Source organism: Rhododendron vialii, chromosome 13a (assembly GCF_030253575.1).
Source record: "Rhododendron vialii isolate Sample 1 chromosome 13a, ASM3025357v1".
In the NCBI taxonomy this organism is placed as follows: domain Eukaryota; kingdom Viridiplantae; phylum Streptophyta; class Magnoliopsida; order Ericales; family Ericaceae; genus Rhododendron; species Rhododendron vialii.
In genome coordinates this window covers 992,485-1,101,948 of record NC_080569.1, presented here as the reverse complement: position 1 = coordinate 1,101,948, position 109,464 = coordinate 992,485, and the positions used below count along the sequence as shown (strand labels likewise).

The 109,464-nt window shown below is 38.4% G+C and overlaps 13 protein-coding genes and 1 long non-coding RNA gene across 23 annotated transcripts; 7 read left to right on the top strand and 7 right to left on the bottom strand.

The window, feature by feature from the left end:
* Positions 1-1,704: 1,704 nt before the first annotated feature.
* LOC131315070 (serine/arginine-rich-splicing factor SR34-like) lies at positions 1,705-10,253 on the bottom strand. Of its 6 annotated transcripts, XR_009196591.1 has the most exons (15): positions 10,153-10,253; positions 9,676-9,764; positions 9,216-9,281; positions 9,058-9,132; positions 8,820-8,952; positions 6,721-6,767; positions 6,532-6,589; positions 5,533-5,582; positions 5,380-5,436; positions 5,149-5,270; positions 4,964-5,068; positions 2,780-3,195; positions 2,536-2,569; positions 2,112-2,188; positions 1,705-1,981 (listed from the first exon to the last, which is right to left on the bottom strand). XR_009196591.1 is itself a non-coding variant. In XM_058344127.1 (14 exons), the coding sequence occupies exons 2-14, from the start codon at positions 9,757-9,759 to the stop codon at positions 1,978-1,980; spliced, it is 912 nt and encodes a 303-aa protein (XP_058200110.1). In that variant the 5' UTR covers positions 9,760-9,764; positions 10,153-10,253; the 3' UTR covers positions 1,705-1,977. The 6 variants fall into 6 exon arrangements, 3 of the variants coding, with proteins under 3 accessions (XP_058200110.1, XP_058200111.1, XP_058200112.1); XM_058344127.1 differs by lacking the exon at positions 2,780-3,195; XM_058344128.1 differs by lacking the exon at positions 2,780-3,195 and having other exon boundaries at positions 10,097-10,246.
* A 1,137-nt stretch (positions 10,254-11,390) lies between these two features.
* On the top strand, positions 11,391-14,350 carry LOC131315072 (mitochondrial zinc maintenance protein 1, mitochondrial). The gene is made up of 2 exons (XM_058344131.1): positions 11,391-11,721; positions 14,096-14,350. The coding sequence occupies exons 1-2, from the start codon at positions 11,472-11,474 to the stop codon at positions 14,170-14,172; spliced, it is 327 nt and encodes a 108-aa protein (XP_058200114.1). The 5' UTR covers positions 11,391-11,471; the 3' UTR covers positions 14,173-14,350.
* Positions 14,351-15,429: 1,079 nt separating this feature from the next.
* Positions 15,430-16,350, top strand: LOC131315069 (pectinesterase inhibitor 6). The gene has a single exon (XM_058344126.1). It carries the CDS (start codon positions 15,568-15,570, stop codon positions 16,153-16,155), a length of 588 nt encoding a protein of 195 aa, XP_058200109.1. The 5' UTR covers positions 15,430-15,567; the 3' UTR covers positions 16,156-16,350.
* A 6,910-nt stretch (positions 16,351-23,260) lies between these two features.
* Positions 23,261-28,455, top strand: LOC131315067 (UDP-glucuronic acid decarboxylase 2-like). The gene is made up of 7 exons (XM_058344124.1): positions 23,261-24,226; positions 24,349-24,495; positions 25,426-25,505; positions 26,012-26,095; positions 26,214-26,288; positions 27,401-27,493; positions 27,854-28,455. Exons 1-7 carry the CDS (start codon positions 23,617-23,619, stop codon positions 28,085-28,087), a joined length of 1,323 nt encoding a protein of 440 aa, XP_058200107.1. The 5' UTR covers positions 23,261-23,616; the 3' UTR covers positions 28,088-28,455.
* A 656-nt stretch (positions 28,456-29,111) lies between these two features.
* LOC131315068 (uncharacterized) lies at positions 29,112-33,334 on the bottom strand. The gene is made up of 7 exons (XM_058344125.1): positions 33,199-33,334; positions 32,975-33,024; positions 31,305-31,329; positions 30,223-30,297; positions 29,890-29,994; positions 29,677-29,796; positions 29,112-29,339 (listed from the first exon to the last, which is right to left on the bottom strand). Exons 2-6 carry the CDS (start codon positions 32,977-32,979, stop codon positions 29,680-29,682), a joined length of 327 nt encoding a protein of 108 aa, XP_058200108.1. The 5' UTR covers positions 32,980-33,024; positions 33,199-33,334; the 3' UTR covers positions 29,112-29,339; positions 29,677-29,679.
* LOC131313044 (pentatricopeptide repeat-containing protein At3g62890) lies at positions 33,266-37,541 on the top strand. The gene is given in 9 exon segments (XM_058341106.1): positions 33,266-33,325; positions 35,453-35,549; positions 35,552-36,015; positions 36,018-36,102; positions 36,105-36,263; positions 36,266-36,631; positions 37,006-37,200; positions 37,203-37,371; positions 37,373-37,541. Coding segments are annotated over 9 exon segments (1,764 nt in total).
* Positions 37,542-44,156: 6,615 nt separating this feature from the next.
* LOC131315065 (O-methyltransferase 1, chloroplastic) lies at positions 44,157-46,897 on the top strand. Its single transcript, XM_058344123.1, has 7 exons — positions 44,157-44,416; positions 45,054-45,205; positions 45,287-45,407; positions 45,750-45,874; positions 45,987-46,115; positions 46,209-46,373; positions 46,518-46,897. The coding sequence occupies exons 1-7, from the start codon at positions 44,233-44,235 to the stop codon at positions 46,587-46,589; spliced, it is 948 nt and encodes a 315-aa protein (XP_058200106.1). The 5' UTR covers positions 44,157-44,232; the 3' UTR covers positions 46,590-46,897.
* On the bottom strand, positions 44,977-45,874 carry LOC131315066 (uncharacterized). The gene is made up of 2 exons (XR_009196588.1): positions 45,640-45,874; positions 44,977-45,416 (listed from the first exon to the last, which is right to left on the bottom strand). It is a non-coding gene; the product is annotated as an uncharacterized LOC131315066 (long non-coding RNA).
* Positions 46,898-47,452: 555 nt separating the features above from the next.
* Positions 47,453-58,997, bottom strand: LOC131315064 (gamma-tubulin complex component 4). The gene is made up of 17 exons (XM_058344122.1): positions 58,638-58,997; positions 57,446-57,737; positions 56,170-56,306; positions 55,213-55,311; positions 54,009-54,129; positions 52,900-53,169; positions 52,631-52,711; positions 52,473-52,556; positions 51,553-51,639; positions 50,976-51,031; positions 50,650-50,841; positions 50,311-50,536; positions 49,835-49,923; positions 49,419-49,572; positions 48,644-48,766; positions 47,777-48,517; positions 47,453-47,481 (listed from the first exon to the last, which is right to left on the bottom strand). The coding sequence occupies exons 1-16, from the start codon at positions 58,805-58,807 to the stop codon at positions 48,455-48,457; spliced, it is 2,244 nt and encodes a 747-aa protein (XP_058200105.1). The 5' UTR covers positions 58,808-58,997; the 3' UTR covers positions 47,453-47,481; positions 47,777-48,454.
* Positions 58,998-68,984: 9,987 nt separating this feature from the next.
* Positions 68,985-75,944, top strand: LOC131315062 (poly [ADP-ribose] polymerase 2). The gene is made up of 18 exons (XM_058344121.1): positions 68,985-69,224; positions 69,360-69,639; positions 70,135-70,259; positions 70,358-70,439; positions 70,698-70,933; positions 71,160-71,286; positions 71,495-71,550; positions 72,519-72,592; positions 72,820-72,866; positions 73,088-73,137; positions 73,384-73,446; positions 73,605-73,685; positions 73,900-74,010; positions 74,307-74,382; positions 74,473-74,615; positions 74,869-74,942; positions 75,227-75,332; positions 75,475-75,944. The coding sequence occupies exons 1-18, from the start codon at positions 69,141-69,143 to the stop codon at positions 75,565-75,567; spliced, it is 1,908 nt and encodes a 635-aa protein (XP_058200104.1). The 5' UTR covers positions 68,985-69,140; the 3' UTR covers positions 75,568-75,944.
* A 370-nt stretch (positions 75,945-76,314) lies between these two features.
* LOC131315061 (uncharacterized) lies at positions 76,315-80,496 on the bottom strand. Of its 2 annotated transcripts, XR_009196586.1 has the most exons (8): positions 80,271-80,496; positions 78,384-78,527; positions 78,101-78,168; positions 77,927-77,977; positions 77,742-77,801; positions 77,186-77,611; positions 76,965-77,084; positions 76,315-76,507 (listed from the first exon to the last, which is right to left on the bottom strand). XR_009196586.1 is itself a non-coding variant. In XM_058344120.1 (7 exons), exons 1-7 carry the CDS (start codon positions 80,395-80,397, stop codon positions 76,469-76,471), a joined length of 915 nt encoding a protein of 304 aa, XP_058200103.1. In that variant the 5' UTR covers positions 80,398-80,495; the 3' UTR covers positions 76,315-76,468. The 2 variants fall into 2 exon arrangements, 1 of the variants encoding a protein (XP_058200103.1); XM_058344120.1 differs by lacking the exon at positions 76,965-77,084 and having other exon boundaries at positions 80,271-80,495.
* A 9,170-nt stretch (positions 80,497-89,666) lies between these two features.
* LOC131315060 (late embryogenesis abundant protein Lea5-like) lies at positions 89,667-91,079 on the top strand. Its single transcript, XM_058344119.1, has 2 exons — positions 89,667-90,070; positions 90,555-91,079. The coding sequence occupies exons 1-2, from the start codon at positions 89,997-89,999 to the stop codon at positions 90,775-90,777; spliced, it is 297 nt and encodes a 98-aa protein (XP_058200102.1). The 5' UTR covers positions 89,667-89,996; the 3' UTR covers positions 90,778-91,079.
* Positions 91,080-96,748: 5,669 nt separating this feature from the next.
* Positions 96,749-97,949, bottom strand: LOC131315058 (uncharacterized). The gene has a single exon (XM_058344118.1). The coding sequence runs from the start codon at positions 97,864-97,866 to the stop codon at positions 97,084-97,086; it is 783 nt and encodes a 260-aa protein (XP_058200101.1). The 5' UTR covers positions 97,867-97,949; the 3' UTR covers positions 96,749-97,083.
* Positions 97,950-99,415: 1,466 nt separating this feature from the next.
* On the bottom strand, positions 99,416-108,926 carry LOC131315057 (glyoxysomal fatty acid beta-oxidation multifunctional protein MFP-a-like). Of its 4 annotated transcripts, none has more exons than XM_058344115.1 (18): positions 108,912-108,926; positions 108,765-108,873; positions 106,578-106,643; positions 106,441-106,494; positions 106,281-106,348; positions 106,119-106,200; positions 105,518-105,573; positions 105,114-105,416; positions 104,956-105,042; positions 103,796-103,970; positions 103,586-103,707; positions 102,887-103,050; positions 102,560-102,814; positions 102,084-102,205; positions 101,766-101,875; positions 101,128-101,276; positions 100,916-101,054; positions 99,416-99,946 (listed from the first exon to the last, which is right to left on the bottom strand). In XM_058344115.1, the coding sequence occupies exons 2-18, from the start codon at positions 108,853-108,855 to the stop codon at positions 99,911-99,913; spliced, it is 2,079 nt and encodes a 692-aa protein (XP_058200098.1). In that variant the 5' UTR covers positions 108,856-108,873; positions 108,912-108,926; the 3' UTR covers positions 99,416-99,910. The 4 variants fall into 4 exon arrangements, with proteins under 4 accessions (XP_058200098.1, XP_058200097.1, XP_058200099.1 ...); XM_058344114.1 differs by lacking the exon at positions 108,912-108,926 and adding an exon at positions 106,710-106,781 and having other exon boundaries at positions 108,765-108,885; XM_058344116.1 differs by lacking the exon at positions 108,912-108,926 and adding an exon at positions 106,717-106,781 and having other exon boundaries at positions 108,765-108,839.
* Between the last annotated feature and the right edge of the window lie 538 nt (positions 108,927-109,464).

The following is a 109,464-nucleotide window of genomic DNA, read 5'->3' as shown; positions in this document are numbered from 1 at the left end:
GATAAAGTATTTTCAGCAGTTGAGTCGTCATCAACTTATTTTTTTTGGTAAACCATCATCATCAACTTACTAATTTATCCCCAGCACCGGAGATCCTCTGTACCGAGAAATCTCCTTACCCATGTACCGAGGAATTTCTGATCGTTAGATTGTGTGAGAATTTTTTTGTTTTTAAAGATTTGTATGCAATCCAACGGACCGGGATTCCTTAGTACAAAGGTACGAAGGATTCTCAATACAAAAGATTCTCAGTGCAAAAAATCAGTGTCATCCCTGAAGCCGAGTTGAGAAATTAGCAAACGAAAGTATTAAAACGCTCCTCAAACACCCCCAAAATATTCACTAAATTTGTTAACCAAATAATCACTCCAACCCACGCTTCAAACTTTTATTATTCACATTAATTTTTAATGAAAGGACCAACTATTTAAAGAGTGGTGTTCAAGTTTAATAAATTTATTAGTTTTTTAATGGTAGTCACCACCATTTGTAGAGTCACTATATTCGAAGAGAGGAAATTGCCATTGATTTTGGTGTGGGTTAGAGCACTTTTTCAACCTTACTCTAAAAACCTTTAGAAATTAGTATCCGGCGTGTGGATTGGAGATGATTTTACTCTCTTTAAGACTTTTAAGTGACTTATAAATGGTAAAAATTCATTTATTCCCATTATTTCACAAAAATCAAAGGAGGAAAACCAAGGATTTGGGATCTAAACCTCATTAACAAGAAGACTTTCTCGAGGGAAAAAAAAAAAAAACAAATTTCTTAGACCCTCGAGAAAGTAAGACCAATAGCCACTGCCTCTCACCAAAGTGTCATAATTTACAACCAATTATTTACGAGAAAAGATAAAACGAAAAACCATTTACATTCGCTTATCAAGACTCTTCCTTCCTATCCCTACGAACCAGTCTACCCACACAGACAAAAGTGCACAGATTGTGCACAGATTTTTTTATGGAATCTACCACGGGTCTCACATAAATGATCTGAGCCGTTCATTAAATGTAAAACATTTTTTCAAAGGTCCCTACGAAAAATCAACTCAATCCGATACCTATAAGTTCTCAACCCAATCATCTAACTTTTCATTAAGATTTCAAGAAAATGAAAAGTTAAATAATTGAATCTAACACCTATAAGTATCGTATTGAGATGATTTTTCACGGTGAATCTTGAAAAAATGTTTTACATTTAATGAACGGCTTGGATCATTTGTATGAGACCCGTGGTGGGCTCCACAAAAAAAATATGTACACAATCTATGCATATAAATATTTGTGTGAACAGATTTTCTGTTTCCCTACCCACTCAGTCAGTCCTACAGTTCCGGACTTGAGCTCTCCCCTCTGCTCTCTCAATTTATTAAGAATGCAATATGTTTGTGCTTCCTCAACAACAACATAACATAACCCATCTAGTTCCCAATCATTGAGGGTATGGGCATGTTTGTGCTTCCTCCCAAAAAAAAACCCATTTACATTCGCTTATCATAACCTAACCCAACCAAACATAAGAAATTTTGTTTAGCATTTTCGCCCTATAATCTGATTTTCCAAAACACAGCCTCTGCCTGGATCGCTAACATTCACCATACATCATTGCTTTATACCAATGTGTGATGAGAAAAGATCTTGGAGCTCCAGCACTGAACATAACTTAATAAATAACATCACAACAGCAATCAAGCTGGGACCCATATAACTCTGAGCAATCCACACCAATAACCGAAATGAATATCTGTGCCTTAAGGCAAAATCAAGCAAAACTCACAACAAACAATGTAATATTTGTGTTCTAGTTTCAACAAGCACTTAACAAGAAAATAGACTTCCGAAATGATAACAAATGTTCGCTATCCCAAGTCCAACCAAACTCGATCAAACTGTCAACCCAAATACATAACTATAAGGTGTGAAGCAACAGTCCCTTGTAACTGCAACTGGAGTCAACAGATACAACCTTGACCAAATCTCACCTGACATTTGCAAAGCGGAAACATGATGCATTTGAGGAAAACAAATCAGGAAAATGGATGATAACACAAATTCGGCCACAGGGAATGATATGCCCAAAAGGAAAAGAAACATGTTGCAAAACTACAAGACCTGGATAAAGTCTTGCTCCTGCTGCGGCTCCGGCTAGCACTGCGCTTTTTGAGGGTTTTATTATCATGCTTCTGGCGCTGAAGGAACGACATTCAAAATGAAATGCAATTCATAGCACAAATGGCAGATGCATATAACAAAACAATGTTGCTACTGTAAGAAGTTTATTAAGTACTTCCCCAGGGAAGGACAGGTGTTCAACAGGTAAACCCTATTTCAAGCAATTTATAGATAGTAAAGAGTTCAACATGATTAACAAACCCTAAAACTTCAGATCCCCATCTTTAAAACAAATTGTATAAAATTCGGGTTCATAATTGATAGACAAGAACGTGGTAAGTTAGGAACATTTTGCCAGCAAGTCCAGTAGTCCATTCCAGGTTCAAAAATATATTGCTTAAAGGCAGTACGGGTTTTCACTTACAGATGGTACAGGAGATCTGGATCTTGATGGAGATCTGCAAAAGTTCCAGAAACAACCGATTTCAATACCCAGAAGTTCCTTTTAACAAATGTGATCCAAGAGCCTTGATGCCTCTTCCGAGTCATAGTTACCAGTTACCATGATTAAAACGGACAGGAAGAAAAAACCATTAACAATTAAGAAGCACAACTGGGAAATGTAAACATACCATCGAATTAAAAAAAAAAAAACCTAATAAACTTACAGTGCAATCGTTAATGGAAGCCACACAATGGTTGTCTAAGACAGCAGTAAGCAGGATGCCCAAATGGCCAACAAAGAGTCCATACACCTGCCCTATTAGCATATGACTTTGTTGAATAGCAATGACAGTAAAATGGTTTCTACCGCAGATGGTGGTTTCCAAATGCCAATGCACTTGGTTCAAATTCCAGCTTTACCAGAGCAATCCATGATCTTTGTTCCCAATCTAGCACCCACGGACATTTGTGATGCTTAACGTATTAGAACATACATACCATGAAGATTTCTAAAGCTGCCCATCTAGAAAACGCCATACCTCCACAACCGAAAGAGTTGCAGGCAGCAGGCATTTGAACCATATCCAACCAAGATGCAAGATCCTAATATGCAATCCCCAGATCGCCGCAAAATCCATATCTAAAAAACAAACCAGGTAATTTCACATCTTTTAAAGGACAAAATGGAATTGGCATAGTTATCTCGCAGTTTTCTCAATACCACATCTGCTAATCAAACCATGAAATGTAGCAAGGATAGCAAACAAGGGACAAAAAAGCAGAGTAAGCCACAAGCCATAGTCATTTCCAGCTTGAAGTTGGGATAGAAGCAATTTACTTATATAGTGAGTATAGAAGAATCTGCTCACCACGTCTCCATTTAATTGGACCCCAAACAAAACTCAAAACTTATCAACTAGAGTTAAGGTACTATATGCTATTGCAATAACAGAGAGTACTAGAGTAGACATACAGATCCATCAAATTTTTTATTTGTTGAGCATGAAGATGTATCTCGTATGACCACACCACACGTAGGGAAATTAAATTCAAATTGAAAGGTGAGATGAGAGAGTTGTTAAGTTACTGATTGCTCCGAAAGCTTTAAGTTGTTAGTAAATAGGCCCAACAATAATTACCAAGTTATTCCACACCCTCCACAACAAGCAACCCCATCTTGCACCGTTGTCCATAGAGATGCAAATAACCGAGCAAAAAAGAATATGAAGGAGAGAAGCGGAACGCAAGCAGGTAACAAATGCAAACAGAGAGACATGAACTCAAGACCTATTCCACCCTCAGCTCTCATGCCAAGTATAAGTTGTATAACTGATTGTACCAAAAGCTTAAACTGTTAAGAAATAGGCTCGACAACCTATATATCAAGCTATTTAACAAGAGTAAGCTGCATAATTAGCCGGAACAAAGGCCACCATAATTTCAACTTGCGAATAAGAATCTATAACCAACAAAGGTAACAACGATATCATCTTATCGACTCTCTTCATGCTGGAATCCACCTTTTGATCGTCCAAAAACAGCCAGTGTTTGTTCAATTAGCTTTCGTACATTGCGTTCCCCCTCTCATGCCATGTAGTATTGGATGATAGGAGCTCCACTCACCCAGGAAACCATTTGAACATATTTCAGTGTTTTGAGAAGGATTCCTATGAGCCCTAGATGATTGCAGCCATTACAAAAGCTCCCACTCCACTTAAAAGAGCAGTACATGTCCTCTCACCAACATATGTAGTTACATTAACAAATGATATATACAGGGAGATCCGTCCAAAATTATCCACAGGTACAGATGGAGCCAATTGTGACATCAGAAACTCAAAAGCATGAATCAAAATCAACACATAGCCTTTCTTGTTAACGATGTCCAAGACAAAGTTGGACTCCAAACTACTTTATGGTAAATTCAAATTCCATTCAAATTGTTTTCTCAACTCCGACATGATGTATATTGCCGAAATGATTGTCCTCTTAATAAGTTCAGGTGTTCCTGTGTGTATACTAGGGTGTGGTATTTGTACTACTAGTTTGTTATAATAGCAGTGATGTTATCAAGTAACGGGTAGAGATGTGTATATTTGATTAGCTAACATAGCTTGATTACAGAATATAGAACTGGGAGGATCAAAAATGGGTCTGGGTGTTATGAAAATATGGTTTGAAGGAGCACAAATAGTCAGCATAATTCCATGAAGTTACAGTTAGCCAACAACTGACACTCTGACAGTGTCACTGTAATATTTCAGAAATCACATGGAGTTTCAGAGTTTTATCAGAAACCTTAGGAAAGGTCCATGTAAATGTATACCTAAATATACCAATAACCATTTAAAATGATAGACTAGAGTTCAGAATTCTTATGCTTTGACTTCTCAAAGTGATATGTATACCTCGACTGAGAGCGCAGCTTTGATCCAGAACGAGCGTGAGGAGAAGCAGATCGTGAACGAGATCTAGAAGGCGAGCGACGAGAAGATTTGGCTTTGGGAGACTTGCTGCATGACGATTCCACATGTTAAGAAATAAAAAACACGCCATACATGAGAACAAAAAATACAAATAGGCATCAACCAACCTCCTGCTCCTACTCCTGCTTCGACTGTAGCTCCTGCCTTTCGAGTCAGAAGGACTACGGCTCCTAGAATAGCTCCGGCTCTGGCTCCGGCTTCGACTTCGACTTGATTTATATTCTCTCACCTGATGGAACGCCAAACAAAATAAGGTATGGTGAGTAACACATTGACATTGAAGTATCTAAGTAAAAAACCGTACTCATCAAATACACAATAGAAGGCTAAAATCATACACGAACTATTCCATCAGAAAAAGCATTCCGAAACTCAGAGTCGTCGAGTTTCCTAATCTGCAGATAGGAAAATAAAAGGTCCCTTCAACATATCTAGCTAACGATTGGCATTTCATGGTAACTGAGACATATTAACTTGAAATGTGAACTTACTGCATATTTCATGTCATCATAGCTAGTATAGTCCACAATCCCCTTTGTGCCTGCAAGACAGCCATAACATACAATATAAGACTCTGTTCGCAGAGATAGAAGACAGACAGGCCAATCTGTAATGTTCAAATATTCTTAGGAAAAAGAATCCCCGGACAACAAGAATCATGTAGAAATGGAAACAACCTTCAACAGAGAAGAAGTTTTAATTCTTTAGAGAAACGAGAAATACAATTGTCACATTACTTCAACCGCTTGTAGAGCAAATACATACTCGTCTGAACATCATTATCAATACGGTTGCATCACAAATATCCACAATTCCACATCTTAGCATTAATATCTGTTTTGGAAATTTGAATGACGCACATCAATATTCACTAGTTTCTGAATACACATGATGCATATGCAAAAGGAGAAGAAGTCGATTATAAGATGAGACTGAAACAGAGAAAAAAGAAGAAGAGAAGAAAAAGAACCCGGAGCACTGGAAAAGAGGGGGAAAGAGAAGGGGGGAGGGGGTGTTTGGCATGTTTGCTAAGATCCAACAAGCTGAACAAGAAGAAGATGGGAATAGAAAAGAAGAGGATGCAGAAGAATAGCAAACATCCAAAATCTTTCACTAGCTCTCCAAGCCTCAAGATACTAGCTGTTTCACTAGCAAACTAATACTGTTTCTTTAACTACAGAGCACAGCAGACAATCCATTAGAACCCTCAACTTGGTGCTTTCTTCTATTCTTTCTGGTTTGGCTAACATATTTAAGGAACAACAAAACAACATATTTCAAGCAATTCATAATCAATACTATCTTAGAACTTCCAACGAACACAATTCCTTTTAACAAATTTTATTTGACAGGCTTGTCCTACACAAATCCTCCAAAAGTAAGACTCCTAGAGCACATGACAGACTCCTTCTAGAGAACATGACCTCTAACTACCATTATAATGTGAGTACATAACATAAACAGAACAATTTGACTTGAACACATCATACCAGTTGCATCACGAAAAACTTGGGAGAAGCAGACATCCCCTGCCCGACGCATGTGATCCTGCATGAAAACACATCACATAAGAGTTTATTAAAGCAGACCTAAGTATTATAGACTTCAAAAAATGAGAAGAGTGCGCTATTTTCTGTCTGTATGCACATAAATAGGGCATTCTTAAAGATCATGCTAACCTTAAGGTCTTGCCATGAAGCAGAGCTAGGCAATCCGGTGACTAACACTGGTCAACCAAAAAAATGAATTTGGTGATAGTTCAAATGAAACCAAAATATCAATTTGCTGCAACGTTGTCAAAGTCGCACATCATGTGATTATCTGTCCTATGGAAAAAACATGTACAGCATAACGTTTAAATAACTCAAATCGTATGACATTTCAGCATTGGACAGTCTGCAATTCAACCTGTATAGCATGTTCAATGAATTTCTCCCTTCGACTCCGCCTTTGGCAGTATTAACAACTTTCTTCATTGTTAATCGCCATGGTTGAAACTCATCGAATGGACACTAACCATGTTTCGAGAAAATAATCACATGGAGACTAAAATTCAAGACCTGTTGAATATTTTCAATACTGAATCAACCAAATATAAATAAGAGTGGCCTGTCATGCTTTTTCTAATTTCCAACATTGGCATGGAAGCTATATAGCTTCAAACATTATAATGTTTTCTTCCCAATTTCTTATTTGTTAGATACTTGGCTGTGTCATTTGCTTCAACTCTCTGGACAGGCATTTGCCTCAGATTTCTGAGGGCTGCACACGGAAGTGCTCTGGTTTGAGCTGCTCCCTTAAGAACAAGTAGCTTCTTACAGCTGGCTAAAATATCCATTTCTCAATCCACGAATATGCCTAAACCAGTGATTTAAAAAGCGCGAGAAGCACGCACTATAACGCGAGGCGCAGCGCAAGGATTGCGCTTCGGAACTATGGGCTATAGTGCAGAACACAAAGGCGCAAGAAAGGCGCTGAATCGCGCGCTATAGCGCAAGGCGCTGAATCGCGCGCTATAGCTGAGGCGCGCGCCTTTTGCTATGAGGTAAAAATCAGTCTTACGTTCGCGATGCACTGAATAATTTCTTCCTTTAAATCGATGGGAACCCTATTTGATCGACAAACCAGATCGAGCAACAACCTCTTCGACGATTCAGAGTCTCGGACGATCGGACCCAGCTTCTTCTTCTCTGGTCTCCCTCTCCCTCTCTGATTGTCGACTCCAAGTAACAACTTCTTCTTCCTCCTCCTCTTCCTCCTCCTCTTCTCACCATCTCACGTTTGCTTCCTCCTCCTCCTCCTCCTCTCACCTTCTTCTTCCTCCTCATTTTCTTTCTATTTTCACCGATTGTCCAGGACCCCCCTTTTCTTTTTTCTTTTTTTTCCAGTCACAACCCCCAATTTCTTTTTCTTTTTCTTTTTCTTTTTTTCTAGTAGTAGGACCCCCTTTGCTTTTTTTTTCTTTTTTTTTCACCTGTTTTTTTTTTTTTCATTTCCAGCTTTGTTTAAAGTATTTGCTCAGTTTGTTGTATTTATTTGTACTTGTTATTTGTAGATGACATCTGAAAATTCTAGTAATGCCTATGCATGCCTCTAGATTTTATTGTCTTTAATCCTTTTGTTATGTCTCTAAGGCTAAACATTATTATGTTAGCTTTTCATGGATGATATGTTATGTTTAGTGTTTGGTACTTTCGTTTAACCATTGACATATTATGTTTTATGACATTTGAAAGTTTTACAAGTGTTTATTTGTATTGAAAACTTGTTCTAATAAAATTTGCCTTGCGTAGAATTTTTTTTTTTTTTTTGCACTTCGCGTCAATAAAGCGCGCGCCGCGCTAAAGCCCCAAGGGATCGTTGCGCCTCGGTGCGCCTTTCTCCATTTAAAACACTGGCCTAAACCAAACAGCAAATATGAGGCGTTTCCTATTCCAATTCGCAATCCACGTGCCAACTTGCCTCCTTAGACGGATTGTGCAACCGAAGTTGCTAATGCCCAATGCACGTTAGATTCTTTGCCATTGGGTATATGATTTAGTACTTTGGGTGTCTGATGTAGTACTCTACAGTTGCAAGTCATTGAATCTCTGATTGTAACTTCTCACCCATAGACATTTTCACTAATATATCTGACAATAACCAACATTATACAGGATAAAAAAGGAATGATACACGATACATGTTACAATTCAAGAACACGTGCGTTTTGATATAGAAAATGAAGCTGCAAAAAAAAAAAAAAAAAGCATCCAGGCATGCAAAACAAAATGCAAACCTCGATATTCAGAGCGCCTAGACACTCCACCACGCCCACCACCTCCTCCTCCTCCTCCTCCTCCTCCTTTCTTATAACCACTGTAACGATCGACAGCTGACGAATTTCCGCGCCCTCCATGTGCAAGCTCTACCTTTATGAACATCAAGAGATCTGTGTAAGTCTCTCAGCCACTAACAAGTAAGCAGAACCTACATAGAAAAAGGAAATAGAAAGATATGTAGGATGCATGAGAAACCCGCAGCCGATGCCCCTCAAAATCATAACCATCACGACCACGAATAGCATCTTCAGCATCACGAGCCTCTTCAAACTGTAATTAAAAAAAATTTAAAACTTAGTAGAAAATTGTATAAATTGAAAAATAGAGTGCGCTGAAAGAGGCAACAATCTCACCTCGACAAAGGCATAACCAGGGGGCCTTGGCGGGATCTTCAAATCAATGTGGGCAATTGGTCCATACTGCAACACGAACACAAGTTATACACTGAACGTCATCCACATAAAGGCGTGATTCAAAATAAAAAACTCAAGTTATCTGCAACCCTTAAACATAGTATTGCAAACGAAACCAACCTTGCTAAAGCGTTGACTTCACCTTTAAATATACAAGTTCTTAACTAATGAATATTCTAAGTACGCCAAAAGTTAAAGATCAGATACTAATAATTTTGTGCACCGCAGCTAAATTGACATACCAAAATAAGCTAAGGCATTATACTCGTTTAGCATGACTAGTATCCTTGCAGTGCTAATAGTAATATGTTCTCGTCGTGAGATTAAAGGAGAACCAAAAATAAACCATGCCATAATCCCTTCAAATTGCATAAGTATTGCAGCGGAAAGGGGACATTACCTTGTAAAAGATATCTTCTACTTCCCTTTCGCGAATATCACCGGGAAGATTGCCAACATAGAGTGTTCTACTCGAGCGACTCATTGTTCCTGAAAGCCAATACCACTAATTATCAAAACATAACTGAACCAGGGGAATGTAAGAACGGAGAAAATAAAAGTGAGGTCTAGTACTACCAAGCGATGAAAACAAAACCCCTAAAAACAACCCAGTGACGGAAGTAGTCTCGAGAAAGAAATATTGAACGCCTGACAATAAATCCTTTGAAAGAGAACCCTTTTACAGGAAAGCTATCACGATTGCCGAAATACTAGGGTAAAAGATTGGAAAAACATAACAAGGACTCCACCTTAGGATATTCAACAGGGATAGATATATACACAAATAAAACACAGCTACAAGCGTCGAGCGAGAATATGACCAACAAAGTTCTGCTCTTGATGGATTTTAGCGTGCAGAGAGAGAGAGAGAAATTACCCTAGAATTATCTGAAATCGGGCAGAATGCACAGAGACGGAGACTTGTAGCAAAGATTAGGGTTTTGAGATTGGTGAGAGGGCACGGTGGTAAATAACTAATGCCCGGTTCTCTTTGGATTCAAAAAGCATTTTTTTTAAAATTCCCTTTAGATTCCTCCTACTCCCAACATTTCTCTCTCTATCTCTCTTCACTTATTACCCCTACTATTTTTCAAAAAAAATTTCAAACATCAATCCAAACAAAGCATAAATATGACAGGGTAAGAGAGCGTGTAATACGTCGTACTTATCTTGTATTCACTCTCCCTCCCGCTTCACATTTGATACAAATTGTCCGTACTGATATGAACGATCGAATCTCGCTTGGCACTCTACTTGACAATGGGTGTCTGGCAGCCTTCTCGGAATCCCTGCTAATGCACTGCGAGTCCGTATGCTCCGTATAAATTTAAATAAGGGGTATTATTGTCAAAAAATGAATTACTGATATTTTTTAACTAGAAGTTACTCCTACTATATCAATTAATGTTCTTAATTTAAAAAATTATATCGTATAGTTATTATTAAAAATATATTTTATGAGTCCTCGTTTGCAAATTTAACAAATAGAGAAATAATCACAGACTAAGCGTTCTTTTCTCAAACTTCTACAAAATCAGTTCTTATTCAAACTCTACAAAATCAGTTCTTATTCAAACTCCTTTGCTACTCATCTAGTTCATTCATGGAAAGGAAATAAAATACTTGAAAAAATTAGATAAGATTGCACTTTTCTTTCTCTTTATGTACTATTAACATGTGCAAGAGATCTATAACTATAATTTTCGATTATTACTGTAAAAATAGAAACTGTATTAGAATATAAAAATGGGTGAGCACTTTGTCGGGAAAATTATATATTACTTCTCTTTCCCACAATAAATGACAATTTTTACATTTGTACCTGCAAAAAAATCTTGTGTTTTACAATTTATAGATATTTTTATGATTTTTTAAATTTTAATTAATAAAACTAATCGAATATATTAGTAAGATATACTATATTTCATGGAGTATTATATTAGAAAAGACTAATAATTAATTTTTTGAGAGAGGTTGAAGTAATAAAACTGTAGGGAGTAAAATTGGTGCATAACTGAAATTAAGGGGCTTAACTGGTGCATAACTGAAATTAAGGGGCTTAACTGGAAGAGAGAGTAACTGGTTGACTTTAGAACGACGTCGTGAGGATGCGGAAAGCAGATGCACCGCAGTTGAAGAAAGCACTGCCCCTTCGGAGCTGCTGTGAAGACTGAAGAGTGGCACAGAGAGAGAGAGATGGGGGGAAGGGGAGCAGGGGAGGCGTTGATGGCGTACAGAGCGGTGCTAAGAGCGACTCGAAAAACGTTCGCAGGGGACCACTTGATGTTGAGGGAGTCGGCGGCGGAGGTGAGGAAGAAATTCGAGGAGAACCGCCACGTCAGCTCCGAAACCGAGATCCAGAGACTCCTCGCTGAGGCTCGTGAGGCTTCTGATTTCATTTCCACCACCATTGTCCAGGCCAAACTCAACCCCTCCGGCGGTTACGGTTAGTTTACAATCCACTTCTCTCACAGTTGTTACTAGTTCTGCACACCTTGTGTTTGTGTAAATGTGCAAATTCTTAGGTTCTTGGATATCGTCTTGTTTTCTAGACATAAGAATGCAATTATTTTGGTAGGTGTTTTTTGTTTAAAGGAATGGGTGTTGGTCTACAGGAATTCTTAAATTGAGAGAAACGGAGGGAAGAGAGAGAGAGAGAAATACATCCAATGGGCATACAAGACTTCCAATGGTGATTTCACCCTCTACATGTGACATGTCGATGATGGTGAATGTATAAGAAACTGTAATGAATGGTCACATTGCATAGTTTAGGTGTACTGTGTGGTACAGTATGTGACCTGGAATGTTTGAAAATTCTGAAAGAAGCGTGATGATCACTTTGCAGAACGCTTCTTTAATGAACTCTCTCAACTTATAGGTAGTTGCAACAGTACTTATGCTTAGTAACTATCAACTTATGCTTACTAAATTCCTGGATGCATACATCCATACGTATGTGAGTGTATTGAGAGAGAAATAAAAGATCAATAACTCTTGCTTCGTTTCTTTGCTGACTCAAATTTGTTTTTATGGGTTGTATGACTCTGAATATTTGATCTTGTGACCAGCCTTTGTCAAATCTAACTACCAGAAGTAGGGATTGATTGGTGTAAGCTGAGACGGGTTGAGGGTGGGGAGGAGGGACAGGAGGGTTCACAAACTGTGCAAGGCAACCAAGGGAGACAGAGTCGTGTGTGAAACTTTGATCAAGGTTTTGGATGGTGAGGAGTGGGTGGGAAGTACAAAAGTTAGTAGTTATCTGAAGGAGAATAGCAAACCCCTTCTCGGGAGAGAAATCTCAGAGTATGATCACCCAAAGGAGAAGAAAGAGGGCATTTTTATCCAAGTTTGCTCTGTGCTGGCTCCTCCTATATTTACACATCTTTGAGGGCTTTCAAATGAAGAATCCTTTGTCAATCACAGACACTGAGCTCTTCAAGAGATATCATGGAGAAGACGGGTTTCACTCCTTATAGGGTAGACAAAACGAAACATTAAAAAGCTTGTAGAGAATATTCCTCACTTAAAATCTAGAAGACACAAATGTAATTACTGTTCTTTCTTTCAAACTAAGGATGGGACAAGTTAAGCCTTGAGGGTTGAGATCTTTTCCCAAGATGTAAGAGTCTAACCTCTACCCTCGAGATCATAATTGGTTTCCTGCTTTTGTTAAGCTGAATGTATGGATAACTGCATCCTGCACTACAAATAGTTCATGGTCTCTTTTGCTTGGTGTTTTAGAGACAAGACCAACAGCGTCAAGTTATGAACCTAAGAGTGTGTTTGGATCATTGTTTATGTAAGAGATTTACTAAAGTAAAAGAAAATGATAGGAGATCAAAGAATAAATTTAACATCTGCATGAGTTCCCAACATTGAGGACGAGGTGATGGACTTAGTGTTATGTTCTGTGCTCCCTTCATCTTAGATGGTATCTTCTTGGTTAAGTATTTGCAACTCAAGTTGCATGTTATAGGTGTGCACGTATTATGTATCTTCATGTAGGAAACTGAACCAACTTTCCATGAGAAGAACTTTGTTGTGTATTCCCTAGGGCTACAAACGAGCCGAGCCAAGTTGAGCTTTGAACTGCTCAAGCTTCGCTCGCAAGAAATAGGGTCAGCTCGAGGTCGGCTCGCAGATTTTTATCGTGGCTCGGGCTCGGCTCGTTAGAGCTCAAATTCACACGAAATGTACTTGTGAAACTACAATGTGTGGTGGTTGGGTCCTTTAATTACAACTTACAAGGGATTCTCATTTGTGTACTAGTTGTGAATTTTTCTATGTGGGACTGATGCAAAACTTCGTTGGGGAACCTTACCTTCATTGGGAAACCTTGCTTCTGACTTATCCCACATCGACTAGGAAGAGCTCAGCACCCGTCTTTTGTTATAAAGCCTAACACTATCTTGTCTTTTTGTCTCAAATGCGTGCGCACCCAGCGTTGACACATGGCCTATGACAATTGTGTTTGATAGTTCACAAAGTAAACATTTATTGTGAAAATATTTTACAGTGTATGCCTAAGGTTGGCTCGCAGGCTTATCTGAGCCGAGCTGTTGGTAGCTTGGGCTCTGGTCGTTTACAAATCAAGATCACGAATATAGCTCAAGCTCAATTGTTTAGCTTCTGAGTCGAGTTCAAAAGAGCTTTTTTCGAGCCGCTCGCGAGTGGCTCGGCACATTTGCAGCCCTAATTTTCCCCATCCGTCATCTCCCATTTTGTATAGCTAGTTTACTTCTTGTATAATGTTGTTCGAATCCAGTATACCCTATTGGTTTAGTACTTACTACTGCTTTTGCTCACCTTGTGCGCAGAGGTGAAGCCAGGTAAAGAGCATGCAGGAGCGATGCTTGAGATTCCTTCCGAAGAGATTCTTAACAAGGCTGCATGAGGAGAGGAGGGAGTTAATTGGCATCCAATTGGCAAATTCTCCGTGTGCTCTATTGACACTGTTGAACTTAACAATACTGTAATAAGCTATTATTTTGGGTTTCATTTTGTTCTATTGAATCAACAATTAGATGTGAGCGAATCTAACCCTTCTTTAACAACAATGGTTTGTTTTTCTAGGCTGCTGATAAATTTTTAAGTGTTGGGTGGTAATATCTGAAAGTTACTCAAAATTAACTACATGGTGCTACTCAGGAACATTAGAGGAAAGATACTCAAGCTGACTGATAACCTGATACATAATACAAGGTTCCATCGTTCGATAAAAGCCCACCAAAGTGTGGCAGGCCCAGCATCTGCAACTCGAACCAAAAGCCTCAAACTCCAGAGACTCCACACACCAGAACTCACGGGCATGAAACATAAACCAAACCAAGTAGTCATTTGTCTCAGTTAATTGAGGTTGATTGCATGAATTCGTTTTTTGCTATTAAACTCAGGCGAGAGTATCGTGTTCCAAATATTTAGAAAATCAAGATCATTTTTGAACTACTGCCTACAAGCATGAATCATATTCGAGAAAATCCACCCAATTCATGTGCTTGTACATGACAAGAGAGTAAAGCCAACATAGCTTTGTTTGTTGGCCGTTTGAAAGGATTAACTGTACAAAAGGTTAGGAAAGTAGGATGTATTTATCAATCGAATAAGAGACCCGTGGAGCATCTCATAGGGTGTCATGTCAAAGGCATTAAGAGATTTATGTAGGTTGTAACCAAATTTTAGAGCAAAGAATTTTTCTTGTCTTCACTTCGTATGTGTATCTGCGCGATTAACGTCATGTAGCACTTTGACACCTCTTTGTTAGTAATTCAAATACTCGAGTCGATTCGGAAAGGGTCCCTTTTGGAATCAACTAATGACTATTGTAAGGTGAAGATTTAAGATAAAGGATTTAGATGATGTTTAGTAATTTATGTATATGCATGAGACTTGAAGCACCCATTTAATCCAACACACAAAGAAGAATCCTAGGAGAACTCTCTTTTCCTGAAAACTCATGAAAACCCAACTGCCCATTCACATGATCGATCATCACTATCCCCAGCCTTCTTTCAGCTCACCAATATACTACTCTCTCCTTTTCCTTTATTGCACTCACCACCCTCTTGCTCTTTCTGTAACAAACTCCTACGCAAAAAGCTCCAAATCCTTTTTGCCACCCTCACTTGAAATCCCTTCTTTAAAGGCTCTTTCTAACGAACTCCTACTACGCAAAAAGCTCCAAATCCTTTTGCCACCTCACTTGAAATCCCTTCTTTAAAGGCTCACCCCTCGACCCATTTTCTTCACAAAAAACACTTCTCTCCAATCCTCTTGTAGTACCAAAATAAAAATGCCACGAAATAGCCTTTTTCTACGCCTCATATGGCTCCTTGTTTGGCTACCACTCATATGCCAATCGGTATCTGGTCACGACGCTTATGTTCGAGTCGCGTGTAGCGTGACCCGGTACAAAGACCTTTGCATCCACTCGCTCGCTCCGTTTTCACTCGCAGCCAAACGGAGCCCTAGCAAATGGGCCCGGGCCGGGGTGGCCGTCACAATAACAGAAGCCAAGATTGTCTCCCAATTCTTAGTGGACTTAAACAGGAACAGGACTATGAGGGGAAGAAACAGGGGGGCCCTGTTGGATTGCGTCGAGTGCTTGTCGGACGCGATCGACAACCTTCACGGGGCGCTTGGGGTACTTAGGAATCTGAGCGGAACGACGTTTGAGGATCAGATGGAGGATCTGACAACGTGGTTAAGCGCCGCAATGACCGACCAAGGGACTTGCTTGGACGGGTTCGAAGGGGGAAAAGGAACACAAGTTGAGTTGCTGAGGAATAAGGTTTCGGTTGTGACTTGCGTTACGAGTAATGCTCTGGCTCTTGTTATCAAACTCGCAACCGCTGGTCCGGAAAGCCTAATGGAACCGTAACCCGAATGTGACTTTTGTCTCTCTTTCTTTTCATTTCTGCCTTTCTAATTGCAGTTCTCTACTAAATAAGACTTCGTATGTGAAAGCTGGGAGAAACTAGTAAAGCATAGTTGTTCCCTCCGAATGTGATTGATTGTGTGTAATAGTTAAGCCCATAACAACTTGGAACTATTCAGTATCCTTTTTCTGCTTGCACTAGCTGATAAAATGCTGGACGGGTTTGCCTTCGACAGGACCGGAAAAGAGATTGGTTGTAGTGAGCGTAACTTGCCTAGATAACCTTAACGGTCGAACAACAAAAAAAAAAAAAAACTAGCTATTAAATGCAACTAGCTTTGGTTTATACTTCGTTTATTGAACGCGTTTAGCATACAGACGATGGGTGTCAAATGAGTTTGTGGTGGATGAAATATTATCGAGATGAAATGTGCTAAACATTTATTATAGTGAGTGAATATTAATGAACATTGTCCACTTTATATGGAATCCATACTGATTTTTCCTATACTACTATCTTTTACACAACTATGTCTGGAACTGTTTGATACACGTGGATCCGTGTGTGTGCATCGAAAGACCCCGGAAGCAGTTGTGTTTGTAGATTTTTTTGGTATCATTAAAGCGATCTATTTTGTACGACTTGGTCGGAAAAATCAATTCAAACCCCAGGATAGTTTACATCTCATAAGTGGGTTTTGGATCACCAGCCCAAAGTCTTGCAATTCTTGACCCACGTAACAGCACGGGTCCAAAAAACCCGTGCCCGAAAGGCCTAATTTTGCTTTGATGGAGAGAGAAGATGCACGTTTAGGATTTTTTTTTTTTTTTCAAGTTAGTAGATTTTTAAACTGCCTCAATTCCTATCCAACCCATCAACAAGGGTATCATTTTTTTTTCTCTACAAAAATTGAAACCATCTCATTCGCCACTATGCAGCTTTAAGTCACATAATTTACGAGCGCATGCGAAAGCAGAAAAGCATCCTTGAATTACATCTCAAACTATTAAAATCTGTGAGAATGAGAATTGAGAACGCGAGCATAATGCGTGGATGGAGAACATAAGTACATAACATTTTGAAGTATTATACTATGATTAAGATGGAGCTACATAACCGCCGGAACAAGTGCCCTAATCCTACAAGTTTAGGATTCAGAGTTATGTAATGAAAGTGTAATTTTCAAAGCTAGTCAATTTCCACAATGGAGGAGGCACTGTTTAGAGACAGTATAAAGTGGAAAAAGCAAAAGTAAAGTAAAACCACCTAATCATAAAGGTTCCCATCCATGAATGGTCTAATATCTAGAAGGCCCATCATTCCTCCATTGGTCCTTTTTTGTTTCTTGCGCTTTCCTGAATTTACCCATTAATTAATTTAATCAAAAGTTTACTTGTTTTCTCCCCTTTGTCAAAACTTGTGTTCTAAAAACAGTACTCGCTTTATTTAAATCCAGCTAACAAGACCAAATTCTTTTGGAATATTTTGACTTGTACTAGTGTTTTGTTGCCACATTTCGGAAGGTTAAATTTCAACAAAATGATTCTTGAGTCTAGTTAGTTTTTTTCAACATCACAGCACCCGGCCCATATTGTTACTTGGGTCACCATAACCGTTTCCATCAATTTATCTCAAGTTGGGTCCCATTTGAGATATTCTCAAAAAATCCAAGAACTCTTGGGATAAACTAAAGCATATTAGAAGTTGGATTGTGTAGAAACTTGAGTCTCACATAGTAAAAGTTTTTCTTATGATTTATCATCCTTCAATGTGCCAAATAAAAAGGGGAAATGGGAGCAAATAAGTGAAGTTAGACTTGAGAAGAAAATACAATTAGAACTGTCGCGATTGTTGTGACAAAAGAATGATAATTACTTATTTTATTACTACTATAGAGATGTAAACAAAAGTTTGTATCCAAATTGTCTTTTTATGGAGGGATGATGGGCAAGGAAGGAGCTATGTCGAGACCACGAGACGTCCAAATCCCTAATTTTTCTACAATATTTAGTACGACATGTACACATAATAGTTGTGTTGTCTATGAAAATTTGGACTCCAGAATTGTAGAACATTAAAATTTGCTTCTCAATATAAAAAATTTATCTTTGCTATCTGAATTTTGATATTTTCAATGTACATAGAGTGTAATAAAAGTGCATTGTTTTATAAAAGGAAATAATACCGTAATAGGAGTATGCTTTTGTCAATAGTAGAAATTAATCCTTCTTGAATGAAGATCCTTACTCTTACCGTAGTACTGGGAGTATCAAAATCGTACTAACCACACAGAAGAAAAAGAAAAAAAATGAAAAGGGGAAAAGAAAAAAAATCCCAACTTGATAGTCGGCCGTGTTTGATTAGAAATGGTCGTCCTTGTGGGTGTTCTCCGCCGGTAGTACGAGATCCTTATCCGGTGAGATTTTGGATGTTGATTTTAACGTTTTATTTTTGTACTCAAACGTTTTACTTTTAACATTAAGTTACTAATATTTTTATGTGCAAAATGAAGCGCCTGCGTATAAAAGTGAAGCGCAAAATTCAATTTTCTTGTAGTAAAACTAGACATTTAGAGTTTGAAATTGAGTAAATTTTGGTGAATTCTCTAGTCCCACCGTAAATGGTCTGTTGTCATTGCTATTGACACCGGACAAGAAAGAAAATAATCAATGTGCGCGTTAGCTGATCCAAACGCGTCTTGACCGTAGGGGGAAAAAATAAAAGTAAAATCCCAAGTTGATAATCGTGTGTGTTGGATTACTAATGGTCAACTCGTTCCCGGAGAGGGTGGCTGAAACAACGGTGGGAGAAACATGGGAAGTCATGAGTCGTCACGTGTATTACTCCATAGTTGAGTGGTCACCGTTGATTGACAACGAATCCACTGCGACGACGTGCTAACAAAGTCCCTCTCTTTTGTCGGTGGAGTTGGGGGCTGCTGTGCCTTGAGAGACAGCAGCCTACTGTCCCAGGGAAAAACGATATCGTCTAGAGCTTGAAAACTTGATCCGAAACGTTCACTTGAAAGATCTTAGCGCTTACTATGGCCCTTTAAAAAATTAATTCAATTGAATATCAATAACTTAGTGAAAGAATCATCTATTTTAAGTGCTGTTAGCAATGTCTAAAATATTTAGCCAAAAATTCAGTCAAAAAAGTGATTTGTTCACAAGGTTATCGATGTTTGATCAATTTTATTTTTTGTAAGACCATAGTACGTGATGAGATCTTTAAAGCGAACGTTTCGAATTAATTTTTTGGGCTCGGGACGATATTGTTTTGCCCCGGGACAGTAAGCTGCTGTCCCTCAAGGCACAACAGCCCCCCTAAGTCCCTCTTTTGTTCTCATGTGGGCCCACCCAGATAGATCCGCCTTCCCCAGGCGCACTTCCAATCCAACGGTCTCCGTCGCTTTCCTCCCCCAAAAAAAAATTTTGCACGGCAAACAAAAAAATAAAAAAAACTTCCAATCCGACGGTCTCCGTCTTAAACTTATGTTCACACCATATTGTAAATGATAATATGCACAAAATGATGATTTGTTACTCTCTCCGTTCCAAAATGACTGACATTTTTTGAAAAATTTGCTATTTTCAATTGCTTATTTTTTTTAATATGAATGTCAAAAAATATGCAATATGAATCCTGTTTGATAGATTATAATTAGTTCTATTAAACAAAGTTTTCAAAATCCCATAAAATTTCATAAATCGAAAAATATAAGCATTTGAAAATGATACGAAGTCCCAAAAAGGTCACTCATTTTGAAACGGAGGGAGTATAAGACAACATCTCATTCGATAGTCAATGAAGAAGTGACAACACTAGACCACATTGTGCACATTATTGTTCAAGATGTTGTGTGATTAACAAACCTTGTACTTAATTCAACATTCATTTTCTGCAACATAATATTAGAAAATGATATTCACATTCACATAATAGAAATATTGGAAAATGATTGTACAATTTGATCAAAATTTAATAATAAAGGGAACTTTCCATTCACACTATGTAGTAATTGTAATATGCACAGCATCATGATCTGTAATTATTTTATAAATTGTTATGAAATAGCATCTCATTCGAGAGTCAAGGAACAATGACGCATGAGTGTATTGCGTACATTGTTGTTTAAGATGTTGAGTTAGGAATCAATACCCTCCCATAGCGATGGTAATTTATGTGATTTTTCTTGAGACGCAAAACGAAACTCATCACGATCTTGATTCATGATTTGAACCGTTAAATGAAACTCATCACGATCCTAATTTATTTAAAATATATTTGAAATTTAAAAAAGTAATTAGTCTTGCATTTCCTAGCAAAAAAATGTGTCATTTACCGACAAAATCTCATTTTCTCGCCAAAAGGTATTCCGTATCATTTGGTGATGTATTTTAGATTTCATTGATAAAAGTGTCTTTTTTTTTTCTTTTTTTTTGTACTTTGGTCTCAAAAGTTGTGTCACCTTTTAGATTAACCAAAAACTTGTGTACGTATTTATTTGCTTTTTATACTACCAATTTAAAAATCTCAAATAACCCAATTTGTTGGCATTTTTATGATCTGAAAAGTAAGACAATGTTTTAAGCAAATAATATGAAACTGACGCACGTATATAAATACAGTAATATGAACTGGCGGATCTTGTTTTATTCTAAGGGAATGTACGATTGGTGACCCAATGTCTTAATTAATTTAAGAAACAGTCGAAAAACCTCTCATCTCATCATAACGAACCACTATGCATTGTTTGGTTCATGATTTGAAAATTTTTAGATTTGGTTTTTGGGTAATGAGTGAAGAGAAAAATTAGAGTAATAATTGAATTAGAAGTAATGAGTGGAGAGAGATAATGAGAGTAATGATTGAAAATAAAAGTAATGAGTGGGAAGAGAAATGAAAGTAATGATTGAAAGTAAGAGTAATGAGTGTTTTTTGAGTTGAATTTTTTTTCCCAAATCGTGTTCCAAACAAGGCATTAAACGCTAAAAGCAAGTTGGGTGTAGTAGTAATTTTTAATACTACAATGTTGTTCCGAGGATTCGGATCCATCTCATTCGACAATCATTTAAGTATGCAAACCCATCATACATTCTGGCATTCATTATTCATTCATTAGTTCTGAAGCAATTGGCCGGCATGGAAAGGGATTCCCATGTGACTCAGTCCTTTTAGTCCTTGTTAGCTAAGCTAGCCTTACGTTCAAAGGACCGGTTGACTAAATATGTCTTGCCCGTCCTACTTAGGTGGACGTTGTATGGCTATCAAGACATGTGACCAACATAATTTGTGGGACTTCTACACAGGTCCGGTTCTGAAATTTTGGAGGCCTAAAACGATCTTCAAAAGTGAGGCCCTTAATAATTGTAAACGAAAATAATAATAATAAGTCGAACACACTGAATTTTTTGATTTGGATATAGTATTTGTTTGCAATAAGAACTACCGGAGTAGTAGCATTTAAGGGGGAAAAAAGATGCATCCATACATCTACCACACTAAATAATTTTGAAGGGCCCAGAGATTTTTGGCGATTCCGCGTTTTTTTTACTCCTCCTTTTTGTTTTTTTCTTTTGTTTATTCCTGCATTCTGTGTTCCATTTTTCTGGGCTATTGGGGCTTAGGTATAAAATGTCTTCTTGGCTTTAAAATTGGGCCCTAAAACAACACATATATACTAGGTCTTAAAAATAGGTGGAAGCCCTATTTTTTGACATTTTTTGGGGGCTTAAGGCTCACGCCTCTTGGGCCTTAGCCCAGAGCCGACAATGTTTCTATAGAGGATTGGCTCGCTTCGGCCAACCCTCTTTAAAAAAAATAAAATATTGTGCATGCATCTTTGAATCCATTTGTTTGTAAGTTAAAAATAAAGAACACTTTGATAGTATTTTGTTCCAATTGCGTTTCTCTCTTAATCTCCTCCTCCTCCTCCTCCTTCGACGTACATATATTTTCAACAAATTAAAAATTCAAGTGCAGGCTGGAAGTCCAAAAAGTCTGGATCTCTTGTACATGCAGTTTGTACTGTCGTTTTTTTAATACTATATATATACTAGTAGTATTAATAAATGACATTTCTGGGCAACTAGGACACTCTCAAGTAATCTGGAGATAAAAATATCGCATGTTGTGATTCTGTCGTGTTCGGAGTTTTTCAGACGCGATCGATCACCTTTCGCTATGCCTATGGTCTTGATTGTGCGTCGTATGTAAATCCGCGGGAGTTTGGTTCAATAAAATTTCTCTTCACTTAGTAGTTAGTACATTTACATAATCTCTTTCCAAACTTTTACCAAACAAACCCGTGTCTCTTCTCATCGAATAGTTTTCTGCCTAGCCTACATCGGTTAATCCATGTCTCTGTTCGGCTCATTTCCCCCTTCGCCAACTTGCGTTCCAAGTTTCGAAACTACTTTTCGGTCATGTGTGATCTTGCTCTGGTTAGTGGAGGCCTAGGCCTAGCCTAAAATGTTTGATACATAGTCATGTCTGCCCTAAAATGTTTGGTTCATTATTCCCACACAACGCATAAGGAAATTTTTTTACCAAATCAAACAAAAATTGACTGTTGGAAAAACACTCAATTTGAAAAACACTTTGACACAGTACATTCAAAGACAATCGATCAAAACAAACATACTCGATCACTTGTCGCCTAATTTATGATTAACGTATCAAATTTTTTTAAAAAGGCTTGACAATATGAACAGTTTCGTTGATCAAAATAGATATAGATGAGGGGGGGAAAATTGAAAATTTGCTCCGAAGTGGAAAGGATCTAGTTCCCCTTCTTTTCCCAGTACGAATTCCTTCTCTTTTTTTGATTGACGGATTCCTTCTCTTTGTTAGTACTCTTTTCACTCGACAAATAAGGGAAACAAAAAGTTTAGGCATGCATTTTTTCTTAAATCTCAACTCGGGACACAAGTATACTCGGAACCTTTTTTAATCTCAACTCGGAACACAAGTATATCTGGAATCGTTTGAAACCTATGGAACAATGTACGTCAAAACGGACCTGAACACGATTGTATCCGGAGTTACGTTTTACAATTGTGTCCATAGCATTCTATTGGAAAACGTAGGAAAAATGCCGTGAATGGACTGATACTTTGGGCCTTTTATTTTCACTGTAGTTTTGGATCTACATTTTCCAATCCCGTAATAACAAATCCCCATCGTTTACTTTTCAAATCAATCTTGCGGGACAATATCGTAACTCCAAAGTACCAAAAAAAATAAAAAAATAAATAAAACAATAAAAGGACACTATTTAAACCCACCTCACAAATCCAATTCAATTGCACCCAAGAATCAGACACACCAGGTGCCGGAGAAGACGACCACTCCAATCCCCGGCTAAGCCGCTTTCAAACACCATCGATCCAATTATCCGTACTGGATACATACGCTATCAACTACATATATAGAGAGAGAGGAGGAGGAGAGAGAGTAACATGGGGGCGGAGTTGATCTACAGAGGCCACGAGACCCAACCCACATCAGCCTCGTACACGCCGAAGCCCCACAAGCCATGGATTCACCCGATTCGCTACATCCTCCGAGAGCAACGGCTCCTCTTCGTCCTAATCGGCATTGCTATCGCCACCGTCTTTTTCTCTCTCTTCCCCGCCTCCTCTCCTGACAATCCTCACCACGGGGGACGACTCATCCACCACAACCCGATCTCCGACTCGCACTTCCCCGCCGAGTCAACTCAGCTAACCCACCACCACCGGTTCTTCTACCAGGACCACTTCCACGCGGGCGGGAAGGTGCCGCTGGGGCTGAAGACGAAGGGGCTGAGGATCGTGGTCACGGGTGGGGCAGGGTTCGTGGGGAGCCACCTCGTGGACCGCCTGATTGCGAGGGGAGACAGCGTGATCGTAGTGGACAATTTCTTCACGGGTCAGAAGGAAAACGTGATGCACCATTTCGGGAACCCGAGGTTCGAGCTGATCCGACACGACGTCGTGGAGCCTTTGCTGCTGGAGGTGGACCAGATCTACCACCTGGCTTGCCCTGCTTCCCCTGTCCATTACAAGTTCAACCCCGTCAAGACCATCATATCCTTTTGAAAAATGTTAATTTTCTGAAATCTGTGTTTTGGGTTTTTGGTTTTTGGTTTTTGGTTTTGGGAATTTATTTGTTTGTTGTTAATTTTTTGAGTTCTTTAATTCGGGTTTACAAGACAAATGTGGTGGGGACACTGAATATGCTTGGGTTGGCGAAGCGGGTCGGAGCGAGGTTCTTGCTAACGAGCACCAGTGAGGTGTACGGTGATCCTCTGCAGCATCCTCAGGTCGAGACCTACTGGGGCAACGTCAATCCCATAGGTGGCTCTCTCTCTCTCTCTCTCTCTCTCTCTCTCATAATAGGACACCACGTGATGGTATCCAAATTCTTCTCGATTCAATTCCACAGTTGTGTGAACTCCACACAGTTTGTGGTGGGACCACACAAAGTGACTGCACTGTACGATGAGTTGTCACTACCCACCGGTCGGCCTGTACCGGCTGAAGTTAGTAATGCAAGGAACCTCGCGCTAACATGCATCGCATGATTTTCTGGTTTTTCGTTCTGTTTTCTTTTGCAAGTGTCGAGCCAGTGTAGAGACATGGTTTTGCGTTACGTTTTTTGTGGTCAACGAGCAGCCCGTGATGAGCGAGTCTACTAATCGTGTACTTTTTGGTGATTTAATTGGGGAATATTTCTTTTCTCCCTTTAACTTGTGGTCCAATGTTTAGAAGTGTGAAAGTGTCGTCCCAGGTCCGAAAATCGCGTTGTTTTCATTCAGTTTGTAAGTTTCTGGAACTTCACAAGAATTGCGTTGATCGGATATTGATAGTGACACGATTATAACATTTTTACCTTTTTAAGTTTATTCTCCAAATCATACTACTAGCTCTTAATCATTTTTAAGACAAGCGCATTTTGTTCATATTGATATCGATGTTTGATCAGTGAAATGTTTTGTTGACATGACGAATGCGATGGCCTGAGCAAAAGAAACAGTTTGTGATAATTTTTTTGAGGCCGGAAAAAGCACTGAGGCTGCCGTGCTCCCCAGTCCGAAGTGGACTTGTGAGTCCATGGATGTAATGGTAAATAGTGGAAATGTAGGCTTCCAACGTGAACTTTGAGATCTGGAATTAACCGGAGTTAGTTCGTCCGTAAAATGGTTTTTTTAGTAGTCGTAGCAGTGGTTATTTTTGGGTCTCAGAATCTGACATTGGTTTGGCGTGGTCATGGTGGGTGACTGACAGGTGTCCGAAGTTGCTACGACGAGGGAAAACGCACTGCTGAGACACTCACCATGGACTACCACCGAGGTGCTGGTGTTGAGGTTAGTTCATTCCTTGATCCTCCTAGTTCACACATATGTTGTATCATTATTGCACTAATCTTGTATTACAAAAATACTCGTTGAAAATGTCGTGGGACAGCAGCATTTTGGGGTTATAATGTTTAAAAGACTATTGTCCTCATTTTAGGTGAGTTCTGCTTACAAAAACCATGTTTCGTGTAATATTTTCCAATATAGAAAGTTATAGTATTCATCCACGAATTTTTACATGAAAAATATTGGCCAGGAAGGATGACATGCCTTTTGGAACTTTGATACTGTGGGCCATGATGGTCTTAGTTGTCTTGTTTTTGATGTATTTTTTTTTTCCCGCAAAAATACGATAAGTTTTTAGTCATGACATGAGAGGACTATAAAGGGCCATACAATTTCGTTTGAAACTTTTCTGCAAACCTAAAATCTTGGATAGCTTTATATGTATGATATGTGATATACTTCTGCGAAATGCCTAGTATGAACATGTTGTATTGTATGGTTGAAATCAGGCGAGGATTGCCAGGATTTTCAACACATATGGGCCTCGTATGTGCATCGATGATGGTCGTGTTGTTAGTAACTTTGTTGCTCAGGTACATCTCCACACAATTATGGCTTCTGATAAAAAGTAAAGATGTACGAACTGTTTATTAGGAATTTGAGATTAGATATGCATTGTGACAAGTAATTGTTATGATAATGCCTGCTCAGGCCCTAAGGAAGGAGCCATTGACGGTTTATGGTGATGGCCAGCAGACAAGAAGCTTCCAATATGTCTCCGATTTGGTAAGAGTTCTTCAATTTTCATTACTATATTACCTTCTCTTAATCAGAAAGTTAATCATTCTTGAGGGATATACTTTGGTTGGTGTATCTACCTTTTATCTTTTTGATCTTTGAGTTGTTTGTGAGAATGTTTAATTTAACTAATCTCTTAATCTATACCTAAATGTCAACGAAGTAGATCTTTTTTGGTAGAAAGCTTTTGGAAAAAGTTAGAACTTCACCAGTGCATGTGCTATGCTAAGGATTCGAAGCTGTAATGAAGATTTTGGTCCTTTGTCGCTCTATTAACTCTTTTGTTTTCTCCACGTGCACGGCTCCTTTGTGAAGTCTTGGCCTTCTTAAACTGTGACTCATTTCCATGTGCATGGCTCATATAGGATATAGCTATGTTAGGATATCGAATCCATAAAGGGAAAGATAGAAAGAAAGTGAAGAAAAAACTATCTGATCCTCCTTTTGATAGGGTTTGAAAGTTGAGGAGAAAATGCGTACATATTATTCAAAATTTTGTTTTCCTTTTGGTCTGTCTTAGCTGGTTGTAGAACACTAAATAGGGATTAGTAACTCCAATTCCCTCATATTTGTCTTTTCCTTGAAAAAAATAAGATCCAACTGTACTGTTATGCTGATAAAAAAACCCGGTACTGTTATGACAACTCATCTCTTACTTACTTTGCCAATTTTGGTATATATGAAAAAGCTCTAGTTGGAATTGTAACCTTCAAGTTGCATACCGAGCCTCTTTCCTTTTTGCCAGCTTTTAACCTAGGAGCATTGACCATGGATACAGGAATTGTAAGGTAGAAATGGACCTAGCAATCTTAACCAAACTGATTCAAGGAAAAGGAGGAACAAATCCATGTGGTGCTAGTTTTGGGTGGGAACTGTGGGATAAGATTTAAGGGGTTGAATTGTGTCAGATGGATGGATGAGTCTTCTGCTGAAAATAGTGTGTTTTAGTGGGTGGGTTGATTGTAGCTTTTCACGAGGATTCATATATAGTGTCATTTTCGCATAAAATTTGAATTTGGAGATTCCACATCTAATGATCTAATCAAAGAAAGGGCTGATGGGGTTGCCTCTTCTTGATATTGTTTTTGTTATTTTGCAAGGTGGAGGGTCTGATGCGGCTGATGGAAGGAGAGCATGTTGGCCCTTTCAATCTTGGAAACCCCGGTGAATTTACCATGATCGAACTTGCTCAGGTACGAAATTTTTCACTATTTTTGTCTAATTATTGTAACTATGGAAAGAAGAAGGTGAATACTGATGCATAAATCGACAGCATTTATGAAGTTAATTCGTTCGTATAAACAGCATTTATGAAAAATATTGTTGTCATGTTCTTCGTATAAGCCAAATTGGCAAAGGCAAAATGTTCTAAAAAACGAAAAAGACTAGGAAGAAAGAAAAGGAAAAAACTCGCACATTCCATCCATCAAGTACTTGTCAGTGACAGGAACTTCTTGCATCTGACACATAAAAGCTAATGATAAAATGAAAGATGCTAATTTTGCAGTACATCGTTCTGCACATATTTAATTAAACCATTTATGTTGGTGTAGGTGGTCCAAGAGACAATTGACCCAAATGCGAAGATAGAATTCAGGCCAAACACAGAGGATGATCCACACAAAAGAAAGCCAGATATCACAAAGGCCAAAGATTTGCTGGGTTGGGAGCCCAAGGTGTCCCTCCGCCAGGGCCTTCCCCTAATGGTCTCAGATTTCAGGCAACGGATCTTTGGTGATCAAAAAGAGGACAGTGCCACCACCAACACCAAAACGTCTTCCGGTTAAGTACGGAGGGTGTGTTTCGTGAGACAAGCAAAAAAGAAGGTTCAGGCAACTGCCCATTCCGTTCCTTCACATGGATACGATAGGGGCCAAAGCTGCAGTAGGACCCCCATTCGTTGTTCTCTTATTAAGTAGTTTTGATCTCTCTCTCTCTCTCTCTCTCTCTCTCTCTTAGCATTTACATGTCATTTGTATTTTTGTATTTTGCGACCAGAAAAGAAAGAAGTGTCTTCCCCCCACCCATCCAATGTGGTCATAGTCTCTTCGACAGTATCCAGGAATAATTATAGGCCGGTCTGAAGTACATAAACAGTATGACTGGCTGGCAGTAGAAAATTCATTATGGTAATTCAAAAGTTTTAGCAGGCTTAGTTTTTGGCTTTGGTGCTTTTGTTCTAGACTTTTTTACCCTTTTCCTGTGGGAGTGATTTTCACTTCCTTTCTGATATCCACACTTTTTTTTTTGGTGTCAAAAGTTGTAAGATTTTTTTTTGCTAAAAGACAATGTGGATATAAAAAAAAGATTTGTAAAATTCGATTCTCTTTTTTCTGTTTGTTGCTTTTACAGCTTTGGTTCTTCTAGACTGGGCCCTTGGTTTAGTTTTCCCGAATAAAGGAACCAAATTTTAAATACGCCACATGAAACCTGATAAAATCAAAAGGTGGACAAATTGCCATATAAGATTCAAGGCAGCATTGTTAGCAGTTGACCAGGCCAGTAGCTCTTGCATTCGTGATGATCTTAATGTTTATGCATCTCAACTAAGTTCCAGATTCTGAAATTGCCATAAAAATCTTGTCATAAGCTCATTAACGAAATAGCATTCGTAAAAAATGAATGTCTTCAAAGGAAAGAGAAGCAAAAGCTAAAACAGCAATAAGCTCCCATGTGATGTTTAGACTTCTGGTGAAAAAACAAAGTGATTTTGTGAGCAGCACCCATAGCCTACTAGTGCCAGAATAGTTAACATCAAATCAACGAGATATGGCATATCGGAAAAACCATGCAATAGACAACACAAACCAAGAAAATGAAAGTCAAGTTTCATTGAAACCATCCATTAGTTGTTGCATTAGAAGAACTCATCAGAAGAGAAGCAGGAAGGAAACCGATCATCAAGTCCTACAATAACAATTGATTTTTTAAGTACAATAACCATGATTTGAAGTACGATAAGGGCACGTAATTGTCGACTACAAGGAACTGAATCTCTCCACTAAGCTGCTCAGAATCTGGTCCAACACCTCAGAGTACCTACAACAAACAAGTATGATTTTAGCCTCACCACTGTGTACAGAAATTCAAAATATAATTACTTCATCGTAACTAGTTTATTATCCACAGCATGAAGAAAAAATTGGCACAGAAGCACTGCAAAAAGCAACTAAGCAATAACTAAACAACTTACCCTGCAATGCATGACAAACCCGCAACTTTGTAATCCCCATGAATATCAAACAAATACAAATACAAATACAAAAAAAAATCCCAACATCACAGCTAATTCAAACAATGTAATATACACGCATCCAAATTTGAATTCAGCAAATTGCTCTGCTCATCAATCAGATTCCATAGTGAGTGAACATACCTCTCATTTAGGGTTCCTAAGAACAATAATCACTGAATCTCCCCGGAGAAACATCTTGCTGATGAACCGATCTTTGTTAACTGGTTGGGCTTTCTTCTTGCCTTTCCCAGTCTTCGGTACCTAAGCAAAGAACCCAAATTTGAGATGTGGAACTTGTATGGTTTTAGAAATGCAGCCAAAAAAGAGTTCATTTATCAATGATATAGAACTAACCTCTGTCCACATCTCTCTTACATTTTCCAACACCATATTGCAGTGCCGATCAAATGCTCTCACGCGACCCAGAAGCTTTCTGTTGTTCCTGCAGTTGATAAGCACCTATTTGGTGCAAAGAGCATCAACATGAATAAGCAAATAATAAAAGACACCATAATCCAGTAACGAAAAGTAGTCAAAGTAAGATAACCAAAAGAATTCCATCTACGTTACACAACAAATGACAATAAAAATGAGACGTCCAAGGCAAGACCTAAAAAGTTCTGAACTCAAACTACCACATGGACAAAAACATTAAACTCAATTTGTAACTATGCGGTCTTTCCATACCTGTGTGTTATTTTTAACACTCATCATCAGAACAGAAAGAGGCCCAGTGCTGAATTCTTCTTCCTCGTTCTTGGTCTGCAAAAACAATTTCAATGAGCAATTTGAACTCTATACCATAAAAAATGGGACAAGTAGCTAGAGAGTGTGGCAAATAGAAATGTAACTGATGCGTAAGACGGTAAAAGTATATTTTGGTGGAAACTGAAAAAAGATAGCTGGAAATTACACATGAATGACCCTATATGGCCTTCAAAAACTTCGTATGGCAGTTAAAAGAAATTGGCTGATGCAAATAAAGTTGGAAAAGATTTTAAGAAAACACTTCACAATGAAGGTAACTCAACACATGAGTGAAGTCAATGACACATATGCCCTTCTGCATTTTCTGCTAGAAACCAGTGAATAGCTATCAATTCAGTAAATGGTAATTTTGACTAACCAATAGCTTATTAGTACAAGGAAATGGTTTGGAGATGCCTAAGTTGTTCGATGCTGTGATTCGCAACATAACAGGAGAGCTAGCCAAGACAAACTATGCAATTTCATCAATATTGCCCCGCGCCCCTGCAGGCCTAACCAAATTTGACCTCCAACCTAAACTTACTCAATCTCAACTACTCAAACAAAAGGTCCCACTAAGGGATGGGGGAAATTATCTACCTCCTAACACTTGCAAAGAAATGGATACACAGCAATCAGCATATACAGGAACTTGAATCAAATATTAAGAACAACTTCAAAACATACTTTCAATGGGTCACGGAAACATAAAAAGCCCGCAAGGAGCAACACACACAAAAAAGGGCGAGCAGAGAATGAATAACAGGGCATCATTGGGAGAGCAAGAAACATACTAGCAGTAATATGTTTATCTTTGTTGAGAGAAACTAGCATACAATAAGCAATAATGTATCACCATATCTATAATCAGGTTGATAAATTACTATTCTCAATCCCCCCGAAATATTTGATAGCTAGCATAAACAAAGATGATGAAACTACTAAGCAAAGAGCAGCAAAAACAAGGGAAGAATAATTAAAGTGGTGCAATTGCAGATAAAGTGTTAAGAAGGATAACTTACAGGGGCATCCTCCTCCATCGGGCGACTGCCAAAAAAACGTAATTAGCATATCCTTTACCCAAGTTAATCAGAGAGGCATGACAATCTTAATACAAATAAGCACTAAAAAGTGATACATCATGGTAAAGGCAATTAGTGTCGAGAAACCTAAGGCTATACAATTCTCAGCTCTCACGCAAAGCATATCAAAAAAGAAAAGCACCCCGTAGTAATATCCGTGTTATGGTCTTTCATGCTACATCAATTAGGCATAACGAACATAACCATTGCCCTTCCTATCACACAAATCAAACAGAGGTAAACCAAACCACACTAAGCTTCGTTTCGTATTCAATTGCGGTCGGCTACAGACATTTTTCATCGTTCTGTTCTGTCAAGGATTACATCATATGCAATTTATCTGTCCTTGCTAATAATTGAACCTAGATAACAAAATTGCACTATTTGGTGTCTCAACTCTCACGGTTTTGAGTCTTCACTAATTAACATCCATGTGTGGTCACTTCTTCTGGTAGCCAGCATAGTTATGCTGCTTATATGCATTTAAATGCAGTAGGAGAATTCCACTGCCTTGAAAAATTCCAGAGCATTGCAATAGCAAACTACATATTCAAGAGATGGTATAGGAATGTTGCGCATGATGAAAACACAAGATTTTGACGAAAAAGAATGAACATGAAACTGTGCTATATTTTGCAAGGTAAGAAGCACGTGTATAGGTACTGGTACAATATAGGTACGGCAAAACCTACAAATTTAGGATAAGGATATGACTGGAGTACGGCTATAGCAAATGTATTTTTATAATAGAGACCATTGTATTACACGTAATAACTACATGTCAAATACAAGAAAATTGCAAAATGAATTGGACAATGAAGAATCCAACATCAATCAATTGTTTAATGTCAACTTTAAGGTGCAAATCAAAGTTTAATGTCATAATACTAGACAATCTATGCACCAAAATCTTTATTTCAGAATCATCATGAGAATAGAAATATGAAGTCTTATCTACTTAGCTTCTCCTCTGTATTGGAAACAACTTATGGTACTTCCGGGGTACGGCAAAAATCAGAGAAAAAAATCTCTGCAAGTGTTTTGTATACCTGGTACATATATAGAAGTACCATGTCAAATACCGGTACCCAGTCAGTTATGGTACGACTTACTAGCATGGCGGGGTTTAAAAAGTACCCATGCTTCATAGATGGCAAGAGTGCAAGTGCACGATCATTAAGGGAGAAGGGGGGCATGCAATGGCAGAGTTCATGAAATGGTTTCAAACAAGGTGAACATCAAAACAGGAAACTAACGACATAAATAAAGCAAACGCCAAAGAGATTCACTCGATGAAATTTTTGTAATCCTGAACCCGGTAGGCTACGAAATTAAGTTTTGAAGTTCCAAAAGGCAGATATAGCTCGTTGGCTACCACCGACAGCGCCGTCATGGACTCCAAGTGATGCTTGCTTACAACCTAAATCACAAATCAATAACCTAATTCCTTGCAAATCACAAGTCTATGTCACATAATCAGATCAGATGTTACGTAGGCGTTCAGTTTCGGGGCAAAACAACTTGTCAATCCAAAAAGTGAAACCTTTGTAGAGGTATTCAGTAAATTAAAGCCTCAACAATAGACAGAGAGTAGGAGAGGTTGACGATACCTCATACTGAATCAAAAGCAAAGAATGCTACGCAAAAACCTTACGTGCACCTGAACAAGAACTCAAAACAGCAAAATTAGGGTTAGTCCTATACCGCAAACCCTAGAAAAACAGTAAAATAGGCTAAAACAAATTCAAAAAACAGTGAAAACCTCAGCGTACTCCGTCTCCCAAAGAAATTAGGAGATAGTACGAATCAGTAAATCATAGAAAGAGATCATCACCTTACGTTACGCAGTTAGGGCTCAGTCGTGCTATCGCCTAGGCTAGAACAGGACAGACGCTGGTATTATGGCGGCCTGGAAAACTCGCTCCAATGGAAAAGCCGGGAAAGTGCATTTTATGCTTTGGGTTAATTACAACGACGACCCTTTTATAACTTGGAGATAACATTGTTATCCTCTATCTTCTTTGAAATACCAATCCGTCCCCTTTCTTTGAATAGTGTAGTACTTTGCAACAAATAAAAATTACACACCTTCTTGTTAAGAGACCGTAAAAAATTCAGCGTAATCAGATATCAATAAGACCTCGTTTCGTTAAGAAAAATAAGTACTTATTTTTTTAATTAAATGTGATGTATGTGATGTATTATGAGATAAATGACATGTATTGTAAAATGAAAAATAAATACTTAAAAAAAACCTTATTTCTTATGATGAACAAAGTGAACGAGGTCTAAGTGTTTAATCTAATGATCACTTTTTCGGGTTAAAATTAAAACACCCTCCCTATGATGAAAAAAGTGAGAGTAAATGAAATTCTTATCCTCTCCTTATTTCTTTATGTTTCTCTCTCTATGTTCCTGCGTGTATGAAGATGTAGAAGTATGGTTTCATGCGAATCTAAAAAAAACAAAATATAAACAAAATAGGAGAGTTTCAACACCCCTCATCTTTGTTTTCCCTTTTCTTTTGGGAAATAATTTCTACACTCCCTTTCATAACTATGGCATATATTTTTTGTCTTTTAGTGAGAAAAATATACACAAAAGATGAAATGCCATAATAATAAAAAAAAGAGTGTATAAATCATTTTCCTTTCTTTTTTGAAAACAAACAGTTATTTTTTTTTTTTTTTAACCATAAAAAGGGTAGGAGGGAGCGACTGATGTAGTAACCCTCGTTGAGTGTGACCATAAGATTGTTTGAAGACCAATGGTCAAGTAACAGGATCTTAGGTTTGGGCTAAATGAGACAACATCGTCACATGCATAAAACTTAAACTCATTGACCCAACAAGAAGTGCTATATGTACCGATTGGAGGGAAGAGAAATCGTACCGATGGCCGCCAGCGGGTCGTTTTTGGTCACCCGACGGTCGATCCGAGCTGTCCAAAAATTCTATCGTGTATATACACAAAAAGAGGTGCTCGGATCAAGTATCCTAAATACCTCGGATGCCGTTGATTCTCGCGTAGGCCCCATCGATTTTTTTTTTAGAATTTTTGAATGGCTCAGATCGATCGTCCGATGGCCGGAGAGGGCCCGGCGGCGGCCGGCGGTACGATTTCTCTCCCCCTTTGTCGGTATCTATATGATTTCCGCTGACGAAATACCTACGAGTCAAATGGGCTAAACGGGCTAAAGTGAATTTTTTTTTTTTTAAAGAAAAATAAGCCCCTTTATCCCCTAGCTTGTTTAGTCCAGTAGAGAAACTTGGCCTAAAGCCATGAGTCCCGTTCTGCTATCGGAAATAAATATTTATTTTATGAATTTACAAAGGTATTATATTATGAGAGAATAATATGTTTTGTAAAATAAAAATTAAAAATTAAAAAATAAGAAATGACTCTATTTATGGTCATTTTATGGAAATGGCTCAAGCCAAACAAAAGTGCTACACACACAACGGTTGTGTAAAACACAACACACAACCAATCTCTAGCCGTCCATTGCCGTAATAAATGGTCACGATTCACTCAAACTCTTTCCCATAAAAGTTAGACTTTTTCTTAGAAGAGTTTGTTTAAAATCTAGACCATCCAAATACATCTGGACGGTCAGATTTACGCACACAACCAACACAACGGTTGTGCAAGTAGCATTTTTGCAAGCCAAAATGGCCCAAACATTAGACTTGCTCTTAGGCTCCATTTTTGTAAACTTATTTTTCTTATTCGTATTGTGTATTTTGTTCATTTTTTTTTTGAATTTTTGTTAGATTTATGTCATATTTGTTAGAATTAATTATCCGTATCGACGAGGGGAGTCTCAAAATTACAAAATTATGACGGAACGCCAAAAAAAAGTTTATTAAAGACGAAAAAAGTACATCAAAGAGCTGTTTTATTTGTCTTTAAATGTTGTTTTGTTTGAATTTTTTCAACATCGATCCATATTTTTATACTTTTTTAATTCATCTTGTCGAGACGAAGAATTTATCCCAAAAATGACAACGAAAAACTAAACAAAAAATTACGAAAAAACAAAAAATATCAAAATAAGTTAGGGACTACACGGAAGCAAATTTTTATAGAGAGTCGGTAATGCCGCCATTTGCCAAGCTGATATCCTCACGCATCCAAGTCTCAACCTTTCCCATCCCACCCTCGAATCCTTCATCTGGAACACCCTCTTCGGGTCCATGTCCAAGGCAAGGCTCAACCAGCAATCCCCACCACCGATTCTCCAATTACCATTTTTCTCCGCAAGCGTTTCCATGGCGTTGACCCTGATTTCCACACTTTTCCTTTCCTTCTCCAGTCCTCCACTTATCCATCTCACCTCCATGCAGCACAAACCATCCAAGCCCAAGTTCTTCGCTTTGGGTTCGATACTGACCCCTTTGTGCAATCGTCTCTTATCAACGCGTACTCTGCTTGTGGCAATGTGGGTTTGGCCCAGAAAGTATTTGATGAAATAAACCAACCGGATTTACCCACCTGGAATTCGATCATAAATGCCAATGTGAAAATAGGCCTGCTACATATTGCTCGGAACTTGTTTGATAGAATGCCAAAACGAAATATTATATCTTGGAGTTGTATGATGGACGGGTACGTGAGGTGTGGCGAGTGAAAAGAAGCACTTGCGTTGTTTACTTGTTTAGGGAGATGCAGGAGTTGGGTAAAAGGGATGTGAGCCCTAATGAGTTCACTATGTCAGTTGTACTTTCGGCTTGTGGACAACTGGTGCACTTGAGCATGGGGAATGGGCTCATGCTTATATTGACAAATGTGGGTTGGAGGTTAGTGTTATTCTGGGGACATCTTTGATTGACATGTATGCAAAATGCGGGAGTATCGAAAAGGCAAGATGGGTGTTCAATATATTAGGGCCGAACAAGGATGTATGGCTTGGAGTGCCATGATCTCTGGTTTGGCTATGCATGGGCACAGTGAAGAATGTCTGGAGTTATTTTCAAAGATGACATATCATGGGGTGAGACCTAATGCTGTCACATTTCTGGGTGTGCTCTGTGCTTGTGCATATGGGGGTTTAGTGCGTGAAGGGGAGTTTTATTTTAGGAGAATGAGAGTAGAATTGGGTATTACTCCTTTGATTCAACACTATGGTTGCATGGTCGACCTTTATGGAAGGGCTGGTCTAATAGAGGCTGCGTGGAATACTGTAAATTCAATGCCAATGGATCCTGACATGATCATTTGGGGAGCTCTTTTGAGTGGAGCAAGAATGCATGGGGACATTACAACGTGAAGTTGCACTTGAGAAACTAATTGAGTTGGAACCCACACATAGTGCAGCTTATGTCCTATCGAATGTCTACTCAAAGACTGGTGAGTGGAAGGATGCAAGGCAAATGAGAGATCTAATGGAGGCTAGGGAGATTAATTAAGTACCTGCAGGTTGTAGCATGGTTGAAGTTGGGGAGTTTTATTTTAGGAGAACGAGAGTAGAATTGGGTATTACTCCTTTGATTCAACACTATGGTTGCATGGTCGACCTTTATGGAAGGGCTGGTCTAATAGAGGCTGCGTGGAATACTGTAAATTCAATGCCAATGGAACCTGACGTGATCATTTGGGGAGCTCTTTTGAGTGGAGCAAGAATGCATGGGGACATTACAACGTGAAGTTGCACTCGAGAAACTAATTGAGTTGGAACCCACACATAGTGCAGCTTATGTCCTATCGAATGTCTACTCAAAAACTGGTGAGTGGAAGGATGCAAGGCAAATGAGAGATCTAATGGAGGCTAGGGAGATTAATTAAGTACCTGCAGGTTGTAGCATGGTTGAAGTTGGGGGTGTGATTCACGAGTTTTTTGAGATGAGTCGCATCCAGAGTCAAGGGAAATACATCTGATGCTTGAGGAGATTATGAAGAGATTGAAGGTGGAGGGTTATGTGGGCAATACAAGTGAGGTATTACTTGACTTGGATGAGAAAAGGAAGGAGATGGCACTCTCACTGCATAGTGAAAAATTGGCTGTTGCCTAGTGCAGGTACACCGATACGTAACGTGAAAAACCTTAGGATATGTGGTGACTGTCATGTCTCTATAAAGATGATTTCTAGGATTTTTGTTCGGGAGATTGTTGTTAGAGATTGCAGTAGGTTCCACCATTTTGCAAACGGCATATGCTCTTGTAAAGACTTCTTGTGAATGAAACGAATTTGCAGAATTTTCCATGGCAAATGTGTGTTCTTTTGTGGGAGATGGCTTTTTATTTCTACTTCATTATTACCGATTTCCTGCTGTTATTTTTTCTTTCAATTCCTTGTGGATAGAACTTATGTGGCAGAAACTTAAAGATGAGATACAGAAGATTCTGTAGACAAAACAAGAAAGTATTTCATACTCGTCTTCTCAAGTTCTAGTCTCGTCAGCTCTCTGCCAATGACTCAATGGAAACCACAGAAAACAAGGTAGGTGTGTCAAACCAGACATTCTGAGAAAAACGAGGCCGTAATGAAACATTATTATTAGCAGTCCAGGAAAATGAAAATTCTGATGCCCATTGGAGCACTTATCAACTACTTGGGATTTTTTTGCTCGTTAAGATCACAAAATTATGTAGAATCAAAGTAGGAAATGTTCATCAATGATGCAGGTTTCTTGTACAGTATCCATGATGCAGATTTAAAGCCTCGGTTATTCGGTGATGTGAGCTTGATCATCTGTTGAGAAACTGAACAAATTCCCTCCACGACAGTGCGTGTATAAACCAGTTCATTCCAGCATCAGACGGGCCACTTCAACCGTACCATCTTTCTGACGTGAAAGAGTGTTGGACAATCTCGTTGTCACACACAATTTTTCTTGACCGATGGACGAAATCACAATGAATTAAGCCCCATCTAGAAACACATTTCTTCACTTCATAAAACGTTGTGCGCAAAGAGAGGCATCCCCACCTGTTTGTACCATATTTCACCGCCTGTCGATAATCGACCGAGAGGTGACAATTATGGGAATGCTTCCTATTTTATTATTTCGTATTAATAATATAACTAGTTATTTGTTTGTATTTTAATAAAGTGCAGGACACTTGGCATGCTCCTATACATTTGGAAGTTAAAAAGACACTTGTCATTGTCCTACACACTTTGAGGTTGAAGGGAAGTTATTTGGACAAGTGGCATGCTCCTACACACTTTGGAGTTTGTGGGAAGTTATTTGGACACTTGAAAGATGATGAAGAGTAGTGAGAAGTTAGGAAGTTATTTCCTACACATTGTATTTCCTATAAATAGCCTCTTTTGGCTTCATTGTAAACTCCTTAAAACAAATCAAAGTCTTCACTTTGTTCTTATTTTTGTCTTCCTAGGAGTAGGATTAAATTAACTCCCTTACTTTCAATGGGGATCCGTCCTTTTTGATTGTAAATCTACCTTGAAAAAATAACAAAGTCCATTTGTTATTTTTCTTCCACTCCACCCCACTTCACTAAACCATCAATCCACTCCGCCCAATCGATGGGTCGATTCCGTTCTTGAAGATTGGCGGGTGACGGTCTTCTTTTACGAGTCAATTCATCACCACCAAAAAATAGCATTTGATTCATTCGCCATTTCTTTTCCGGTGAAGTCCTGAAATACGGCAAAGAACCTCAAATCCGTTTGTGGAGACAAGCCGCATTCGCCTTTACTTTTGTTGTTGGCTTTGTTTCCCGAAATCTCCATCGATTTCGATCGAGGGAAAAATTTTGATAACAATTTTGGCGCTAGAAGGAGGGCTATGGAAAGCTGTGAAGTACCTTTTGAAGGATGAGTCTTCATGCTTGGGATCATGAGCTAAAAAATATTCTGCGTAGCTCAAACACTTACCCCGATCTTTCCTTCTTGGAAAATAACTTAAAGGTTTAAGAAATGGAAAATAGGCATACAGCCATGCCTGGAGAATCCAAAAAGGGCCACCACAGTTACTGGTGATCTTATTATTTGTGAATGTCCACAACCCTTTATATAATGTCCCTAGTACAAAGGGAGCTAAAGCAAGCTGTGCATCTTGAGTTAGGCAGATAGCCAAACGGACATATTCCTTGGTGATCTTTAAACCAGACACACATAGCACGTATTTGTTGAGCCAATACAAATAAAAGGCCACTTTCTCAGTAAATGATGGTTCTCTGAGATCAGAGGTGCAAAAAAGGGATATAAAGTGTGAATAACTCCACGAATTATCAGTAGAGGCCTCAAACGGTGGATCACAAGGACGATGATCCAAGGCAGCGTTAACTTCTGCACCTATACACGGTAGGCCAGTCAGATGAGCAATGTCTAAAACTGTGGGACTCATGGGGCCGTACGGAAAAACAAAGGTGTTGGATGAAACAGACCAAAAACAGGCGACAGCAGCAATCAAATTAGGGTTAAATTCAAAAGCCTGTGTGGATAGGTCTATGGTTTCGTAAATACCCATGGCACGCCACGAGAGGTGTAAGTATCCCCTCATACGGTCGACCCACTTTGTCCAAGATGGAAATACAGAGGGCCATGATCGGATTGTCCCTTTGGTATTCCAACCAGTGCGATGGAGACCCGGGAGCGAGAGGAGCAAGGGCTCATCAAAATTCACCGGATAGTAGGTTGGTAGTGAATCAGGAGGGGTTGGAGAGTAAATAGGGTCCAGTATGAATCTAGAGGGAAAACCAACTACAGGAATAAAATAAAGAGGAAACTGTGGTGCCTCCCGTAGGCATTGAGGATACCTTGGGGGATAGGACTCTGTTGGGGTTTCCGTTTTCTGAGAACTCGATGTTTTCGTCTGAGTTGTCTGAGGAGACGACGATTTGGAGGAAGCTTTGGAAGCCATTGCTTTGCCTTGAGGAGCTTTCTTGCGCGCCATCGATTTGGGAGTCGATGGTTTCAAACGATGCCCTAATTTTTTATAAACAAGAGAATATATATACGTTGGAAGAGCCCCGTGTGTTAATCACGCCTTTTGAAAAAGACGAAGGAATTATTTATTCGAGTTAAATGATTTTTTAACTCAAACAAACAAGGGGGGCAAATAAAATAGGAAGCATTCCCATAATTGTCACCTCTCGGTCGATTATCGACAGGCGGTGAAATATGGTACAAACAATGCCCCCCTTATTCATTTGGGTGAAATGCTAACGTAACCCAAGTGAATAATGAAACTAGTTTTAAATCACCCATCTGTCGATATCAACGGGTGATTACTCTTTACGATGTAAATATTTGCCCCCCAACTCTCGAAGCGTTTTTAAATAAATTTTACACCAATCCTTTTCACTTATCGATAGGTACAATAAAGCCTTCCTTTCTTGTCGAAAAGCCATGTGTTGGCTTATTATATGCAATATTCCTTCCGTCGATGGTATTGCCTCCGTCGAGAAATTAATCTCTGTCTTTAACTGAGTATGAACTATAATTCCCGTCGAGAAGTTAAATGGCTGAATCTCTCTCTCTCTTTAACTATGCCCCATTCACTTTTCGATAGGCGGTGTAAACATGGCCTTTTACTAGATGGCTATGTTATTCAACTATGGGGCATTAATTTCTCGATAGTTAATCTCTGGCTTTAACTGGCTATAACCCTCTGTTGATTCCAATTTTTTTTTTTTTTTTTACCTCTGTCGATTCCTTTTTTTTTTTTTACCTCTGTCGATTCCATTTTTTTTTTTTTTAAAATCAGTTTTGAAGCCTTAATTTCTAGGCTTTCATTTCTCATTACACTGGCTTCTCATTCTATATTTTGCCCACCAAATTTGTTGGCGCCATGTTTCCTCCATAAAAACCATTCTTGTGGTTTTCGATTAGAGGCAAAAACCTTCAAAACTATTGTCATGGCTTTACAGCTCCTCCGTCGAATCTTTTTGTCTGAGGCAAAAACATCGTCCAAACCAAGAAACAACAAAAACATGGCCTATCGAATAAAGGCCTATCGATCAAACTCTAAGAATGGCCTATCAATAAAAGGATTTATGCCATGAGCCTTAATCAAGCACAAGCATTTGCTTACTTAATTTCTCCCCCAACATTTGATAAAGAAATGGCCAAACCCATGCGCGCAGCAATACGACAAACATTCCCTGATCAAATTATGGGAGTTGAGATTCTTTCGATAAAGAAAAGGCCAAAACACGCGCGTAGCAAACGACAAACATTCCCTCTATCGAATTCATCCGAGATTTCGGAAAACAAAGTCGAAACAAGAATAAGGGCCAAAAGCAATAATTTCTTTTGGATTTGGAGACCAATAGAGTTTAACCTCCAATAGTAATGGCATGAACATCCTTCACGTCGAAGATCGACAGGTTGCATAATATGGCTAAGAGAAAGATGATCAGTTTGCCCCCCAAGCAAATTTGATATCAAAAGAGGGCTATTTCTCATTTCATAATTGGCCACATATGTTCTGCTTTTCTTGTAAAATCTGGAATGAAAAATTTATTGAGTAGCCATTGGCCTATGTACGTTTGGCCAAATATAAGAGCCATTTTCATTAGTGGCTTCTGTTTCTCCTCCACATCCTTAAACAATATGGACGTGTGTATAAATATACGCCATTATTATTTTGTTTTATCGGAAAACAGACTGTTCCAACGATGAATCTTTTGCCTCGTTCAAAGGCAAAACCTTCCAGAACCATAGTTATGGCTTTCTATATTTTAATGTTCACGTTTCTTTGCATGAATAAATTGTCAAGCCTTGCGAGGCTTTTATTAATATTTGATCTTGCTTCTTCCAGATGTCATTCATAAATACAAACAGACTCAAGAATTGGCCATTATAGCCATTATCCATGTCTGTCGGTTCTTTTTCTTCTTTTTTTTTTTTCCAGAAGATTCAAGAGTAGGCCAACTAATGGCCGTTATTTCATTTTCGTAAATTGTTCAAGCCTTACATGCAAGGCTTGCATTTTCACATCGATCTCCACCATTACTTCCGATTTAGTAATGATGCCCTCCTTCTAGCGCCAAAATTGTTATCAAAATTTCTGTTTTCTTTCCAATCGACGGAGAATCGACGGGAAATCGTATTGTAAAGCTTGCTGGAATGTGGATGTGAAAAGTGGAGTTTGGTTCCTTGCCGTATTTCAGGACTTCTTTGGAAACAAACAATGAAGTGGATGAAGTATGGAAGAAGATTAACAAAATGGACTTTATTAACCCTCAAGGTAGAAGAACAACCAATCGAGATGATTGAGTGAACAATTACAAGTTAATTTTACTCCTAGAAAAGAAAAGATAAAGGCCTGATTGGCGTTGTTTGTGTGTCCTTGAAACTGCTACTAACTTGTACTTAAATAGGCCTCCTTACATTACATTTGAATTCAAAACTTTCCCCCCCAAAGTGGCAGTTGAAAACTTCTCGGATTCTGATTATGAACTTCCTTCAACTGCCGATCATGCCCACGTTGAGAAAATTGTCTCGTTGATTGCGGTTTCCATCCTCTTCAATCGTGGAAACATGGGATCCACGTCCATTTGACACCTGTCACCCGATCGACGGTCCAAAATGCCACAAGAATACGCCACGTGTAGACCAATCGATGGACAAGACTTTTTATAGTTTCACCATCGATTCACCTCCACTCTGAATCATTAAGTTAAGTCCACTCTATCCTCACATTTGCTCATATTTACCCCTGCCACGTGTCACCTGATCGACGGGTAAAAATAAAAATCTTAATTGTGGTACAAACACCACCAAGACACGAGGAGATTTTTCGAGACAAGTTTGCACCACATACACCCTCACAACATCTCTGTTTGACTGTTTAAATAATATTTATTTAACCGTATGTTATATGGCAAAAAGCGTTAAAATGAAACCCAATATTGTATGTATGAGGATTATTGGGTATATCGGATTTGGCATTCTAAGGTGTTTTTATTGTGCTGGTTAAAGAAAAAAAAAAGAGTTAAAATGAGACTCACTCAAGTGTGTGCGATCTCTTACCTCTTTCTTCTTTTTCTCTCTAAAACCTTTTCATTAAAGTTGAGATAAAATTCTTTACACCTGTGGTGGAATCCCTTGGTTTTCCACCACGGTCCGTTACGGGCCCACCAAGTATTTTTTGTTATAATCTGAACTGTCCATTTTGTAGAGCCTGCAAAATAATATATTTATGCAAAAAATGAGCCTGATCGGACATCAAAAGATATATTAAAAATAGAATTTCTATTTAGAAAATGGACAGTCATGGATAATTTAACTTCAAAATCTATAACCGTCTATTCTGTAAACCAAAATTCAAGTTTTGATATATGTATCGATATCTAATCAAACTAATTTTTTTCATGAATATACTACCCTACAAGATGAACGATTCAGATTATAAAAAAAAAACTCTTTTAGGGCCCACAAGCGGTGGTGTATAGTGGATAGAATTTACTCTTCTAAGTTATAACACAGTTGCATAAAAAAAATCCTCTAAAAAGTCAAATGGAGTGAAAAGAAAATAATAATTGAGGGTGCTAACCAATTTTGTGGCAATAGAAATACTAAGAATACTAAAATTAGGTCAAAGACTGAAATGCAGATGCTATCACTGTTGGAATATTTTTTGGATTATGATTTTGGCACTTCAAAAATTGATGGAGGGGTTTCAAAACTGAACTGCATTGATACACAAAACAACGTCATTTTGAAGCCCGTCCATCAATTTTTTGAGTGCTAAAATCAATTTCCTATTTTTTTTTATCAGCACTGTTGGTATATTGGTTCCCTTGTTTTTACCAAACGAGAGGTGTAAATGTAGTTTCACTCAGGTACCTCAGCCTCAAGCGAGAAAATTTTCAGTTGAACTAGATTACTTCTAGTTAACAGTATCATCTGGAATGCTTGCTACTCCAGCAGTGAAGGTCTTGACACGACAATAAATGGGTTTAGCGGCCTTAGCTCCCGCGGTGGCTTCTGCTATTGTGCGCCTTCCACTTACATCCGCCTCTAAGAAACTGAGAAATTGTGGGTTGAGAGCTAAACTCAACGACGACGAAGATGACCCTTTACTCCAAGCCGCCATTAATCGCGCTTCTCTTCGCTTACAGGAGACCCGTCGTCCAGGCAACTCTCTCTCTCTCTCTCTCTCTCTCTGTCTGATATAGTACTTATTCTCTGAGACATTTCATAAGTCTGTTATCGACATCCATATGAGCGCTGTTATTGTGTTATGGTTCCCTATTTCAAGTAAGAAATCGTTAGAAGAGTGATTAACTGTCCATTCAGTTCGTATCGGCTTCATGAATCTTTTCTCTTGCCCTATGTGAAATATGCTAAAATATTGAGTTAAGCTTAATTAATGCATGTCCTTTTTTGTTTCACAAGAACCTTATTCTTAGACCCGAAAAGAATTTGGCACCTTATTTGGCAAAGTGTTCTCAACGCAATTTCACATGAAAGAAACATATTTTTCAAGCTTCCAATATAATTTTTCCGATGAATTACTTGTTTTATTTCTAAAGCCCATGTTGTTTTGATTCTTGTGTTACCACTTAGCATATATCCATCTTAATCTCCATAGTGGAAGGATTCTAATAACTGAATGCTCCCAACTCTCTGATCTACAATTTACTCTACTTCTCGGCATATGTTGACTTCAATATTCTTGCTTTTCTTTTCATATCTTCATATGTTCTTGATCTTTCATACTTGTTATAAGGAGAATTGCTCGATGAATGAGGATGTACGCTTGCACTTGCAGATCCTCTTTTTCTTGACCAATATGCTGGTTGTTTTGTTCCTGACAATATCCCAATGGATATGGGGCGTTACCTCCGCCATTATTGCCTTGCAACAAAGTTTGTTGATGATAAATTGCTTATGACAATGAACGATCGGGACAGACTCAGGCAGGTATGGTGTGATGCTTTTACATGCTCCATTGATTGGTTATGCTGATTTGTGAATATATAGAATTCTAGTCATATCCTGCAGGTTGTTTTGCTAACAGATGGGATGGATACTCGGCCTTATAGGCTTGGCTGGCCAAATTCAACCTTAATCTTTGATGTATCTCCGGAAAGAGTATTCAGAAAGGCAGCTAAAAAGCTTGAAGGTGCCTATCCTTTACCAAAATGTATTGGCATATTAGAAGAAATGCACAATGTAGCCACTGTTATATGGTTTAGTCGTTAAAAGGAGACAATTCAAGTTTTATATCTCAACTTACGTGAAGTTCAAAATTTAACCCACTTTATCAGCTGTAATATTTACAATTTTTTGTGGGTTCTCAAAAATCTCTTAAAAGTTACGGGCCAGTTTTTATCTTTTTATATTGCAGTTCTCACATGATGGATCTTTTGAATTTTCACCTTTCCAAGTTTCTCTCATACCAGTTTCCTGTGATTTCAATAAGGATTGCAGCATGCCTGACAAAATTTTCTTGAGAAACCATTAGATGTTGGAGCTAAGATTCAAAAAGGCTGCTTGTTTCTTCGTGTTCCATTGGAGTCATCTGATATACAGCAAATTTTATGCAATAAGGGTTTTAATGGTAATCGACCAAGTATATGGGCCCTCCAGGTGATTGAGGCTTTTTGGATGTTTTATGTCATCAATCAGAATCGGCTCTTCCACTGGGGAATGAATTGGGGATTGCTTTGATGAATAAACCATTGTCGGTTTTCTTTTGCAGGGACTGCCGTTGATGACATTGGGGAGCTTTGAAGTCATTTTGTCCATTGTTAGTAATTTGGCCATGAAGGGTTGTCTTTTCTTGGGAGAATTGCCTGCCTGGGAGACAGAAGCTGAGGCTGGAATCAAGGTCAGTTTTGACTTTTGAGTCATAATCAGGATCTATCTCGAGTTCAAATTATAAAAGGCCATTGTTTTTTTCTTTTGTGGCTTTCTTTCTTAGTCAAGTACACAGGCACGGATGGAAAAGATATTCATGGGCAATGGTTTCAGGGTGGAGTTGAATAGTTACAGTGAAGTTGCGGCAAAGCTAGGCAGGGAGCTGGCGCCACAAGACTACAAGGGTCTTCTTTTTGTGGCAGAACAATTAAGATTCTCCGATGATCAGGTGAGAACGCTTCTTTAAGCTTTAATGTGCAATTTTCATTATTTGCTTGGTTTCATGATGGCTGAGATGGATCCATCTCCCTGATATCCTCCCAGGAGCCTATTTACATAGAAGGTAGTTTTTGATGGTAGTACACCTTTACAGATGGAAAATTGGAGGAGAGAATTTCAGAGGATAGAGGAAGAAGGCGATGAAGAAGGATTCGAGGAACTCTGAACGTTAACAAAAACCATATGTTTCTTGATTGTGCAGTTTGATTGGTGGAGGAAGAAGGCAATAAAGGGTATACTAGGTGGTTGAAGTGGATGTAGTTCCTAATGTTGTTTCTTTCTTTCTTCTGGGCAACAATTAAATCATCTCAAAGCAAGGCCTCAAAATTGTAAAAATGCAGTCTAAATTGGCATAAAAACATTTCGTCAAAACGACTGTGCGTATTAATTGGGCAAGTAGATGACAATCCTTGATATGTCTTGCTGGTTGGGGTATGTTTTGCTTTAACGACAAACTATTTTCTTTGCCCTGCATCTACTACTACCCTTCATCCACCTTGGATACATCCAGAGATAACCAAATTCATTGTCAGATTATTTTCTGATTCCAGTGTCAACCAATATCTGGGACATTGCTGGAAAATGACAGAGAAGACAATTGGAATGAGATTTTCGGAAATGTTGAGGGGGTAGACTGAACAATTAAGTCGAAAGCACCATGATTGTAAGAGAGTGTAAGGACACATATCGCAACTAGCATTTTTTAAATTTAGTTCTTCACTAAAATCAAATCAATTATTCAATAGGAGTCTTGTCGACTGAAAAAAAGGGATACACGCTAATTTTCTTTCCAAATCAGTGTCAACAAATAACGCTTTTCCTTTTCTTTCTTTTTTGGGAATTGATTTTCACACTTCCCTTTTCACCATCCACTCCTTTTTCTTTTTTCTTTTTTTCTATCCACTTGAATTTACTATCTTGTCCTTTATTCAATACATTTTAGTACACATTCAAGGACAATATTGTAAATTCATGTGGATAAAAAAACAAAAAAGAGAGTGAATGATTCAAAGGGGAGTGTGAAAATCATTTTTCTCTTTTTTTGCATTCCATTTTCCCTTTGGACCTTAGAGGTGTGCAAAAAACCCGCTCACCCGTGGACCCGACCCGAAGGGTTTTGGGTGGGGCCGAACATGTGATTCGGTCGGGTACGGGTTCATTTTTTGAAAAAAATCAATTTTCGGTTCGGGGTGCTGTTTTTCTTATACGACCCAACCCAACCCGACCCAACCAATCGGTTAGCGGACGGTTTCTATCCCTATTTGATTCGGTTTGCGGGTTTGAAAATGTTGATACCCGATCTGTTGTGTCGGGTCGGGTTCGGTGTCAAGCCCGACCCGTGCACACCCCTACCTTTGGTTGGATAATTTTACAAACACCAAGCCTTCAGGACGCGAGTCATGATCTCCACACAATGTGAGAAAACCAAAATACCTCAAATATATTACGAAAGAAACTGAAGTGTTAGGCAGCAGCCACCATCTATCTACCACGGCCTCACCACTTTACCGCCATAAAATTTTCGCTGGACAACAATCTGACAAATGAGGCATCACGTAATCACGAAGATAGTCAACAAGCAACAGTGAAACCGACCACCCCAACCACAACCCAAGCCACCAAGAACACTGCCAGACTTTCACCAGCAAATCATTCAACTGAGAACTGAATTACACCCGCAGCCTCTCTTTCCGCTGGAGGGACCCAAATACTTGCATAACTGCCAAAGGATAGTCAGAATACCAGATGAATCAACTACATTTCAACTGTCCCATGAGAATCCCAACTACGTTTGGTTGTGTTCAAGTCATGGATGTAGGGAGGGGTTAATGGAGTGAAAGGAAACATACAAGATCCCTCCACAAAGTCAATCCAAACACAATCTTACAGATTCTACGATTGATATGTAAGAGAGACCATCTGGGAAGACATAGCAGTATCTCGCAGTCAAATAACAAGGCTGCTTGTGATGCAGGGATCCTGAAGGTTAATTTGTGTTTTCTTCTCATCGGCAAAGGTTAATTTATGTTATTAATTCAAAATTGGGAGTGTTGGGCGTGGTCTGACAACATTCAGCACGCCTCTAGCAGTTGCCTGTTGACACAAGTATAAGAACAAAGAGAATGATGAATGTTGTGCCTTGTGTAAAAAACAGGAATACTGAATGTTGTTAATGGAAGTTAAAGCTGAAATCTCAAGAAGGCTGCAGCGTAGAGTTACCTCGAAGAAGGAATTATAGTTTAGACGTAAAAGAAAACGCCTGAGAAATGGGGCTCTCTGACTCCCAGCAAGCCTGCTGCTACGCAGTATGGTGTATAAAGAGTTCGATTTCTTGTTGAATTCCTGAGGAAGAAAGGGGAAGAAACAGCAAACGAAGTTTCCTGGTGAAATTCAATGCTAATAAACAATACTTGCATTTGCATGATGCAGCCTTAAGAACGAATGATGTTTAGAAAATTACAAATAAAGGTAAAGGTGAAATTAAGTACCATAGAGGTCCTTCTCGATGCTCTCGTTTCACCATTCACAGTTTCTTATTCTTTTCAGTTTTCTGTGGTAATTTTTAAGAAACCCAGCTCTTGGACCCATGACCCAACAGGGCTCACCTCCTGCCATTCCCCACTGGATAGACAAAATATAACTACCCTAAGGTTTGTGCTTACTGAAATAGTCCCTAATCCTGCCTGTCCTTGGTCTAGGAACACATCCACGCAGATGTGATGCCTAATGTTGCAAAATGACATGGCATTTGCAATGTTGGATATGAAAGATTTCGGGTGAGATGGAGGGGGCATAGCAGTCACAATTCACAGAATATTAGTACAAATCTTTAGGTGACTCTATTTGGGATAGAATCAGCATGAGTGTTAAGGTTCACGGTTTCCCCTGAACTACATGCTAAAAAGCAATATCTCATTGCCCCCCTAAACATTCACATACGATATTACAAGAGAAGACATGCATTGCAGTATTGTAGAGATAACATTAGCACTACCTCAGTTATATGCTCCAATTCAACAGTATTTGCACTGCTTTCTCTGTTCTCAATGTTCCAGCAGAACTGCAGGCAAAGTTTCATAATGCCGTCCAGTATCCTTGATACTGATCCAATGTCCAAAAATGATTGTGATATTAAAGCTGACAAGTACCTGCAGGTTCCAAATAATCAACTTACCTATATCGCAGAACCAGTAGAGTATTTGCAACAATGTTAACTAAGAAATTCACTTTATCGACTAATCAAAAGCAGAGTACCACTAATACGCAATCACTAATTGTTACCAAGTTAATATGGAGCATCTAATCCTGTTGAATATCAAAATTCTGCGTGACTATTTGGTTCCATCCAAAATAGTCCATCACATGACATATAAGTTGTAAGATGCAACCAAAAACTTCTATTTTTCTTACTCTTGATGGAAGCCCACCAAATCTGTGAAATCTTGCGAATCCTGAATATGAGCTTGCAATACATTCCATTGAGATTCTATCACGTCCACCTGGGGAGAAACAGTGAGTGTTCAATGAGCTTAACTTACAAACTGAAAAAGAAAAAGGTAACCATAGCAAAGTATCTATAAGGTTGACTGGAATCACATGTTCAGTACCACTAAGGACCTCTCTTGTACACCCCACCGTCAAGAGGAAATAGAGAAAGGAATGGTTTGCAGGAAAACCTCTTCAATTACAAAAAGTTGTCTTTGGAAGCTTAATTGGGAAGTTTTTCACAATTTATTTCCATCACAAAAATGTTGTTTTCCGTGGAACATTGACAAGTTTACAGCATTAAGACACGTAAAATACTCATGCAGTATGCATACATAACTGTATGCATTTAGTTAAAGTCAGAACAAGATATGAAGTTGGAGATCCTTTGTATCAGTTACCTGGATGTAAAATTGAAGATTTCTAATCAAGAAAGCCATATGCTCCCTAACCCGCCACATTGGCCTAAAGCGTTGGCGCCGCTGGTGAGAGATGGAGTAGCTTACACGGTCATTGCGGTGTTGGGCAAAATCTGTGTGTTCTTGATGCATCACAGAAGCCCATGATTTCTCTAATTCCATCTGTGTTCGCTTCAGCCGGAGCAAATATTGGAAGATTCGTCGATACCTAGAGCATTCTCAAAATTGAATAAGATTCACAACTAAGGCTAGTAAAGTGACACCCAATAATGCCACCAACTTCCTTCAAGAATAACGGCATTACAAACTTAAGTAACTTACTTAGAGAGCACATCTTGTGTGAAGAACAACTGTAACGGCCAATCGACAGAATATTCAAGAGCAATACCATCCCAGCCATCAAGTGACATCTCTGAAGCATCTGATAGCACACTAGAGTCTCCCTCGCTGAAAGCTTTTGCCTTTGGCAAATCCACTTGAGAGGTTTTAACCGAAATCCCAAAGGAAGGCATCCTAGTAGCAATGGAAAGAGAAGTAAGCACAGTTCTTCACAAAACAACAAATCAGATTAGCAGGAACAAAAGTAAACTGCTATTCTGAGAAAGCATCGATTGAATAGACATTAATAGTAATCAAAGTGGGCTTACCGCAAGGACACCCTTGGAAAATATTTGTCTTCATCACTGATGGTCTTTATTGCAGCCTGCATTCCAATTATGCAAATGAAGTTGTTTTCATACTGCTAACAACCTCTGAAAACTATGAACCACATTAAAAATTATGAGAGGCAATACAAAAAACAAACTCGGTTCTGATTGAATACTGCTGCCTAGAAGTGACAAAATCAAAACTTGTGCAGACTTACAGTAGCCTACAGGCGCAGTTGTCACATGTAAGGTTGACAAGGTATATGTGACTGAGGAATTGACAGAGTCAGGTTGTTAGCTTGTAAAATTCCTTTTTCATAGATATGGTCCCAAATATTTACAAGGGAAAACTTTGCAGAAATAAGACCAGAGATGCCAGTCCTATTAGGGAAGAACTTTAATCTTGTCAGTTGTCACATGCCCCAAAGGAGCGAACAAGTTATACGGGCATCAAATTCCGAAAGCAAGTCCATCCAAATCAGTTTGATAAAAAATTATGTTATTTAGTGCAGAAAGCACAGAAACATTACACTACACATTTGACGTGAATACAATCGATTTGAATACGAAATCATACCAGCTGAAATGGGACCATAAGATCAGCTCCAGCAGTTGACTGGCGAGGTGGTAAACGCATCAACTGGCGACTTTCTTCAAGAAAACTCTATCACAAGGATTGTGACTTGTCAAGGACATGCTCAAAACGTAAAAATCAAAACTAAAAAAAACCATCTATATGTCAAAGATTTGCTGACAAGATACCAAAGCAAATGGATCCTAACTACATTGCTGATTGATTCAGATATAAGAAGCAAAATGATCATCTCAATATCAGATCAATCATGGAGACATGGAATGCAGTGCATGGAAAGATCCAATGAATTCAATACCTCTTTTCTTGCTCAAGATCGATCTTGGATAACCAGGTTAGTGAATTGGTGGGTCGGCTAATTACTTAAATAATATTTAATTGAAGTATTTGCTAGTTATATTCATGTGTGTGTGCGCGCGCGTGTGAAAATCCAACAGTAGGGAGACATAAAACAAGAGAAGTTACAACCAAGGTCCCTACCCCAGCCCTACAATAGGACCAAGTAGAAGTTATGGAAAAATTAGTGTTTTGATTATTTAAACTTGGCTACCAGCATAAAGTAGTTAATTCTATCATTATGTGCATATTGAATATGTTGTTTGATGTGTGAAAAATTCATATTCTTCAGACGGAGAAAAATGAAAAACATATGCTGCAGAAGAGTCTCTAGATCGAATTTGGGTTTGCGTATAAAGCCTACTAATATGTAAAGCTACAGATGGATATAATTATCACTAGAAGTACTTACATATCTAAGTCTGTGTTTTTTAAGACTGTCCCTAAGCATTTCCCCTTACATTACCCGGAAAGAGCATTCTTTTCTTCGTACAGTGCAGGCATATGCATCTTAGCATGATCAATAAAACTGAAGTGTAACAGGAACAATCAGACTGCTGGTCATTTACCTGGAAGAAATCACCTTTGGCTAAAAGAAAGTAATCTTTAAGGGCTTTCAGGTGGCCATTTAAGTCTGCACGTACAACCACAAGCTGCAGATATGGAGGGAAAACAGTAAGCAGATATAGTTGCAAAACAAGAGGTGTAAATATTTGATATTCAGCACCTGCCAAAGATGACTGGCAGCAGTAGCTCGAATCGAGTCCACAGCACACTCAAATGATCTTTTGTGGAACTCAGACGATTCCTGCACATAGTCCACCAAGGATCTTGCTTACAAGCAATAGTGTGGTAACTACAACTATGCCTATCACATGTAAAGTACAAAAATAAATGCATGCAGAAAATAGAAAAGAGCATATCATATTGACATCTATCCCAGAAGGGGTTGCACAAAACAATAACTAAACCATCAGTATGGCCAACGAAGGAAACCTTCAGGTCTTGAAGCATAGCTTCAATCTTATCAGCCTCAATCTGAGGAAGTAATTCTTCTCCAATCTTTTTATCCAATGAGGGTTCCTTCTGAAAAGAAAAGCGTTCTACAAATCCTTGAAGCTTCTGTGATCCTCTTGGTTTATGTTGATGATACTCAGCATCTTGATACCGGAATGCAGGACTTGGATTTCGCAAAACCCTCACTGCTTTTCCAGCAAAAAGAATAGATTCTGCGACACGCATGGGGATATATTCTGGCAGCATATCCTGCAGACAAAGTAGAAAGAAGAGAAAACTTTGTAGCATCAACTATGGATCAAGGCTAAGTTCACAGGCAAATTAACCAAGGCATAAAAACAGGTTCACTCACGAAAACAAATAAAGCAACGTGGGAGTTAATCGGACAGAAGCAACAGGAAGTCATGAAAGAGAGAAAACCTAAAGTCCTGGCATGCGTTTAGATGCTCACATGCAAGTTATGCAACGATTATGGTCAACAGAAACAAATACAGCCGGGATCATAACTGTTTACTAGACAATTCATAGTGAAAATGCAGATTCGCATGCGACAGATGTGACCAAACAAAGCCCACCTTTAACCTTTTTTCATAATCAACCTATTCCTTTTTTCTAAAAAAAAAAAAAAAAAAAACTGAATGTCAGTGTAGCTTGTAGCATTGACTTTACGAAAGAAAAACAATTTTCTGCAGCACCACATGGGTTAAAACAAATGCAAAAGTTAAATTAAATTTTTTTGTGGCATTATATTAGAACAGGATCTAATTAGCTTCAAGAACATCAGATCATTTTCATGAAATGCAGACAAGGAAACTCAAACTCCTGTTAATGACTTGAAATAAAAGGTAATGATCAGAAAGAGCCTCTATAATCAATATGACTGATGAAGCTGCATTAGGAAGTGCCATTAGATGAGCACCAAGCTACAAAAGCCTCGAGGAAGAAGACGATAAGTGCAAACCCAATTTCAAATTCGTAAGTACCCACCCTCACCAATCCGTGGTCCAATCGAGGGGCAAAGAAAATCAATAAAATGGTAGAAATCTCCTTGAGCAAAACAAATAATTCAAGAAATATCTTTAACATACCAAAGAAATGTGAAATCCCAGGTGCCAATCTGCCAGAGCACCATCATTAGTTGCCATGCGGGCAAACTTTTCAAGCATAACTGGTTGAGATGAGTCATGCTCTGTGTCACCATTTGCTTGCCTTCAGAGAAGCAACACCATATACCCAGATTCAATCCCATTTCACGAAAGTCATGAAGCATATAAGACTAAAGATACACCAAAAGAGCGACGTGGACATTGACCAAACATACTCACTTACCTAAATCGCCACTAAAAACGGAGGGAGAGGGGGTCAAACATGATCTATGGAGAAGCACATTACACTATAGTACTCCTCATTCATAGCTACATACATGTCTCTATATCATGCTTAGACAGCCATCACAAAAGGTGTACTAGCATGCGTAAAACACGAAGAAGGGGGGTCAACTCAAAGTGAACAGAGTAAGAACATCACCTGTTGCTCCCATTTTTGCCTAACTTTCACTTTCTTCTCATTCTCGTGATCATTTTCTTCTGTCACTATTACTAATATTTTCTCTGGCAATTCTCATTCAAATTCTAAAACAGAAATAAGAAAGTGAGGAATTGATCAATTCTAATCCCAAACCATCATGATCAAACCTTTCCCTTAGAGTCCTGCGTGTGCATAGGCATACACTTATCCAAAATAAATAAATAAATGTGTGCATAGGCATAAATGTGCATGAGAGAGAGAAAGAGGGCAGTGCCGCCATGGTTCAAGGTGCTGTTCTGAAGCATAGGAGGAGACTATAGACTTGCTAAAGAGGACGGGAAAGGTAAAAGGTCTTAAAGAACTATAATATCAAGTACACAACACCCTCTCCATGGAGGGACTCTGTGTAGCATTAGAAAGGAGCAAAGAGATCTATTTGTTGTATTCTCCTCTTTCTCAAAGAATGGGAAAATACAGAAGTGTTAAACTTCTAGGTTCTATGACAGTAGAAACCGAATCAATTATGTGCTTATGCTTTACGATCTTCAGGATCTCCAACTTTCAATTGAAAAATCTGTAGTCTCTTGCATGCAAGACCTAATTGACTCAATCTTCATCAAATATGCAACACAGAACAATATAAGCACCTACAGAGACCAAAGTCCTCTTTCATAGCACCTTTTGCTGTTCAGTAAAAGGCATAATCAAATTACTAACTAGATCCAAGTGATCAGGAATAAAACAACGTATACCATTTGTAGTTACCTGCTAATGAAGAACTCTCCATATTGGTCATTAAGAATCCCATAAACCATCCACGAAGCAAGCTGATTATACATGACCTGATGCCCATGCCAGAGAAGCCTATGCTTCCAAGAAACAGAAAAATAAACCTGGTTAGTATATGTACAGCTGTAAACTTTGTTTCTGCTTTGTCATAAAGAACTGGCACATAATGAACACAATACTTCTCCATTAAGCTCGCAAGAACCAGTTATTTAGTTTGTCCCAGCAATACAAGCTAGCATCAGTTATACCTATAAATTATAATCCAACTTGATAAGAAACTAACAATAACAAATGTTACTATCTAGTACAAGATGTTTTGTCCATGATTACTGTTGAAATGTTGAAAATACTGCATACAACAGAAAAGTCATCATATACCCACTCTGGCTGAGCAATGCTCCGGAAAGATTTTTATTGTTGCTTTCAGTTCAATCGCTTTGAATATCTCATCTGTCACCACAATATTAAAAACATGAAACAACTCCAGGTTAATGACATGCAACTGCCATGCAGGGACGGAGCTAGAATTTGCAAAGTGGAGGGGCCGAAACTTAGAACATGGAATCCACATATTCATGTGATAGTTGAATTTTTAAGTTCTCCTTACATATAGTTTGAAGTTCAAGCATTAAATTTAATAAATAATAATTTTTATGCAATATTTATTTTACTTTTTGAAGTTTGAAGGGGCCCATGTAGCACATAATGACTATTTAATGTTTATTTTATACCCTATATAAGGTAATTCTAGCAAGGTTGGGGGTGGCGCCGGTGGCCCGGGCCTCCCCACCCATATACATACCTCCGTTACTACTGCCATGTGGTGAAGAACTTCAATCAATGCAAAGGCTAAGCACAAACGAACGAAGAAGCAAGTGGATAGAAAAAAAACATCCCAATTATACTTGATCAATGCGATCATAAAACGTATACCTTTGAATGCATGCTTGTAGTTCAGGCACCCCACAATGGCATCGTTTGTGCAAAAGGTTTAGAAGTCGTCCTCCGCAAATACTGTCACGCTCTATCTCCAGAATGAGCTCATAAAGAGGTGGCAAAAGAACAAAAAACTAGGACAAATATCAATGAATAAGAAACCCAAATAAGAAAAGTATACAAATCATTTAGCGAATTAAGGGAAACAAAATAAAAAGAAAAAAGACAGGATTCAAATCATATAGCATAGAAATTACTTTACACTGAAGTTCAAAGCCACATAGATAAGAAAGTAAAAATGCCAGAATAAGAGAAAACTGTTCCCCAGCAAGTCACAGACATAATTCATTCCCTCATTGCACTAAAATACCCTCCTTAGGGTAAAGCAAGTCCTGTTAACAAAAACTATTTATTTCACCATGCGCAATAAGTCTTTTACGACTATGAGTATGAGCATACCTATTACTTCAAAAAGTGTGATGTACAGCACGAATGTCGAAGTAAACGGCTAAACAAAATAAGCAAAAAGAAAATTAGAGGTCGTGCAAATGGAGACATGGAGGCCAACTACCCCAGACCATATTGGAGCCCAAAAGCCGTTAAAATCTCCAGCAAATAAGTATCGGAGACTATTTGCATGTAAATAATCATCAATTGCTAGAACCAAAACTCCTCCATGTAGACATCCTCTTCAGCAAGAATGTTGAATGAATAATTCAAGCATTGCCCTAACCCTAGAAGTAATCACCCATGCAACCCCTAAGCCAAAAGGTATGAGAATCGGTAAATAGTGGCCCAAGAGAAGCACGGATAATTTCTTCCTCGCAAGATTTATATTCAACTATGTTTTACAAACAGAAAAAAAATAATAATAATTATTCGGAGTGTAGGAATCAGCAGCTTCAAAACATCTAGGCAAGAAAATTCTCCTTAGATTGATATTCAACTGTGTTTTGTAAATAGAAAAAATAAATTGCGATTTGACGCAATCAGAGTCACACCGCATGGATTGCTGCATCTACCTGCTTACCACTTTATGGTAATCTTTTACCCAAGATTCATATGAACTTTTGAGGTCTGCTTACCACCGCCATAATTTATCGTTCACCCAAGATTAACACACACTTTTCTTCAACCAAAAGTTATCACTAAACAAAATCAAAGATATCTTTCCTTCTACTCAATATTAGGTCTTTGCCACAAACGGAACTAATTAACGGGAGATAATTATTTAAGGGCCAAAACAATATACGATATGTAGTTCACAACCAACCTTATTAAGGCCTTGGGTAACTGTTGCCAAGATGGGCACAGAATCTGACAACAATTTCTGCTCAATTTGTAGAACAGCAGACCTGTACACTGAGAGCACCTCAACAATGCCATTAGCTATGGCCCTCCTGTACACACTATGGTTCTCCTTTTTCCCTGCGGTTACTTCAGAAGTTCGGGACAGAGGAGACTTGTTTAAAGTCCTTATCCAACTTAAATTACGGGACTTAGAGGCGAAGCGGTCAAGCTCCCTATAGTAAAATCCTAAGGTGATTAACCTCTCAATAACATCCCTGCAAGCATTAGCAGCACAATTCAACGCAGGAACCAAATGAATCCATCACCGCAGAAACATAAGCATACATAGGAGCAAAAACAATTCAAGAAGCACATAAGCACATGAGGTTAGGAACGTATTTTTCTTCTGCAAAAGAGCGGAGCCAAGCTTTGAAGTGTTCAAGCTCGGCTCGTTCAAAACTGGTCGAGCTCGAGTCAAGTCCAAATAATCGAGCTCGAGCTTGGCTCGTTTAGTATCTAGGTGTTCGAGCTCGGTTCGTTTACCAAACAAGCCTAAATAGCCGAGCCACTACAAAAGAACCGAGACGAGCCGAGTAACAACTAACTCGTGCTCAGCTCAGTTACTAACCGAGGTTAAAACTCAAGCTTGACCCGTTTACCAACGAGCTGAGCAGAGCCCATTACAAGCCGAATAATAACTAACTCAAGCTCGGCTCATTTACTAAACAAGCTTAATAAAACTCGAGCTCAACTCGTTTACTAAACAAGCTTAAAACTTGAGCTCAACTCATTTACAAGCCGAGCCTTGAGCTGCTCACGGCAGCTTAGTTCGTTTGCAGCAATAGTGTTGCAAAGCAACATCCATCGCAGAGATACATAATCCAACATTAAAATTAACAGAGGGAGGAAAATATGTTAAAGAATGCTCATAATTGGGAACCAGTGAAACAGAAAGATAGTAACTTTATCGGCAACCAAACATCCGTAATGGTAATTACAGAAACCGGTTGTTCCAATTGTGACCATAAAACCCTAGTATTGGCAAGAATACCGGATGCGATCTAGGTAGAAACTATGGTATGGTACGCTAACGATTGTCGAAAGTACAGAAAGAGAAAGAATAGAAGGATAAGGATAGAGAAAGAGATAGTGATTAGGTATCTTTAGAGGGGTACCGTTCACTGGGTTGAATGAAAGAGATATCAGGAGCGAGCTTGAAGGTGCATTCCTCAGAGATGGGAGCGTTGGGCGGTAAGAAAACGCCGATCGATTCCTGCTCCTCTCTTTGGTCGATAATCAGGTCTCCTGTGTAGCCTAACAGTGCCAGTAGGAGTTCGTGCAACATTACGGTGGTGGTGGTGGGGATCTCTCTGCGCGAACACACAGTCGTAGGAGAGATCGCTTGCAGAAGACAAAAGCCGTGCGCCGGACGAGTTTTGAGTTAAGAATTGCGGCCTTCAAGCAAAACAGGCCGGCTTTTCCCGGGGCCTTATGCTTGCTCAAATTTTAGTGGGTTTGCTCCCCAGTGATTCACCAGAGTTGGTTCGTGGGTCTGAGCACGAGAACGTAAATTCTTGTCAATCTTTTTTTGGAAAATAACGGATTAAGGACATATTTTGATAATTAATATTCGTCAATGATATTTTTAGTATTAATAAATATTTTTAACTTATCCTTACGGGTATTAATTATCAAAACATATCATGAAATGTCATTTTTTCTTTTCTTTTTTTTTAAAGTTGTGAGACACGGATGGTCTGTCTTTAACCTTGCCGAGAAAAATATTACTCCAATTGAGATTGAGATGTGTGTAATAAGTTGGGCCGAATACTGACGTTGACAGTCAAAAAAAGAATGTTAGCAGTAAAAGTTACATTTAATATGAAATACTATGAAAGACTAGGGCCAATTAGAATCTAAAAACATACAGTATTTGCGAAAAAAGCATCAATGGCTTTGTTGTAAAATTGGGGGAAGAAAATATGAGTAGAAATTTGAATCTCCCTCGGGAAGAAATAATCTACCAAAGTATGAGTAGAAATTTGGAATCTCCCTTAATTTGGGTAAAACTCAATTTTCCTAATGGATATGCCCAAAGCAATAATGTAAGTAAACTAGTGTTTATCCATGCCTACGGCACTACCCATTCTATTGGAATTGAAATTTCTCTTTGAATCTTGATAGTGGGGCATTTTTGTAATATATTTGTAAGAATGTGGGTGCTTTCTTGAGAGAGTTGGAGAACATAAATCAGTCATTGGATCAAATCAATCTCAGCTCTTGGATTAACTTATCTTGTGTATGCATGTGACTTGTAGCTAATTTATTGACACGGTCATGCATGTCTCCTACTAACGCATCATCAGTTACAAGTAAGACACTATCACAAATCGCGACTATAGAGTACTACATAACATTTCTCTTATTTAAATTATTTAAAAGAAGAAGACAACGAGAACGTTGAAAACTCCTAAATTTGATCAAGTAATTACTGTTTCACGTAATTACCCAAAAAAATAATAGTATTACCTTTTCACTTATTTGGAAAACTAATAGAGAAAATCTTATCAACGGAAGAGTCGTAAATAAAGTTTACAGCACTCAATCTCGACCGTCCAAAATACTTTTGAACGGCCGAGATTGATCGGAAACTAATAAGTTTTGCATTCTCTCCTTCCTCCTTAATTACCACCCTAGCCACCACCTCCTCTAATCATTCTCTTCCCTCCCACAATAATCAAGTAGTAATACTATTTTATAGTGTATCTCATGTGTCTGGGCCATCTCAAACACACCTCAACTAATTCTGGAGGATCAGTTTCATTGTCCTCTAATGGGAGTCAGTTAAAGTCGAGCAAAGCCTTGTGTAAACCGATCATGTATGAGTTGATAGCACTTAAGAGATTAGATAGCAAACTCGTAAGTACCAAGCCTATGCACTAGCCCAACTCCTTGAAATTATGAAGTTGTGTTTAGTTAGTTAAGACAAATCAACTGCACACCTATGGAGTAACGTGAAACAACCATCACACATTCACAGTCTATTATAAAGAAGCAAGACCCATATACATACAATTTTTATGGAAGAAGAAAATTGGAGGAGGGGATCAGGTACCCGACCATGTTTACAGGAAGTCTTGAAGAGTAGCTTGGGGAGGTGAGGAACCCATGTTGGAGAAGGGGAGCACGCGCATTGCCATGCGCAAACCGAGGCCGGCCATTTGCACGTGCCCTGCTTCTCCAACGAGGAGTTGCTCACCCGCTGATGAAATCATTCACACACACAAACACAAGGTTCTTGATCAATTAACGGGGATCGATCACAATTCAGTCGAGGCAGACAGTGAAGGGAATTATGCAACTATTTATAGATGCATACTTGTGTATCGACGGAGATGGAGAGAAGTTTGAAGGCCATGGGGGGGCCGCGAGAGCAATTGAGTGAGTTTCAGAATAAGTGCGTACGGTTGGAGTGGAGTAAGAAGTTTCCCATTCCATGCCCCATGATGCATATTGGGTACACGCCAAAGAATTCAAAGCTGATAGAGATATGTCTCAAGCTAAAACAGGGGATTTTCCTTCACACGAGTCTCCAATGCTTTTGTTCCTTTCATAATTCAATTTTCAAAAGTCCCCACTCCCACGGGAGGAAACCTGCGCCATGGCCGTGAGATTGAATAAATGTAACAATCAAATAGTCCAAATCTTGTCTCGCATTTGGTTGCAATTTTGAGAGGAATTGATGATCAACGGGTGTTCCATTTCCGTGACACTTTCCTCTTAAGCATGTCACCGAACATGACAGAAAATGTACCCACAATGACGAGAGTAGTTAATTGTAGATGGAGGGTTTAAACGAGTTCAAATTCTATGCAGTTCATATATCTTATTTGTATTGATGTTCTTGTGCGTTATGGCCGTTGGATTATGTGAAAATCTGGAAAATTGAATTTTTTTTGTCGCATGACCCAATTCTCGGAACATTAAGTCTATCACTCCTACCGACCACTTCTCTCTCACATATGTGATCGGGAAGTGGTCTGTCGGAGTGTACGTAACATTGCTCTTTCTCTAAAATGCACGATAATGCCGGGTCATGAAAAAATAAGTGCACGGGAGATTTGAGGATCGAGTATTTACGTGGGTCAGGGAGGAATTATGTGTTGTGTCTCTTAAAATGATCACTTGTTTTAATTTTGTGGAAGAATAACACATAGACTGTGCATGAAATCATGAAATGCAGGAAAGATCCAGGGAAGGAAATAAATACTTAGCGTGTGAAGCTCGCCCTAGTTTTCGTGGATCCAGTATAAATGTTTTATTTGGTCACACACACTTATTATTTCTATTCAGACGTTTGTTGTCAATAGCCCAATCATTTTATTTCTAATAATAACTCGGATATCTGAGTCAGCTTGCGCTCATCTTGGCTAATCTCAGGATACAATCTCATCGCCCACTTGTGCGTAGACCAATTTGAACCGGAACAAAGCTCCGTATGAACCAATCCAAAAGAAATTGATGACATATGAGAGATTTAGAACCTGAGAGTCTTGAAGAGACCTAACATCTAAGTCTCAAGTATCCTGACCCCCAATCATGGCCTTGAGAAATTTGAAATCAGAGTTCCATCACCACTTGATGCACACGTTTGACTTCTTCAGGCCGCAAGGAACTGCTAAAAAACAAACAAACACGATACGACAGGCCTTATTAGAAGAGGGTGAACATAAGTTTGTGCATGGACTGGTGTAGTAGGACGGTTGAAGGCAGGGAAACGAGTGCAATTTTGTTCATCCTCCTTAAAAAGAGGGTGAACATTACCCTCTATTTTATTAATTGAAATGGTGTGGATCCCACCACAAATGATGTCATGCTTATCCCTGCAATACCTTTTTGGTAAGTATAACATTACTTTGTGGTGAGATCTACACCATTTCAACCAATTTTATTAGTTGAAATGGTGTGAATCCCACCACAAATGATGTCATGCTTATCGCTGCAATACCTTTTTGGTAAGTATAACATTACTTTGTGGTGGGATCTACACCATTTCAACCAATAGAAATGAAGGTAACGTTCACCATCTTTTTAAGGAGGGTGAACAAAACTCAACTTCGGGGAAACGGAGTTGCAATTGTTTTTAAGTGCTTCTCAACTACTGCCATAAAATTTCCCTAAGCAATACATTTTTTGGTAAGTATGACATCACTTTGTGATGTGATCCACAACATTTCAACTAATAAAAAGGAAGTTAACGTTCACTCTCTTTAAAAGAGGGTGAACAAAACTCAACTCCGGGGAAACGGAGTTGCAATTGTTTTTAAGTGCTTCTCAACTGCTGCCATAATATTTTCCTCAATAAGAGTGCTACCGTATCCGGATCCCCAGGGATCCAGTGTGAGAAAAGTCACTACAGAGTGATGGTGAGCAATTTCAGTCATCCAAAAGTATTTTCAATAGTCCGAATTTAAAACAAAATTCTTCCATGAAAGAGAATAGCTCTTCTCTGAAATAGTTTGTTTTAAATACGGACCGTTAATTGCTTAGATAAACGGCTTGAGAAGCGCACTACAACCTTGTAGTGATTTTGCTCACTACAAGATCTCCGGGTCTGGGTGCTACTATTGGGCAGATTGTGCACAATATAGTGACAAATATCAGGGGATTGCCTGAGTTCAACGAGGAGGGTGGATTTTTCTACTCAAACGAATAAGGTCTTGAGTAAAAATTTGGGTGGTGTATAATTTTGGTGTCTGTGTAGTTCTTGGTGGTTGTTTTGTTTCATTGGTTGTTTTCCTTGTTTTAATCCTGGCAGTCGTTTGTATTCTAGAGGGATGGCTTTGTATAACCTAACCTAAGAGCATTTCCATTGTAATAAGCAAATGGGTGCAGATAAACAAATTTAACAACAATGCTCAAAAAACATCCCAAACATTTCACATTGTAATAAGTAAAGTTACAAGTCTTTTAACAAATAATCAAATTTCACACATTCCACAACCAAACTTAACAACTTTTACCAATAACCAAAACACTTTTACCAAACTCAATAACTCAAAAACACCCCAGTAAACCTACAGGTACTGACCGAAATGTAGAGAAATCATACCGACGGCCGCCGCCGGGCTGTTTCCGGCCACCGGACGGCCGATCTGAGCCGTCTAAAAATTCTATAAAAAAAAACGAGGGGGCCTATGCGAGAGTTAACGGCATCCGAGGTGTGTAGGGTGTTTGATCTAAACACCCTATTTTTCATGTATATACACGAAAAATGGATTGTTTAGATCAAGCACCCTATACGCCTTGGATGCCGTTGATTCTCGCATAGGCCCCCTCGTTTGACGGCCCGGCAGCGGCCGTTGGTATGATTTCTCTACATTTCAATCGGTACTGATAGCAGTACTCAAAACACCCCACATTGAAATCGTCTCATCGAGACAAATAATTTTCTTTTTTTACCTTAATGGAGTTTCTGGTCTGGAAATTGTGCTATCAACCTTTCTTATTAGTGTACTCTGGTACTTTTGTAACATAATAAAGAGAGAATTCGCGGGGAAGTATTTCTGGTGGTAGTTCACAAGTACTTCCACTTCCAGCTCTTTACTTGTGGACCTAGCATAGTAGTAGTATTTTCACCCTCTTTACCATTAGTGTAGATGGAATTGGTTAATTTTGCTAAAATGTTTTTTTTTAGAGAAAAAATTTATTGTTAGTTGACAGCAATAAATTGGTTTTTTCTTGGGGGGTGCTAAAATGGTGTTGAATAGCATTATTTATGGAAGGATTGTCTTCTGCTGTTTTTGTCAAGTTACACCCTTGTATTTATTGCTTCGTCAATTCATTAGAATTTGGCTTTTATGTAGTTCACTTTTGGATTGCAAAAGCCAGTTTGAGTAATCTAAGCCGTTCAAAAGTTGTTTTTAAGGGTCCATTAATAATCAATGAGCAAAGGCTTCTCTGCAGTTGAGAAGCCGGATCCATTAGGTTATTGCTATGAGGCGTTGAATCAGGTGATGATGGTATTTACTACTTACCAAGGAAGTAAAGAAAGTTAAGGAAAAAAAGGAAAAAAGAAAGAGAGAAAGAAATAAAGAAGTTTGAAGCTTAATTTTCTAGATTCAATTTGGTTTAACAAGCAGTCTAAACCACCAATGTAATGGCATTGGTTGTGGTGTTCATTGAATTCCTCATCTTTGATCTTAACATTCTTGTGTCTTGGTAGGTTTGCTCGTCGTCCCAGTATATGCTTCTCTTTCCTAACCCAGCTTTGCTAATGGAAACAAATCTATAATATTCCTTCTATCCAAATCTCTCTATTTTTGGAGGGATTTGAGAAGTGGGTTATTCAAGCATTTCTGTAGTATTGTTAATGGTGATGTTACCACAGGGTGTTTCCGGGAGAAGCTTGTGATGATCTCAGAGGAGAATTCAGCGAGCCTGACTAACAGAGAAGAGTTTACTAGAGGATACGTAATCAAAGTGTAATGGTTGTGTATGCTAATCATCCAATACTTGCTTTCTCCCTCCTTTATCTGCTATAGTTTTGAAGGACAAATCCCGGAATCCCCTCAATTACATATTAGATGGGCATAACAACAATTCCCTATACAGTAGGTTTGATCAGATTTAAAGGCATCGAAAGACGATGAATTTTCATTCTTAATGTTCAAGAAACAGAAATAAGGCAGACAATGAAAATCAAGAAGTCGCGCGAAGCAACAATGTGGATTGACATATAAGCGAAACAAAGTCACTCTAAAAAAGAGTTTGGATGGCCTGTGATAAAAAAAATCCCAGTACTACCAATTAAGACTTTTATCACGTTGTAACCTCCTCATTGTATCATTAGAAACTGAGATGGCTATGCACAATCATTAGTACATCAACGTGTCGGAAAACTATAATAGATTGCGGTTGTAGGAAAGAATATCCAATTAAGTAAAACACTAGTAGAGTGATCAGATTTAAGGGAATCAGAAGTTCCACCAACAGTATTAGGATTCTCCAGCTTCTGCAATGCCTTCCAAAACCAGACACTGAAGAGCTGCAGCGTTACGCAGACTATTCGATGAATCTACATCCTCCAGGCTTCTAAGAGCCCTGTCCATCGAACATCTTTGTTGTCGAGTCTGTGGACTTACTGGTTGATTTTCTCCCTTGCAGTAACTGCATTTCCCTCCCGCGACTTCTCCTTTGGAACCAATCTCAAGCTGCTGCAATATATTTGTAGCCATCTCTGTAGACTTAGAAGGAATAGGGGTATAACTCGTACCGGGCATGCTGTCATCCTCGTTTTCTCCTACTGCTTTGGATGATCCAGCTCCACCAGGTTGAGGATTTCGTGGTGGTGCACATTGACCAAAAGTAGAAGGCTGAACAATTAAAGGGCGCTGTAAAGCCGGAGGCTGTGGTCTGGAGAGACCAAGATATGGTGAGATTTCATGGGCTTTTGGAGGAAGAACCCATCCAGGAGGTAGAGTCGGGGGAATCTGAGGTGTGCCCAATGGCAACCATGAACGCGGGCACCGGTGAAACGGAGCTTCTGGAGCTTGATCAGATTCCATGCGACGCAGCGGAATTCACGAGAGATTAGTTGCGCACTAATTCAAATGAAATAAACACTCCAATTCATGAGCACACCTTGAAATCAATTAGGGGATGGTGCTGTGCAGTAGTGTACGCAGCACCGTGTTGCGCACCTCCGAACCATCGGATAGTGCATTCGATGGCTCAGATCTCATCTCGGCAATGAACGACTCTCGATCGTTGGTTGCCGAGATGAGATCTAAGCCGTCGAATGCACGATCCAACGGCTCGGAGATGTGCAGCACAGTTGCATAACACCAACCCGAAGTCCCCTTGAAATCCACGGGGAATAGAAGAGAGAAACTCTAAAATTTTGTTGATAATTGAATGAATTACAAGGAAGGTTGCACCCTTATTTATACTGTATAGGCCTAGTTAATAACTTAATGCATGGCTACCAAGAATATAACTTGGAGTAGGGACAAACCAAAACTAAATAACTGGCTACCAAGACTAACAGGAAGGAAATAAGATCTCCAAAGGAACTAAGAAATTTTATCAAAACTAGACCGCACCAAACACCAATAAGATTTTCTAAGAATATTATTCATATATAAAAGTTTTCAAAATATAACACTCCTAACGATCTTGTCCTACATCACCATGATTGTAATTTTTAGGAAAAAATTGGACTCCGCTGTAAATTGGATTTGCGATTGAAATTCTATGCTGGTTGTCACCGACCAATCAAACAGTTTGGATTGACAAGCGAAAGCCTCGTTTCCGTAGAGCAAACCGAACTGTGATAATTATATATACTTGCTCTTGGAACAAAGGAATTGTCCATTTTTTAATTTCCATTTGGTCGAATTCAAAACCCTAATCGGATGCAGTACCATGATTAAGCATTACAGTAAGGGAGGCGATAAAGCCACGACTCCAAATGTTAGTGACACGATGTTTTCTTGTTCTCTTACAATTACATCCTTTACTCTCGTAACTCTCTCTCCTCTCTTCTGTACTTCTTCTTTCACTGCCCACGACACAACTCCCTCTCCTGATGTTTTTTTTAGAACAGCTTTCAATCTAGGCAACCCACTTCCATCTTCTTCCATTGCTTTCAATCCTCGTCAACGTACAACGGCTTGCCCTCAGACTCATTTATAACTCGCCCTTCTCTTCCCCTCCTCCACATCCCCAAGACCCAATTTTCCCCACCGCCCCATGGAATCATCTTCATCATAGTCCACCATCTGATTTTGTCATGTTGTAGACTCCTACTTGATGCGTTAAGTAACACAGAGTTCAAGGATTGGCACAAACCATAGAATCAAAATCTGTCGCCCTCTATATTGGCCTCCTCACCAGGCAGAAAGTAGAAACGATTGGGATGAGAGAGAGAAAGAGGCAACTGAGTGATAAGAGCATCTCCAATCCATACAAAATAGAGGATGGATGTAACACATTGAGGGGAGATTTTGTAATTTATTCCACTTTTTCTTCACTTTTTGTACTTTTTTGGGAGAATTTTTGAGGGACCCACCGTCCTTTTTAGAGTTTGGAGGAAATTTGTACTCCAAATTTACTTTTGGTCCTCCATTTTTAGAGGACCAAATTTACTTTTGGAGGACCAAACTCTAAAAAGGACGGTGGGTCCCTCAAAGATTCTCCCAAAAAGTAGAAAAAGTGAAGAAAAAGTGGAATAAATTACAAAATCTCCCCTCAATGTGTTACATCCATCCTCTATTTTGTATGGATTGGAGATGCTCTAAGTGAACAGGAGAGAGAGTGCTGTTAAAAAAAAAAAAAAAAAGAACAGGAGGAAAGGGAGTTGTGGAATGTGGGCTCAGTAGTGAGAGAAGAGAAGTACATAACCATAGAATCAAAATCTATCGCCCTCTATACTGGCCTCCTCACCAGGCAGAAAGTAGAAACGATTGGGATGAGAGAGAGATAGAGGCAACTGAGAGATAAGTGAACAGGAGAAGGAGTGCTGTTAAAAAAAATAAAAAAAGGAGGAGAAGGAGTTGTGGGCTCAGTCAGCAGTGAGAGAAGAGAAGTACAGAAGAGCAGAAAGAGAGAGAGAGAGAGAGGAGAGTAAAGGGTATAATTGTAAGAGAACAAAAAACATCGTGTCACTAACATTTAGAGTCGTGGCTTTATCGCCTCCCTTACGGTAAGTAAAACAAGACAAGAATGAATCAAGTGGAGAATAATTAGGCAACTGCGACATACAACTCTCTCTTGAAAAATTGAAGAACGAAATCTTAAGATTATTAATTTTTTATACCAGATATCAATGTCACGTGATGACTTAATGCAAGTAGTTAACTAGTAGTAGGGCATGTTCCACTAATTAGAATAATTACATATTTTTTTAATTAAGTACTCTCTTTTTTTTGAAATTAAAGGTTATATATTGTGAGAGAATAACCTGCCTCATAAAGAAAAAATGTACGTAAAAAATAAAAACTTTAGCAGAATGGGGCCGTAGTAAATTTGGTCCGTGCACTTTTGAGTAAGTGGAGTTCTACAAAGCTAAAAAGACTTTTTGAAGGTTTTGGGTCCTTATTCAGATTTTTCTTCGCGTTCGTTAGTTTGTCGTAGCAAAACTTCATAGATTATTGATTCGTTTTGATAAAAGGAATCGGAAAAACAATTTTTTTTTTACTTTTTACCTAAATATTTTGGAAAATACTATCCACTTTCCAGAAAAATTGGGTAAAAGTACATTTTTTTTACTTTTTTGATTTCTCTTGTCAAAATAAATCAATAATCATCAAAAAATTGACACAAAATTAACACGCACCAATTTTTTTTTTATTAGAGCAAAACCTCCACACACAATAATACGGCTAAAAGTTAAGTGAAACGGCATCTAATATTGTCGGTGGGATTGGGCCCCTTGCCGGCCATTTGATATCGAAAGGCCCAAAATCGTATTGCGCAGAGAACTAGTCTCTTCCTCAGCAAGCCATTTGATTTTCCCCTCCCTTTCATTCACTCTCAGTCAGCCACGACCTATTTAAATCTCCCCCTTCTTTTAAAAAACTTCAAACCCTTCCCACGTCCTCTCTCTCTCTCTCTCTCTCTCTCTGTCCCTCTCTCTCTCTCTCTCTCTCTCTCAGTTGCCGGTCTTCAGCCGGAAAATGGCCAGCAAATTCACCGTCGAAGAGCTTCGAACCGAGCTCGCCAAACGCGGACTGAGTACAGCCGGCATCAAGCCCACTTTGGTATCCACTCCCCCCTCTTCTCTTCACCTGTCTTTCTCCATTGTGTGTCCGAGCCAACTTACGTGCCGATGACTGGGACAAAGTCTTCACGTGTCTTTTACTTCCATCCATTAATTGCTACTTTCATAATTGCAGGTTCGGAGACTCGAATCAGCCGTTCGCGAAGAATCCAAGCAGTCGATTGATTCCACCGCTGACGGTTCAAATAGCACGTTGAAGAGGCGGAGGGAAGAAACTCAGGATGGGGATTCAAACGGGGCTGATAAAATCCAGGCGCTGGAAAAGCTTCGGGGTATGGATATTCGAAAGCTGCGCAAAGAAGCCGAGCTTCAAGGAGTTTCTACCACTGGGTCCAAGAAAGAACTCCTTCAAAGGCTTTGTGCCGATTCTCACGACTCCAACGCCGTTATTGAAGGTAACTGGATTTAACTCGTTCGTATGGCTGGCGATTCGACTTGTTTTTGTATATGTTATGTACTCAGGAGGTGTTTTCACTAAACTAAATGGACTAAAACCATGTTTTTACGGAGTAACATTTAGCATAAACAACTTGACTCTTGAAGACTAAAAAATTTAGTGGAAACGCACCCTCAAGTTGTACTTATGGGGCCTCATAATCACACCGTTGGAAAATTCCTCCATTTTCACACACAACTTGAATCTCGGTCGATCCATAATGTAAGGGAACTGCCCCACACGCACGCAAGCAGTGTGACAGTGTGTGTATTTGTGTGTGGTCCTGGCATTTTTGTTGGTTAGACTGCTAATCTCACATAAGTAGGTTATGCGATACTTTGGGTATGTGATAGTAGTAGTTCTCTCACTGTTAGTCTGATTAGATTTTTCACCTTCTGTCTTAGACAGACCTTTCAAACATGGTCATTAATTAGATGTGGTATTTTGGTGGCAGCCAAAGAAGAAGATGCTATTGAAATCAAGGAGGAGAAAATAGTCACTGCAACGAAGAAGGGTGCGGCGGTATTGGATCAATGGCTCCCGGATGAGATTAAGGCAATTTACCATGTATTGCAGCAGGTAAGTCATACCAAAGCTTATGGTGGATGGGTGAGTTTCGATTGACGTCACATTAGCTTGACTGTATTCATTTATCTCTCTCTTTGACTTGTTTGTAGGGTGATGAAATTTATGATGCTATGTTGAACCAGACAAATGTCGGGGAGAACAATAACAAGTTCTATGTCATTCAAGTTCTAGGTTACTATTTTTTCAACCTTGATTTCTTGTACTCCTTTTAACTGGGTAACATAGACACTAGCTTTTTCTTTTAACTGGAAAAGACTGCCAATGTTCAATGTTTTTAATCACTATCATATTATCTTGATACTCAGTATAAATTGCTTTTGTGCAATTGTATTTGTATCCTTGTTCGAGTCATGAACGTCAAACGTTGTACCTCATGGCTTCCCCTTCGGTAATGTTGATCTCTTCATGTACTCTGTTACATAAATGCAGAGTCTGACAACGGGGGTAGATTCATGGTTTACTGTAGATGGGGCAGAGTTGGTGTCAAAGGTCAAGATAAACTACACGGCCCGTACTCGTCACGAGATTCTGCTATCCAGGAATTTGAGCAGAAGTTCTTGGCCAAAACCCAGAACTATTGGTCTAACCGTAAAGAGTTTATATGTCACCCGAGGAGCTACGCTTGGTTGGAAATGGACTACAATGACAGAGAAAAAGAATCAGATGTAAGTTGTCATAATGGTAAACGGCATTATTCTTGTCTAGTTGCTGAATATATTAACATGCTGCATGACTTGGCAATTGGCATAAGTCATAAGGTCGTATCTCGTTGATGTTACAATGAGTTTGTCTGACACTTGCTGTTGTTAATTGTTATAAATCTTGGTGAATCATTTTTAACTTATCACACCATCTTCTTGACTCTTTTGAGGGTCGGATATGTGTTACCAGGTTAAAGGGAAATCCAACACTACAGTGGGAGTGCAGCTCCGGGAAACAAGACTGGAGTCGCGCATTGCAAAGTTTATCTCTCTTATTTGCAATGTCAGCATGATGAAACAACAAATGATGGAAATAGGTTTGTTTTCCCTTTTTTTAATTAGCAATACTATAACTTTGATTGCAATACTAAAACTTTGATATCTTGAACCTTTACGGCTTTACCTCCCAAATAATGGATGCTGGCTCCAAAAGCACGCAGTTGAATTTCTGTTTATCGTATGATCCCTTCTGTTTATTAGATAAATATAGTGTTCTAATAATTTATTTTCCACCTGTAATTATAGGATACAATGCTGAAAAGTTGCCACTTGGGAAGCTTAGCAAGTCGACAATTTTAAAGGCAAGTGTTTGAAGTTTGAGCTATGCATTTGAGTTTTATTTGGACGGTATTGTGTCACATCTGATTCCCTAATATGCAAATGATAACAAGAATGTGCTAGCTGTTGTGTCATTGTTTTTAGTTTTTGCTTCAGTGGTTGCTTCTGAACCAAATGATATTCGAAGTTATGAGGATATTGTGAAGACTGAAGAGTCTATTTCCAAGTTTTTGAACTTATGTTATTAAGCAGAGGAAGGAACTCCGCTTGTTTTAGGGCGTGGTTCATTAGTTTTTTCGCTGTAGAATTGAAAGTTGGAACTACTTCAATGTGCCTTATCAAACCACTTTCTAGTTTGTTGTTACAGAACTTCTCTATGCAAACTGGACGTATATTGAGATCACGTGTAGTTCTGTATAGCTTGAGTGTTGAGTGGTACACCTGTATCCAGTTGGTTTCATAATGTGGATGCCAGCAGCTGAAATGTGCCCTTATCTTTTAGTTAGGGAAAGGGTCCATTCTTATGGATAGTTTTTGTTGACAAAATAGGCCTTGTTGTCCTCCTTTTACTCAGTTTCTACTTTTTTGCTGCTGTGTTTGACTGGAGTTCTTCTTAAATGATTGGTCTTGTTGTTGTAGCCAACTTATGTATTCTGGCTTATCTAAAATTCATCACTACATCAAACTTCCATAATTTTGTAGACTTGTTTGGTGGTCTCTTTCTCTTTTGTTTTTGGTTTCATCCATACGCTCTGCTTACAAGAATGAAGAAAGAGGTGAATTACAGAGTCTATATCATTAGTCTTCTATGCTTTTCCATCATTGCAACTTGCATGATTTCTCAGAAATTAGCGTTCAACCTGAAAAAACTAAAGAAGAAGCACGTTTTTCTACTGCAGTTTTCCGAACTTCACTGAAGAAATGTTTTTTTTCCCCTTCTTTCTCCACTTTCTTTTAACAAAAAACATATCATCTTGATATGGTATGACAGGGCTATGATGTCTTGAAGAAGATTGCTGATGTGATTGGGAAGTCAAACAGGACAAAGCTTGAACAATTAAGCGGGTAAGGTTATGTACATTGCACTCCAGTGTTTTTCCCCACAATGCTTGACTTGACTTGTTTCACAATTCTAATTGCATTTCCACATGATATTTATCATGTGATGTCTCTGTCTGCCTCTTTATAATTCTTGCAATTATGTTGATGTTCTGAACATTCTTAATTGATGCCACTGAGAAAATTGGTCCTGAATAACATAACACTAATTTCGATTCATGTTTTGATTGCAGTGAATTCTACACTGTTATTCCTCATGATTTTGGGTTTAAGAAGATGCGTGAGTCCTCCTTCTCTGTTGTGCCTCTATGCCTCTCTCTCTCCCACAACGCATCCTTGCATGTTCTTTAGTTAATATTCTTTTAGTTGGCTATTTTTCATAATAGAGGAGATTTTTTTGCAAATATATTCTTTAGCCTGCTTTATGCTTTTCTCCATGTTCTGATTAATTCTCTCATCAACATTGGCTTCTGATAAAACACGGTACGAATGTAATGGCAGGTGAGTTTGTCATTGACAGCCCTCAAAAGTTAAAAAGCAAGTTGGAAATGGTAATGTTCTTCCAGTTTCCTCAGTTGAGAACTTCAGATTCTTGTCCACTCATTACCATTTTGTTTCGGGGAATTTTTTTTTCTATATTTATATCTTGTTTCTGAGTGATGATGATATCTAGTATTCTTTCAAGAACTCCGTTCCAATGACCATTAACTTTTTTTTCTTTCCAGATTCCCTGTTTTATGGTTATTCAGTTTCTTTCTTTGTATTTGAGATAACTACTGACTATTGGGTAATGGAAGGTTGAAGCCCTAGGTGAAATAGAGTTGGCAACAAAGTTGTTGGCGGATGATGTTCTGATGCAGGTATTATTTGTCTGGTCTCTTCATTTCTTCTATCTAACCTTGTCTTACCCAATGATAACAATGTTTGCTAGGATAGTGATACTACTATAGCTCCTCTAATGGTTCCTTTTAGAGACTTGTGTAACTCAGGTTTTGTAATTTTTTTGCTATTGTCATAGGAAGATCCCTTGTGCTCTCATTATCAACGCCTTTGTTGTGAGCTTTCGCCACTTGAAGTTGATTCCAAGGAGTTCTCGACGGTATTCATCAGTTACTTTGCTCATTTTATCCGTAACATACTCTTTAACTTAGGAAAGCTATAACCTAAAGGAGCAAAGGTTAAAGTTATCTTGCCTTTTATTGTTCAGCTTGTAATAGTCTACTGTAGGTTTTGCATCTTGTTTGGCTTATCCACCAGATGATATTATGTTTGATGCTTATAATCGATGTCTTCTTCTTTGGGTCCACGTCTAGATTGCAAGGTACGTCAAGAACACTCATGCAAAGACACATTCAGGCTATGGAGTCAACATAGTTCAGATATTTAGGGTGTCAAGAGAAGGTGAAGAGGAACGGTTTCGAAAGGTGTGCAATCCTTTATTCCTATTCTCTTCTTGACATCTATCTGTCTGGGTACTCTTATCTGTCATAGGGACGAACTTTCCCTTGTGGGGCAGTGATGAGTCTCCACCTTCTGGTTCAAATAAGAGGAGTTAGTTGCGCCCAGGCCAGATTCACGGGGCTACGCGTCCTATTGCCCTATTCTCTCTCAATTGCCTACTTCGTGCTTGCAAATTTTCTACCATTGCAAACTTGCAATATATTTATGTAATCTGCGGTGTTTTAACTTAGCTTGACTGCCCTTTCGCTTTTTTAAGCAGTTTTCGAACACAAAAAATAGAATGCTTTTGTGGCATGGTTCTCGCCTCACAAACTGGACTGGAATACTATCCCAAGGTCACTATTTCTGTCTCTTCTGGAGTATATATGTTCTTGTTACTAATTGGTGAAATAGATCTAACTGCTAGATGCCATGCCTGCCTCCAGGTTTGCGCATTGCTCCACCAGAAGCACCTGCAACAGGTTATATGTTTGGAAAGGGGGTTTATTTTGCTGATATGTTCTCCAAGAGTGCAAACTATTGCTACTCAAGTTCTGCATGTACCGCTGGTGTCCTGCTTTTGTGTGAGGTTTGTCTTTGCTTGAGATAAAACGTTATATTCATATTATAGCAGAAAATGGTCTTTCAGTGGAGTAACACAGATTACCAATCAAGTTTCACACTGGAATTATCTGGAATTGGTTATGTTGTACTATCAAAAATCTGTTACGACTTACAAATATATGCTTTTAGTTCAGTGAGTTTTTGCATTAAGAAATATTGAAAAACTTTCTCGTGGTTGAATTTTCGTATTCTAAATATTTGAACTGGGGTTTTCATAGGTTGCATTGGGAGACATGGCTGAGTTGTTAACAGCAAATTATAATGCCGAAAAACTGCCAGAGGGAAAGCTCAGGTTCTATTTCCTTGATTTAATTTCCTGTTGGAATCTCCTTTCATTCTATTGACTAAATTGAACATCTGCATTTGGCTTATCTGCTTTTTGAAAAATGTTAAAAATGTGCCGTAAGCTCCATGACTCAACCATGCTTAAAACATATGTCCTGCGGTTTCCAAGATTATAACCATCTATTTGCTGCTCTCTTTTTTTGTTTAATCTTCCTCTGTATATATCCTGGCAACTCTTGTTGCAAACGTGGTTTTAGCTCGGAAGCTAATTGTTGAAACCTAATGTCGCAGCACAAAAGGAGTTGGTGCAACTGCTCCAGATTTCTCAGAGGCTCAAATGCTTGAAGATGATGTTGTTGTTCCCCTTGGAAAGCCAAAAGAGCAAGTCGGCCCTAAGGTAAAATCCCTTTAACTGGTGAAAGACTGTTACTGTTTCGTATATTATTTTGCAGGACTTCAATATTTCAACTTCCAGCATGCTACCCTTCTACTTGTTTGAGGTAACTTATAAAAAATAATGCATACAACAACTCTTTCAGGGTGCTTTGCTGTACAACGAGTACATAGTCTACAATGTGGATCAGATAAGGATGCGCTACCTTGTTCAAGTAGATTTCAATTTCCGGAGGTGATCATCCAGTCTCGGGATATAATTCTCACTTTCTGCTGATTTGCTAGAAAAGCTGTTTTTATTCAGCTTTTGCTAGAAAAGTTTTGTGTCGATGAGTATTACCTCCTTAACCGAAGGAATTATGTACCTTATGCATCTCTGCGTCAAGCAGATTTTCCCCCTTAACCGAAGGAACTATGTACCTTATGCATCTCTGCATCAAGCAGATTTTTGAAGAGGGGAGGTTACTGTGTTCAGGAGGAGATTCACCAGCTTGGGCTTAAGACTGTCAATCCTTCTTATGTGATTAGTGGTTTTGCTGCGTGAAACAGAAACGTATTCATGTAATATAATATATTACAGTTATCAATGATGGAATGGTTCACAGCATTTTCTCGACCTTTATTTTCATTGCGGAATTATATCAGTGGTGTGACTGGTTGCGGATATAACTGTTCCACTTTTGTCAAGCTATTGGCAAACTATGGGTGATTCACATTTCCTCTAATTTTTAATTACAACCCTACTATTTCCTCTAATTTTTAATTACAACCCTACTATTTCCTCTAATTTTTAATTACTTCTGCTCAATCACTCAATGTGTCTACATATAGCTCTATTGCCATTCGATATTTTATAGCTCTATTGCATTAACATCATAACGCCTCCAAATAATTCTAGATGGATCCAAATACCGTCATGGGTCACTGAAATGTACATGGAGAGAGAGAGAGAGAGAGAGAGATGACAGTCTCCAGAATCAGAGAAGTGGGCACCAAAAAATGATTGATTTATAGTACATATGAGAAAAGAAGGAAGAAAATTATACAACACGGTCTTTTCATCTCTGTACATAAAGACTCACTAAAACCCAAATTGCTGTTTTCATCTTCAATTCTAATTCTTCTCAGAGTCTACAAGATTCACTCAGGCCTCAGCCCTCTCACTGCAGCAGCAAATATCTGCAGATTTGTTAACAAAGTCAGTAAAGGAAGTAATCGGCAAAACACTCCCTCTATGTCTTCGAGTACAACAAGTGTTATTCCAGGCCCCAACGGATTAATAAACCATAATCCTGTAGCAACAAGCAATACCAAAACATGTTGAAGGAAAATCTTGAAGTACATCTGATATTATAGTACACAATTAAGGCCTCTTTTTTGTGCTCTAAAGATGGGAAAAGTCAATTTTCAGGGAAAGGTCTGTAAATAAAATGTTTGAAGAAAAGGAGGACTCTACTCTTATTTCATGCACAATTTTGCATGTAGAACTTTTTCAACTAATTTCTGGAATTCGGATAGTTTCCAAAGCTGTAGCTTCTTAGAAGTATGGTTTTTCAGAATAATCAAACGACTTGTCTCCTGAACGACAAGCTCACAAATAGGACGACTTAGTGCAAAATATTTAGTGCAAATTCACCATTCTTATGAGCCAGATAACGATATCAAACCACAAGATATACACCCAGATTCATTCCAGATGTCATCGTCTTTCGGATTGCCACTCAATGTACAACTGCTCCATTCCTGCGTTAATGTCCTATTCGTGGTATTCTCATGAGTAACGCATATCCGACTGAAGCACTGTAAATACCTATCATAAGTCCTAAGAAATTAACTGCTTGTAAAACAATCGCATACCTTAGAATGAGGTCCGAGACGGTGGCTTGATTCAGCATGCAAAAATTGTTTAGGGTAACTACCACTGTTGCCCTCATTATGATGACGAGCCAGAGTGCCCACTTCATTGGAAACCATCTTATGCTCAGCAGAAGAGTTGTTCTTCAATTGCCACTGTCTTGTAAAATTCCTCGTATTCCTACTGTTAAAGGCATTATTTTCTAAATTCTGACCCTTCTTTGAATACTGTGTCGCTGCTGCACTTGCAGCAGCTATGGCTGCACTGAGACTTGATGATTTCTCAATTTCAGATGCTTTAGATTTGGGGAAGCATGCAGAAATGGATCCTGGCTTCAGGGAAAAAGGATCTTGTGGGTTTGGAAGTCGGAACTTCACGAGCAGTGAACTGTCAACTGGGATAAGATCTCCCATAGCAGCCTCGTATATCTGCACAAAATATCAAGGAGCATAGGAGAATGTCCACTTGCATTTGCCTAATTCAAGGAGCATAAATAACGTCTATTTGGTGTTGCATATAGACCAACACAGAACATTAGCTTTTAGCTCCAATAATTACCTTTCTTTCCAAGTCATAAACACCGTGAAAACCTCGCATCTCAATTGGAACACACAATTTCTGGATTGACAAAAATTATTCAATCAACACGTTTTGTGCAGAACAGCATGCATGAGAATACCGTAATTAGGTAAAAGAAGTTAAAAAGTCGTACGACAAAGCAGTAGAAAGGAAACACTACTTACTTGTGGCTGTTCACAAAGCCAGCAAAAATCGGTTAGTGCTTCTAGCCTCACCTATAATGAAGAAATAGAGTAGATCAATCCAAAGCAGCCTCAAGTAAAAAGAAAATTAATGTTTTTACGATCACTAATGCAACAATATTAGAAACAAAAGGGAAAGGTTGTTCAGTAGCCCACCCCTTCAGGCACCTCATTCCAGCATGCTAGTTCTTCACGCCTAAGGCAACCAACCACTTCAATGCAACCTGTGGTATGGACAAAAGCATTCAAGTTTGTACGTTTCTGCTGCATCTATAGACGTGCACTAGTGTTTTACTTCGAAAGCAGTTAATTCTTGTTTTTGACAATCTACAAATGAAACGAGCAGAATTTCAAGAAAAATAGTGGCCATAAGCTCAAGGTGATTTAAAAGAAGAGATTCTAAGTTTAGGAAGTTAAAAAATTAAAATTTCTTGAATACCAATAAGTCTTGAAACTGGATACTGTTGTGGAAACTTGAGATCTGTAATCCCATTAACAGCATAGATTTCCCGATAAAAGTCCTCCATAGCTTTAATGGTAGCAGCATCTGGAACTTTACCAGCAGCATGGATCCAAATACGACCTTCAAGAACAAGATTTCCCAGACTTCAATGATAAACTAAGTCAACAAGCTTCAAGTTTTTGAATTCTACCCGCTAGCAAGGTAGAAATTTGATTTTCATATTATCGGAAGGGGAGAAAAGTGAGCCATCTTTTGAGAAAACCCAATACTCCCAATTTTGCTAAAATAGTTTAAATATCTTAATAACTCGTCCAAACCATATACTACCTAAGTACCAGCCACAAGGAAACCAAGTTCACGAAGTATACTCAGACTTCCTACTACTACCAGCTACTCTTGCAGCCAAAAAGAGATGAATTTCCCTGCTTCCCCTTTGATACAGTAGATGAATCTTCTATTTGATGAAGTAGAAAGGAATAAAAGACCCAACAAGCCACAAGATCATATAGCTGCCACCACAGAATGCGATGGTAAAATTCGGCCTAGAGGAACAAATTTCCACAAAGGCATCCCAACCCAAAAACCAATCTACTAGGATGTGGCTACTGAATTGGTCGATAACCCAACGTTACAGTTACAATTGGTGATCATAAACATATCCTTAGCAAAAAAAATTAACAAACAAACAAATAACTTCAATGAAACGACTTATAAATTTCGAACATGTGTTGCACAAGTCATGCGCGAATATTCCTTCCATACTATCAGGCCGCGGTAGTCCTGCGGGTGCTACTCCGTGAGCACCTCTCTGCGACGGTCCCTGGTTCTTTATCCGCCAAGCCGCAAGATTTTCAGTAATCCTTGATGAATGGTGTGGTCGAGATCGGCCTCGGTTTTGCCTTTGCTGTTAGGCAGGCAAGGTCAAAACTCGGTTCTACCTTGCCGCTAAAGTGGCCTGGTCATGATCCTCTTTCAGTCGTGCCAATACCGCGACCAAGCCTCTAATGGCTTCTTCTAGGGCCCTGCCAAGCTGACCGTCTGCGGAACGCTGTCCGGGTCAAGTTGCTTGAAGGGTCGACGTCTTTCTGTGTTGTGCCCAAGTCTTCGGGGAAATCAGTTCCCCATCGACATCTCCTTACCTCATTGGTTCATGGCCAAGGTAATGGCTCGCAGCCTTAGACTCGCGGCCAATTAGTTCGGTGTGCCTGCACGCTCGCTCGGCCTGCCTACTTGTTCACCTGCACAACCTGGCTGCCTTGGCTTTGGGTGGCTAGATCGCACGGTCAGCCTAAGTTAGCTCAGGCGGCCAGCTTGCCCCCCTTCGCTCGGGCGGCCAGCCCACCTTGGCCATCCAGCCTCCATGCTATTCAATCTCAGCCCGTTCAGCCATGGCTAGGCCATCCGGTCCAGCACATCTGGCTAGGCCCAGGTCATTCGGCCACTGGGTTCCATTTGGCCATCCAGCCACTGGTCGCCGGGCCCATCCGGTCGTAGGGCATCCGGCCTGGCACCCGGGCTTGGCCACCCAGTCCCTTTGGGCACCCATGCTTCGGTGACCCAAGGACGTGCCATGTGGCGTCTCGTTTATTGCGCCTCGTGCCTGCGTAACTTTTACCCTCTAGACACATCAAATTTCAATAGGTTTTTCACTCAGTAGGAACCAGCAACTACAGATGTCAGCGTTTACAGAAGAATCCCAATTAAATATAGTTCTTGGACGATTTCACAGCAACAAAACAGGGTTAAACCTCGATTGTCAGTCTGAAAAAACCTAAAGTTAGAAGTTCATAATAAGGGTATTCTCTTAAAGAATTGGGACAAAGGAGGTGGTTTTGGTTTTGGTTTTGTTAATGTTAGTGTTACCTCTGATGGGGGCAGGCCAAGAGCGGCCTTCGATGCGCTTAACGCCATGAACAAGGAGTGAAGCCCATGGTTGGTGCATCGTCAGACATGGGTTCCTATTCTTCCCATTCTTTCTGCTTCCTTCCATCTCTCTCTCTCTCACTCACTGTTGCGTCAACAGGGAATATTTTATGACGGCGCCTGCGTAATTGTTGATTGTAACTAGATTTGTTGTTGCGTAAAGGGAGATTCCTGAATCCGAGTGCTACATCTCTGGACTTATCTCGAAACAAAAATGGAAAAAACAACTGACCGGGCTTGGCCCATGATTTTCTTTTGGGGAGTGAAGAGGCCCATGGCTCGTGGCCCATGTTCGTTTTTTTTCCCAATAATACAAGGGAAGGGAATTGGTCAATTAGAGTTCGAATCCTGGGAGCTCCTCCATTCTGACAAATATAAATAAATCAAATCAAACTACTATCGACCCCATGAGAGAATGGAGAGTGGAAGTGGTGAATCCACACATCATCGGCCCCATAAGAGTGGCTAGTAAGTAAGTTTTTGTCTCTCTGAACACAGGTCAAAGTAAACTCGAGAGGCAAAATATATCGTTATTGTTAAGTTGACAAGACAGAATAATTTATTAGTTCGGGCCACTAGTCTCGGAGTACCATCCATATTAGTCATTTTTTTATCAATAGCTCTAGAGTCGTAATTTTGGATAACCAGATAATTTTTTACAATTAGTAATTTTTAGATAAAGCGTTGTCACGTCCAATACAGATTTTGAGAGCTGTGAGTATTCATTTTTTACGAGCTCTATGCTGAATCTATGCGGTTTATTATGAATCACATACCAATATGGCAATATGTAGTGGAAAAAGTTCATGAAGCATTGCAACGCCGAGCACTTGAGAAATTGTTCAGAGGTTCCCTCTGCGACTGCATCCGGGACCCTACCAAACATTCTGCCGAGCGGGTGCATGGTGTATTCCAATTTTAACCGTTCAAAAGTGTTTTCAACTGTCCAAATTAAACAACGAATTCTTCTAGAAAAGAGTCACTTTTTCTTATTTTTAATCCGGACTATTGATTGTCGGAATAGACGATCTAAATGCGCTTGGCAGCATCCTGGTCCCTGCGATTGCGTACCAAGTTCACTCAAAATGACATGATCAGAAGCCTAGCTTGTGAGTGAGTCTCTGTCCTCCCACAGTAAAGACAGAAACCTAAAATAATCAATGAGGGGACCGAAACCAAACACTCCAATACCTACTGGTTTCGTTGAGAATCGAACAGATAACCCCACCGGTTCACAAAAAAAAAAACAGATAACCCCACCTACTGTAAATTTTACTCCAATTGTTTATGCTTAATCAACTTTTGGCATCGCTAATGACCCATAAGAAATACTACTAAAATTAGGTATACACAGTAATACCCGACACAGGTTACAATCAACAGTTAGGACTGGAAAGTGCTGTTTGCCCATTGCGGTTTTATATATTCATAACGCTTTTATGGTTCAAGTCGTTTACATTGTAGTTGTTTAATGACCGTCGTCCTTCTTTAATTTGACCTTTTTACGGGAGAAGAAATGACGAACAAATAAAAAGTAACAGGAATAGAAATACTAGTAATTGATTTCGATCACTCTTTTGAATAATTTTACTCTTTTTCTATAGTAGTGAACTATATAAGCAAAAAGTACATTCAAGTTTAACACACTTTCATGTTTTAAGCACCTTAACATTTTATCTTATTATCTTATTTTTTATTTTATTTTTTTCCGCGTAAGAGTTGAAATGAATGGAATAGGAGTTACTATATAAAGATTTGTAAAAGTATAATAATTTAGAAAAACTCTTCGAAATATAAAAACTTTTTACAGTGTATCATATGCCAAATTCGTATGTTTTTTTTTTTTTTGTCAATCGATGGAAAAGATCATTTACATCATATATGAAGTACATAGTACAAGTTCGAGACACTTCATCAATTGTAAGAGTCCACGAGATAACCAAACCCAACAACTCAACCAATATAATAAATAAGCCCATTATAAGGTAGAAACAAAGGAAAATGTCGGCCCATGACGTGTTTTGATAATTAATACCTGCCAAGGACCTGAGAACATTTGTTAATGCTGAAAATGTCTTTGGCGGGTATTAATTATCAAAATATGTCACTAGCCGTCATTTTCCCTAGAAACAAAGAAAGAAAAGAAAAGCTCTCTAAGAGAAAAATACCCACATGCAAGTGGGGAGACTCGAACTCCTGACCTCGTAATGAGACGCCAAATTTTTATGTTAGTGGTACTCAAGTTATGCATCAATATATTGATCATGAAAGTGAATTCAAATTATGAATTACTACATATTAGATTGGGGGTTGAAATTTAATAAACTATGCATCCGGTTGGCCGGTTTAGTTACGAAATTTCGTAACAATGCATGTTTTACAAATTCATGTAGCTCGACTTGTACATTACGGATGTCAGGTTGTGTTCCACATTTTTTTCGTAAAAAATACTCTCATTTATTCTCGCTTCCCAAGACAGGCCATTCTCTCACAATATATCACATTTAATTCAAAAAATAAATTATTTTTCGAAAAAATAAATACTTATTTCTTAAACGGGAACATGGCCTACATGTGGTGTACGGATGGGTAGCCTACTGAAGCCAATGTCCGTAAATTTAAACTTGATTTTTATGTTAAAAATTGCAGACGTTTAATTAACCACTACTCCAACATGCACACTTTATTGGGTTGGTAACTTAGGAAGCAACGAAGAACTAACAGCTAGCACTAATGGTGGGTTATTGTTCCTCTTCCGTGGAGGCTAATGTTCGAACCCCATGAAGAGCGAGGTTTGGGGTTTAAGAACTATTTATGAGTTCATACTGGCTAATATTTCACTAGGGTCCTGTTTCGGAACGTGAAATAAGTACTTATTTTTTAAGAAGGCAATTTCAAGCTAAAAAATGATGGGTTTATTGAAATCTAAAAATATGCACTATGAATTTTGTTTGAAAGATCTCATTGAGATTTTTAATACGGTGCAAAAAAATAAAAAAATTATTTTTCAATTTACATTATTTTTTAGTTTGAAAATGTGAAATAAATATTTATTTTTTAAGAAAGTGTTCTGAAACGGGCTCTAATTCTCACCAACTATACAATATTGAAAACAAAAAAAAGAATTAATTCAGGCACGTTCAAATGGTTGTGTGATGCATTAAAAGTTGGAACCCGGGCATATTAAAGAAAGCTGTTTGGCAAAATGAAACACGACAGTCTGTGCACAGTACACGTTAGCCAAGGAGGTCCCTTTTTTTTTTTCATGACATCAAGGTTCCGGATCAGCTTCCGTGCATTTAAACTGATTCTCTTTCTGGACTGATTAAAGGTAGATCATTCATACTGGGACTAAGAAATTACGTTTTTGCTGATCGACCACAACAATAAAAAAACTAATCCCATCAAAAATAAAAAACTAACCGAACTAACCCTCGGGACTTAGTCCCTCTCACATTACATCCGGTGTTTCGCGTCTAACTTCAATGTATGGAACAATCGAGAAGGATATGAATAAATGCCAGTAGTCTTGTCTTAGTACTAGTAATTTCGAAGTTAAAAACTTAAGAATAATGGAGGGTAGGCCATGGGAATGAAAGCAACGAGCTGTTTGGAAATTTGACTGAGCTGGGCCAGGAGCCTCAACTAGCACGACCCCACTTCCCAAATTGTTTCTAGATTCTCAGAATCTAGAAAGAGACGGCTTCATCAAGAAAATAAAAAATTGTGATGAAACAAATTAAATAAAAATTAAAGAAGATTCTTTTTTTTTTTTCTTTGGTCGGTTGGAAATTTAAGAAATAAAGAAGGGGCAAATTTCACTGACCTCCCCTGGGGTTCCTGACACAAGCACTGACCTCTCCTGAGGTTTCTGAAATTTCACTGCCCTCCCTTGCTTTTTCTAACTTTTTCAAGATGCCCCCTTCCGTTAATTTCTCCTGAAACGGTGTTAACTTTCTTTATAAAATGACTGACATACCCTTGCCCTTCCATCTCTATGCCTCCAAACACTCTTGGCCATTAAAACCTATGCATTTCTTTACCAGTTATTTTTTTTTCTTTTTTTATTCATACTTCGAAAATTCACTTCATCTTTTTCTCACTAGTTACCATTGTCGTCTTTTTCTTCTTCTTTTTTTCACTAGTAAAAACAGTAAACATTTGGACGGGTTAAAAAATGTGGTTAAAAAATTAAGTGCTCCAATTTTCAATCCGTTTGAACCAATGTAAAAATCTTATTTTTTTAATTATTTTATTCTAAAAGGTCATAATTAATTTTTGACTCTAAGGCTATCATATGAGAGTCTTAAGAGAGTTGTAGAACAAAATGAAGAGCAAAGACTTAATTATGAGAGCTCTAACGATAAATATTAATTATAACCCTTTAGGATAAAATGATCATAAAAATATGATTTACGCACCTGTTTAAACGAATTGAAAATTGGAGCACTTAATTTTTTAGATTGTTTATATATTAAAAAATAAGATTCAAAAATTAAATACTCCAATTTTTAATCCGTTTGAATCGGTGTAAATATCTTTTTTTTTTTTATCATTTTATCCTTAAGGATCATAATTAATTTTTGGTTATAGAGCTCTCATATGAAAGCCCTAAGAGAGTCATAAAACCAAATAAATTAAAAAGAAGAAGAAAAGGTCAAAAGTTCTGCAGCCGTACCATTTGTCGTCTTGTACTTGGCTGGCTACAAGTGACTAGCGAGAGTGGCCTGGGATATTTTGCTTAGTTGATTGTCGTGTGGGTTGGATGGGAAAATAAAACAAAGGCTCGTTACTATTACCAACAAAGGCTCGATTATATTGTTGAGCCTGTACCAAAAAGCGGTTTAAGGATATAACATGCTCTATATTAATCCAGTGATTTGTAAAATCTAAAATAAGGGAATTAAAAATTCAAATTTAAGAAAAAAAATGTAAACCCAATGCACAAGACTCCCGCTATTGCGGTGTCTGGAAAAGGGTTAGTGGAACTCCACCTTATAATATAATTATCATCTCAAATTTAAAAAAAATATAGTCATCATCGTCAAGTTTTTTTTGGATACAATAGTCTTATTTGAAATTGAAATCTCAAATATTAGTTTACTCAAATTTTTATGTTACAAGAAGGACCAATAAATTTTATTATGAGAGAATAAAAAACCTTGACTACATTATAGTTTGGGAAAAAATAGGTCTACAATAACAAGAGAGGCCAAAAGGGTATTTTGGACACTTTAAAATCATAAAAACATGACCTCAGCATTAATCACCGAATTTTGTGAAAATATTTAACAGCCATGTAACGGAAGGGGGCATCTTGATAAAGTCAGAAAAAGCAAGGGAGGGCAGTGAAATTTCAAAAACCTCAAGGGAGGTTAGTGCTTGTGTCAGAAACCTCAGGGGAGGTCAGTGAAATTTACCCATAAAGAAGAGATTCGTACCCCCCCCAGATCCTTCCTCTAGTACTCGACACGTTGACGGGAGAAATTATTCGATGCCCCAAGGGCAATGACAGGTGTTGCCCCCAACGAGAGCCCTAGAGTCAAAATTTAATTATGACCCTTTAGAATTAAATGATCAGATAAATAAAATCTTCTCACCCATTCAAACGGATTGAAATTTGAAACACTTAATTTTAGAGAAAAGGCTGTGTCTAGTGGAACAAGAGAGAAGAAAACGCGTGTCAGTAGATATTTAAGTGGGAGGTACCTGCTGATAAAAAAAAAAAAAAACAAAACAAAAGGTCGGGGGCAACACCTGCAATTGCCCTTGGGGCATCGAATAATTTCTCCGTTGACGGTGTCAGTGACTCAGTATAACAGCGCCGCATGCATCCCAATGGCTGAGATACTTCCTCACGCTTTCCAAACTCACGCATCCTTTTCCCCGTCTGAAAACTTTTTTTTCCCCCTTTCTGCTATTTATTTATCGTCCTTTCTGTTATTTTTGAGAATTCCTCAACCGAGCTTGTTCGTTTTGGGGTTTTGAAGGAAATTTTTCAAAGCAATGAGTGAAAAAATAAATTGAAAAAATTTATTAAAAATCATTCATTTAGATTTTGAGATTCCAAACGAACAAGGTCAGTGCAGGACCCTCACATGCTCCTCTCACGTAAGTATGTGGATTTATCTTCAAAATATGTAAGGATGAGCATTGCTCTTGAAACACAAAATACACTCTCTCTTAATGATAGAGAAATTTTTCGGTGCCGGATGGGCATATGAGTATATCGCATGTGGTACTTGTTCGGCACATTCAGGCTGTCCAATACATTTTTGGACGGTTTGGATTGAAATATTCTTTCTTATCTCATCTCAACACTTTCTCTCTTTTTTCTCTTTCTAAATCCGAGCCGTTCGCCGAGCGGGCACCACGTGGTACTCACCCTTTTCCCTTAATGATTGGCTGAAGAAAAAGTATGGGACAAAATGAATCCATCACTCATCAATCAGATGGAGTATTTAAAAGCTCTTTTAATTAAGATGATTCATAGCCCTTAATTTGATTAGATTCGAGAAAACGGGAAGAGTGCATTGAAAATTCTACGATTTTGAAGGTGCGTCTAAAACTAACGGTGGAGTAATAGACATACGTTGAAATTACAAATCTCAGAAACACATTTTACGCAACTCTATAATTTTTTCCAATGCACTTATTCCACATTATTATCTTTTAAATTTTGATGAAGGTTTGCTAGAAACACACACCTTTTGCATTAACGCTAACAGGGCCGGCTAAAGGGGTAGGCCAGGGAAGCACGTGCTTCGGGCTCCCAAAAAATGATAAAAACGAGGGCCCCCAAAATTCTAAAATCCCTATATATATGTGTGTATATGGCCCAAATTTTTTATTCTGCATTTAGCCTCCTTTACACAAAATGGGCCCAATTGAAATTTAGGAGCCACAAAATAGGCCCAAACGGTAGAATTACTTATTAGAAACACTGGGACGATCAAAAAAAAAAAAACCGCTTGAGGAGTTGGGGACTATGGAGGCTTAATTAGTACGTTTGCAGCAAAAAGTACAAGAAGACTAATTTTCAAATGATGAATTTTAAGGTATTGTAATAGTTGGATTTTTTTTGGGATAATATGCTTCTATTTCGTAATGGTAAATATTTTGTAATGGTTTTTTTATGAGACTTTTTGTAGACCACTTTTGTATGAAAAATATAGGGAGGTCTTATTCAAGAGATTTGCTTCCAGCGTCCAAAATTTATGAGCCGGCCCTGAATGCTAACAAAAGTACTACACACACAATGGTTGTGTAAAACACAACACGCAACTAATCTCTAGCCGTCCATTGCTGTAATAAATGGTCAGGATTCATTCAAACTCTTCCCCATAAAAGTTCAACTTTTTCTTGGAAGGGTTTTTTTAAAATCTAGACCGTCCAAATACATCTGGACGGTCAGAATTAGGCCCACAATCAACGCACCGATTGTGCAAGTAGCATTTTTGTAACGCTAACTAGTCAATAGTAGTCATAGACTAAGAATTTTAAATAGGAAAAAGACAAAAAAAAAATGGAGTGTCAATATCTAAAAGGAGAGCGCAAAAATCAATTTTCTTTAAAATTATTTGTTCTATTTATCGTATGGGTTACTATTAGGGATGATGCTATGGTGTCCCCAGTCATTTTGGGGACACCGTAATTTTTGGCATAACTTCACCATTATGAGCATAACTAAAATTCATTACAAGCATAACAGAACCCAAACAAAACATAACCAAGAAATATCCAAAAAACCAATCCAGGCATAACTAAATCCAACCAAGGCATGCATAACAATCAAGTTATGCCTTATTATGGTTCTGTTATGCTTATAATGGTTTTGGTTATACTCATAATAGATTTTGGTTATGCTCATAGTGGTTTTGTTATGTCAAAAGTTACGGTGTCCCCAAAATGACCGGGAACACCGAAGTCATTCCCTACTATTAGACTTGAATAGTATGATAAAACCCTTTTTTTTGTATGATACACAATATCAGGCCCTGTTTCGCTAAGGTTCTTATTTTTTAAATAGTTATTTTTCGTTTTACAAAACAGGTTATTCTAAAAAAAGTACTCCATCCGTCTCATTTTTATTGTCTATTATTCTGTTTGTCTCTTTTATGTCTTTTGCATATATCTTTTAGTATGAATCTTGAAAAATATGCAATATGGATCTTATTTGATAGATATCGATTAATTCTTTAATACAAAATTATAAAAAAACATTATAGATTGAAAGATATAAACAATTAAAAAATGACATACAATAAAAATGGGACAGAGGGAGTACTTATTTAAAATATAAGTACTTATTTAAGTTAATAGAACATTAAATTGATCAAACCATACAAAAAGTTTGAATAGTTTAAATGCAAGCCGTGCCTAGCACACAGTATTATTATTAAAGAAATGATAATGCCAAAACTGTTTTTGTTGGTGCTAAAACGCAAGTACACAAAAGGCTTATATCATATGTAATGTACAAAGTTTTTATGCACTGGAGTTTTGACACCAATAAAAACAGTTTTGGCATTATCACCACATTATTATTATTATCAAAAGGGGGTAATTTGCTGGCATATCTAGGGGTAACAAGGACATTTCAAATCCGGTTTAGGAAACAACACAGCAGGTGGAACCGTGGAAGGCCACCTGTAAGTAGATGAGAGGATATTTGCGTATGATTACCTAATTTGAGTGAGTTTTCTTTTTAAAAAAAAATGAAAAATTACATTGATTTGAATGGAAGTATTAAAAACTTATGTACGAAATTACTTTATTTTATAATCTAAACATTACAAGTTTTTGCATAGTGGTCTTTTAAGAGCGGAAGTACATTATTACACAAATACAAAAAATAAATATCATACGAGGTTTGAAGTTATTAATTCTGACATATTCAAAAAAAAAAAAAGTTATTAATTCGATGATTATTAAAAAAAAACAAACAAAATACTACACAAGAAATGTTAGAAACACAAATTTTCAATATTGTTGGATGCATGTGAGTTTACATTACATGTGGTTGTACTACTTCCCCGCACTCCGGTACAGCTGGTGGTAGTGAGGACGGCACTTCATAGCCGGTTGAGGAAAGGAAACAACTTGGGAACACGGCTCTTTGCAGAGGTGTGAAACGGGTCGGGATTGATACATCGCATTTAAATATTGCACAACACGATAAGAAAATAGCACGTCACGATAGAATTGAGTAAATGGGCCAATATAGCATGACATGAAATACGATTGGTATAAAGCTAAACGAGCTGGGCTAGCACGATGCTGCTCGTTTGACACCTCTAGTTCTTTGCCTCCACCGCCAGGCGCCAGTTGTAAAAAAACAAGAGGGTACTTGTGTACATGATTGGACCTAGGAGGCCTACTTGTGGCCCCATCCAAAACCCTAGTGGCCGAGGAGAAGGCCGCTTCTCTCTCTCTCTCTCTAATATTTCACGCGTGCGAAACCCCTCTCTCTTTCTATATAAACCCTCATACCCCATCTCACAAAACCTACAACGAAGCCCAGAGAGAGAGAGAGAGAGAGAGAGAGAGAGGGAAGTTTTCGTGAGCTGCTGCTGTGAAAGGTTTTCTTGGTAATAATCTGAAGGAAAACTTCTTCGCAGTAGCACTTGTTAATCTTCTTCTCCCGTTTTTCAATTCAAGAACCCGATGGCTCGCTCTCTCTCTAACGCCAAACTTCTCTCTTCCTTCGTCGTCGATAGGATCTCCGCCTCCTTTGTCAGGTAACGCATATTTGTCTCTCATTCCATACGTCTCTGGTTTTTGTGTTCTTTTTAACCTATAATGTGAACTTCTTGTTGCCATGAAACGGATTACAGTGGAAAACAGAGGAAAATCGAATTTTTTCGACCAAGATTGGCAGTTTTTTTTTATAAAAATTATCTGGAACCACGATTAACAAGTCAAATTGCTTAATCGGTTCCAAAAGTTTCGTTTGAGCGAAAAAAAAATCCGATCAAAATCAAGAGAAGAATTCAAAAATCCGATCTGTTTATGTTCATTTTGAATAGTTTGCCCGAAAGAAATTGAACGAACGGTGGAGGATAAGAGTCGTAGGAACTGAGAAATTTCCTGTTGAACAAGTCGCTTTCTCTTTTTCTGAGAACAAGTCACTTTCGGCGCACGTTAACCCCACCTTTTGCGTTTAGATCTTTTTCGTAGTATTATAATGGGTTATTTAATGGAAAATTCTGTCTGTATGTTTAGGCGCGGATACGCGGCGGCATCACAAGGAGTTGTGTCGGGATCTGTATCCGGAGCCGGCAGAGGCGTGATGGGGAAGAAAGTAGTAGGTGAAGAGTCGACAAAGACATCGTCGTGGGTCCCGGATCCGGTGACCGGATACTACAGGCCCGAGAATCACGCCGTCGAGATCGACGTCGCCGAGTTGCGTGAGATGCTCCTCAATAACAAAGTCAGACGACACTAAAATTCCCATTAATGGAAACCGTGGGCCACGTTGAAATAAAGATTGGCTGAGATATAATGAAGATGATGGATGGAGGGATGGTCGTTTGGTTTCAACAAAGGAGAGGGCTTTGCGCTGTCGCCGGATCCCTTCGAGTTAGTCTCTCTCCGTAATTCGGTTAATGTCATCGTAGGCTCCTCTGTTTGGGCTGTATTAAGGGACTATTTTAATTTAACTTCTCGATGTCGTTTGCTTTTTCTTTTTTTTCTTCTTCTTCTGTTACGTTGTTTTACCAATAAAATTGTCCTTAATTATCATTTCAATACGCAAATTTTCTTTTAGCTCCTTTTCATTTGTTGTTATCTGCAATCAATGGGTTCGGAGATGATAGATAAAAAGTCTACAATTGGTATGTTGGTTCCACGTGCATCGTATGACACTCTGAATATTTGTTTCGGTAGCTTCCATAACGCGTTGAGTGAAAAAATGTTTTTCAAAAACACTATCATAAACAACTTTAATTTCGTGGGAGGGATTAACACGCTGAGGGAAAAAAAGTCTTTCAAAAACACTATCATAAACGACTTAAATTTTGTGGGAGGGATTAACGCGTTGAGTGAAAAAAAGTCTCTCAAAAACACTATCATAAACAACTTTAATTTCGTGGGAGGGATAGTAATTAAAGAGTGGGTGAAGAAACCTACCGCAAAGAGAGTCAAGAGGCCCACCCGTGAACTATGAAACCTAAAAAAATGACCTTTGTTTGAGATAATTTTATTTATAGTCTTCGAAAATAAAATAATAAGATTTACGGAGTTCAATCTCGACCGTCTAAAAGTATTTTAGGTGATCCAGATAAAAACAATTTATTAGCGGTAGTAAATATCTATTACCAATCAAAGTTTAAAAATAAATTTCAACCATTGAATGCTGAAACGAGCCAGTCTGATTGCTCCGTGAATAAGTCAATGTCCTTTTGTTTTATTCATTCTAGGTGTTCGGCAATTCCGAGAATCAAATGTTAGCACATCAGAAGAACCTATTACATGAGTATTTAGCAACCAGAATAATTGGTATTATTCTGAGGCTATATTAGAAAAGAGGAAAACTATCCTCTGTTTCACAATGCATTTTATTTGGTTGGCAAACACATTATTAAACTTGTGCTCTCATGACAGGGTCAGGGCCAGAAACCTAACTTCTCACGTGTTACTTATTACTACCCGTGACCAGCTTCTTGTCTTTTTACAATTCAATTAATAGATCAACTTATTAGCATCACTTTATGATGTTTGAAGCTCAAGTCTGAAAAAACTTTTGGGTTGCTAATTTTTCTTAAATCTACCTACTAGTCTTCTTGAGTTTGGCCACTAGAGATTCTTTTGTGCGTCATCCGATCTTAGGAAGTTTCTTAATTATTATTATTATTTTTTTTTTGAGAAGCAACACTGCAAATATAGATCATTAATAATATCCAAGGTTACATCATTCTTAAATTTTAAAGAATGCACAACTATGGCTGTGGTAGAGAGATTAATAAGATGAAAGGAAGGTCCCGTGGACTATAAATTATAATCGAAGAGCCACCCACCAACTGTCACCTTGTAGAAGTAACTTGAAGCATCAATCTTTTATCTTTTTTATAACCAGATAATCGAGTCAGCTTTCGTGCATTAAATTAAAGACATTTAAAAAGAGACAAAGAAAGTATAACGAAAGGTGAATGAATGAATAACAATTACGAGGATAACGTTCCTCCAGATGCACCAAATGTCATTTTGAAGGTAATGAAGTTATCCATGTTTAGAAAAAGAAAAATCGACATCACAACTTGTCTTACATACAATTGATTAGGGTTCACCAACACAAGTACATGTGATGTCATAGCCAAGTCTTCTCAATGCTGATATGCGTATCTTCAAATTAACATAATCAATTATGAGGATAACGTCCCTCCTGATGCACCAAATGTCATATCCTATAACGTAATGAAGTTATCCATGTTTAGCACGAAAAAATTGACATCAGAATTTGTCTTCTTATATAATTAGGAACTACTAAAATTAATAGTGGTTCACCGACACAAGTATGTGTGAGTCATAGCCAAATCTTCTCAATGTTGATGTGAAGATATGAACACATAAAACTCTCAGAAATTGGCACATCCCTTTCTCGCGATGAGCTTGGATAGCATTGCTTAGCTTTTGTGATAATTCAAAAATCAAAATTCGTAGATTCAAATTAACATGTAAAATTCATAGAACCGAACCAATACAAATTAGTATATTGTGGTTTAGTTCCGGTTTTGAATTGTGATTGACCTCAAATTAAGATTACGTCTTTACATACTTCTTCCGTCCTTTTTTAAGTGTTCTACTTCGTAACTCCAATTTATTAAAAAGACATCATCATTACACCTTTCACATCAATTTTTTCCTCCACTTTCCATACTTACCCATCATCATTACACTTTTACTCACTAACTTTTCAAAATAAAATCTACTTTTAGGGACAAAATAGACAATATACCAACTTTTACCCTCCTAACTTTACAAAATGGACACTTATTAAGGGACAGCCCAAAATGAAATACTGGACACAAAAAAAAGGACGGAGGGAGTATCTTTTAAAGTACCCAAAAAATACATGGGAAAAAAACTGTAATAGTCCTTGTAGTTAAGTGTTCGTGTCAATTTGGTCCCTGTAATTATAATTGGCTCGATTTACACTCTGTACTTTCCATTTTGTTTCAATTTGGTTCAATTACTAACTTCCGTTAGTCCGCTGTTAGTCCTTTAAATAGCAAAATCATATGGCCTCCTTTTTTGGAACAGACCCATTCGGTTAAATAAGCCAACTTCCTTATTTTTTGTCCTTATTCAAAATTTTTTCGTATTTATTAGTTTTTCGTCAATTTTTTGAGGGTTATTGCATCGTCATGACGAGAAGAATCTAAAAAGTAAAAAATTATTATCGAAATTCAATTTTTTTTTAATAAAGACGAAAAAATTGGCTTAGGTTTATTTTTCAACATTCCTAATCAGGAATCAATGCATGGGCCAAGTGTAGGAAGATGAATAGAATGACAGGGCACTATTTTTTGTAACCACTTGGGCTGTTAAGTTAGGTTTATTGTAACATAGTTGAGTGATTTGTTATGTCTATGTATTAGGTTATGACATGGTAAATTTGGAATTGAGTTTATATAATATTCTGACTTTTGGACATGGTTATTTATCATGTTGTGACTTTTGGATCTATATCATGTTGTGACTTTTGGACATGGTTCTATATGCATTTTCAGTACTATGCAGAACAATAAGGCATCTCAGTATTTGTCTACAAGTTTAACATGTAGACAATATCAGTGGTTATGATGCCTCATGGCTGATCATGAAAATGCTAAATTCGATGGCCACTTTTTGTAGAAAATTATAACCAAATTTCTTCCCAAGTGCCTTTTTATCAATGGAGAATAGAAGAATGAGCTGTGTTTTGGTTTTGAGGTATATTAGGGCAAGAGGAAAATGAGTAACCTTATTTAGCTAAATAAACCAACTGGCTTATTTTTTTTCCTTATTCAAATTTTTTTCGTATTTGTTAGTTTTTCGTCATTTTTTTGGGAATTATTGCATCGTCATAACAAGAGGAATTTAAAAAGTAAAAAATTACGATCGAAACCTAATTTTTTTGAATAAAGACAAAAATAACCCAATAAGTCAATTTTTTCGTCTTTATTAAAAAAATTGGATTTCGATCATAATTTTTTACTTTTTCGATTTTTCTCGTTATGATGATGCAATAACCTCAAAAAAAATTAACGAAAAACTAACAATACGCAAAAAATTTCAATAAGGCTAAAAAAATAAGCCAGTTGGCTTATTTAGCCGAACAAGTCTATTTTAACCCCAAAAAAGGGGGCCATATGATTTTGTTGTTTAAAGGACTAACGGCGGACTAACGGAAATTAGTATTTGGACCAAATTGAAACAAAATGAAAAGTACAGAGTGTAAATCGAGCCAATTACAACTACAGGGACCAAATTGACACAAATACTTAACTACAGGGACTATTTCAGTTTTTTTCCCAAAATACATTATACAACTTTACTTTCGAACCAATTTCATTTAAAGTACACAAAGTAACGTTACATGTCAATTATTACATGTTTGACTATGTTTGAGTCTTTTTTTAGACGTTGCTTCCCAGTCGAATCATATACTATCATTACATTTTTAAATTCGTTACGCGCAATCATGCATCGATCGGTTCAAAATGAGAACCATTATCATATATATTAGAAAACCGATTAATTTATTTGATTTTTTTTTTCATTTTTCAAATCAGGACCAAACGACTTAAAAATTGAATCAAATCGGCCAAAGTTAAACTGATTCATACTAATAACTAAATTCGCAGGTTTGAATGTTCTTTCTCATTCCCTTAGATCCTTCTACTTTTCTTGTTTGTTTCGTCAGGCGCATCTTTTACTATGTTCGTGTACTCCATTTCTTTTGGTAATAAAATATCAGAAAGAATTTTGATATTCGCGCTTCACTTTTTACTAATTACGTTCTATTTTGTTCATGAAATTACTAGTAATTTCACGTTAAAAGTAGAGCGCCATCAGTAAAAAGTGGAGCGTGACAATCAGTTTCCTATCAGAAAAATGATTTTCATATTCCCCTTTTAGCCATTCACACTTTCTTTTTTGTTTTTTATCCACATGAATTTATAATTTTTTTTTTTGGCATTCATTAATCTTAATCTACTCCATCCTAGGAAACTTGGGGAGGGAAATGTGTGCTTACGGAAAACGAACCTTGCCCATGTGCATGAGAGTATAAGACAATAAATGAGGCGCCAATGCACTCCACTCAACTTGCACATGCAATATTATATTTAAATATGTGAAAAAATGTATTGAATAAAGGGCTAGTAAATTCAATCGGATAAAGACAAAAAAAGGTGTTTGAATTGTGAAAGGGGATGTGAATATTAATTCCCAAAATATCGTTTACCAAAAGGAAAAATCATGCAGAGTGCAAATTCATTCACCTCTATTGAAAGCAACTTGCAATTGACGTGCCTTCATTAACTTGAGATAAAAATCATGCTCGAGATACATGTAGCCACAATTTTCAAAGCACGCACGAGTGCTTATTGGATCTAAAAACAACAGCTTCAAAATTTTCAATTACTGTCGCTACAAATTAGATTTCAACATGATCAATGAATTGTTTCGATGATTTTATTAATTAAGCTTGATCGAAGTATCGATTTTTGCCATGGGTGTTGCTCAATACGAAAAGTAAAACAAGAAAGACAAAGCATGCGACGAAAACCTCAAAGTCCTACTCATATGCCATGACGGAAGAAATAGTCCATGGATCTATTTGGCCGAAAGGGAGGCAATTATAATCTAGTAACTCTGTTTCCTAGCAAAAAAACGAGTTTGGAGACAACTAACGACAGCCAAAACTACAACGATCACTGCTTAAGGCCGCTTAGATCAGCAGGCAGGGGTTACAAACATTTGAGGGCCGGCACTGGGGTAAACCATTTGAGGGGCATCGATAGCATGCCTCAAACTCACGTCCTCCTAATTCCACAACCTGTGAGAGTGACCACTACGCCATCACCTCGGGTGGCGTTTTTTCTCAAGTCTCGTTTCCTTCACAGCAAAAAGGCAGTTCGCGATGCCAACGGTAGCACACCTCAAACTCAGAATCTCCTGATCCTAAAACCACCTTTCAAGATTGACCACCACGCCACCACCTCGGTTGGTGTTTTTTTCGAAGAAGACTCAAACTCTGTCCAGTTTGATAAAAAGCTAGACATGCTCCGTCTATATTGACAGTGTACGTAGTTGATCCATTAAGTAGTGTAGTAGTACATTGATCAAATTCTAATGGGAATAACTAGTAGTGTTGCTTTCTCTAACTATTTTTTTTGGATCTTTTATACCCACATTGCTTATGCCAAAACTAATTTTCTCATCAATCACAACAAGATATATAGGAGTACGTACTTGGTTTTGGAAAATACCACAAAAGTCTAACAATATAGTTACAAAACGTCCAAATAAATAACGGGCCCAACCGCAGGTTCCCTTAGCCACATATTACGTGTGCGTGAGCACGAGACAATGGTGTGCGAGCATGAAAGCTTTTAAGATATTCTAAACTACTTGAATTCACTCAAATTCACGAGAGCAAGAAGCCAAGAATTGAGAGTGAGCGAAAGTTCGTACCGAAAGGATTATGTGACTTTAGTTGCAACTGCCCATTCCTTTTCCCCCCAAAGCCGATCAAATTTCCCAAATTTCACTCCAAAAGAGAAGGCACAAAACGGTTGAATTTCAACCTGAGCTTCACCCCCTCTCCCTCCCCTCCATTCACACACTCAAATCCACAACCACACCGAGGGCTCTCCTCAAAATTCTCAACACCAAAATTAGCGGACGCAATCCCGACGGACAACTGGAGATCGTCGCCGTCGCGAGTGACCTCCCCGATGTTGAACCAGAGGAAGAGCACTTTGACGCTAATACCCTTCAAGTTGCTGATCTTGTCCTTGGATATCACCCCCGTGATGGTGGACTTGTACTTGAGCTGGTAACCGACCACTTTGAAACTGCAGGTGCTCCCGCCGGTGACGCCCAAGTAGGCCTTGAATTTGCCGCTGGATTTGTCCAATTCGTAGCCCGTCACGCCCTCTGGGAGAAGCCCCGCTGGAAAACCGTATTCCTGTAGGATTTGGTAGGCCGTGGGAGTGTCGTCTGCGGCTGCGGCGGCAGCAGAAGAGATTCGGAGAGTGAGTAGAAGTATGAGAAAGAGGCAAGGAAAGGCCGGTGAAGCCATCGGTGGATGCTGAGTGATCTCTCTCTCTCTCCTGTGTTCAAAGGCTGTGAGGAAGGAGAAATTTTTGATTCCCCTTTGCTCAATTTTCAACACCATTCGTGTTCCACGTGGTTCACTCACTTGCTTTTCGTTATTTTTATTAAAAAATTCCCCGTGATCTCTCTCTCTCTCTCTCTCTCTCCTGTGTTCAAAGGCTATGAGGAAGAGGAAGTATTTGATTCCCGTTTGCTCAATTTTCAACACCATTCTACTGCATTCGTGTTCTACGTGGTTCACTCACTTGCTTTTCGTTATCTTTATTTATTATTCTATTACTTACACAATAATTCAAACACAATATTATTTACAATTTATCACATACATTGTGGGCCTGGAGGTTGTGGATAATGTTGTTGAAATTGTTGTGTACCTAAACCTTTTGTTTTTCTTAATAACGAATGTCCACTTTAGTTTTCGCACATCTCGACTTTCTAGGACCTAATTTAACGATTAGATAAACCATTCAGTGGCCCTAAGATTTAGAATGTTTTTAAGATTCAAATATACAAGATAAACCATTCGGACTAATTATGAACACCAACTTCGATTACGAGATTTCTCCCTTTCTGAAATCAAACAAATGAATCATCTAGGGCTCTCGCGGTCCGGTTCAGTTTGGATTTCTAAGAATCTGAGGACCGAACTGCTAGTCACAATTTTTATAAAATGAAATTCGTGTCCGGTCCAAAAGTCCTACGGTCCGGTTCCAATCCAATTCGTAACTCGCGGATAAATTATGGTTTTGTCCACGGATTTTAACAAAAATAATGCTCAAGCATATATCCCAAACTAAAAGTGAAGAAGGTTACACTCAGAAGTAAGTTTAACACTATCAGAAAGTAATTGTTACATGAACTACCAAAAGCCTATTTCAGAAATCAAATTCAAAAAGTCTAAACACTAGTAGATTGTATTATTACAATCTAGGGTTACCTATAACTTATACCAAAAAAAAAACTATTATTTACCCTCTATATTTTATGTACATCTACACTATATCTCATTATTAATATAAAATACTAAAATTAGTAGAAAAAAGTTTTAACATTACTAACAATTAATTATATAAATACACATATATTTTTATTTATTATTTATATAAAATAAATATCTTACGGTCTGATTTAGTTAATTCACAGTTTCGTAATGAAAATTCTTGGACCGAACAGCGAGTCACGGTTTTCTAATTTTCAATCCGTGTCCGATTTATGAGATTTTTTGAGCAGTCCTAGAAGCATCTCACCAAATAGAACGAGTGTTTGCTCCAGCTGTCACGTAGTGCTCTAAACTCTCTACCGCACAATTATATGATCTCTACTAGAAAGTGTTGAAAACCATATAAATGTGTAGCCCACACAAATATGTAGTAGAAAAAAATTTGGGACACCACCAGGTGATGTTTCCGGGGCAGAGAATAATTACTCGTGTGCTCCACATCAAAGCAATTCAGTAACGCATGCTCCATCGTAAGCAGATATTGACAAGATGGTCCACGAAGTCAAATCCAAGACTCCAGCTCGAGTGGGCAACAATGATCGCAATTGACCGAAAGTGATCCTTTTGTCCATTTCCCATTAATGGCTACTAATTTTCAACGAATTACACTATTCTTTATGGGAATTGATATTCACATCCTATTTTTTATTATCCACACTTTTTTTTTCTTTTTAAGTATTAAAAGTGTGGATAATAAAAAATAGAGTGTGAATATCAATTCTCTTGATTGTTTTTTCGTTGAGATTACAAGGTAAGGGGTGAAAGCTTAAAAAAAAAAAATCATAGCATAGTAAATACAAAAATACACATTCAAAAGACCATCTATAATAGGCCCTACCACATTTGTGAATGTGTTTGTGGTCCTATAAGAGTTGTTAACGCAATGTTGCTTATATAGAATATTAGACACATTGAAAGGACCATATATCTTGGGCAGAAAATTATTTACCATCTCTAGTGCCGGAAGACATATGGTGTATAAAGTCTAGTACCACCTCCAAGCTCCAACAAAAGCACGTCAAACACCAGCAATGGCTTTTCCATCCTGTTCAACAGCCGATAGTGTCACAGAAACAGTTTCATTTTAAAGCAGCCATAAGTATGATGGTTGTTCCCTGCTTAAGAAGCCAGACCAGCGGTGAAGCCATTAGCACTGACAAGTGGTGACAGGAAATGTAGTTTAGCACAATTATACCAGTTCACCTTCATTGATATTCTTGACTGCACAGTTGTAGAATATTTGACCTGATGAATCTTATAACCGAGAGTTAGCTTGTTCGACAGAGGCTCCCTGCAGTAGTTACACACGTCTTCATATCACTACAGTTGTAATCCGAATCATCCAAAAGGACCAATACAAGATAGTTTTAGCTACAAGCCCAAGGGAAACTTTAGGAATTCGATTTGAATGGCAGGAAATAATTGGACTCGGCAACAACATCCAATACAAAGATTCAACAACCATTAGTCCCCATGTTCAACAGCCGGGGGGGAAAAAAAAAACATGCAGTCCCAAGACTCCCAACCACTTTTCATAAGCTACAATAATCCACTTTCTCTAGTTACTCTTCTTAGAAGCCATGTCTGCTTTGAATCAAAGGCAACCGCCTCTTTTCTTGCCGCTACAATTCATATCCACGCCCCCAGAGCACCCGTCATTACGGGTAGGCCCGGCCTCAACAAAACTGCCCCTTCTTAGAAATCAGCCTCAGCCTTACTCAGACAGAGCGGCTTCATGGAATTTTCAGGAAAACCAATTTACTTCGGAAACACATAGTTGATTATAAATTAGGTACTACTACCACCCATTGTCAGTAATCCTGCAAATCTTTGAGATTCTGGATTGAATCCCTTACAAATAAACCTCTACAATGCAAACTTTTAATGATTTAGAATTCCGGATAATTGTCCTTAAATATCTGTGATAGTGCTGAAATTAACATGAGGAGTCACATCGAAGGCGTCCACATTCTTGCTTCCATGTATTTTCCATGCTTTTTTATCATCTAACTCTACATGGACATACCTCTACAATTCTCATACTAAAAGATGCATCAATTCATTGCTGAATAAATGCTTGCTTATATGTTTCCTTCATAACTTTAACCTCTTGTTATTCCCCCCAGCAAGAACATTTAATCATTTGTCATACGAAAGAAATACTCGAATATACGTATAAAGCCTATAACTTATGTTATGGAATCAACGAACATTACTGTTCTACATGTAAAACAGAGCAGAAGCAGTTTAGATGTCTCACCAGAGAAGCTCCCTTGGCAGCTCGTTCCACTAAATAAGCACACGGCTTGAAGAAATCTCCATGTGTCATTGACCAATCCTTCAATTTTGAGCAAATGTATGTGGACCCAATAGAATTGGCCCAGAAAATGATTCCTCCCCTGAACCCAGTTGCAAAAGGTAAGTGTTCAATCCTCGTCCGTAATAGAATTTGACACTATCAGAAATAGCAACCTGTATGCTGGAAATTCCATCCCCAGTACAGAAGCAATATCAAGGTCGGATGCCTTGACCGCAACTCCTTCAGCAAGGATGCGGCAGGCCTCATTCACGATAGGAAAGAATATCATCTCAACTATGTCTCCATCAGACAACTTCATCAACTGTGAAATAGAAGAATACAAGAGAGAGAAAGAGAGGAATCTGACTTAGACGATCGGTGGTTAACAATATTCAGTTGAAAATCCATAAACAGAGGAGTCAGAAATATGGAGATTGCAAATAACAGGTTTGCATTGTATATGTTCTTCAAGCCATCAAGAAGAGCCTAAGAGACGAAGCATTCATATTGCCAGATGAACTAAATTTCAGAATAGATCAACAACGAGCGAATCTTTGCACATCTGCATGAATCAGATAAATAAAGCTTATATCCCCATGGGCCATCCATAGGGCATAATATGTTATTATGAGCAGTTGAGCTTGTTAAGAACAGCCATAGTGGCTTGGGAGTATTTATAAGTAAAACCAATATGCACTTATCACATAAGTATCAACTTTTAAGAGAATCAGCCGGGCCAGTAAGTAAAGGAACACAGAGAGAGAGAGAGAGAGAGAGAGAGAGAGAGAGAGAGAGAGAGAGAGAGAGCAACCGTAACGTCAGATGTGCTCTGAGCCCTTTCGACATATTTCTGTATGTCAGGATCTGGGCTAGCCTTGCCATTGTCATCATACAAATAGAAACCCTTTCGAGTAGATTCCCCTGGAAAAAACACACCATAAGAGAGAGAACTCATTTAAAGCCCACGATAACCCTAGTCCCTAGTCAAGAGAGCAAGAAAACAACAACGAACTCAAACATTCAAGTGTGAGCCCTTTTGTCCCATAAAGATTCATGGAATTAAATTAATAGTGATCACACAAAATAGAAGTCACCCTACTTATTACCATTTAGGGCTGAGCCAGATTACCTGCTCGGTTCTCCTCTTGCAGGACAGAAATCAGCATTGGTTTAAATGCTCTCTCTGGATAGGCCTTTACATAGTGGTTAGAAGTCGCAATAGCAACCTCAAAACCAACCCGATCAACCACTCTGAAATTAACCCAGAAAAGAACAACATATAAATTGAAAAGATACGTGTTCGAGCATATTTCAATATGAAGACGACTCTCTATTCTTGCAAAAATGAATCCGATATGAACTTTGTGCCTTCTTCTTGGAGCTTATCATATACCACAAGACTTGTAATAAGAGAAAAGCTACGCCTGTTTGGCATCGTTCATTCATCGTGTTATGTTTTAGATTCTGGACACAAAGCATATTTGTTTGGTTTTTGAGAAGTTTTCCTGAAACGTATCCACTTTTCAGGAAGCATGAATAAGATGATGTCGTATTTTGAAAAATGGAATCATTTCATTTCAATAGGATAAAACCAGCCACATATACCTAAATGGGCCCAATGGCATCCCAAATTTCGTAATTGCGTGATCAACCCTGTATACGTCAGCACCACGTTCAACAAGCAACATGGCTGATTGTGAGTAAGGGAAGAACATCCGCCCAATTGCAAAGCCAGTGCAATTCCCAACAACTACTGGAGTTTTCTTTATCCTCTTCCCAACATCTAGCAAGTCTACAATTACTTGGGGGGAGGTTCTTTCTGTGCGAACTATTTCCAGGAGAGGCGTTACATAGGCAGGGCTGCATCAGGATAATACATCAATGCTAAAATTGAGAAAATCCTATTAAGGAGACAAATCTATCAAGTATTACCAGAAAAAATGGGCCCCAATGATCCGATTTTGAGATTTTGTCCTTTCTCCAATCGCGTTCAAGTCAAATGCAGAGGTATTACAAGCAAAGATGGAATGTTGAGGGCAATATTTTTCAATATCGAACAAAATTTGTTGCTTTAAACAGAGATTTTCAGCTACAGCCTGCCCAAAACAACAAAAAAGAGGAGAAATCAGAAAGTCTGACAAGATCTGGATCCCCATAACTACCACATTACAAAACCATAATATTTAAAAGAACATCGAGAATACGATTGTTAATTATATTTGTAGGTACATGTGTTCCCTTCTTATTTACCTTTTGCCTTGGTTTTTGACCCACAAACAGCCAAAAAAGCATGTCAAGTCATAAAAGCACCAATAATATTAGCCAAGTAGCATTGCCTCGGTGTATCTTTCTGATATTTGCAGGATATCTCTTCCCGATGGAAAATCTTTATTCGTTTCATACAATTTCCTTTGTGTACCAACCAAGTAGATGAACTGCTTAAATCAATCATACAAGTATCAACATCCTTAATAAATCTTTTACTCGCTTGTAGCACTTAATCTCAAAGCCTAACGTTTGAAGAGGCCCCGCCAAATTGCATGGCCAGCAGTCTCAAGAGGCAGCCTTAAAAGCAAACAATGAAGATAAATTTTCAAATCAAATTAAGTCAGTCATAGTGATTGAATTAACCTCTATGACTAGATCCACATCTTTAAAGCTATCATAGCTGAGAACACCATTCAGACGAGAAAGTGTTCTCTCAATCTTCTCTTGTGTCATTTTTCCTCTCTTGACTTGACTCTCCAAATTGACTGAAGAGAAAGATAATGGTTAACAATAACTTAAATTCCAAGTAAGATATGATTTTAAGTGGTTACCGAGGGAAAAAATTCTGATCACCTTTGACCCTGCCTATCCCATCCAGAAGAGAACTCTCATTTACTTCTTTTAGAACAACATGGTAGTCACTTACAATCAATGCCGTTGCTATTCCAGAGCCCATTAGTCCCCCTCCAACAACAGCAATCCTATTAACTTTCCTTGGTGTCAAGCCCAAATCAGTGATTCCAGCAATCTGTCAACAGTTACATTTCAAAGTAAGACACATAAATGCAACGGATGCCAATTTTGGCAGACCACTCCTGGCCCCTAAGTATTCTCTATCCTTGTCAAGTATGCTTAGTAGGCTTCTCTGTTATAGGGTCTCTGTTTCTTGTTGATTCTTTGTACTAATAGGAAGGTGCAACTTCCTTGTCCTCTCTGTATTGTTGTGTTCTTGCAATAAAATCTTGGATTATCAAAAGGAAATGCTAAGGATAGAGAGGAAGGGCATCGTCATTAGGACAAATATAGGGAGACTTCTGTGCCAAGGCACAATGTAGAGCTGAGAATGCAGCAGAACTTCTTGTCTTCTTTAGCACAACTTGAGTTAAGCTCCTTCTCAGTCAGTAGCCTGGCTAAATTAAAGTTGACAAGAAAAAGAAAGTTGAACTTGCTTCATACTTAAAAGTAAATAAACTACCAATAAGTACCAGATAGGTTTAAAAATAGTTTGAGCCTCTTCTCCTAATTAACGAGTTCGTTGTCCTCGTTGGCTGAAAGATCATGACCAAAAAAGATTAGACAATGATCCCATCTCCCTTTTATTTTTCTCAAAACCAGACGTATAAACTTTTAATTCAACACCATATAACGAGCTTGGGTAAGCTCAAACTTGAGTGGCAAAACTTAAGCCTCAAGTCAAAAGATGGAAAGTTCTATTTTACAAGCTGAGGTAGTTGCCTCTCTATTCAACAATGCTTAGTAGTCCCACCATCCTAAAAGGATTTACTCCATATGGAATCAAAGTTACCAGAACACCCTATCACCATTCACCACAGTGAATAATGTTTGGAATGCACATTCTGATTCCTTTCATACCATAGTGTGGGAAATTTAGGAAATAAGAAGATGAGAAATATAAAGTTGCTACTTAGCTCATTGGCACAAAATGCAGATTTTTGCTTCTTTTTTCATGCCCATACTCTTAACGAATTTAGATTACTGGTGTATATTCAAACCTTTGAAGTTCCACGTCGAGCAAAGAAGATGTGGACCAAACTCCTGGTGATTTCAGATTGCCGAAGGTCCTCTAGAGCCTCTGCTTCCTACCAACAGCAAGCACGTTATATCAAATCTGACTTTAACTTGAATGAGAAACAAGAAAAAAAATACAAACCTTCAGAAGACCAATACGAGGACCGGAAATTATGCCCTCTTCAATGACATTAATGCATATAAGTTGGTGTCTGAGATTTGGAGCTTGTTCCTGGGCTTGACATCTAGTGACCTTTAGTATTGCCCTAGCTTCTGCTAGGGACTCTAATTTGTCAGTTCTATGCAAACTAGTAACCCATGGTCTTCTACGAGCCAAAATTTGCAAGGCCCAGGAACGAGCTGTGTTGACCAACTCATCTGTTGGAGCTACGGAATCCACAAGGCCCAGAATATGAGCATCCTGCCCAGTCACAGGCGTCGACATCTAGAGAGAGAGAGAGAGATCAAATGGTTTTGTAGCTAAATATTAGGTACTTCTGAGATAACCAGGACAAAGAGACAGTTGCAAGACAAATGACAGCACACCAGCATCATCTCAAGAGCTTTAGTAAGGCCTACAAGACGTGGCAACCGCTGTGTTCCTGAGGCCAGTCACAGATTTCAGATTCAGAAAGTACTCGAAAAAAATGCAACTCCCACATCACACTTGAGTTGATTACATTAGATCAGAAAAGGGTATTTCCAAATCACAGAATCAGTTTGATAACCTCCTTAAATAACTCTGATGTGACGCATGTGAGTTGTTGCATGAGTCATGACTTCAATATTAAGCCATCAAATTCATGAAGGCATTACTTCTCTTGCTAAGGGGCATTGATGCAACTGATTTGGTGCTCGTTATATATTTATTGAACCATCATAATTGTTCTACATTTGAGCGGCAATGTTTTATAGATGTGACAGTTTGCCAAGTATTACGGTTTTCACCAGCCCCTATGCTGCATTGCACGAAAGAACATTATATTTTGGAGTTCCAGCATGCCACTAATTCATATCTAAAACTGTTTCTTCACTGCTATAGCACAACTTACCATTCATTATTGACTATACAATTTTAGGACAAATCGATTGCGAATCTAAAACTTCCAACCAATATTATTCCATGAGGCGAGGAACATAAAACTACCTCCAAGTCCAGGAATTAACCCAAACTGAAGCTCAGGCAAGCCTAGCTGTGCAGTAGAAGTTGATATCCGGGCATGGCAGGCCTGAAGAGGTAAGTGATACAACGTTATTTCCACTAAAAAACCAAGGACAAAGACTACATGAAATCAATTGCAACACATACCAGTGCAACTTCAAATCCACCACCCAAGGCAGGGCCACCAATAGCGGCTACTATAGGTTTGCTTGCAGCTTAGAAATAAAGCAACCATGAGACCAGTTGTCAATAATTCTTGTAAATATTAAGATGAAGACCTGATAATACATAGAGTGAGTTTATGTACCTTCCAAAACGTCGGTGAGAAATTCTATCGACATAAATCCAACCTTTTGGTTCTCTGTTGTTAGAGAAACAGATAAACATAGCACAGATAATGCATAAAACTGGTGGAAACAAACCCAAATGAATCAAGTGCCCTACCCTTTCTGCCATCACTCCCACCAAATACAGACACATCAAAGCCTCCAGAGAATTTACCACCAGAACCTGCTCAAATAAGAATGTTACCGACACAACTTTATCGAGAATGGTGATAGAGCTTCTCAGGTTTACCAGTTACCACAATTGCTTTCACATTCTCTCTTGGCAATGCTTCTTCAATGCTCTCTTTTAAGCTGAGCATAACTGGAATTAAAGCAAATGATTACATCATGTAACTCAAAAATATAAGAAGTTCTTCAGGAATGAACCTGAATTCCCAACCAAAGGAAAGGATTTATTTATTTAGCTAATTTTCCGCTACCATTAGCAAAACTACTCATTCAATAGGAACTCAAAGGCCCTAAGGGGACTTGCACAAGGAGGGGAGCTTGGTCACTTGGGTGGGTAGCACTACATACTTCATCTCCCTGTAGGAGGGTTCAGGTCCATAGCCTTTAATTGAAGATTCATATGAAAGATTGTAAAATGGTTGTGAAAAACGCTTATGAGGCCTGCACTGGGCGACAGAAATGTTTTTGCCAGTTGAAGTCCCTTGTAATGGGCCTTATTGTACCCAAAAGACTTCTGAATGGAAAAGAGTAACAGCTCCAATTGATTTCACGGGTACTACTTCTACAGTAAACTTCATGACAAAATGTCCCTTGTAGTACTGAATGCCCTTAATACACTCTCTTTTTTATATACCCGCAAATTATTCACCCAAGGATTCTTCAAAAAGAAAAGAATTATTGATAAAATTGTGGTCAAACCTATGGGTTAAAATTTGTGCAAACCAAAACCATGATGAATAGAAAGCTTCAAGATAAAATAAACAAGTTGAACAGAACCAAACCAAGCCTTGTGTCCAAATCAATTGGGGTCGGCTACATGAATCCTATTTTTCATTGAGCTATGTCCAGGCTACCTATTCACTTAGATTTAGTAAGCCCAAGTCCTTCCGTATCACGGCATTCAAAGTCAGTTTATATATTTCTCTTCCCCTAGCCCTACTATTCACTAATATCATGTCACTCTTCTTGACTACTACGTCTGTAGGTCTACGGTAAAGCACCTTAATCTATTCTCTCAAAGTATCATGCATATGTACAACTCCTACCATCTCACAAATAGTTTCATTTCTAATTCTATCTCTCCTAGTCTTACCACACATCCATCACAACATCCTTATTTCGACTACATGCATCTTACTCACTTGTTGCTTCTTGATAGGCCAACACTCCATCCCGTAGCATCGCTGGTCGTATAGCAGTTCTATAAAATTTTCCTTCTAATTTTATAGGTATTCTTCGATCACACGATACACCAGAAGCGGCTTTTCAGCCACCCAACTTGGATCCTATAGGTTACATCGTCCGTAATCTCTCCACCCTTGCTAGTAATTCAACCTAAGCACCTAAAATGCTCACTTTTTGGTATCTCTTAATCTTGCATCCTCACTTGTCTGCCTGGGTACTTCTATTGTGACTAAACTTACACAACATATTCTCAGTTTTACTTCTTATCCTAAATCCTTTGGACTGTAGTGTTTCTCTCCAAATTTCTAATTTAGCATTAAGCCTCCTTGCAATTTCATCCGCTAAGACAAAGTCGGCAAACAACATACACGACAGAATATCATCCTGAATATGTCTAGTAACCTCATCCATAACTATTAATTAAGGCAAAGGTAAGGGCTCAAAGCTGACAATTGGTGTATCCAATCAAGGAAAAACATCTATCAGTCATGACGTTTTTCAAATTCTGTTTATATGAGAAATTTATCAGTTTACTGATGTAATTGATAAAATCTCGGTGATGAATTGAAATGGCTCCTTTTCCAGCTGGAAAACCGCACACAAAAAGGGGGAAATTATTAAGTATTCAAACCGTGTAATAGTTTTTTTTCTCAGGTTACAGCTATTATGAGTCACCCAAGAACACCGAAACGCCATATAACTGAAACCGATAATCCACATGGCATCGATGGACCGCGTTTCTATTCTCTAGAATTGGAAAGCAAAGAGCAAAAAATATGCACTGCAAGTAGTTCATGCCTTCATGGTGACCAAACAAACCAGAAAAGAAAGAAGAAATCTCTCCATCAAAACGAAACCGGAATATAAAAAGGGTGAATCAATTACGGCAGAGCCGTGGAGGGAATCAAAAGTCGGTGGAGAGATAATTTACCGTCGACGGAGAGCAAATTGAGTGGCGGATTAGTTATGGTGATGATAGCGACCCCATCGGCTCCCACCTCCAACACTGTTCTCCCCTTCATGTTGCTCTCTCTCTCTCTCTCTCTCTCTCTCTCTCTCTCTCTCTGTGTGTGTGAACTACTAACAGACTACTGGAGTGGAGTGAGTGAGGTTGGTTGACAGTTGGACCAAATGCCGCGCAATGTTTACCGAACAACCAAAACTGATGTGGGGGCCGTAATATGGGATCTGGGCTTTGTCAAGGCGGCCCAGCCCGGTCTCCCTGACCTAATTAGTGCGGATTTCGAACGTCATTAATAACTTCCACACACATTTTCTTGTCTTGCAAATAAATGCTATCCAAAATTTTACTCTAAGTGTGATTTTAGTTATAAAAATTTGTATTTTAAAACACTTAGACTCCGTTTGTTTCGATGTATGTAAAATGTGTTCTTCAAAAAATAAACTTTAAACTTTTATTTTTCGGTATTTGATTGGCATATGAAAAATATTTTCCTCTAAAACAAACGCCAATTCCCATAGTGCTGTGAATCTGGACCATTCATTTTCTTTCGTGTATTCATAGACCGAGTTTCATGTGTTGTACCAATCCTCTTCCTTTGAATCCTCCAATTGGACCTTAAAACTAATGTGTCATGAACTAAGTTACATAATTTAAGCGCGGCGGGCGT

Excerpts from the sequence above, each read along its gene's own strand:
- LOC131315070 (XM_058344127.1), bottom strand. The coding sequence starts at position 9,759 with ATGAGTCGCTCGAGTAGAACACTCTATGTTGGCAATCTTCCCGGTGAT. Across the intron at positions 5,583-6,531 it reads AGTTTTTCGTGATGCAACTG|GCACAAAGGGGATTGTGGAC; the intron begins GTATGATGTGTT and ends GCTGTCTTGCAG. Across the intron at positions 2,570-4,963 it reads AAGCTGCGCTCTCAGTCGAG|ATCTCCATCAAGATCCAGAT; the intron begins GTATACATATCA and ends GAACTTTTGCAG.
- LOC131315072 (XM_058344131.1), top strand. The coding sequence starts at position 11,472 with ATGGGGGGAAGGGGAGCAGGGGAGGCGTTGATGGCGTACAGAGCGGTG. Across the intron at positions 11,722-14,095 it reads CAACCCCTCCGGCGGTTACG|AGGTGAAGCCAGGTAAAGAG; the intron begins GTTAGTTTACAA and ends CCTTGTGCGCAG.
- LOC131315069 (XM_058344126.1), top strand. The coding sequence starts at position 15,568 with ATGCCACGAAATAGCCTTTTTCTACGCCTCATATGGCTCCTTGTTTGG.
- LOC131315067 (XM_058344124.1), top strand. The coding sequence starts at position 23,617 with ATGGGGGCGGAGTTGATCTACAGAGGCCACGAGACCCAACCCACATCA. Across the intron at positions 26,289-27,400 it reads TCCAATATGTCTCCGATTTG|GTGGAGGGTCTGATGCGGCT; the intron begins GTAAGAGTTCTT and ends TTATTTTGCAAG. Across the intron at positions 27,494-27,853 it reads CCATGATCGAACTTGCTCAG|GTGGTCCAAGAGACAATTGA; the intron begins GTACGAAATTTT and ends ATGTTGGTGTAG.
- LOC131315068 (XM_058344125.1), bottom strand. Across the intron at positions 30,298-31,304 it reads CGATGGAGGAGGATGCCCCT|ACCAAGAACGAGGAAGAAGA; the intron begins GTAAGTTATCCT and ends TTGTTTTTGCAG. Across the intron at positions 29,797-29,889 it reads TAAGAGAGATGTGGACAGAG|GTACCGAAGACTGGGAAAGG; the intron begins GTTAGTTCTATA and ends TTCTTTGCTTAG.
- LOC131315065 (XM_058344123.1), top strand. The coding sequence starts at position 44,233 with ATGGGTTTAGCGGCCTTAGCTCCCGCGGTGGCTTCTGCTATTGTGCGC. Across the intron at positions 45,408-45,749 it reads GGCAGCTAAAAAGCTTGAAG|ATGTTGGAGCTAAGATTCAA; the intron begins GTGCCTATCCTT and ends AGAAACCATTAG. Across the intron at positions 46,116-46,208 it reads AAGCTGAGGCTGGAATCAAG|TCAAGTACACAGGCACGGAT; the intron begins GTCAGTTTTGAC and ends TTTCTTTCTTAG.
- LOC131315064 (XM_058344122.1), bottom strand. The coding sequence starts at position 58,807 with ATGTTGCACGAACTCCTACTGGCACTGTTAGGCTACACAGGAGACCTG. Across the intron at positions 53,170-54,008 it reads TGGGATTTCACATTTCTTTG|GATATGCTGCCAGAATATAT; the intron begins GTATGTTAAAGA and ends CTTTGTCTGCAG. Across the intron at positions 51,032-51,552 it reads TTATGGTCCCATTTCAGCTG|GCTGCAATAAAGACCATCAG; the intron begins GTATGATTTCGT and ends ATTGGAATGCAG.
- LOC131315062 (XM_058344121.1), top strand. The coding sequence starts at position 69,141 with ATGGCCAGCAAATTCACCGTCGAAGAGCTTCGAACCGAGCTCGCCAAA. Across the intron at positions 71,287-71,494 it reads ACAACAAATGATGGAAATAG|GATACAATGCTGAAAAGTTG; the intron begins GTTTGTTTTCCC and ends CTGTAATTATAG. Across the intron at positions 72,867-73,087 it reads TTTTGGGTTTAAGAAGATGC|GTGAGTTTGTCATTGACAGC; the intron begins GTGAGTCCTCCT and ends ATGTAATGGCAG.
- LOC131315061 (XM_058344120.1), bottom strand. The coding sequence starts at position 80,397 with ATGGAAGGAAGCAGAAAGAATGGGAAGAATAGGAACCCATGTCTGACG. Across the intron at positions 78,528-80,270 it reads TTGGCCTGCCCCCATCAGAG|GTCGTATTTGGATCCATGCT; the intron begins GTAACACTAACA and ends TTGTTCTTGAAG. Across the intron at positions 78,169-78,383 it reads TCCAGTTTCAAGACTTATTG|GTTGCATTGAAGTGGTTGGT; the intron begins GTATTCAAGAAA and ends TCCATACCACAG.
- LOC131315060 (XM_058344119.1), top strand. The coding sequence starts at position 89,997 with ATGGCTCGCTCTCTCTCTAACGCCAAACTTCTCTCTTCCTTCGTCGTC. Across the intron at positions 90,071-90,554 it reads ATCTCCGCCTCCTTTGTCAG|GCGCGGATACGCGGCGGCAT; the intron begins GTAACGCATATT and ends CTGTATGTTTAG.
- LOC131315058 (XM_058344118.1), bottom strand. The coding sequence starts at position 97,866 with ATGGTGTTGAAAATTGAGCAAACGGGAATCAAATACTTCCTCTTCCTC.
- LOC131315057 (XM_058344114.1), bottom strand. The coding sequence starts at position 108,855 with ATGAAGGGGAGAACAGTGTTGGAGGTGGGAGCCGATGGGGTCGCTATC. Across the intron at positions 105,043-105,113 it reads CTCGTATTGGTCTTCTGAAG|GAAGCAGAGGCTCTAGAGGA; the intron begins GTTTGTATTTTT and ends TGCTGTTGGTAG. Across the intron at positions 102,206-102,559 it reads ATGCCATTGGGCCCATTTAG|AGTGGTTGATCGGGTTGGTT; the intron begins GTATATGTGGCT and ends GGTTAATTTCAG.